This window comes from Tachyglossus aculeatus, chromosome 5 (assembly GCF_015852505.1).
Source record: "Tachyglossus aculeatus isolate mTacAcu1 chromosome 5, mTacAcu1.pri, whole genome shotgun sequence".
NCBI classification, from domain to species: Eukaryota; Metazoa; Chordata; class Mammalia; order Monotremata; family Tachyglossidae; genus Tachyglossus; species Tachyglossus aculeatus.
The window spans coordinates 87872886-87975994 of NC_052070.1; the positions used below are offsets into that span (position 1 = coordinate 87872886).

At 49.1% G+C, this 103109-nt stretch overlaps 5 protein-coding genes across 6 annotated transcripts in view; 4 read left to right on the forward strand and 1 right to left on the reverse strand.

Annotated features, from left to right (window-relative positions):
- The first annotated feature begins 824 nt into the window (after window positions 1-824).
- RHOBTB2 (Rho related BTB domain containing 2) lies at window positions 825-15294 on the forward strand. Its single transcript, XM_038746725.1, is given in 11 exon segments — window positions 825-1184; window positions 6178-6379; window positions 7111-7214; window positions 7686-7871; window positions 8308-9314; window positions 9990-10084; window positions 10086-10109; window positions 10800-10950; window positions 12496-12584; window positions 12954-13059; window positions 13841-15294. Coding segments are annotated over 10 exon segments (2172 nt in total). The 5' UTR covers window positions 825-1184; window positions 6178-6187; the 3' UTR covers window positions 14059-15294.
- A 2491-nt stretch (window positions 15295-17785) lies between these two features.
- Window positions 17786-32669, reverse strand: LOC119928556 (tumor necrosis factor receptor superfamily member 10A-like). The gene is given in 9 exon segments (XM_038746923.1): window positions 17786-19418; window positions 19764-19842; window positions 20661-20810; window positions 22063-22103; window positions 22478-22579; window positions 23604-23680; window positions 24167-24281; window positions 25552-25690; window positions 32566-32669. Coding segments are annotated over 7 exon segments (918 nt in total). The 5' UTR covers window positions 24271-24281; window positions 25552-25690; window positions 32566-32669; the 3' UTR covers window positions 17786-19053.
- A 19767-nt stretch (window positions 32670-52436) lies between these two features.
- Window positions 52437-67641, forward strand: CHMP7 (charged multivesicular body protein 7). Of its 2 annotated transcripts, XR_005451096.1 has the most exons (11): window positions 52437-52745; window positions 58418-58589; window positions 61083-61268; window positions 61355-61488; window positions 62345-62393; window positions 62859-62978; window positions 63942-64040; window positions 64199-64259; window positions 65762-65941; window positions 66261-66664; window positions 66877-67641. XR_005451096.1 is itself a non-coding variant. In XM_038747097.1 (10 exons), exons 1-10 carry the CDS (start codon window positions 52447-52449, stop codon window positions 66311-66313), a joined length of 1353 nt encoding a protein of 450 aa, XP_038603025.1. In that variant the 5' UTR covers window positions 52437-52446; the 3' UTR covers window positions 66314-66868. The 2 variants fall into 2 exon arrangements, 1 of the variants encoding a protein (XP_038603025.1); XM_038747097.1 differs by lacking the exon at window positions 66877-67641 and having other exon boundaries at window positions 66261-66868.
- A 10716-nt stretch (window positions 67642-78357) lies between these two features.
- On the forward strand, window positions 78358-79515 carry LOC119928828 (D(1) dopamine receptor-like). Its single transcript, XM_038747344.1, has one exon. It carries the CDS (start codon window positions 78358-78360, stop codon window positions 79513-79515), a length of 1158 nt encoding a protein of 385 aa, XP_038603272.1.
- Window positions 79516-90516: 11001 nt separating this feature from the next.
- Window positions 90517-103109, forward strand: part of R3HCC1 (R3H domain and coiled-coil containing 1) — a 23819-nt gene continuing 11226 nt past the window's right edge. Inside the window, exons 1-2 of the mRNA XM_038746945.1 lie at window positions 90517-90594; window positions 100560-100690. Coding sequence (XP_038602873.1) covers window positions 90583-90594; window positions 100560-100690 — 143 coding nt within the window. The 5' untranslated portion in view covers window positions 90517-90582. The remainder of the gene's footprint in view (window positions 90595-100559; window positions 100691-103109) is intronic.

A 103109-nucleotide genomic window follows, 5' to 3' on the forward strand; every position in this document is an offset into this window, starting at 1 on the left:
GTGAAGAGTGTGAGCCCACTGTTGGGTAGGGACTGTCTCTCTATGTTGCCAACTTGTACTTCCCAAGCACTTAGTACAGTGCTCTGCACACAGTAAGCCCTCAATAAATACGATTGATTGATTGATTGATTGATTGGAGAGAGAGGAAACCTGTTTAGCTGGGGTGCAGAAAGTAGGATGTTTGGGAAAGGGGAATAAACACGGATAGAGGGGGCGATTGTCTTGTATTATGCTTTCCAGTCGTCTCCGACCCAGGGGACACATCTCTCCCAGAACGCCCCACCTCCAACTGCAATCGTTCTGGTAATGTATCCCTAGAGTTTAGGGGGTGATTGCGGACAGCGAATTGAAGAGACCGGTCACACTGAGCGGGTAGAATAGGATTGGGGGCACAGAAACCATGGGAGCGAGTTCCTCGGATTCCAGAAAGCCCACCAAACCCTGAGATGTGGGCGAAATGTCCACGGTGAAGAAAAAGAAAAGGCCAGGGTAGGATGGGGCCTTTCTCGCCCATCATAAACATTTGGAAGAATGTTATAAAATCCCAGGGAGACTTTCCCAGGGAGAGAGGGAAGGTCGGGGCCGGGGTTGGGACTGTACCAGGAGACCCGGGGAGAGGAGGAGGGGGAGAAAGCTCCCTCCAGCCCCCCGCCTCTCGCTTTCTCTTTCCTCTCGGCCAATGGCAAGCCGGATGGGGGAGAAGGAGGAGTCTATCGCGGCCGTCCTTTTGGGTGTGATTTTTTCTTTTCCTTTTTTTTTTTTTTTGTGAATGAAAAAAGGAGGTCGCCAACCGTCCCCGAGACTGCAGCTTTAGGAGCTTCTTCTGCAGCGCAACTGCTCAGCAACCCTCCTCCTGCATCTCCGCCGGGAAGGGAAGCCAGGAGACCGGGCCCTCCGAGGGCCCCGCGCCGCCCATGACACTGCTCGCCCGGGACTCGGGGAGATGCTGAGACGGAAGGAGGCAATGGCCGCGGGGAAAAACTCCCTTCCACGTCCCGTCCACCGCACGGCCTGGGCTCCCGCTGCTCCTGCTGCCGACGCTGCTGCTGATCGGTCGGAGGATCTGATGATTTAACCCTGGGATCGCCTGCCCGGATTGATTCCGGCCACCCACTACAATGAACGTGCTCGGCGAGAAGCGATGCATTCCTTCCAGTAGAAATCACCCCGTCTCATGTAGTGGTGTGAGTAAATGTTGATTCTTTATCATCATCAATCGTATTCATCATCAATCATCATCAATCGTAAGAGTAAGCGCTCAATAACTACGATTGATGATGATGAGGATGATTTATTGAGCGCTTACTATGTGCAGAGCACTGTGCTAAGCGCTTGGGAAGTACAAATCGGCAACATATAGACCAACAGTGGGCTGTCATGCCGGCCTGGGGGAGATGCGACGCTCCACTCTCCCCTTCCTCCCCCCCTCGCCTTTTCTGTGCCCCCTTTCCTGCCCTCGGCACGTTGCTGTAGTGATGGTTGGGGTAAGGGAGCGTGGGAGAGGCGAAGATGGGATGCGGGGAGAGGAAAAGGGAAAAGCAACCTTTTCGGAATCTCGGAGGAGAAAAGGGACGCCTTTGTTTCTCGGACATGTTTCCCCTTTCCCTTTTTTTAAAAAAAAATTGGGAGTGGGGTGGGGGAGTGGGGTGGGGGGCGTTGGGAGTGGGTGTGCGCGCTTGCAAAGAAGAGTGAAGTCGCGGAAATATCCCGGATAGTAGCAATGGATTCCTTGAAATCTATTCGCTCCCGTTCCAGGGATGTTTCCATCAATCCTGGATCTATTACAGTCTCTGTTATTGGGGATTTGTGACAAAACAGAAGCACGACGGCCTTAAACATTTCCCCGTTCTTATATTGGCACTTGACTCTCTTGCAGATGTTTGGTTTTGCACTTTATTTCTGCATTTGGAAAAAAAAAATCTTTCCCAAGCAGCCCGTGGACCCCGCCTTACGCTGTATTCGGCTTCTAAATTGCATCTTGGCCGGCTCTAGATGAGTCTGGCAGGAGATGAAGTCTCCTTTAGGAAGACTGTACCTCTCCTCCTACCTTGTGTCTTTATTTTCGGGGCTTTCCACCTCCTTGTCGTTTGACAAGATGCAGGATGTGAGAGATTCGCCTATGAGTTGCTAGGAGACGCTGCCGTGCTCCCCGGGAGATTCTGTGGTTTCCTTGACAACCGGAGACTGGAGCAGCCTCAAACGAACAAACCTCCCTTCAATGTGGGAGGAAAAAGGGGGCTTTTTCTCTGCCTTGCTAACTAGGAGAGAATGAGAGCCGTGGGGTAAACAACGGGATGGGGCTAGGACTCTCTTTGGGAGTGAAAAGCATTGAGGGGCCCAGAGCTGTGCTTTGGAATCTGAGGGCCAAGGAGTGAGCATTGGATCTCTAAGGAAGAAGGACTGAACTGGAAAAGGCAGCATAGAAAGTGCAGGAACCGTACTGGCAAATCAAGGGGATGAGGAGGAGAAAACAAAGTGGGAACCTTCCTGGGGGAAGAAGTGTGGAGGAGAGGGCGGGAGGGAAGGTGGAAGTCTTCCAGAGTACGACTGGAAGGCCAGAAGCCAGGATAAATTCTAAACATACGGGAGGGGAATTTTCAAAAGCAGTAATACTGAAATAGTGATTTAAGTGAATAAGGCTGGTATCGCTACCACAGGGCCCCTGTTTAAAATTAGCCTGGTCACATTTCAGTGGGTCTGCTTTAAATGGGCTAATATATAGAATAGATACATAATCCAGCACAGCGTTATATAACAAGAGCGTTACATAATTAAAGTAGCTCCTTCCATCCCAGAATCTCAAAGCAATTACCAACGTGAATTAGCCACACCCCAGGAGACCTCCCTGAGTCACTATCCCCATTTCACAGAAGGGAAGAGGGAGGCCTTGGGAAATGAAGGGAAAAGTCCTGCCATTGCTAGGCCTCCTTCTCCAAGGTGGGAGGGGTGGACAAGATGTGGGAGCTAGAAGGAGCCCCCGGGGGAGCGGGCCATGAAGGGACATTTCAGGCTGAAGAGGATCCCACAGCTTCCCACTGTTGTTCTTAGATCCTGCTCGGCTTCCTCATCCCTCCCTCCCTCCCTTTCCTCCCCACCCATCTTGCTTGCTTCCCTTGATGGGTTTGTAGTGGCTGACGCAGACATTGGCTCCCATTGAGGTTTGGCTCTCCGGTTGCCATTTCATTGGTTAGCTGGCCCTGCTAAACAGGGGTGCTGCATAAATTGGTAAATAAATAAGCCAGAGAGCCGAACGGCCAGTTGCAGTTATACAGTCATCCCCAAGATCTCCCCAGCACCCCCAGGGAAAGGTGACTCTAGAGCCTTCTTATTTTAGCTGCCTAGTAAGGGCAGCCAGACTCTTCCTCCCCCTGCCCATCCCCATCCCACAAGCTCATTCCTTTGGAAGAGTTAACGTCTAATTTTTAAATGAGATTTGCGGCTACGGGCTGAGGAGATGGAAGTACAGTGGGAGTGGGTGTAGGGATGAGTTTATACAGCCGGAGGGGGCAGGTAAGCAGAATAAGGTCCAGAGCAGAGGGCCCCTGGGAGAACACCATCTGATTAACCTCCGTACGATGCAGAACCCAGAGAGGTGTGAAGAGGCCGTATCATTGAAAAGTCCTTGCAGCACTTTTCGCCTAGATGGCTGAGGTGCATCCTACTCACGCAAGTCTTGGTTGCCATCGTTACTTGGATATTTTGGTTCTGCATTCCTGCACGTTGCGTTGGCATATTGTTCTAGCATCCTGAGAGTCCCACAGGCCTACACGAGCCTCCGTTCTTTCAGCTTTGGTCGGCTGGATCTAAGGAAGAAAGGTTCCCACCGCATCCTCCCCAGGCCCGTTGAAATGCCCCCGGGAGAGCGTGGGGCAGCAAATGGCTGGTTTGCTCTGGTTTCCGACTTGCTTCAGCAACTCAGCGTGTCTGCTTTCCAGAAGGCATGGGCAGAGTGATGACAGTGTAGAAAGTCGCTCTCTAAGCAAGGCCCATTTGCCTTCCCCTCCCTCCCCATGGGTCTGGCTGCTGCCAGCCTGGAGCCTGGCAGCAGGAGCCCCGCCCTCTCCTCTGCCCTCCAGTCATTATGGGCAGGGAAAGTTCCTATTATATTGGACTCTCCCAAGTCCTTAGCACAATGCTCTGCCCATAGCAAGCGCTTAATAAATACGATTCATTGATTCATTGGTTGCCAGCATGTAGAACATCACCATCCACAGGGAAGCAGCTTGGCCCAGGGTAAAGATCCCGGGCTTGGGAGTCAGAGATCATGGGTTCTAATCCCGGCTCTGCCACTTGCCAGCTGTGTGACTTTGGGCAAGTCACTTGCCTTATCTGTGCCTCAGTGACCTCATCTGTAAAATGGGGATTAAGACTGTGAGCCCCACGTGGAACAACCTGATCACCTTGTATCCTTCCCAGTGCTTTGAGCAGTGCTTTACACATAGAAAGCGCTTAACAAATGCCATTATTATTATTATTTTTATTATCCACAAAGCATAGGTGTCTTATTTGCCTGAGGGCATCTTCCCAGCCCACTAGGCAGGTTGGGTGGGTTTTTTTTTTTCCTTCCAGGAGGAAAAACTGAGGCACGGAGTGTGAGGAGGGATTTGTGCCCTTCTCCTTAAGGGGCTGAGCTGGAAACTGAGACTCATTGCAGGTTAGAGAGGGAACTCCCCGGGTAAAGGGGGCCGGGTTGGGAAAGGAGGGGAGGCACGGGGTGGGAGCTGGTAAACACAAATCCCCGCTCCCTCTCCTGCCCAAGAAATTGGGGCTGAGTTCGAGGGAGCTGCTCTGGCAAGCGGGACAGCAGGCTGAGCTTCGGGACGTGGGTCTTGCAAGACAGCAATCAGTCAATGGTATTTATTGAGTCAGTGGTATTTATTGAGCACTTACTGTGTGCAGAGCACTGTACTAAACACTTACGAACAACTTGCTGAGCTCGTGGGAGCAAGGGGTAGGGGTGCTCGGAGGGAGCCAGAATAACGGTTAAGCTGGGAAATCAGGAGCTTGAGAAGCAACGTGGCCTAGTGGAAAGATCATGGGTTTGGGAGTCAGAGGACCTGGGTTCTAATCCCGACTTTGCCACTAGTCTACTGTGCAAACTTGGGCAAGTCACTTAACTTCTCTGTGCCTCAATTACCTCTTCTGTAAAATGGGGATTAAGACTGTGAGCCCCAGGTGGGACATGGGCTGTGTCTAACCTGATTAGCTTGTACTTACCCTAGCACATAGAAGAGTGCTTGGCACATAGTAAGCGCTCAACAGATGGCATAGTCATTATCATTATTATTATTACAGGCAGCCGGGACAGCGGACCGAGCTCTTGGGGGACTGGTTGGGCTGGGGGCGGTGGGAGGAGTTAAAAGGGATCTGGGACAGAGAGCAGAGCTCTTTGGAGGCACCCCGTTAGTGAAATCTGGAAGCCTTCCGAGAGGCAAGTCCCCGAAACGGCAGGGATAGTGTCCAGGTCAGTCCATGAAATTTTAAAACGGCCCTCCCCCCCCCCCCCCCCCACCGGGCATTCCGGGAAGGGGTGGAGACCTAGCCTGGTGCTCCTTTCCTCTGCTGCTTGTTATTCTCCTGCCCGGGGAGAAGAGGAAGAGAGTGAGTCTTTTTTCCTGGCAGACCGACCCCGGAATCGGTCCTTCTCTCGGGGACGGGAGGGCGACTGGGGTCCCAGGCCGCAGCCCGATGGTGGCAGCTTTGCCACCTGGCAGAGATGTTCGCCCAGAGGATGGAAGGTGCAAGAAGGGGCTAACAGGGTGACGGGCTTGTAGAGCCGGACTTCTGACTTGGAGGTCCCCTCTGCCCCTCCGCAACGAGATCACCACCGCATCCCTCTCCTGGCGTCTCAGACCCCCTTGACGGGGAGAGTCAGGGGTGCCCAGGTAGGGGGTTTGGGCATCCTCCCCTGCCCAACCTGGTTTGGCAGGATACGCGTGCTACAGTCAGGAGCTCCTCCTTGCCTTCCCTCCTCTTCGACTCGAGCCTGTCCCCACCCCTCCCTTCCTTCCCCGCAGCAACGCCGGGTATCTCAGTCCTGTTGGAGGGCAGTCCTGGGTTTTGGGAGAGGGTCTCACCCATCTCCGACTCCCCACCCAGGCTCAGTACCACTCCCCGAGGGCCTGGAAGACCAGGGAGAGGGACAAGAGTCCTAACTCCGCAGACTTTTCTTTCCAGGTCCCAATTAATGGATTCTGACATGGATTATGAAAGGCCAAACGTAGAGACTATCAAGTGTGTCGTGGTCGGGGACAACGCCGTTGGCAAGACCAGGCTCATCTGTGCCCGTGCCTGCAATGCCACTCTCACCCAGTACCAACTGCTCGCCACCCATGTGCCCACCGTCTGGGCCATCGACCAGTACCGGGTATGCCAGGAGGTAAGCTGGATCAGAGCGCTGTCCATATCTGCTGCTCTGGGCCATCACGCTGGGAGGGAGAGGCCTATGGGTAGAGCCATGGGGGAGCACTGAAATCCAGGACCAGAGAAGGGAGGGGGAATCTTATTCCTTGTAAATCTATCCTAGGCCTGAGGCATGGTGCTAAGTGCTGGGATAATAATAATAATGATAATAATAATGGCATTTATTAAGCGCTTACTATGTGCAAAACACTGTTCTAAGCACTGGGGAGGTTATAAGGTGATCAGGTTGTCCCACAGGGGGCTCAGTCTTAATCCCCATTTTACAGATGAGGTAACTGAGGCACAGAGAAGTTAAGTGACTTGCCCAAAGTCACACAGCTGACAATTGGCAGAGCTGGGATTCGAACCCACGACCTCTGACTCCAAAGCCCGTGCTCTTTTCACTGAGCCACGGTGCTTCTCGGCAGGATAAGAACAAGATGGTCTGTCTGGTCACAGTCCCCACTCATGGTCTAAGAGGGAGGGAGAAGGAGTATGTTGTCCCCATTTTACAGATGAGGAAACTGAGGCCTAGTGAAGTGACTGGCCCATGGGCACACAGCAGGGCAAGCGGCAGAGCAGGGACTGGAACCCGGATCGCCCGACTCCCAGTCCAGAGTTCCCGCCTGAGATTCTGAGAGAGGCAGCTTCGGCACTCCGCCAGGCTGGGCACTTGGCCTCTGCCTGACCCCGCTCGGCTTCCCTTAGGTGCTTGAGCGCTCCCGAGATGTAGTAGATGATGTCAGCGTGTCTCTGCGGCTCTGGGACACCTTTGGAGACCATCACAAAGACCGGCGCTTCGCCTATGGGAGGTAAGGTGGGGTCCTGGGTCCTTTCCACAGGGATGGGGCTGAGTGCCCCTTTGCTGGGTAACTTGGCACCCACCTGCCCCTGGGGGGGCGGGGGAGCCGGGGAGGGGAGGGAAAGGCTCCCGCCACCCCTGGGAAATGCATGGGGGGCACCCGCCCAAGAGGGTAGGTGAGTCTCAGAGGGCCGAACAGACCCAATCTATGCACACGGGCCAGGCCGTGTCAGGGCTGTTGGTACATGTGCGGGAGACTGTGAGCCCGTTGTTGGGTAGGGGCCGTCTCTTTATGTTGCCAACTTGTACTTCCCAAGAGCTTAGTACAGTGCTCTGCACACAGTAAGCACGCAATAAATACGATTGAATGAATGAATGAATGACGGGTATGAACGTGAGGGGCCGCGGGGCTGCTCTCTCAGCCAGGGGACCCTCTGACAAGCGCCTTCTGCTTCCTTCCTTGTCCATTCCACCCTCCCAGATCTGATGTGGTGGTTCTGTGCTTCTCCATCGCCAACCCCAACTCCCTGCACCATGTCAAGACTATGTGGTACCCCGAAATCAAACATTTCTGTCCCCGGGCCCCCGTTATCCTGGTAGGCTGCCAGCTGGACCTGCGCTATGCTGACCTGGAGGCTGTGAACAGGGCAAGGCGCCCCTTAGCCAGGTGGGTTCTTTATCTGGAGGAGGGCAGGAGAGGGATTTTACCTTTGAGTGGGGAGGAGCAGGCAGACGACCTCAGATGAGGAAGGGCAGCGGGAGAGGAGGAGATCTGGTGGGGCCGGGGTCAGGGCCAGGGAGCAGCAGAAAAGGCAAAAAGTGCCTTGGCACAAGCTCACGAGCTCCAGAACTTCTCCTGGGGTTATCCCATGTGGCTCCCGGCTCCAGGGGTGAAATGGGGAGGAGGGGAAGGATAGAGGAGGGCAGCAAAAGGCCCCTAGACACAGTGGTGGGTTCTGCATCCTTACCTCCTCTTCCAGGACAGGCTTCGATGATGGGAAACGGTGTCATCAAATGGGTTTTCGAGTGCCTGGGAGGACTGGGTGCCATCAGTTGCCCTCCAGCCTTCCCAAACCACATTTTGCTCTGCTCCCCGCCCTCAGGCCCATCAAGCCCAATGAAATCCTGCCACCAGAGAAAGGCCGGGAGGTGGCCAAGGAACTGGGCATCCCATACTACGAGACGAGTGTGGTGGCCCAGTTTGGCATCAAGGACGTGTTCGACAATGCCATCAGAGCCGCCCTCATCTCCCGCCGCCACCTACAGTTCTGGAAGTCCCACCTGCGCAATGTCCAGAGGCCCCTGCTTCAGGCCCCCTTCCTGCCCCCCAAGCCTCCGCCCCCCATCATCGTGGTGCCCGACCCCCCGTCCAGCAGTGAGGAGCGCCCTGCCCACCTGCTGGAGGACCCCCTCTGTGCGGATGTCATCTTGGTGCTGCAGGAGAGAGTGCGCATCTTTGCCCACAAGATCTACCTCTCCACCTCCTCCTCCAAGTTCTACGACCTGTTCCTCATGGACCTGAGTGAGGAAGAGTTGGGGGGCTCTGGAGCGGGAAGCTCCCTCCCAGGGGAGGAGCCTCGGGGCCACCATCACCACCACCACCACCACCACCACGGGAGGGACTTTTTGCTGCGGGCAGCCAGCTTCGACGTGTGCGAGAGTGTGGACGAGGGCGGGCCGGGCCCCGCGGCCCTCCGGGCCTCCACCAGCGACGGGATCCTGCGGGGGGACGGGGCGGGGTACCTCCCGGGCCGGGGACGGGTGCTGTCGTCCTGGAGCCGGGCCTTCGTGAGCATCCAGGAGGAGCTGGCCGACGACCCCCTGACCTACAAGTCTCGGCTGATGGTGGTGGTGAAGATGGACGGCTCCATCCAGCCGGGACCTTTCCGAGCTGTGCTCAAGTACTTGTACACCGGGGAGCTGGATGAGAACGAGAGGGACCTCATGCACATTGCTCACATCGCAGAGCTCCTGGAGGTCTTCGACCTGCGCATGATGGTCGCCAACATCCTCAACCATGAGGCCTTCATGAACCAGGAGATCACCAAGGCCTTCCACGTTCGCCGCACCAACCGGGTCAGAGAGTGTTTGGCCAAAGGCACTTTTTCGGGTACGCGGGAGCTGGCCGCTCCTCCTTGGGGGAACGGCGTTCCGGGTGGGCGGCCTCAGCCCAGGTTTCTGGGCTGGTGTACACCATGGTCATGCTCCTTTGCAAAGTCTCCAACCCAGGGCAGAGCCCCCTCCCTGCCCCCGCCAGACACCTAGCCATGAGCAACTGCCCAGCCTGACCCTTGCCTGGCAGCCTCTCCTGAGTGGTTCTGTTGGTGGAGATGGGACTGGTGGGTGAGTGGCACTGTCCTGCCCCAGGCATACCCCCCGCCGGGGCACTGAGAGAGCTTCCGTCCTCTTGTGGGGAACCTCAACAGCAGTGCCCAGTTGATCTCTCAGGAGCCCTGCCTGCCTGAGGACTCTGGCCTGGTGGTGAATACTTTCCCCACCTCTTCCTTACCTGCTGGGCCTGAACCTTCCCCTAGGAAGGAGAGAGAAACTGGCCTTAAGGGGCCCCAGGAAAAGTCACAGGCTGCCAGCAGCCCCTAGTTCCCTGGAGAATCGAGCTCAGACGGAGAAGGACTAGGTCAAGAACTAGGAGAATCCTGACGAGGGAATAGATTCTGCCTTTCCAGGGAAAGGCTAGGGCAGCGGTGCCAAGAGGCTGTCCTGGGTGGGGTGGTGGCTCCCCCCCCCAGCCCCTCCCTCCTTGATCCCTCCTCTAACCCCTGGATAGACGTGACCTTCATTCTGGATGACGGGACCATCAGCGCCCACAAGCCCCTGCTCATCTCCAGCTGCGACTGGATGGCTGCCATGTTTGGGGGGGCCGTTTGTGGAGAGCTCCACCAGAGAGGTGAGGAGGCCCGGGTGGGAGAGGCATGCTTCTGGGGCAGGCTGGAGGGAAACCTCCTGTTCTCTAGGCCCCCTCAGCCCCAAGTTCCCCAGGGCCCACGGAAACCCTCTCAGAAGCTCCAACAGGTTCCCCTTGCAAGCTGGAGAGAGCGGGTTTGATGAGACTGTCCTTTCACTCCCTATACTGTTCTAAAGGGAGGCCCAGGGGTTCAGCCTCAGGGAGTTTAAAAGGAAAAGCTGGCGGGCACGAGCTTTTCTCCTACTCCTTTCCCTCCGCTGCCTGCACCAGGCGGGGAGGGAGCAGGGTGGGTGGGAGAGAAGTGTGGGGACCCCACGCATCCCCAGAATTCAGGGGAGAGGAGCAGAGTGGGTGGGAGAGAAGTGTTGGGACCCCATGCGTCCCCAGAATTCAGGGGAGAGGAATTCAGAATTCAGGCCTCCAGTCCTCCCTCTGGCTTTCTGCCCTGAGCAGAGGTGAGAGATCGGAAGGGGAGATACTCCTCTGCAGCCGGGCCTGGGCCCAACCTGGGGCATGGGAACCGCTAAGCCCTTTGAGTCGCTTTAGGGGAGGAGAGGCGTGCGGCGCCAGCCGGGAGGGTGTGCGTGGGTTCCAGGTCCCCGAAACGATTGGAGCCGGGGCCCTCCTGGCCACATAACTCCGTTTCGGTGGGGTCTCCCCTCGCGGCCCCAGGTGGCGTTCCCCCACACTAGCAAGAGCTGCATGCGGGCCGTGCTGGAGTACCTCTACACGGGCATGTTCAGCTCCAGCCCGGACTTGGACGACATGAAGCTTATCATCCTCGCTAACCGACTCTGCTTACCCCACCTGGTCGCCCTCACAGGTAAAGCAGGAAGGAGGCCTCCTGGGCCCTGGATGGGGAGGGGAGGGACGGTGGATCCAGGGGAGCCTGTATGGGCCTGGTATGGGGGAAGAACACTGTCACCCCGATCATGAACAGCACATACGGAGCACTTCCTGTGGGTACAGCACTCTATCACACTCTGGACGAGTAAGACTGAAGGAGCGTGGCCTGGTGGAAAGAGCCCAGGCTTGGGAGTCAGAAGGACCTGGGTTCTAATCCTAGCTCTGCCAAGTGACCTTGGGCAATCACTTAACTTCTCTGGGCCTCGGTTTCCTCACCTCCAAAAAAAAATGGGGACACCTGTTCTCCTTCCCGCTTGGAATGGGAGCCCCAGGTGGGAAAAGGACTGTGTCTGAACTAATTAACTTGTACCTACCCCAGCGCTTAGAAAAGTTTTGACACTTAGTAAGTACTTAACAAATGCCATAAAAAAAATGGTTCTTATCCCCTTCCCTTGAGGATCTTCTAGTGGAATAAGTATAGGCCTAGTGGAAAGACTACATGCCTGGGAGTTAGGAGACCTAGGTTTGAAACCTGGCTCTGCTACTTACCTGCTGTGTGACTGGGGCCTCAGTTTCCTCACCTGTAAAATGGGAATTCAGAGAAGCAGCGTGGCTCAGTGGAAAGAGCACGGGCTTTGGAGTCACAGGTCATGGGTTCAAATCCTGCTTCTGCCACTTGTCGGCTGTGTGACTTTGGGCAAGTCATTTAACTTCTCTGTGCCTCGGTTCCCTCATCTGTAAAATGGGGATTAAGACTGAGAGCCCCACGTGGGACAACCTGATCACCTTGTATCCCTCCAGTGCTTAGAACAGTTCTTTGCACATAGTAAGCACTTAACAAATACCATCATCATTATTATTATTACCTGTTCTTTCTCCCCCTTAGACTGTGAACCCCATGTGGGACAGGAACTATGTCCAACCTGATTATCTTGTAACTACTCCAGCACTTAGTATAGTAGTGTTTGGCAAAGAGTAAGTGCTTAATACCACAAGCATTATTATTGTGGTGTGGGGGTGAAGAGAAATGGGCAGGCAGTGGGTTAGGTCTGCTCCCTATACCCGCTGAGCTCTCTGTGTCAGTTAACCCACCCTCTTTTCACCATTCCAAGGACAGGGGAGCACAAGAGTGGGTGGTGAGATGGAGGAAGGGATGGGGCAGGGCTGCTGGGCCAATTTGACCCAACTAAAATTTTCACCACTCTCCACCTGCTTCTCTGGCAGAGCTGGGCAGCTGGGCAGGCACAGTAACAGGCTAGGTGGGAGACAGCCGAGGCCCATCTTAGCTTTGTTGAAAAGTCACCATCGGGGATGGGGGAAATGCATGTCTCTGCACAGAGGTCCTGTCCCTTTAGACCGTAAACTGGTTGTGAGCAGAGAATGTGCCTACTAACTCTGTTGTATTGTCCTCTCCCAAGCACAGTTCTCTACACAGAGTGCTCAATAAATGTGATTGATTGATGGATTGATTGGCCCACCTGGCACCCTCCGACTCAATGTGCTGTGTTTGTGTGCTTCCTAGAGCAGTTCACAGTGACCGGACTAATGGAAGCCACACAGATGATGGTGGACATAGATGGTGACGTCCTTGTATTTCTGGAACTGGCTCAGGTAGGGTAGAGGGTACCAGGAACGTCCCCCCTCCATGCTGAGATGATGCTTCCTACAAAGGGAGAGGTTAAATGGGGTTGAGTGAAGCGGTCATAGTTCTCTGGAGCACCTTACCGTCCAGCCTGTCTCCTCTGCCAAAGTGGCCCACCTTTGATGGGAAGCTGGAGGTGGGGCATCCTGGTGAGTGGGGAGAGGGCTGGAGAGGTAGGGGCAATGTCTTGGTGAGGAGACTTTGACTTTGAATGAAAGTTGGGAAATGGCTGCGTTTTGGGGACAGGTTGAGGAGTCCTTCTCATGCCTAAGAACTTGGCTGTGAGAGGTGTGTGTGTGCGCACACAAGCATATGTGGATCTGTCTGTCTGTCTTCAGTTCCACTGCGCGTACCAGTTGGCTGACTGGTGCCTTCACCACATCTGCACCAACTACAATAACGTGTGTCGGAAGTTCCCCCGGGACATGAAGGCCATGTCTGCAGGTGAGTCCTAGAATGCCCCTGGCCCTGACCTGCCCCTGAGCAGGGCAAGAACTCAGGCCCAGAGGTGGCCTGTGGTATCTGCATCTCCGTCCTGAACTCGGAGGCTAAGGTGGCTGGTGTCCAGGAACAGTTAAAATGGGAGAACATGCCAGTATTGCGGTGGGAGGCCCAGGAGCTGGACTTGGGCCTTTCTGGTCACCCCATCCTCCCCCAAAGGTCCCACAGTTGTCCTGCCCCAAGCACTTTCAAGCCACGAAGTTGACTCCTCCCTACTAAGGAGGTTCATTCAATCGTATTTATTGAGCACTTCCTGTGTGCAAAGCACTGTACTACGGAGGTGGGGACGGTGAGGAAGGACAGGCAGTAACGGGGCTGGAAGTCAGGAGGCTCTCCTGTGGCAGATGACGGTGTCGGCTGATGGGAGGGATGCAGTGGAGAGGGGGCAAGGGGGGGGTGGGTCCTGGTGTTCTGGGTAGAACTGGAAGCTCTGGAGAGATCTTGTCCAGGGCTGAGGCCATTTTTCCTGCTCTTGCTGGCTTCCCACAGTGGAACAAGTGGCTATAAGGGCTCCCAATTTTTTGCTGGGAACCTCAAAAACATTCCCATTTACTGTCTCTCACACACACACACACAACCTCCTCCACCCACTCCCCATGAACAACCAGCCAAGTTGCTACCCTCTGGTCCTGAGAACCTTATCCTTAGGGCCCTGTGGCCCTGCCATCCCACACAGCCCTGTTGCCCCCCTTCCCTGAGCTGTCCCTTCCACTCTCCCCTCCAGAGAACCAGGAGTACTTTGAGAAGCACCGGTGGCCCCCAGTCTGGTACCTCAAGGAGGAAGACCACTACCAGCGGGCACGGAAGGAACGCGAGAAGGAGGATTACCTCCATCAGAAGCGACAGCCCAAGAGAAGGTGGCTGTTCTGGAACGGCCCCTCCTCTCCTTCCTCTTCTGCTGCCTCTTCGTCCTCACAGTCGTCCTCCTCAGCTGTGGTTTGAGCAATGCCTCCGCCCTCCCTACACCACCGCTGTCACCTCTCCTTCCCTACCCCCTCACCGCCCCCTGCCCCCGTTTCTGGCCTTCCCCCTGCCCGCCTGTCCAGGAACGGGGGCTACTGACTGGCTGGGGCTAGGCTCGGGCCCTGCGGGTATGGAGCAGAGAGCAGCGGCGAGGACCGGTCGAGGAGGGGAGACGGGGCATGGGGCCCCAGTTCAGAGTGGGTGATGGAGGCCGCTGCCAGGCAAAGGGAGCTAGTGGCCCCATTTGGCCCTCTCCTCTCTCCACCAAGTCCACATGAGGAGTCCCTTAGCCAAGGGGAAAGGCCTGGCCTGCCCAGCAGAAACCTCTCTTTACAGGAAAAAGATGGGCTTCTTGTGTGGGACCGTTGTTCCCCAACATTCTTGTTGGCTCCGATGTTTTTCTACCACAGAGGATCGGGGGTTCAAAAACGAATCAGGGTCATTTTACATGGGGCTTCTCCTCTCTGTCCCAGGCTCCATGAGGGTCCTCTTGGAGAGGGCAGATAGAATCTTCTCACCGTGGCACCAGCCTCACAATCTGCTTCCATGCAAGGAAACACAGGGACACTCATGCTAGACAAACTGAGCGAAGGGAAGGAGAGAGAGCCAGACACACCACCCTAGGAGAGGTGAACAGCCTGGGCTGCTTGGTAACCAAACCACTGGGCCCAGTGAGTCAAGACCGGCTGCGGTTGTCACTGGGCCCAGAGGGTCAAGAGCTGCTGGGGAGTTGATCCAAGCTCCTAGCTGAAGACAGGGCAGCTGTTTCTGCTGCTGCTCCTAAGGTAGAGGACTCCTCCCTCCCACCCCCCAACTACCCAGGCCCCCAATACTGCTTCGCCTTGAACTGCAGAGAGTTAAGGGCTTGGAGTACAGGAGCCAGTGGGAACTGGTGGGGGCCAGGAGAAAGTTGGGGAGGGGATTGCGGACCAGACTCCAAACCCCCTCCCCAGTCTTCTGCCTCCTCACTTACATCGTCCCTATCCCCACACCAGGTTAGCACAGCTTTGGGAAATAGCAAAAAAAAAAACCCTCCAAAACCCAGTCCCCTAACATTATAATAAAGCCAAACAAAAACTCTCCCCACCAAGGTTGGGTTGTCGAACAGCCCAGTTTTCCCTCCCCCAGGGGAAGAGATTTCTGCTGCCATCTACCCTGGCCCCTTTAGGTTGGTTTAGAATGATGGGGAGAAGGGCCCCACCTCCACCCCCAGCACCTCAGAGACTCACCCACCCTTCCTCCCCCTGCTGCCAGCCCTCACCCCCACCATCAGTACTGGGCTCTGAAGGCCTCTTCGGCCTTGGAATGCAGGCAGTCCCACTTTTCAAGGGTCACTGTCACCGGGTGCTGTGCTGTTAGAGGAATCCAGGAAGACCCCTCCTCTCCCAGTGCCCTGCCCCATGGAGAGAGGACCATCCTCCCACCCAGTCCTGAAATGTGGGTACAGGAGAGTCCAGACTTTTTCAAGACAAGGCCAGGGGAAAACGCTTCAGAAAATGGGGCTAACAGGGAGGGGTGAGGGACAGGGCAACTCCCTGAAACAACCTGGGAAAAGAGATACGATACCTGCTCCCTCTCCACACCGTTTTCGCTCCCTACCACCACCACCAGGATGAGGGAACAGTTAGTATGGAAGGCCAAATCCTCGATCCCTGGCAGCTGGGAGAGCTGGCTAAAGCCTGCCAGCCTGGGCTGTCATCAGGGGGTACCTAGGCAGAGTAGCAGCAGCTCATTTCTAGTCCTGGGAAGGCTCAGTTTGGGCTTTTCACTTCCCCAAGCCTCAGGCGGGGCTCAGCCTGTGAGAACGGAGGTGCCCAGAATCTGTCTGGTACCTGGGCTTTTGGATTCAGTCTGGGGTGAAATGGATGGGAAGAGAGCCAGCCCAACTTAGTTCAGCATAGCTCTGGCTCCCGCCCAGGCCCAGTCCAGGATTTATGGATCATCCTGGGGCCGACCTTCAGCTCTGGATGTGTTCTGAGTGGGTCTGCGGTGACCTTTAAAGGCCCAGTCCCCTGACCATCCCCAAACATTTCTAGCTGGGCCCACAGGCACTTGGCCCCAGCCCTGCAGGAGAAGAGCAATGGCTTCTTGGAGTGCTCTGCCTCCCTACAGGCCCAGGCTCCTGCCCACAGCCCACAAGGCAGCCTGAGCATTGGAAGCTGCTGCTTCTTTTCCAGGACCATGGAGGCTGGAGGATCGAGCTGGGTTGGGCCTCTTAAACCAAAGCGGTCAGCAAAGGCTAGAGCGGCTACCGATCCCACTCTGGCGCCCAATAGACTCTGCCTCGGGAGGGAATGTGTTACCCCAAAGATGGGGAAGCAGCGGGCAACGGCCAAGAGCCCAGTCACCGTCTTTGGCAAAGGACAGGAGCCGGGCTTTAAGCCTAGCGAGCGTGTGAAGCCAATAACCAAAGAAAGAATCTCGCTAGTCTGGCAGGGAGGGATATGGTTTTGAATCAGGTGACTGTGGAAGAAGCAAGTCAGAGGAGGGGGAGGGTTAAGTCCGGAGGCAGCAGTCAGGAAAGAGTGCCCCGGCCCAGAGAGGACATAGGCTCCTTCCTCTCTTGGGGGCCATTTTCTGTTCAGCTTCTGTTCTGTTCAGCTTAGGGAGAAGGAGGCAGTGGGGCTAGGGGGTGGGGGAAACAGAGAGCTGCATTAGGCGCAAAGGGGCAGCTACTCCCTCAGGGATCCACCTCTCCTTTCCCCCACACCTCTGTCAGCCACCTTCTGCCCCGCAGTGATCCAGGAGCCCACCTGATCGGGCCAGCCCCGCGTGGGCGACCGGACCCCGGACAGCAGAGCCGAGCCAGGAGTGGCAGTTCCCACTTCCGAGAGTGGACGAACACACGTCTTATCCTTTGTGGCTCTCTAACCCTCCTGTCCCCCGGAGGGTGGGGGTATGAAACTCACCCGCTGAGAGCGAAGGGTCAGGGAGCAGGCGGGCAAGGCTGTACTCTGGAGCCCCCCTGGAGGGTTGGTGCTGTTTGGGGCGAGGAGAAGAGAAAAACAACTTTTTATACAATTTCATAATTTAATTTGATCATTCATAAATACATATTTTCTACACAGTGGCTTCCTCTTCCTGGTTGTAGTTCATTTTGTACCTTCTAGGACAAGCTTGGTTGGGGGGCCAACTCCCACATTTGCTGAACCTCAGGATCACAGCTCATCCAGTGCTTATAACTGTGCTTTGAACATAGTAAGCGCTTAATAAATGCCATTATTAATATTATCAGGCGCACACGCGCACATGCACACACACACGTGTCCTGTAAAACCCAGACACCTCACCATCACCATCCTCAGTGGTATTTACTGATGGCTTACAACATAAAGACCACTGTACTAGAGTTCAATACTCTACCCTAATAATAATAATAGTGGCATTTGTTAAACGCTTACCATGTGCCAAGCACAGTACTAAGCCCCGGGGTAGATACAATAAAATCAGGTTGGACATAGTCCCTGGCTCACATAGGACTCACAGTCGTAATCTCCATTTTACAGACGAAGGAACTGAGGCACAGAGAAGTGAAGTGACTTACCCAAGGTTACGGGGCAGACAAGTTCCTGGCCGCAATTCAGTTCTCACATTTGGCAGTGATGGGTGAGGGAGAGGAAATGGAAGAGACAAGGTTAAATGAGGGTGAAATGGCCTGAAGCCTCCACAGTTCCTGGGATCCCAGGAAGGCAAATCTTGTAGGGCTGAGAAGAGCAAAGATGGGTGGGTGCGGGAAGGCCAACAAGAAGGGGCTGGAGGGTGGGAAAAGGGAAACTTTGAAGCATTGAAAAGGCCAAAATGTGGGTGGGGGAGAAGAGGCTGGAACAGAACCAGATTAACCAAGGCCCAGTAGCCACCAGGGCAGTCCCAGCAGCACAGCCACCCCCATGTAGAACTTCACAGCAGTCGTTCAATACATGGTATTTATTGAGTATTGACTGTATACAGTGTACTTCTGAACTCCCAAAACCCAGCCATTCCACTCTAGGGAGAATAGCAGCAGTGTGGGGTCTCCTTTGGCCTGAATCACTAGCTCCCGGCCCCCCATCTTGCTTTCAATAGGATCCTGAGCTGGAAGGCCAAGAAGGGGTTGGGGGGAGTGGGAAGGACGAAAAGGGAAGTTCCACGGGGACTGAGGAAAGGGCAGAGAGCCTGGCCAGGTCAGGAGAGCAAAGGTGAGCACAGACAGGTCGCTAGGTTCAGGAGGAGCAATGACCTGGAGTTCATTTCCCACAACTTCTTCATGGATTTCAAATAAAATACATAAATACTTAAAAAATATAAAATTTTTCTAAGAGGTCACTGACCTAAAGTTAAAAGACCTGAGCACATGGGCCTCACGTCCCTACCCCCTCGGCCCTAGAAAGGGGCTTGGGAGCCCCTCGGCCAAGAGCAACACTGGAAAGCTTGGCACACCCTGCCCCTGAGAGCGCAGATCTACTCGGGTGGCCGACAGTCCGGAAACAATGGACAGCTGGGCCCAAGAGAAAGCCGCTCCTAAAATCCCAGCCGTGAAGCTCTGAGGGCCCATGATGATTCTTCAGACCGCAACCCCACCGCCCCAGCAGCAGACATGCTGAACAATGGCCTCCGCGATGCTCATCTTCCCAGTGGAGACTGGGGCACCCGAGAACAAATAAGGGACCCTCCGATGCTCCTTGAGGTAGGTGATGTTATTATTTCCTAGGTGGGCTAAACACGTCCCCTATGGCAAATCGACTGAGGACTTGAGAGTCCAAGAGTCCTTGTGCTTTACCATACCTGCTCCTACATTCATACAGAGTTGTCCAGATTTGACGAAGAGATACCGCTCACAGTGAAACTCATGTTTGGGTGTGAAATATGAGCACCCAAAGCCTGCCAATATACTCCCCAGTGGGGAAGGCCCCTTGGGTATCTTGGTCAGGGGTACCATCTACTGCCCATCCCAGGCCCGGGCTCCTGGACAAACTAGCCAGGGAGCAAGGGGATCAATCACCCAGGCACCTTAATTGCCATAGAGGATTCTAGCACAGAGCCACTGTTCCCGGAGCCTGGCATCTCAGCTTCACAACTCGCAAAGACATATAACTTGGAGGTGATGAGCGAGTCCTGGATGGTCTCCCAGATCAGCTTCAGGTGCATCTCGTCCAGGGTCTCCAGCATGGTGTTGATGGAGGCGTCCATCCCCATCTTCATCTGCCAGGTTCTCAGCAGGCTATGGGGCTGGTCCTTGGGGTACTTCTCTCTGTCTCGGGCCAAGTCGATCTCATTCTGGCTCAGGCCAAGTCGGATCATATAGCCGTTCCAGGACTTCCAGGGTACCTTCTGTTCAAGGTGGGGCAAGGCCTTCTCCAGAGCTGGGAAGTAAAGCCAAAGAAGCACCCGCTGAGATGGGAGGGGCTGCTGGGGAGGGCTGACGTCAGGCCTCCCAGCTAGGACAGTGGACCACCATTTGGGGCAAGTGAGATGAGGCATTCAGGTGACACGCCTGTCCCTGCCATTTTCCCTGCTTCACGACATCCTTTGTGAAAAAAACTGGCAGGGAAATCCCGGGGCTGATAGCTGAAAGTCTCAAAGATCTAATCACAAGCAATACAGACCACACCCCCAGTCCCCACCCATTTTGGAAGCGGAGGTCTGGCGTTCTCTGGGCCCGTTAACAACGGACCAAGGCACTCTGCCATCTTGCCTCATACACTTACTCTCCATTTGGCTGACTCAAATGGCTGGAACCAGAATCCTTCTGCTTTTGGGCTGAGGGGCCACGGCTTCTTTCTGCTCCTGCGGAAGACACGCCACTGGGAAGTCAGGACGGGCCTCCCCACTCCTAGACCGGTCTCCCGACCCCGGCCCAACCCCTCCAAACCCCTCGGCCATTTCCCACCGCCTTCGCCTACCCTTCTGGCTGCGGTGACCCCACACAGACAGGAAAGCAGTGAGAAGCAGCGTGGCTTAGTGGAAAGAGCACAGGCTTGGGAGTCAGAGGTCATGGATTCTAATCCTGGTTCCGCCCCTTGTCTGCTGTGTGACCTTGGGCAAAGCATTTCACTTGCCTGTGCCTCAGTTCCCTTATCTGTAAAATGGGGATCAATCAATCAATCAATCAATCGTATTTATTGAGCGCTTACTGTGTGCAGAGCACTGTACTAAGCGCTTGGGAAGTACAAGTTGGCAACATATAAAGACCTTCAGGCCAATGTGGGATATGGACTGTGTCCCGCTTGATTAGCTGGTATCTCCCCCAGTGTTTAGTACAGTACAGTACACGGCACATAGTAAGCGCTTACGAAAAGCAGTATGGCTTACTGGATAGAGCATGGGCCTGCGAGTCATAAGGACCTGGGTTCTGATACCGGCTCTGCCACGTGTCTGCTGTGTGACCTTGGGCAAGTCACTTCACTGCTCTGGGCCTCAGTTACCTCATCTGTAAAATGGGGATTAAGACTGTGAGCCCCACGCGGGACAGGGACGGTGTCCAACCTGATTAACTTGTACCTACCCCAGCTTTTAGAACTGTGCTTAGCACACAGTTAGCACTTAACAAGTACCGTTAACAAATACCATAAGGGAAGAACAGAGCGGGAACTCCAGCCACTCACCATAAGAGACTCCTCTCTGTCTGAAGTTCTGGGCTGAGGCTGCAGCAGGGCCCTTTGGACTTCTCGACTGCTCAGAACCTCCTGGTTGTGCTCACTGTCCCTGTCCCCGGGCCTCTGGCCGCATGGAGCCACGAACAAGGGTAAACAGTCCTTGGAAGGGGAAGATAAAAGGGAAATGGTCAAGTCAATCAAAGAGCGGGATTTCTCAAGAGCCTGCTACGGGTTGGGCACTGCACTAAGGGCTTGAGATGCAGTGTGGCCTAATGGATAGAGCACAGGCCAGCGAAGCAGAAGGACCTGGGTTCTAATTCCAACTCCACCACTTGTCTGTTGTGTGACCTTGGGCAAGTCACTTCATTTCTCCGTGCCTCAGTTACTCACCTGCGAAATGGGGATTAAGACTGTAGGCCCCATATGGGACATGGACTGTGTCCAACCTGATTACTTTGTATCTACCCCAGGGCTTAGAACTGTGACTGGTACACATTAAGCACTTAACAAATACCATTTTTTTTAAAAAAAATGGTGGGGTGGCGGTACGTGGGAGAACACAAGGAAGTAAGATTCATGCTTCTTGTAGGGCAGGGCACCAGGTTTGCAGGACTCCTGGGTTCTTCAGTCTTTTTCTCTCTGCTTACTCTACTGGATGGGATTGTTTCTGCCCCCTGATGCTGGGGCTTAGTTGTTAATGGAAGCCTCCAGTTCACTTTAGCATTTGGGTACTAAATATTTCCCAAGAAATCCCACCACCTAGATGCTGCTGCACCATATTGGCGGGGGACACGGTTCCCCGCCAACATTGTCCAGCCCACTGCCACCCAGACTGGCAGTCAAACCAGCTGGGCTGGGTTCTGGGGAGATGCACATAGTCTGGGTGCCAAATGGGGAGACCACCTTTTTTTAAAAAAATGGTATTTTGTAAGTGCTTACTAAGTGCCAATCAATCACACCTATTTATTGAGTGCTTACTGTATGCAGCTCACTGTACTAACTGCTTGGGAGAGTACAACAGAATTCACAGACACATTCCCTGCCTAAAATGAGTTTACAGTCCAAGCACTGTACTAAGAGCCGGAGTACAGACAAGGTAATCAGTTTGGACACAGTCCATGTCCCACATGGGGCTCACAGTCTTCATCCCCATTTTACAGAAGAGGCGACAGAGGCAAAGAGAAGTTAAGTGTCTTGCCCAAGGTCACACAGCAGACAAGTGGTGGAATCAGGATTAGAATCCAGGTCCTTCTGACTCACAGGTTCGTGGTCTATCTGCTATGCCACACTGTTTCACTTGGAGTCAGAAAGCTAACACCTCAGAGAACTGGAACGTCAGATGCTTAGGGTCCCCCATCGCCGACCCCAACCCCCCAAACCGTCCCTCAGCAGAGCAAAGCCATCGTCTCACCCTGAGGTTGGAAAGAAGTTTCCTGGTGCCCAGGTGACTCACTGGAAGAGAAAAACGACTCCTTTCAACAAGGACTTATGGGAAAAGGAGATTTACTATTCCTTGTTTTCTCCCCCAACCCCCTCCCTTCCTCAGAGCTGCCCCGGGAGGCAAGAAGCAGAGGAGGAGCAGAGAGGGGGAGCTTTCCAGTCCTCTGCAGGAGGGATTGAGGGCACTTGCAAGGCAGTAAGAGTAGGAGCAGAATGCTTAGGGGGGAGTGGACCTCCAGGAAATGGTGGGGTGGCGATTCAGTTCTGCTGGGTTCTCCTCTTACCAATGCCCCAACTGTCCTCATCGAGGGCCAAAATGTTTGGTCCCAACCTAGTAGAGGTCTGCCTCAGCCCCTCTGCTCTGCTCCCATCCTAGGGCAGCTCACCTCCAGAGGGTGGATTATGCAGACAGAACTTCCAAAGGGCAATTCCAGAGGCCAACAGTAGAAACAACAAGAAGACACTTAAGATCCAGTGAAGTGTTGTGCCTGAGGAAGGAGAAAGAAGAGGGGGCGTGGATGGGGTGATCACCTCTTCCCCATCCACTCTGCCCCCAACAGCAGGGTGACTCCTCTAGCTGACTGGGAGGCTGACTTGTGGGGTGGGGAAGCCCCCTCTTCCTCTCCCCCTCCCCCCCATTCCCCCCACTTTACCTCCTTCCCCTCCCCACAGCACCTGTGCATATGTATATATGTTTGTACGTATTTATTACTCTATTTCACTTGTACATATTTATTCTATTTATTTTATTTTGTTAATATGTTTTGTTGTCTGTCTCCCCCTTCTAGACTGTGAGCCCGCTGCTGGGTAGGGACCATCTCTATATGTTGCCACCTTGTACTTCCCAAGCAGTTAGTACAGTGCTCTGCACACAGTAAGCGCTCATTAAATATGATTGAATGAATGAATGAATGAAGGGTGGTGATTGAACATATCAGAACACCTGGCTTCTAGCCCCAGCTCTGCCTGAAGGGACTATGCCACCAGTGGGGAAGGTTCCTGACCAAAGGTTTTTATCTGATGGCAGGTGGACCAGCTGTCCCGAGGTGAACCGGGGTACCCACCATCTCAAGGTCAAACTCTATCTTGTGACTACCTGAGCCAGCAAAGCGGAGCTCAGAAGTGTGGGCGGGACTCTACCCCCACAACCAAAACCACTAGATTCACATCCTAGGCCAGGAATACAGAAGGTGTCCCTTGCCCCCGTGCCAATCAAATAAGGTATGGAGGCTAGAGGCCAACACTGGTACCGAACAGCAGCCCCTTAGGTCGCCAAGGGGACCTGCTCGTAAAAATCCTTCGAGGTCACCCGGCAGCGGGCTGCACCTCTGCCTGCCTATTCACTCACTGGAACCCGTGCCCCGGAAAGGAACTAATCGGCAGAGAAAATAGTGTGAAAGGGCACAAGCCACTAGCACTATAGTAGATTCCTCTGTGCAGGTTTTTGGTCCTGAAATCTCAGGACTACCTCGTCGTCATCGAGCCCATCATCCCCACTCCTCAAGTACACACCTGTGCTTGTGGAAGCGGCACACTGCAGATCGCTCCAGGGCTGGCAGGAGCTGACCATCACCGTGCCTTCAGGGCACCTGGCACAAAAATGGGGAGATGGAGGCCCCTCTACATCAGACACAGCTGGTATTGGAAGGTGAGGCACGCCCAGGGGATGACCAGGAAAGGGCAGGAAGACCCACCAGGGACAAATGGCAGGGCCCAGGGGTGACACAAACCAGAGGATGCGGTCCCAGAGGCCAGTCAGAGGATGAAGAGCACTCAGTGTGTCCTGCTCTCAACAGAAAGCATTCAAGGAGGAGGAGAAGAAGCAAGAGGAAGAGGAGGAAAGGCTGAGAACCATCAGATGGATAGGGACGTCTGGCCTCAAAAAAGTCCTGAAGAAGATGGGAAGGAAAGGTGGAAGAGGGAGGGCAAAAAAAATGAGTATTCTAAGGACGCCAGAGGAAGAATGTGGGGGTCCCGTCAGGGGAGCAGGCATCACCTACTTTAGCTCTTGCCCTTCCCACAGCAGCAATCCCCCTGCCTGACACCATGCTGATTCGTTGTCCTGGAGACCTTACCTGGTTTTGCACTTCATGCACACCTCACGGGGATGGTCACGTGGGCAGAAAGTGCCAGCCTTGCAGTGACATTGGGTGTCTTTGGTGGGAGTACAGGGACTCATCTCTTCCTGATCTGGACACCAAGGGGAGAGAGAATTCAGAGACCTCCCGCTGACCCCCCAACCCTCCTCCCAATCCTGCCTCCTTTTGCAGATACCCTCCCCAGGAGAGTAGTGTGTTGCAGGCTAATTGCAATCCTTTCTAAAAGCTCCCCCAAACACAGAACCCATCCGAAGCCTGTTATCTCTGGCACCACCCCACACCCCGCACCCTCCGCTCCTCTGCCGCTAATCTCCTCACCGTACCTCGTTCTCGCCTGTCCCGCCATCGACCCCCGGCCCACGTCATCCCCCGGGCCTGGAATGCCCTCCCTCTGCCCATCCGCCAAGCTAGCTCTCTTCCTCCCTTCAAGGCCCTACTGAGAGCTCACCTACTCCAGGAGGCCTTCCCAGACTGAGTCCCTTCCTTCCTCTCCCCCTCGTCCCCCTCTCCATCCCCCCATCTTACCTCCTTCCCTTCCCCACTGTACCTGTATGTATGTATATATGTTTGTACATATTTGTTACTCTATTTATTTATTTATTTATTTTACTTGTACATATCTATTCTATTTATTTTATTTTGTTAGTATGTTTGGTTTTGTTCTCTGTCTCCCCCTTTTAGACTGTGAGCCCACTGTTGGGTAGGGACTGTCTCTATATGTTGCCAACTTGTACTTCCCAAGCGCTTAGTACAGTGCTCTGCACACAGTAAGCGCTCAATAAATACAATTGATGATGATGATGATGATGATGATGGCACCTGGTTTGCAGATTTGGCACTTGATGCAGTGGACGAGTCCATTGGGGAATGCAGTGAAATTGGTGCCGTTCTGGCAAGGAGCACAAATCCCATATTTCATCATCATCATCAATCATATTTATTGAGCACTTACTGTGTGCAGAGCACTGTACTAAGCGCTTGGGAAGTACAAACTGGCAACATATAGAGACAGTCCATATTTGTACGGAATGGTGCATCCCTCTTTGACATATTGTCCCGATGGAAAATGTAAGAGGGCAGGAGAGAGAGGGAGAGAAACGGAGGCAGATGAAGGCTACCACCTAAGTGAATCAACCAATGGTATTTATTGATCCCCAGTTATTGAGCACAGGAATCACCAGTTTTCCACCCACTCTGGGAAGTGATGCTTACCCATTGGGCTGGGGGCTCCTGGGAGTCCGGGAATCCATCCTGAAAAGGGATGTGGAGCCCAGGAGTCAGACTCAGCTAAAACCCAGAGCTCCATAGGAGGGAGGGGAGGGAGGATGGGGGGGACTGGAAGGAGGAGAAGAGGGCCATACCTGCCGGACACAGTAGACATTGCCGTCCTTGGTGTTTATAGAACTTCAGTTCCTCCTGGCTGCCCTTCCAGCCCTAGGGAGTAGTTCCTCGGGTGGAGAGTGAATTCCTCTTTGAGATACTGGCTGACTCCACCGGGTGCTGCGGACAAACAAAAATGAGGTCCCAAGTTAGAAGCTCTCCCATCTCCCACTGCTAACCATACCGTTAACTAAAACTGCACTTTTTTCCCTAAGGATTCCAAGTCTCACCTGCTAACCATACGTTTAGCTGCACTTTTTTTCCTAAGGATTCCAAGTGCCTGAGAAGCAGTGTGGCTCACATGGAAAGTGCACGGGCCCAGGAGTCAGAAAACCCCAATTGTAACCCTGGCTCTGCCACTTGTCTGCCGTGTGACCTTGGGCAAGTTATTTAGCAGTTCCGCCCCCCAGTTATCTCATCTGTAAAATGGGACTTCAAAAGCTGTTGTCCCTCCTCCTTGGACTGTGAACCCCATGTGGGACAGGGACTGTGTCTGACCCGATTATCTTGTATTTTCTCCAGCGCTTCGTGTAGTGCCTAACACATAGTAAGCACATAACAAATGCCACAATTATTAGGACTCTTCTGCCTAGGCGTGATCCTTGACAAGACTTCATCAGGCAGTTACCATGGATGAGGTTCTATAAGGTTCATTTGCTCTTGTAGGAACTTGTGTTTTATGGAACTGCTTCACCCAGTGATGCTCCCACATCACAACAATGCCCCCTCCCCATCACACACACACACACCCCTTGGAGAAGTAGCATGGCCTAGTGGATTGACGACAGGCCCTGGAGTTAGAAGGACCTGGGTTCTAATCCTGACCCCACCACTTTGCTGTGTAATCTTGGGCAAGTCACTTCATTTCTCTGTGCCTCAGGGTACCTTACTTGTGAAATGGAGGTTAATTGTGAGCCCCATGTGGTACATGGACTGTGCCCAACCTAATTAGCTTGAATCTACCCCAGCGCTTAATACAGTAACTGGTACAGAGTAGGCACTTAAACACCACTTTAAAAAAAAAAGACCTTATCTCCAGTCAGACCTTCACCGTTGTCAATGTCCCAGTCAGGGTCACTTTGATCCAGGGAGGCTTCTTGCCAGCTGAACAGCATCTGAACACCACCCCATCACACTGGGGACTCTGGGCAGAAATTCCCCTGCCACTCAGTTTCCTCAGGGGCTGGCTAGCATGACTAGATGGTCCTGTTTTAGCTGGTCTTTCTTTCCCCTGCCCAGACCTGACTTGGTCCCAGATGCCTTTATGTTGGCATTTTTTATTTTCACCTCCCAGCATCCCTGAGCCTCTGCTCCTGCGGCCAAGCCCCACGACTCAGGAGCGGGAGCTCCCCAAGCTCATGGGGATCCAAGAGGGAAAGGCCATGGCTCCGGAGCCAGGGAAAACCCTCTAGATTTGGTGGATTTCCACAAAAGTTTCCGCACGGCGCCACTGTGTTACGTTATGTATCCGGCCTAACATACAGAGCATAACCTACCTCTGCTACTTCCAGGCTGGCAGATTGCCCAGCCTCCTTGAATGCTGTCAACGGGACTGAGAGCTGAGGTTAGCAGTGGCGGCATGGGAAGTGCCGTGCTGAACTTCAGGACACCTTAGCTTGTTGATCTTCATATTTTTATTGTCTTTGAAAAGAAAAGGCAGTTGGCTTCACCCAAACACACTTACAAATACACTCCTTTCAATCTGATAAACCCACAGTGATCGCAATTTCTGGGAAGTGGCAGGAAGGTTTTCAGAGACATGAGGCCTGAAGGTGAGGGGGGGGGGGGTTGTTTATTCAGAAGACCACCTGCTGACGAGAGAAACATATCCCTCTGCTGTGCCCCTGTTTTGCAGTTCTGACCCTCAGTTATCTCATTTGTAAAATGGGACTTCAAAAGCGATTGTCCCTCCTCCTTGGACTGTGAACCCCATTTGGGACAGGGACTGTGTCTGACCCGATTATTCAGCCTCTATTTTACTATTCTAGCCCCATTCGCTGCTCCAAAGCCCAGAGGATTTTGGTATAAGAGGTAGGATTTGCCCTCTGTGATTGTTGAAACAGAAATCTCACCAGCCTGAACTTCCTTTTTTCCTTCAGTTGCCCAGGAGTGTGCGGTGTTTGTGCCTAACACATTCCATTGGCCTGACACCTCAGGAGATGACTCAGAGAGGGAGGCCCTCTCTCTCCTCTCTCCTTTCCCACCCTCCCCTTCCATCCTCTCCTTTCAGTCCAGGGGGTCTTTTTCAGTTCTTCTATGGGTGAGGGGGAAGGAAGGCTGAATCCTGGGGGTGGGGGAAAGGAGGAGAGATTGTGAGGAGATCTTGAGAAGGCAGCGTGGGTCCTGATTATCTTGTCTTTACCCAGCACTTAGCACAGTGCTTGGCACATAGTAAGCACTTAATAAATACAAAAATTATCATTATAAGAGGTCATAGGATGAAAATGTTTGAGAACCACTGCTTCAGACCTTAAATAGTTTTATTTTTTAAGTTGTCTTTCCATTTTTGTTCCTTCCCTAGTCCTTTCTCCTCCATTCTCTACTCTTGGCACTCTAACTAGAGAGTACTCTTTTTTTTTAATGGCATTTGTTATGGGCTTACCTTGTGCTAGGCACTGTACTAAGCACTGGGGTTGGGCACAGTCCATGTTCCCTCATGGGGTTCACAGCTTTAATCCCCATTTTACAGATGAAGTAACAGACACAGAGAAGATAAGTGACTTGCTCAAGGTCCAACAGCAAATTAGTGGCAGAGCTGCGATGAAAACAGAGGTCCTTTGACTCCCAAGCCTGTGCTTTTTCCACTAGGCTACACTGCTTCCTGTTTCTATATAACCACTGAACACCAGGTCAAAATTACCTGGTCTAGGCTCCCCAGTATATTTTATGAGTTGGGGATAGTCATTTGGGGCTGGAATGGCTAGATCATGATCCAGAATGAGGGTGAGAATAATAATTTATGGGATCAAACAGGTGGATACATGACAAAGCATATATACGGATTGGTCACAGTTGACCCACACTTCCTTCCTGTTTTTGCTCCTCTCCCCCCACGGAAATTTATCTCCCAAGGGCATCACTAAAGCTACCTGTTTCTAGTAGTAACAGTATTCATTAAGGATTCACTGTGGGTATGGGAGCGGACGCACAGATAGGAGACCTTCATGAGGCTCACAACAAGGTTGGGGAGGTCAGTAAAGAGCCCACTGGATTCCAGCAATCACATCATAACAGAAAGCAGTATGGCCTGGTGGAAAGAGCAAGGGCTTGGGAGTCAGGGGTCCTGGGTTCTAATTCTGCCTCTGCTCCTTGCCTGCTTTGTGACTTTGGAAAAGTCACTTACCTTTTCTGTGCCTCAGTTTCCTCATCTGTAAAATGGGGTTTAAATACCTGCTCTTCTTCCTCCTTGCATGTGAGTCCTGTGAGACAGAGGCTGTGACCCATTATCTACCCCGGGGTTAAGCACAGAGTAAGTGCTTAACAAATACCATCATTATTATTATTATTATTATTATCATTACAGAGGCCCAACACGCTCTTTCAGACCTCCTCTCCCACAGCTAAAGCCGTCACAATGCAGCAACCACAAACTCCTTAAGGGTGACTCACCCCTCCCGCCGCAAAAAACATGAAAAACAGCGTGGCTAGTAGCTACCGCACGGGCCTGGGATTCAGAAGGACCCTGATTCTAATCCCGACTCTGCCATCTGTCTGCTGTGTGACCTTGGGCGATTCATTTCACCAGTCTGTGCCTCAGTTCCCTCATCTGTAAAATAAAAATGGGGATTAAGATGGTGATCCCCATGTGGGAGATGAACTGTGTCCAACCTGATTATCTTATAATCTACCCCAGGGCTTAGAGCAGTGCCTGACACATAGTAAGCGCTTAATAAATACCATACCACACACGCATTGGGTGGCTCGCTCGGTGCCCAAGAGCGTAAAAACCTCCCACGAGGGGATCGTTCACAACAGAGAAGCCTGATCCTAAGAGGTCATCCAAAACTGTATCTCAAGACGGCATAGTGGAGAATTGGCAAAAGTTTTCAGCCTGCAATAATCATGCCATCGCAAACTACGACAGCATCCCTGCGCAAGGCTGTCTTCCCTGGTCTGAACATCCGAGGGCTTTGGAGCCTACAATTCCCACACGAGGGACTGAAAGTCACCTCTGAGCGGGGGTCTCCAGCGTCCTGGCCGGGCGGGAAGGGCAAGCAGCCCCCCTCCGGACCAGAGCCCGGCCCCTAGGGAAGCGTCCTGGAGGAGAAGGCAGGTGGGGAGGCCGGGAAGCCCTCCAAGGTCTCCCTCCAGACGGCAGCGTAGCTTTGGGAAAAGAGCCCAGGGTTGGGAGTCAGAGGACAAGGGTTCTAATTCCTCCTCCGCCACTTGTCTGCTGTGTGACCTCGGGCAAGTCGCATAACTTCTCTATGCCTGTTACCTCATCTGTAAAATGGGGATTAAAACTTTGAGCCCCCTCGTGGGACAACCTGATTACCCTGTATCCACCCCAGCGCTTAGAACAGTGCTCGGCACTTAGTAAGCGCTTAATAAATACCATTATCATTATTATCACAGCGTGGCTCAGGCCCTGTGTACAGCGCTGTTCAGTCCGGGGGCTTCTCCTAATAATAACAGTAATAATAATGCTAATGATGGTTTTTGTTAAGCACTTACTATGTGCCAGGCACCGTTCTAAGCACTGGGGTAGACACGTGGTAATCAGGTTGGACACAATCCCTCTCCCACATGGCGCTCACGGTCTTAATCCCCATTTTCCGGACAAGGCCCAGAGAAGTGAAGTGACTTGCCCAGGGTCACCCAGCATGCATTCATTCATTCAATCGTATTTATTGAGCGCTTACTGTGTGCAGAGCACTGTACTAAGCACTTGGGAAGTACAAGTCGGCAACATACAGAGATGGTCCCTACCCGGCTCAGAGTCTAGAAGGGGGAGACAGACAGCGTGGCTCAGTGGAAAGAGCCCGGGCTTTGGAGTCAGAGGTCATGGGTTCAAACCCCGGCTCTGCCAATTGTCAGCTGTGTGACTTTGGGCAAGTCACTTCACTTCTTAGAACAGTGCTTTGCACACAGTAAGCGCTTAATAAATGCCATTATTATTATTATTCTCTGTGCCTCAGTTACCTCATCTGTAAAATGGGGATTAAGACTGTGAGCCCCCTGTGGGACAACCTGATCACGTTGTAACCTCCCCAACGCTTGGAACAGTGCTTTGTACATAGTAAGCGCTTAATAAATGCCATCATTATTATTAACAAAACAAAACACGTGGACGGGTGTCAAGGTCGTCAGAACAAATAGAATTAAAGCTTTATGCACATCATTAACAAAATAAATAGAATAATAATAATGATGGCATTTATTAAGCGCTTACTATGTGCAAAGCACTGTTCTAAGTGCTGGGGAGGATACAAGGTGATCAGGTTGTCCCACAGGGGGCTTACAGTCTTAATCCTCATTTTACAGATGAGGTAACTGAGGCACAGAGAAGTTAAGTGACTTGCCCAAAGTCACACTGCTGACAACTGGCAGAGCTGGGATTTGAATCCATGACCTCTGACTCCAAAGCCCGGGCTCTTTCCACTGAGCCACACTGCTTAGCTTTTAGACTGTGAGCCCACTGTTGGGTAGGGACTGTCTCTATAAGTTGCCAACTTGTACTTCCCAAGCGCTTAGTACAGTGCTCTGCACACAGTAAGTGCTCAATAAATACGATTGATTGATTGATTGAAATAGAATAGTAAATATGTACAAGTAAAATAAATAGGGTAATAAATCTGTACAAATATATATACAAGTGCTGTGGGGAGGGGAAGAAGGTAGGGCGGGGGGGGGGGATTCATTCATTCATTCAAGGAGAAGCAGCCTGGCTCAGTGGAAAGAGCCCGGGCTTTGGAGTCAGAGGTCATGGGTTCGAATCCCGGCTCTGCCACATGTCTGCTGTGTGACCTTGGGCAAGTCACTTAACTTCTCGGAGCCTCAGTTTCCTCATCTGTAAAATGGGGGTGAAGACTGTGAGCCCCCCGTGGGACAACCTGATCACCTTGTATCCTCCCCAGCGCTTAGAACAGTGCTTTGCACATAGTAAGCGCTCAATAAATGCTATCATTATTATTATTATTCAATCGCATTTATTGAGCGCTTACTGTGTGCAGACCACTGTACTAAGCGCTTGGGAAGTACAAGTTGGCAACATATAGAGCCCAACAGCGGGCTCACAGTCGAGAAGGGGGAGACAGACAACAAAACTAAACATATTAACAAAATAAAATAGATGGAATAAATATGTGCCCCACCCATGATGCCACCCTGCTTCTCCTCGTCCTTGTCCTCCTCCTGGGCCGGCAGGTGGAGGGCCCCCCGAAGGATCATGCCAGGGCATGCCGTGAGAGGAAGGCGGATGCCCGGGGGCACGGTGCCCACCCGCTTAGGGCACGGATGGGGACTCACCCGGAGCAGGAGATGGCAACGGCGACCCTGAGCCTCGCACTCCAGGACCAAGTCATCTCATCATCATCATCATCATCAATCGTATTTATTGAGCGCTTACTGTGTGCAGAGCACTTTACTAAGCGCTTGGGAAGTACAAATTGGCAACATATAGAGACAGTCCCTACCCAACAGTGGGCTCACAGTCTCAAAGGGGGAGACAGAGAACAAAACCAAACATACTAACAAAATAAAATAAATAGAATGGCTATGTACAAGTAAAATAAATAGAGTAATAAATATGTACAAACATATATACATATATACAGGTGCTGTGGGGAAGGGAAGGAGGTAAGATGGGGGGATGGAGAGGGGGACGAGGGGGAGATAATAATGGCATTTGTTAAGCGCTTACTATGTGCAAAGCAGTGTTCTAAGCACTGGGGTGGGGGATACAAGGTGATCAGGCTGTCCCACGTGGGGCTCACAGTCACCATCCCCATTTTCCAGAGGAGGTAACTGAGGCTCCGAGAAGTTAAATGACTTACCCAAGGTCACACAGCAGACATGTGGCGGAGCCGAGACTCGAACGCTCCCCAAGGAGGCCCGGGCCAGGGCTATTCCTCCTCCTGGGCTTCGATGCCACGGCCTGGTCCAGGGGTCGTCTGGTCCTTTGGATGATGATGATAATAATAATAATAATAATAATAATAATAATAATAATGGCATTTGTTAAGCGCTCACTATGTGCAAAGCACTGTTCTAAGCGTTGGATCTGCAGCCCACTCCAGCTCCACTCCACTTCTCTTCCCGCGGCCGGGCACAGCGGGTTTAATACTGGGGGAGGGAGCGTTACATCAGAGGGCGGAGCCTGGGCGCAAAGTACAGACCGCCCGGTTGACGGGGAAAAATAATAACGATGGCATTTGCTGGGCCTTACTATGTGCCAAGCACTGTTCTAAGCGCTGGAGGTGGGGGGGGGGGTACAAGGTAGACAGGTTGTCCCACGTGGGGCTCGCACTTTTAATCCTCATTTTACAGATGAGGGATCTGAGGCCCAGAGAAGTGAAGTGACTTGCCCAAAGTCACACAGATGACAAGTGAAGGAGTCGGGATTAGAACCCATGACCTCTGAATCCCAAGCACGGGCTCGTCTCACTGAGCCGCGCTGCTTCTCTGGTGATGGCATTTGTTAAGCGCTTATTATGTGCCAAGCACTGTTCTAAGCACTGGAGGGGGGTACAAGGTAGACAGGTTGTCCCACATCGGGCTCGCATTTTTAATCCCCATTTTACAGATGAGGGAACTGAGGCACAGAGAAGTGAAGTGACTTGCCCAAAGTCACACAGTTGACAACTGGAGGAGCCGGGATTAGAACCCATGACCTCTGAATCCCAACCACGGGCTCGTCTCACTGAGCCACGCTGCTTCTCTGATGATGGCATTTGTTAAGCGCTTATTATGTGCCAAGCACTGTTCTAAGCGCTGGAGGGGGGTACAAGGTAGACAGGTTGCCCAATGTGGGGCTCACACTTTTAATCCCCATTTTACAGATGAGGGAACTGAGGCACAGAGAAATGAAGTGACTTGCCCAAAGTCACACAGATGACAAGTGAAGGAGTCGGGATTAGAACCCATGACCTCTGAATCCCAAGCACGGGCTCGTCTCACTGAGCCACGCTGCTTCTCTGATGATGGCGTTTGTTAAGCGCTTACTATGTGCCAAGCACTGTTCTAAGTGCTGGAGGGGGGTACAAGGTAGACAGGTTGTCCCACGTGGGGCTCGCACTTTTAATCCCCATTTTACAGATGAGGGATCTGAGGCCCAGAGAAGTGAAGTGACTTGCCCAAAGTCACACAGATGACAAGTGAAGGAGTCGGGATTAGAACCCATGACCTCTGAATCCCAAGCCCGGGCTCGTCTCACTGAGCCACGCTGCTTCTCTGATGATGGCATTTGTTAAGCGCTTACTATGTGCCAAGCACTGTTCTAAGCACTGGAGGGGGGTACAAGGTAGACAGGTTGTCCCACGTCGGGCTCGCACTTTTAATCCCCATTTTACAGATGAGGGAACTGAGGCACAGAGAAGTGAAGTGACTTGCCCGAAGTCACACAGTTGACAACTGGAGGAGCCGGGATTAGAACCCATGACCTCTGAATCCCAACCACGGGCTCTTCTCACTGAGCCACGCTGCTTCTCTGATGACGGCATTTGTTAAGCGCTTACTATGTGCCAAGCACTGTTCTAAGCGCTGGGGGTACAAGGTACACAGGTTGTCCCATGTGGGGCTCGCACTTTTAATCCCCATTTTACAGATCAGGGAACTGAGGCACAGAGAAGTGAAGTGACTTGCTCAAAGTCACACAGATGACAAGTGACGGAGTCGGGATTAAAACCCATGACCTCTGACTCCCAAGGCCGGGCTCTTCTCACTGAGCCACGCTGCTTCTCTGATGATGGCGTTTGTTAAGCGCTTACTATGTGCCAAGCACTGTTCTAAGCGCTGGGGGGTGGGTACACGGTGCCAGGCATTATACTAAGCTTTGGGTTGATACAAGCTAATCAGATTGGACACAGCCCATGTCATTCATTCATTATTTCGATCATATTTACTGAGCGCTTACTGTGTGCAGAGCACTGTACTAAGCACTTGGGAAGTACAAGTTGGTAGCATATAGAGACAGTCCCTACCCAACAGCAGGCTCACAGTCTAGAAGGGGGAGACAGACAACAAAACAAAACATATTAACAAAATAAAATAAATAGAATAGTAAATATGTACAAGTAAAATAGAGTAATAAATCTGTACAAACATATATACAGGGGCTGTGGGGAGGGGAAGGAGGTAGGGCCGGGGGGATGGGGAGGGGGAGAGGAAGGAGGGGGCTCAGTCTGGGAAGGCCTCCTGGAGGAGGTGAGCTCTCAGTAGGGCCTTGAAGGGAGGAAGAGAGCTAGCTTGGCGGATGAGCAGAGGGAGGGCATTCCAGGCCAGGGGGAGGACGTGGGCCGGGGGTCGACGGCGGACAGGCGAGAACGAGGCACATTGAGGAGGTCGACATGGGGCCCACAGTCTTAATCCCCATTTTACAGGTGAGGTAACTAAGGCACAGAGAAGTTAACTTGCCCAAGGTCACACAGCAGACAAGTGGTGGAGCTGGGATTAGTATAGTTCTTTCCAACTCCCAGGCCTATGCTCTATCCACTAGGCCCTGCTGCTTCACTATCCAGACGGATTATTCCCCCTCTAGGCTGTAAACTTGTAATTCTGTTGTATTGTACTCTCCCAAGCACTTAGTACAGTTCTACGCTTAGAACAGTGCTTTGCACATAGTAAGCGCTTAATAAATGCCATCATTATTACTCTGCACATAGTAAGCGCTCAATAAATACCACTGATTGAGTGATTGATAGGCCGGATAATACAAAGACTTGGGGCCAGGCCGAGCTGGGATCATGGATTCCCCATGATCCCATTTGGCCTAGTGGATAGGCCTTGGAGTCAGGAGGTCATGGGTTCTAATCCTGCCTCTGCCACTTGTCTGCCGGGTACTCTTGGGCAAGTCACTTAATTTTTCTGTGCCTCAGTTACCTCATCTGTAAAATGGGGGTTGAGCCCCACAAGGGGCAGAGACTGTGTCCAGCTCTGTTTTCTTGTATCCACCCCAGCGCTTGGTAAAGTGCCTGGCACATTGTAAGTCATCAATCGTATTTATTGAGCGCTTACTATGTGCAGAGCACTGTACTAAGCGCTTGAGCACTGTACTAAGTCCTTAATAAATACCACAGTTATCATTGTTATTATCTCCTACTTCTCTTTCCTTCTCCTAGCCTCGGTTACTACTGCTGAAACTGCCAATTGCCAGCTAATGGTCCCCACCCAGCCTTTCCGGGACTAGTGGTTTGGGAATTTCTGAACCAGAAAGATGAAAACCGGAGACCGTCTTGTGCGGGGCAAGGACAACGTATTGGAGATAACTGTCAGGCTGTGGCTGGGCTCAGTCCCTGTACTCCAGTCGAGCATTGGGACTGGATGGAGTGAGAGAAGAACAATACCTATAATGCCCAGTGAAATATGGCTGGAGGCCACACACAAAAACCTCACACTTCACACCAACAAGTTCAGCTGTGTAGTTTGGCGGTGCAGTTCAACAGCCGTACCTCGGGCCAGAAATCCTGCTTTTGGATTACTCCTGAAGGTTGCACCGCTGCCTTGTTATTGTGCGGTTGATCGTGCCTTCTGGACGCATACACCGATTTGTTAGCGTACGGTTGTTCGAAGACAGACAGTAGCCGGGTTTGTGCTGGCAGGTGTGGGTAAATAGGGTGACCACAAACAACTGTGGCATTTGTAAAGTCCCACAATAATAACGATAATTATTATGGTATTTGTTCAGCGCTTACTATGTGCCAGGCACTGTATTAGGTGCTGGGGTGGATACAAGCAACTTGGGTTGGACACAATCCCTGTGCCGCATGGAGCTCACAGCCTAAGAGGGAAGGAGAATGGGTATTGAATCTCCATTTTACAGATGGCAGAACTGAGGCCCAGAGAAGTTAAGTGACTTGCCCACGGTCACATGCCGGAATCATAACAAAGATCCTCTGACTCTCAAATCCGGGTTCTTTCCACTTTTGCTCCGCTGCCTGGTATTCTATTGCAGTAAGCACTCAATAAATACGATTGATGATGATTAGTTGCTTTTGCAAGTTCGCAGGCTGTTCTAGACTTTTGGCAATAAATGAAAGTGTAAAAATATTCTGGCTTCTACCTCATCCTCCTCCATTGTTAGTGGCTAATGTTCAATAAACAAAGTGGGGGTGGGGAGAGGCTGCTTTCCTACAATATATAGAATAAAGGCAAGTCCGCCAGAAATGACACAGAGCTGAGTCAGTTTATCTCAGCTCTCAATTCTTTCTGAGGCTACATAGCTAAGGAGGGTGGGGACTTTAACCTCCTCATATTTGACGTTCTTGTTCAACCAGGTGTCAAATGTTTCGGAAAAAGCAAAAACCTCCATAAAAAAAAACCAACAACCAACTTTCTTTTCCACCATTAAGAGGAGGTCCTCTGAACAGTATTGGGCATGTAATACTACTAATTCTGTTGGTTCTTCTACAACACGTGTTTTCCCTCTGCTTGGCTAGATTGTGGTTTAGAGAAATAGGGAAGGTTCTTGCAACAGCACGCTCCTGTTTGGGTGGAACACAACGCAGCGTCGGAAGAAATGGTTATGCATATGGGGACGAGGCCAGCACCTAAGGTTCTGCAAAAATGTAAACTCCGTTCCCAAGCGCTTAGTACAGTGCTCTGCACACAGTAAGCGCTCAATAAATACAATTGAATGAATGAATGAAGCAGGGTTGCCTAATCGTGATAGAGCACGGGCTTGGCGGTCACAGGGACCTGGCTTCTAATCCCAGTTCCACCAATTGTTTGCTTCACTGGGCACGTCCCATCATCAATCGTATTTGATGATCATGATCAATCGTCCCATCATCAATCGTCCCATCACTTCTCTGACCCTCAATTACCTCAACTGTAAAATGGGGATTAAGCCTGTTAACCCCTTGAGAGACATGGACTGTGTCCAACCTGATTAGCTTGGATCTAAGAGGCCTTCCATGACTAGATCCTTATTTCCTCTTCTCCCACTCCCTTCTGCATCACCTTCATACTTGGATTTGCACCCTTTATAATAATAATGGTATTTGTTAAGCGCTTACTATATGCAAAGCACTGTTGTAAGCGCTGGGGGGATACAAGGTGATCAGGTTGTCCCACGCGGGGCTCACAGTCTTAATCCCCATTTTACAGATGAGGGAACTGAGGCCCAGAGAAGTGAAGTGACTTGCCCAAAGTCACACAGCTGGGATTTGAACCCATGACCTCTGATTCCAAAGCCCGTGCTCTTTCCACCGAGCCACGCTGCTTCTCTATTCAACTCTCCCCCAGTTCCATAGCACTTAATGTACATATCCATAATTTATTTATTCATATTACTGTCTGTCTCCCCCTCTAGACCGTAACCTCTTTGTGGGCAGGGAATGTGCCTACCTACTCTGTTACACTGTACTCTCCTGAGTGCTTTGTGCAGTATTCAGTGGTGCAGTAACTTAGTGGACGATGGATGGATTGATCGATTGATTGTATCCATCCCGGCTCTTCCAAGCACTTAGTACAGTGTTTGGCACATATCTTCCAAAGGGGATCTTGGTAGTGATTCTGGCTTGTGACCAATGGCAAATCACTTAATTTCTCTTAATTTTGTCATCTGTAAAATGGGGATTTGATACAAATGGGGATTTGATACCCATTCTCCTTCCCTCTTAGGCTGTGAGCCCTATGCGGCGTAGGGACTGTACATAACTGAATTGTCTCGTGTGTATTCCAGAGCTTAGTGCAGTGTTTAGCACATAGTAAGTGCTTAATGAATTCCACTGTTTTTAAAAAAGGGAATTTATAAAGAGGCCGTTTTTTTCTAAAGTGCTTTCACATCAGTGATCTTATTTTATCCTTCCTTGAGGGAAAGGTGGCTATTATTATCCCCATTTTACAGATGAGGAAACTGAGGCAGAGAGCATTTAAAAGACTTGCCCGAGGACCCAGTACAGACCCGAGGCAGAGCTGGGATAGTGTAGTAGATAGAGCACTGGTCTGGGAATCATTAGGTTGTGGGTTCTAATCCTGACCCTGCCACTTGTCTGCTGTGTGACCTTGGATGAGTCACTTTACACTTCTGGCCCTGTTACCTTATCTATAAAATGGGGATTGAGACTGTGAGCCTCATGTGGAACAGGGACTGTATCCAACCCAATTTGCTTGTATCCACCCAGGCGCTTAGTACATTGCCTGGCATATAGTAAGCGCTTAACAAATACCCCAAAAATAATAATTATTATTAGAATCCAGGGTTCTTGGCTTCCAGACTCATGGTCTTTCCCCAAGACTCTGCTTCCTTTCTGGAGGCAGAGGATAAAGTTTATATTTAGGTTCATGTTTTATAAATCAATCAATCAATCAATCAATTGTATTTATTGAGCGCTTACTGTGTGCAGAGCACTGTACTAAGTGCTTAGGAAGTACAAGTTGGAAACATATAGAGACAGTCCCTACCCAACAGTGGGCTCACAGTCTAGAAGGGGGAGACAGAGAACAAAACCAAACATATTAACAAAATAAAATAAATAGAATAGATATGTACAAGTAAAATAAATAGAGTAATAAATATGTACAAACATATATACATATATACAGGTGCTCTGGGGAAGGGAAGGAGGTAAGATGGGGGGGATGGAGAGGGGGGCAAGGGGGAGAGGAAGGAGGGGGCTCAGTCTGGGAAGGCCTCCTGGACCTCTGGACCTCAGTTTCCTCAGCTGCAAAATGGGGATATTAATAATACCTGTCTTTCTAACTTCACAGGATTGTCGTGAGGGCTAAAATGAACTAATCAATGTGACAGTGCTTTGGGAATAAAAAGCACCATAGAAAACTAATCAAGTCATTTAACTTCTCTATGCCTCAGTTCCCTCACCTGCAAAATGGGGATTCAATACCCATTCTCCCTCCTACTTAGTCCATGATCCCCACGTGGGACCTGATGATTTTGTATCTACCCCAGAGTTTAGTACAGTGCTCGGCATACTGTAAGTGCTTATCACACCACGACGAGTATTATAAAAACTCTGGTATTTGTTAAGTGCTTACTATGAGCCAAGCACTGAACTAAACACTGGAGTAGATATGAGATCGTCAGGGCACGATCCCGTTCCCCACGGGGGTCACAGGTCTAAAATGGAGGGAGAACAGATATTTATTCCCTATTTTACAGATCAGGAAACTGAGGCCCAGAGAAGTTAAGTGACTTACCCAAGGTCACACAGCTGGCAAATGGCAGAACCAGAGCTCGAGCCCAGGTTTCATCTCCTAGGCCTGTGCTTTTTCCACCAGTTCTCACTACTTCTTTGTATGACCAAATCCCCCCTGATTTCAAGTCCTTGTATCCACACAGTATCTATTCTGTCTACTGGGCTCAATTACCTGTCTCTCTCTCTCTCTCTCTACCCTGGAACTTGCCAGTTCTTTAACTATATCCTGACTTAATGCCAAGCCTTGCGCTAAGTAGTGATGATGCCTCACAATAGTTGTATCCAGGATTTCAACAAGAGATTAGGCTGAGCCTTTGAAGACGCTCTTGCTGACTGATTGTTTACTAGGCTGTCAAGGAGCTACCCAATTGTTGAGATTTCTGGAGAGCCATTCCTTGGTGCTAGACTTTCTTCCACTGTTTCCCATCCTACTCTTAGTCTGGCCTGGAGTCCAGCCAACAAAGGTGTGGAAAAAGAGCAGCCATCAAATATTTACAATCAATTGTATTTACTGAATGCTTACTGTGTGCAGAGCACCGTATTAAGTGCTTGGGAGAGTACAATATAATAGAGTGTGTGGACACATTCCCTGCTTGCAATGAGTTTATAAGCATATTAATTTATAATAATAACTATTATTATTACTATTATGCTATTTTTTAAGCACTTACTATGAGCCATGCACTGTTCTAAGCACTGGAGTAGATACAAGGTAATAATAATAATAATGATGGTATTTGTTAAGCGCTTACTATGTGCCAAGCACTGTTCTTAGTGCTGGGGGAGCTACAAGGTAATTAGGTGTCCCACATAGGGCTCACAATCTTAATCCCCATTTTACAGATGAGGTAACGGAGACACAGAGAAGTTAAGTGGCTGGTGCAATTACCACGTGGAATGCTAGCTGCCCACACTGGCTTTCCATGCGGCTCCAGGGCCACAGATGCCCTGCTGTATTCAGCAATAAGAAGTGCAAAGCCAATGTTGTGAAATTGAAATACAATGTCTAACAAACAAAAGCTAGAGACTGAAGGCCCAGGCATCTCAATCAATCAATTCATCAATAGTAATGATAGTAATAATAATAATAATAATAGTTAATGTTTTCTGTGTGTCTAGCACTGTTCTAAGTTCTGGGGAAGGCACAAGTTAATCAGGTCGGACACAATCCCTGTCCCAACATGAGGCTCACGGTCTAAGCCGGAGGGAGGAAGGGTTTTGAATCCCCATTTTACAGATGAGGAAACTGAGGCACTGAGAAGTTGAGTGACTTACCCAAGGCAGGTGGTAGAGCTAGGATTAGAACCCTGATCCTCTGACTCCCAAGCCTGTGCTCTTTCCACTAGGCCATGGTGCATCACTGGTATTTATGGAGCACAGAGCACTGAACTAAGCACTTGGGTGAGTACAATATAGTAGAGTTGGCAGACACAATCCCTGCCCCCCAGGAGTCTGCGTCTGACCATGATAGTTTTGTTTGGTGAATAAGGTGGACAGCGGTGAGCTCTGAGCAGTTAATCATCATTCATTCAATCATATTTATTGAGCGCTTACTGTGTACAGAGTACTGAACTAAGCATGAGCTTGAAAAGAATTTCAAGAGCCTCCTGCTTTGTATAGAGCACTGTCCTAGTCTCTGAGAATTACCCAATGTGACTGTGATAACACACTGCTTACCTTTCAGGGGTTTAAGATCTAATACAGGGAAGCAGAGTAAAATGGAAAAAAATGTGTTATGCCTTTTCTTATTTTTAGATGCTGTAGAATCATTTCCAATTCATAGCAACTTTATGGCTCTTTTTCCATAGAGCTTTCTTGGTAAAAAAAATACAGAAGTGGTTTACCATTGCCTTCTTCTGAGCAGTAAAAACTTAAAATCTCTGCCGTTGTCTTTGATCAATATTTCGATCCGCCACTGACACTTTCTCATGCCGCTGCTGCCCAGCACAGGTGATTCAACTTTGTCCGATGCTTCGGCTTCGACCTCTCTATTATGGGTAACCCTGACGAGAGAATATCTCTCAATGGCATAGCTCTAAGCTTCATCACTGTACGCAAACTCTCCTGCCACGGTAAGGTCTTGATTTATAGGATCAAGATGATGATGAGGAGGAGGAAAGGCTATGTCAGCAATGACAGAAATATACAAGAGATTTACAGAGCTAAAATTTGTCACAGCAACTGGAGTTGAAGTACCTGGCGAGGTTGGGAAAGGAGAACAACTCACAAGGAATGTGGCTCGGGGAATGGTTGTAGGGAGGGTGTTCCAGGAAAGGAAAAAAGTTATCCTCATTGTTTAGGAGGCGAGAGATTTTTGTGGCAGAACAGAGAGCATGAGCTTGGGTGCAACAGGACCAGAGAGCAGTTAGAGATAGAGGAGCAGTCGTTGGAAGGCTTGGAAACTTCTGGCCAAGATCGTTAATTTGATACAATTTATATTCCAAAGTCCATTCATTCATTCATTTACTCAATCATACTTATTGAGCGCTTACTGTGTGCAGAGCCCTGTAAAAATAATATAACGATGATGGTATTTGTTAAACGTTATGTGCCAAGTACTGTTCTAAGCACTGGTGTGGTTACAAGGTAATTGGGTTATGATCAATCAATCAGTCAATCGTATTTATTGAGCGCTTACTGTGTGCAGAGCACTGTACTAAGCACTTGGGAAGTACAAGTTGGCAACATACAGAAACAGTCCCTACCCAACAGTGGGCTCACAGTCTAGAAGATGATGATGATGATGGCATTTGTTAAGCACTTACTATACGCCAACCACTGTTCTAAGCGCTGGGGTAGATACAAGGCAATCAGGTTAACCCACGTGGGGCTCACAGTCTTAATCCCCATTTTACAGATGAGGTAATAGGCACAGAGAAGTTAAGTGACTTGCCCAAAGTCACACAGTTGACAAGTGGCAGAGCCAGGATTAGAACCCACGACTTCTGACTCCAAAGCCCGTGCTCTGTTCGCCACCGGGACCCGTCTCGGCACCTCAAGGGCAGACTGAGTAGGGCTCCACCCAACAGGCACTTAGAGGGAAACAGTCTGCCCTAGCTCCCTCAGGCACTCATTGGAACCATAGCTTTCAGGTGATTGATCCTTTCATTCATATTTATTAAGAGTTTACTGTGTGCAAAGCACTATACTAAGGGCTTGGGGGAGTCCAGTATAACAATAAACAGACACATTCCCTGCCCACAGCGAGCCAACAGTTTAGAGATGAGCTTGCCACATTCCCTGTCCAAAACGAGCGTACAGTCCTAGAGTGGGGGAGACAGATACCGATACAAATAACTAAATTACAGATCTGTACCTGAGTGCTGTGGGGCTGGGAGGGGAAAGAGCCAAGGGAGCACGTCAGCGTGATGCAGAAGGGAGTGGGAGATGAGGAAAGTGGGGGCTTAGTCTGGGAAGGCCTCTTGGAGGAGATGTGCCTTCAGTAAGGCTTTGAACCAGGGTGGGGTGGGGGTGTGGGGGGGTAATTGTCTGTCAGATTTGACTGTGTGGCTGACATAATAAGAGAAGTGGGGTCTAAGGGTCATTTCCTAGCTCGGTAGCCGTGGAGCCAGTAAGAACGGTCAACCCTGCAGGAAGGCAGAACTGAGCAGGAGCCCTTTAACTAGCTTGTTGGAATGAGGCCCAGAACTTTAAAGGCCCCGTGGGGCCACCGCTGCTCAGTTGTCTTGCTCAGGGCCCAGCTGCTGGGAGGAAATGCGTGGTGGGGAGGAGATACCACCGGGTCTAGCTTTGCTGGCTTCCGGCTCCCATCTCGCGTATTTCGGAAATAAGGACCTAGAAGAGGCTGGAAGAGTGACAGAGTAGTCATTTGGTAATGCGGTGAAATAAGGGAGGCCTAAAAATGTTCAAGAGAATGTGAAACTGTAATTAAATACCAAAGGGGTTTCCCAGTCTAGTCAATTGGCCAAAAAAAAAAAAAATAAAAGGAAAAGGAAAAGGCCCTGCTACAGAGCCAGCAGCAGTCACTTGATCTGCAGCAGGGAAAGCTTTCTGTCACTGCTCTGATCTTGACAAGTAGTGTGACTTAGTGGAAAGAGCCTGGGCCTAGGAGTTAGAGGCCCTGGGTTCTAATCCTGGCTCTGCCAACTGTCCACTGTGTGATCTTGGGCAAGTCTGCATCTGTAAAATGGGGATTAAATTCTATCTGATCAGTCAATGTTATTTATTAAGCACTTACTATGTGCGGCGCACTGTTCTAAGCACTTGGGAGAGTACAATACAAGATAAATTAGCAGTCATGCTCCCTGCCCTTAATGAGCTTACAGTCCTTCCTACTTAGATGGTGAGACCGGGACTGTGTCCAACCTGATTATCCCTTTTCTTCCTCGGTACATAGATCAGTGCGCTGCACATAGTAAGCGATTGACAAGTACCACAATTCATTAATCAAATCAATTCCTTAATCATTGATCTAAGGTGTATCCAGGGAAGTGAATGGAATCAGGGCCAAGCTACTCACCCCATTTGGGGGTTTCCCTCAGAGTCTGCCATTGCTAACCGCCCTGCCTTCTGAGAAGAACTGAGAGTGCACAGAAGAGAGTCATGGAGGATGGTTTGGCTCTAAAGCACTTAATCACCTTGCCCCCTGCTTTGACTCACTGTACTCGATCTCATCTATCTTGCCAGAGACCTCTTGCCCACATCCTACTTCTGGCCTGGAATGCCCTCCTTCCTCATATCAGACAGATAATTGCTCTAACCCACTTCAAAGCCTTATTGAAGGCCCCTCTCCTCCAGGAAGCCTTCCCTGACTGAGCCCTCCTCTCCTCTTCTCCCACTCCCTTCTGCGCCACTCATACTTGCTCCTTCATTCATCCTCCCTCCCTTCCTCAAAACACATATGTATATATCTGCATATATCTGCAGTTTATTTATCTATTTATTTATATTAATGTCCTTCTCCCCCTCTAGACTGTGAGCTCGTTGTGGGCAAGGAATGTGATGTTATATTGTATTTTCCCAAGTGCTTAGTACAGTGCTTTGCACACAGTAAGCACTCAATAAATACAATTGAATGAATGAATGAGCACTCTGGCATTTCCCATTATCTGCACAAATAAGGGGTCCAAGCACTGACTAGGTTAAAGATTGACGCTATGGTAATGCAAAGACTGAACATGTGGTATAGGATGCTTAATAGATACCATTACTACCACTACTACTAATAGTAATTATAGTGGTATTTGTTAAGCACTTATTATGTAGTCAAGCACTGTTCTAACCGCTGGGGAAGATACAAGATACTCAGGTCAGACACAGTCCCTGTCCCACACAGGATGCACAGTCTAAGTAGGAAGGAGAACATGTATTGGACCCCCATCTTATTAATAAAAATAATAGTATTTGTTAGGCACTTACTATGTGCCAGGCACTATACTAAGCACTGCAGTCTATACAAGTAAATTGGGTTGGGCACAGTCCCTGTCCCACATGGAGCTCACAATTTCAATCCCCATTTTCCAGATGAGGTAACGGAGGCACCGAGAAGTGAAGTGACTTGCCCAAGGTCACACAGCAGACAAGTGGCAGGCCTGGGATTAGAACCCATGACTTCCAGGCACGAGCTCTATCCACTATGCTATACTGCTTCTCATGTTACAGACGAAGTATCTGAGGCCTGAAGAATCCGTGACTTTCCCCAGGTCACACAACAGGCAACGTGGCAGAGCCGGGATTAGAATCCAGGTCCTCTGACTTTTGGGCCCACACCCTTTCCACTAGGCCAGGAATAAATCTATTAATCAGTGGTTATTACCAAGTGCTTACTTTGCACTGCTCTAAGCACTTGAAAGAATACAGTATAATAGGGATGATGGACGCACTCTCAGCCTACAAGGAACATACAGTATAGAAAGGGAGACAGACATTAAAATAAATTACAGATAGGGGAAATGGCAGAGCGTGAGGATATACACAAGTGTAGGGGGGCTGGGGTGAGAATCAAAGTGCTTAAAGAGTATAGATCTGAGTGTATAGGCATTGCAAAAGCCTGTAGTCAAGAGCTGGGCCTACATTTCCCCATGTCTGCTCTAGAATGGGGGGCCCAAGCACGGACATTCATTCACTCCTTCATTCAATTGTATTTATTGAGCACTTACTATGTGCAGAGCACTGTACGAAGTGCTTGGAAGAGTACAATACACCAATGAACAGACACATTCCCTGTCCACAACGAGCTTACAGTCTAGAGGGCGGGAGACAGACATTAATATAAATAAAGAAATTACAGATGTGTACATAAGTACCGTGGGGCTGGGAGGGGGGAATGAACAAAGGGAGAAAGTCAGGGTGACACGGATGGGAGTGGGAGAAGAGGAAAGGAGAGCTTAGTCAGGGAAGGCCTCTTGGAGGAGATGTGCCTTCAATACGGCTTTGAAGGGGAGGAGCGTAATAATTGTTGGATTTGAGGAAGTATCTGGTAAAGGACTGAAGCTGTGCTAACACAAAGACTGAACATGCGGTAGGGAATCATTGAGGTGCTTAATAAATCTCAATCCTATTTCTTGCATGTTTACTGCATGCAGAGCACCGTACTAAGCGCTTGGGAGAACACAATGTAACAAAATTAGTAAACACGTTCCCCGCCCACAACCAGCTTACATACCACAATTTACTAACTACCTAGGAGCTTCTGGGAACTCTAGTAATAATAATAATAATAACTGGTATTTGTTATGTGCTTACCATGTGCCGGGCACTGTACTAAATGCTGGGGGAGATACAAGCAAATCAGTCCCCGTCCCACATGGGGCTCCCATTCTTAATCCCCATTTTTCAGATGAGGTAACTGAGGCATAGAGAAGTGAAGTGACTTAATTAATTAGTGATGGCATTTGTTAAGCACTTACTATGTGCAAAGCACTGTTCTAAGCATTGGACTTACCCACAGTCACACAGCAGACAGGTGGTAGAGCGGGAATTAGAACCCAGGTTCTTCCGACTTCCAGGCTTGTGCTCTATCCACTAAGCCACACTGCTTCTCCTGAATCAGGGGGTTTACCTGCAGAAACGAGAATTACATTGAAAAGAATGCCACAAGCAGTCCCTGAAATACAGTTATCCTTAAAATGAGTTCAGATAGCTTCTACTAGAGTACACCAACCCTGTCAGTGAGAGGAAACCGCTGTAGGCAGGTGGTTTCAACTTCAACGATTGTGTTTTCTAAATCAGACGACGATTCTCATTAGCCCTTACTGGCCCTGTCACCCTACCTCCATCTGTACTAGAACGGACGGTTTTATCAAGGGCTCTGAATGACAAAACTGAGCCTTCATACTCTGTGGAATGGGTATGCGCGGGAACATGCTCTGATGATTTTCTGGACACTTTATTCTTGCAAAGTACTTTGCAAGCTTCTTCATTCTCATTCTTTCAATACCCCTGAACAAGGGGGAAGGGAGTTAGACCTAGCTACATTAATGTCCCCATCTGAAAGATGGGAACCTGGGGTCTCAGAGAAGAATAAATGACTTGCTTGGAGACCCCCACAAAGTCAGTGCTTGAGCTGGGACTGGATAATGTGCCCTTCACATTTCCTTTTCAACAACTCTAGCCAGAGCACAGGCCTGGGGAGTCAGAGGACTTGAGTTCTAATCGTATCTCTGCCTACTTGTCTGCTGAGTGACCTTGAAGTCACTTTACTTCTTCATGCCTCAGTTACCTCATCTGTAAAATGGGGATAAAGACTACGAGCCCAGTACGGGACATAATTCAGTTTCCTACCTGATTGCCTTGTATCTACCCTAGAACTTAGTACAGTGCCTGGCACATAGTAAGCACATAACCAATATCATTTTTTTAAAGAAAGGAGAAATAGCCCTTCAGAGCAACAGTTCTGCTTCCTTGGACTATTTCCTCAAGCAGTTCGAGGTTGGGATGTTTAGAAATTCCAATCACTTGTCTCGGGATGCCAGTCACAAAAGCCCCCTGAGGGCAAGAGAACTAGAAAGTCCGTGTCAATCATTCCACCTCAACTAAAGGTCACCTGAGAGTTCCTGTCACTTAAGCATTCCAGCAAAGCACAATCAGGTGGAGAAAACACAAAGGCAAGAGGAAGCAGGGGAAATTCCTGTATTTTGTGGTAGCTCTGACATCACTGTCTGAGCGCTCAGGCAGCTAGTTAAAAGTGTCTTTGAAAGTGCTTGGAGACAAATGAACAGATGCCTCGAAAACAGACGCAGAGATAATAAAGTGACCTATTTTAATGCTGAGATACAGCATTACAGATAATAATAATAATAATAATGGCATTTGTTAAGTGCTTACTGTGTGCAGAGCACTGTTCTAAGCGCTGGGGGGGATACAAGGTGATTAAGTTGTCCCACGTGGGGCTCACAGTCTTAATCCCCATTTTACAGATGAGGTAACTGAGGCTCAGAGAAGTTAAGTGACTTGCCCAAGGTCACACAGCAGACATGTGGTGGAATCGGGATTCGAACCCATGACCTCTGACTCCAAAGCCCGTGCTCTTTCCATTGAGCCACGCTGCTTCTCATAGATGGATAGATGGTAAGTAGGTGGACAGATAGGAAGTGAGGCAGATTGATATAGCCTGAAGTTGGAGAGCTCGACTGTTTCAACTTTAGATCCCAGGTCCACTACTTGTTGGCTATGTGACCTTGGGAAAGTCACTTCACTTCTCTGTACCTCAGTTAACTCATCTGTAAAATGGGAATTAAGATCGTGAGCCCTATATGGGACATGGACTGTGTCCAACCTGATTAGCTTGTATCTACCACAAGAGAAGCAGCATGGCTCAGTGGAAAGAGCCCGGGCTTTGGAGTCAGAGGGCATGGGTTCGAATCCCGGCTCCGCCACATGTCTGCTGTGTGACCTTGGGCAAGTCACTTAACTTCTCGGATCCTCAGTTACCTCATCTGTAAAATGGGGAGGATGACTGTGAGCCCCACGCGGGACAACCTGATCACCTTGTATCCCCCCCAGTGCTTAGAACAGTGCTTTGCACATAGTAAGCACTTAACAAATGCTGTTATTATTATTATTATTATTATCACAGCAAAGCGCTTAACAAATGCCACTATTATTATTATTATTATCACAGCACCACAGAGTACATAGTAAGTGCTTAACAAATATCATTTTTAAAAAATGGCTCAGGAAGAAATTCTGTACTGGATTCAGAAGAAAAGTTTTAGATTATACAGCATATTTTTAAAAAGCAGATCGGGGTTTGAAATTCAGCAGCAAGACAGGATGATATGCTGAGCTAGCTGCATTACCCAGGAGTACAATGGAGCCTTGATTCCAGATGAGGAAGATAATAATAATAAAAATAATAATTGCCGTATTTGTTGAGCGCTTACTATGTGCCAGACACTGTACTAAGCGCTGGGATAGATGCAAGCAAATCAGGTTGGAGAGTCCCTGTCCGCACTGAGCTCGGAGTCTTAATCCCCATTTTATAGAGGAAGTAACTGAGGCCCAGAGAAGTGAAGTGACTTCCCCAAGGTCACACAGCAGACACCTGGCGGAGCTGGTCCTTCTAACGCCCAGGCTCATGCTCTATCCACTAGGCCATGCTGGAGTTGAGGAACAGTACCATTTGGTAGCCTTACATTACCTACCGTCAACTGGTAATAATATCACAATACGATGTTGTTGGTCATAATATATGTTGCCAATTTGTACTTCCCAAGCGCTTAGTACAGTGCTCTGCACATAGTAAGCGCTCAATAAATACGATTGATGATGATGATGATGATAATGACCCCAAAGCGAGAAAGGAAGGAAACAGAGAAAGGGGCAGAAAAAGAATACGGGGATAAGGAAGGGGAATAAGAAGGGGGCAAAAGAGGCTGGAATATAAATTCCTTCAAGGCAGGGATCATGCCTCCTAGCTCTACTGTACTCTCCCAAGCACTGAGTACAGCGTTCTTCACAAAGTAGACACTTAATAAAGACCGTTGCTTGACTCTCATAATGGTGTAGCCAAAGCCATGCAAGCAAAAGAGTTCCCTGAGAGACTGAGTAAAAAAGAGAGGGAGAAGAGTAAGGGACTCATAGGACAACCTTGGTTGGGATGAAGAAGAGAAGCCAGCAAAAGGATCAGAGGGAGAACAGTTGGAGAAGTAGGAGGAGAATCTTCAAAACCAGGCCTGCTACTATTTTAACGAGGTGGGGGTGGTGTCACAGTGTCAAAGTTGGCAGAAAAGTGGAGGCCAGAATAGAATCCAATAGCTCTAAGGTCACTGGAGCCTTTGAAGAGTCACCACTGGCTCTTAGGTCGTTGGTGACTTTGGAGACTCACCACTGGCAGGAAGTTGTTGGTGACTTTGTGGATTCCAGTGGATTGAAGCAGATGAAAACCTGACAGCTGGGTCAAGAAGAAAGTTGGAGAAGTGAAGGCAGCAGATGGATACCCACCCTTTTAAGGATTTTGGCCAGGAAAATCCTTCCTTCCTCTCCCCCTCTCCATCCCCCCATCTTACCTCCTTCCCTTCCCCGTAGCACCTGCATATATGTATATATGTTTCTATATATTTATTACTCTAAATTATTATATTCTAGACTGTGAGCCCACTTTTGGTAGGTACCCATCTCTATATGTTGCCACCTTGTACTTCCCAAGTGCTTAGTCCAGTGCTCTGCACCCTGTGAGCGCTCAATAAATACGATTGAATGAATGAATGACTAGCCCCTTCCTTCCTCTCCCCCTCTCCATCCCCCCATCTTACCTCCTTCCCTTCCCCGCAGCACCTGCATATATGTTTCTATATATTTATTACTCTAAACTATTATATTCTAGACTGTGAGCCCACTTTTGGTAGGTACCCATCTCTATATGTTGCCACCTTGTACTTCCCAAGTGCTTAGTCCAGTGCTCCGCACACTGTGAGCGCTCAATAAGTACGATTGAATGAATGAATACTCTATTTAGTTATTTATTTTACTTGTACCTATCTACTCTATTCATTTCATTTTGTTAGTACGTTTGGTTTTGTTCTCTGCCTCCCCCTTCTAGACTGTGAGCCCGCTGTTGGGTAGGGACCGTCTCTATATGTTGCCAACTTGGACTTCCCAAGCGCTTAGTCCAGCGCTCTGCACACAGTGAGCGCTCAATAAATACGATTGAATGCATGAGTACTCTATTTATTTATTTTACTTGTACCTATCTATTCTATTCATTTTATTTTGTTAGTACGTTTGGTTTTGTTCTCTGCCTCCCCCTTCTAGACTGTGAGCCCGCAGTTGGGTAGGGACTGTCTCTCTATGTTGCCAACTTGTACTTCCCAAGCGCTTAGTCCAGTGTTCCGCACACAGTGAGCGCTCAATAAATACGATTGAATGAATGAATACTCTATTTATTTATTTTACTTGTACCTATCTATTCTATTAATTTTATTTTGTTAGTACGTTTGGTTTTGTTCTCTGTCTCCCCCTTCTAGACTGTGAGCCCACTGTTGGGTAGGGACCATCTCTATATGTTGCCACCTTGTACTTCCCCAGTGCTTAGTCCAGTGCTCTGCACACAGTGAGCGCTCAATAAATACGATTGAATGAATGAATACTCTATTTATTTTACTTGTACCTATCTATTCTATTCATTTTATTTTGTTAGTACGTTTGGTTTTGTTCTCTGCCTCCCCCTTCTAGACTGTGAGCTCGCTGCTGGGTAGGGACCATCTCTATAAATAATAATAAATAATCAATAAATACGATTGATTGAATGAATACTCTATTCATTTATTTATTTTACTTGTACCTATCTATTCTATTCATTTTATTTTGTTAGTACGTTTGGTTTTGTTCTCTGCCTCCCCCTTCTAGACTGTGAGCCCGCAGTTGGGTAGGGACTGTCTCTCTATGTTGCCAACTTGTACTTCCCAAGCGCTTAGTCCAGTGTTCCGCACACAGTGAGCGCTCAATAAATACGATTGAATGAATGAATACTCTATTTATTTTACTTGTACCTCTCTATTCTATTCATTTTATTTTATTAGTATGTTTGGTTTTGTTCTCTGTCTCCCCCTTCTAGACTGTGAGCCCGCTGTTGGGTAGGGCCTGTCTCTATATGTTGCCAACTTGGACTCCCCAAGCGCTTAGCACAGTGCTCCGCACACAGTAAGCGCTCAATAAATACGATTGAGTGATTGATTAGTCCAGTGCTCTGCACACAATAAGCGCTCAATAAATACGATTAATGAATGAATGACTAGGACGGCCGGCGTCACCGTGGGCCCTCCATCCCGCCCCGTTTCCTAGCAACAGCGCCGCAAGGGGGCCCCTCTATCTCCCTCGGCGAGACTCTATGGTCGCCACGCTTTTTCCGGGCAATCCGCCGCGCCCCGCCCCTTCTGCGCACGCGCGGGACGGCACCCTCCTCACAAAGGCGGGGGGGGCGGCCCGCGCAGGCGCCGTGGGGCGACTCTCCCGCGCGAGCCCCGCCGGGCGGCCGGCGCCTGCGCAGTCGGGGCGGCCGAGACTAATTTCGCCCGGGGGCGGGGGAGGAGGAACGGAAGCCGGGAGGGGATCGGGGCGGAAGGGGAGGCAGGGTGGGAGCGGAGCGGGGCTGGGGCGCCGATGTGGTCCCCGGGACAGGAGGCCGAAGTCCCGGCCGCGGGGGAGCCGGCGGGGCTGCTGCCCCCGGAATGGGAGGAGGACGAGGAGCGCATGTCCTTCCTCTTCTCCGCCTTCAAGAGGAGCCGCGAAGTCAACAGCACCGACTGGGACAGCAAGATGGGCTTCTGGGCGCCGCTGGTGCTGAGCCGCAGCCGCCGCCAGGGGGCGGTGCGCCTGCGCCTGCGCGACCTGCAGGAAGCCTTCCAGCGCAAGGGCAGCGTCCCCTTGGGCTTGGCCACGGTACTGCAGGACCTGCTGCGGTGAGGGCCCGGGGTCACCGGGGGGTCACCGGGGGCGCGTCACGTGACCGTGGGCCGCGCGCACGCGCGCGCTGCGCCTCAGCCCGTCCTATGTACTGAGCGCCTACTGTGTGCGCGGGGCACTGTACTGAGCGCCTGGGAAGGCCAACTTGGCAGCTTTAGCTTTGTTATTCATTCCGTCGTATTTATTGAGCTCCTATTGTGTGCGGAGCACTGGACTGAGCGCTTGGGAAGGCCAACTTGGCGTGTTTAGCTTTGTTATTCATTCCGTCCTATGTACTGAGCGCCTACTGTGTGCACAGCACTGGACTGAGCGCCTGGGAAGTCCAAGTTGGCAGGTTTAGTGTTGTTATTCATTCCGTCCTATGTACTGAGCGCCTACTGTGCGCGGAGCACTGGACTGAGCGCTTGGGAAGGCCAAGGTGGCGTGTTTAGCTTTGTTATTCATTCCGTCGTATTTATTGAGCTCCTATTGTGCGCGGAGCACTGTACTGAGCGCTTGGGAAGGCCAACTTGGCATGTTTAGTTTTGTTATTCGTTCCGTCCTATGTACTGAGCGCCTACTGTGTGCGGAGCACTGGACTGAGCACTTGGGAAGGCCAAGTTGGCAGGTTTAGTTTGGTTATTCATTCCGTCGTATTTATTGAGCGCCTACTGTGCGCGGAGCACTGGGCTAAGCGCCTGGGAAGGCCAAGTTGGCAGGTTTAGTTTGGTTATTCATTCCGTCCTATGTACTGAGCGCCTACTGTGTGCGCAGCACTGTACTGAGCGCTTGGGAAGGCCAAGTTGGCAGGTTTAGTTTTGTTATTCATTCCGTCCTATGTACTGAGCGCCTACTGTGCGCGGAGCACTGGACTGAGCGCTTGGGAAGGCCAAGGTGGCAGGTTTAGTTTTGTTATTCACTCCATCGTATTTATTGAGCGCCTACTGTGCACGGAGCACTGGACTGAGCGCCTGGGAAGTCCAACTTGGCGTGTTTAGTTTTGTTATTTATTCCGTCCTATGTACTGAGCGCCTACTGTGTGCGGAGCAGTGGACTAAGGGCTTGGGAAGGCCAAGGTGGCAGGTTTAGTTTTGTTATTCACTCCATCGTATTTATTGAGCGCCTACTGTGCGCGGAGCACTGGACTGAGCGCCTGGGAAGTCCAACTTGGCGTGTTTAGTTTTGTTATTTATTCCGTCCTATGTACTGAGCGCCTGCTGTGCGCGGAGCACTGGACTAAGCGCCTGGGAAGTCCAAGTTGGCAGGTTTAGTTTTGTTATTCATTCTGTCCTATGTACTGAGCGCGTACTGTGCGCAGAGCACTGGGCTGAGCGCTTGGGATGGCCAAGTTGGCAGGTTTAGTTTTGTTATTTATTCTGTCCTATGTACTGAGCGCCTGCTGTGCGCGGAGCACTGGGCTAAGCGCTTGGGATGGCCAAGTTGGCAGGTTTAGTTTTGTTATTCATTCCGTCGTATTTATTGAGCGCCTACTGTGCGTGGAGCACTGGACTGAGCGCTTGGGAAAGCCAAGTTGGCGGGTTTAGTTTTGTTATTCATTCCGTCGTATTTATTGAGCGCTTACTGTGCGCGGAGCACTGGACTGAGCGCTTGGGATGGCCAAGTTGGCAGGTTTAGTTTGGTTATTCATTCCATCGTATTTATTGAGCACTTACTGTGCGCGGAGCACTGGACTGAGCACTTGGGAAGGCCAAGTTGGCAGGTTTAGTTTTGTTATTCATTCCGTCCTATGTACTGAGCGCCTACTGTGTGCGCAGCACTGGACTGAGCGCTTGGGAAGGCCAAGTTGGCATCTTTAGTTTGGTTATTCATTCCATCGTATTTATTGAGCGCCTACTGTGTGCGGAGCACTGGGCTGAGAGCTTGGGAAGGCCAAGTTGGCAGGTTTAGTTTTGTTATTCATTCTGTCGTATTTATTGAGCGCCTACTGTGTGCGGAGCACTGGGCTAAGCGCTTGGGAAGTCCAACTTGGCAGGTTTAGTTTTGTTATTCATTCCGTCCTATGTACTGAGCGCCTACTGTGCGCGGAGCACTGGACTGAGCGCTTGGGAAGGCCAAGGTGGCGTGTTTAGCTTTGTTACTCATTCCGTCCTATGTACTGAGCGCCTACTGTGTGCAGAGCAGTGGACTAAGCGCTTGGGAAGGCCAAGTTGGCAGGTTTAGTTTTGTTATTCATTCCATCCTAGGTACTGAGCGCCTACTGTGTGCGGAGCACTGGACTGAGCGCTTGGGAAGGCCAAGTTGGCAGGTTTAGTTTTGTTATTCATTCCGTCCTATGTACTGAGCGCCTACTGTGCGCGGAGCACTGGACTGAGCGCCTGGGAAGGCCAAGTTGGCAGGTTTAGTTTTGTTATTCATTCCGTCCTATGTACTGAGCGCCTACTGTGTGCGGAGCACTGGACTGAGCGCCTGGGAAGTCCAAGTTGGTGTGTTTAGTTTTGTTATTTATTCGGTCGTATTTATTGAGCGCCTACTGTGCGCGGAGCACTGGACTGAGCGCCTGGGAAGGCCAAGTTGGCAGGTTTAGTTTTGTTATTCATTCCGTCCTATGTACTGAGCGCCTACTGTGTGCGGAGCACTGGACTAAGCGCTTGGGAAGTCCAAGTTGGCAGGTTTAGTTTTGTTATTCATTCCGTCGTATTGAGCGCTTACTGTGTACTGAGCGCTTGGGAAGTCCAAGTCGGCAACATAGAGAGACGGTCCCTCCCCAACAGCGGGCTCGCAGTCTAGAAGGGGGAGACAGACAACAAAACAAAACATAGTAACAACATAAAATCAATAGAATCAATATGTACAAATAACTAAATCAATCAATCGTATTTATTGAGCGCCTACTGTGTGCGGAGCGCTGGACTGAGCGCTTGGGAAGTCCAAGTCGGCAACATCTAGAGATGGTCCCTACCTAGCAGCGGGCCCACAGTCTAGAAGGGGGAGACAGACAACAAAACCAAACATATTAACAACATAAAATAAATAGAATAAATATGTACAAATAACTAAATCAGTCAATCGTATTTATTGAGCGCTTACTGTGTGCGGAGCGCTGGACTGAGCGCTTGGAAAGTCCACGTCGGCAACATCTGGAGACGGTCCCTACCCAGCAGCGGGCTCACAGTCTAGAAGGGGGAGACAGACAACAGAACAAAACATAGTAACGAAATAAAATAAATAGAATCAATATGTACAAATAACTAAATCAATCAATCGTATTTATTGAGCGCCTACTGTGTGCGGAGCGCTGGACTGAGCGTTTGGGAAGTCCAAGTCGGCAACATCTAGAGACGGTCCCTGCCCAGCAGCGGGCTCACAGTCTAGAAGGGGGAGACAGACGACAAAACCAAACCCCGGGGGACGGAAGGCAGCCTGGAGGAGGGGTTTTGTGGGCGCTTACTACGCGCCTCTAGACTATAAGCCCGTTGTGAGCAGGGATAATGTCTACCAACTGTGTTACAGTGTATTCTCCCAGGCACTTGGTACAGGGCACAGGAAGCGCCCCTTCCTCTCCCCCTCATCCCCCTCTCCATCCCCCCATCTTACCTCCTTCCCTTCCCCACGGCACCTGTATATATGTTTGTACATATTTATTACTCTATTTATTTATTTTACTTGTCCATATCCATCCTATTTATCTTATTTTGTTAGCGTGTTTGGTTTTGTTCTCTGTCTCCCCCTTTTAGACTGTGAGCCCGCTGTTGGGTAGGGACCGTCTCTGTGTGTTGCCGACTTGGACTTCCCAAGCGCTTAGTACAGTGCTCTGCGCACAGTGAGCGCTCAATAAATACGATTGATGATGATAAACGCGAGTGATCGATGTGCGGGGCTCTGTGCTAAGGGCCGGCGTAGATGGAAGATGATCAGGCCGGACACATTCCCCGTCCCCCGCGGGACTCAGAGTCTGACGACTTCGACTTTCCCACAGCACCTGTATGTATGTATATATGGTTGTACATATTTATTACTCTTTATTTATTTATTTTACTTGTACATTTCTATCCTATTTATTTTATTTTGTTGGTATGTTTGGTTCTGTTCTCTGTCTCCCCCTTTTAGACTGTGAGCCCACTGTTGGGTAGGGACCGTCTCTGTGTGTTGCCAATTTGTACTTCCCAAGCGCTTAGTCCAGTGCTCTGCACACAGTAAGCGCTCAATAAATACGATTGATTGATTGATTGATTGACTTCCCGGAGTTAGGTGGATCCCAACCATGGATCCCAGCCGGACTTGCCCTCTGGGATGGGATTGTGGAGCAGAGGGTGGGAGCATTGAGAGGGGAGTGAGTTGCCCGCTTATCATGGAAGGCTGGTGGATAATCGGTTTTCCTGTGCCTATTGACAGAGAAATGGGCCCACTTTAGGCCTTCAAGCTACAAGGGACTTTCCAGGTCTCCGCTGAGTGGACTAAAGGAAAGAGCAGGGACTTGGGAATTGAGGGACGTGAGTTCTAATTCTACCTCTTCCACTTTCTTGCTATGTGACCTGGCGCAAATCACTTCTTCGAGCCCTCCGTTTCTCATCTCTACAATGGGGAATAAATACTTGTTCTCCCTCCCCCGTGAGACTGAGAGCCAGATGTGGGCAGGGAGTGACCGATCGGATTCTCACCCCAGCGCTTAACATAATCAATCAATCGTATTTATAGACTGTGAGCCCGCTGTTGGGTAGGGACTGTCTCTCTTTGTTGCCAAGTTGTACTTCCCAAGCGCTTCGTACAGTGCTCTGCACACAGTAAGCGCTCAATAAATATGATTGAGTGTTTGCTATCTGCGGATTACCGTACTAAGCACTTGGGAGAGTACGGTATAACAGAGTCGATGCCAAGCACCTAGTAAGTGCTTCATAAATGCCACTGTTATTAATATTTTTATTATCATTAGTGCCGAACTACTGGGAAAACTTATAAGGAGATTATCTTGGGGAAGGAAAACTCACAGGCGTCACAGTCCACCTGTCTCCCCCAAGCCGTCCCCCGGAGTTGATGCTGATATGTCACCCTGACTTTATAAAAATCTCTTTCCTGCCCTGCCGGGCGGGGGATTGCAGCAAGAAAGTGTTTTTGTTCCTTTCTGAAAAGCGGAATGACGGGGGCCAGAGCTGGAGAAGTAAACGCTGACTTCATCACCTCATTAATCTTGCTGGATTAATTCACCAGGAGCTTTCCATCTGCCCTCTCCGTGCTCAGAAGCAGTGTTGCCCAGTGGAAAGAGCATGAGCCCAGGAGGCAGAGGACCTCTAATGCTGTTTCTGTTAGGGCCAGAGGCTTTGCCCGATCCAATGTTTGGCACATAGTAAGCACTTTCAAAATTCAGCAGTTTTTAACCTTTCCTGTTATCACGAGGTGGTATTCACTGGTATCTGTTGAGCGCTTACTGTGTGCAGAGGATTGGAGTAAGAGCTTAGAAATACATGTCCCCTCCCCGTAAGGACGGTAATCCTTGCTGTTTGGCTGAACGTGGGAAGCTCCCAGAACTGTAACAGCATGAATTTTTACCAGACATTTCCTTAGAACATCTGGGAGGTCCTTTTCGGTATTTAAGGGGCTATTTATGTCTTCAGTAAGCAAGATCCTTCTCAGCACTTAACGATATTCAGGGCGCGATTTCGTGGGGAGCTAAAGGGAAGCGACCCCTCTGCGCCTTGATTTCTGACTTGCCTACTTCCTTCTTTTTCCTCAGCCGGGGAGAGTTGCAGCGGGAGTCCGACTTCATGGCGAGCGTGGACAGCAGCTGGATCTCCTGGGGGGTGGGTGTCTTCCTGCTGAAGCCCCTCAAGTGGACTCTGTCCAACGTACTGGGGGACAACAAGGTCCCTGCAGAGGAAGTCCTGGTGGCCGTGGAGCTGCTTAAGGTGGGTGTGAGGAGGGGGCAAAGTGACGGGGGCTGGGACGGCTACAGATGGTAGGTATTATTGGGGTATTTTTACGTGGCATAAGAGTTGTTGACTGCACGTGTGTGCGCGCATGGGGGTCTGGGGGAGCACGTCAGTATCAGGGGAGGGTCTCTTATGTTGCCTCGGAGTGTTGGTTCCTTTGTGACCTGAACTTCCTCTTATTCCTTAAAATACCCTTGTTGGAGGATGAGGGTTGATTGGATTAAAGATGTATCAGAGGAGCTTGTCTCAGGACAGGATGGTCCTGTGGGGTTCCTTGGGTTGGCTTCTCTCAGAAGCCATCAATCAATCAATCAATCAATCGTATTCACTGAGCGCTTACTGTGTGCAGAGCACTGTACTAAGCGCTTGGGAAGTACAAGTCGGCAACAGGTAGAGACAGTCCCTACCCAACAGCGGGCTCACAGTCTAGAAGGGGGAGACAGAGAACAAAACCAAACATACTAACAAAATAAAATAAATAGAATAGATATGTACAAGTAAGATAAATGAATAAATAGAGTAATAAATATGTACAAACATATATACATACATACAGGTGATGTGGGGAAGGGAAGGAGGTAAGACGGTCCTGTGGGGTTCCTTGGGTTGGCTTCTCTCAGAAGCCTACAGCCTAAACCCATTTATTTCACGCTTTCAGAAGACTTTGAAAGTCTTTACAAACACAGTATTGGATTCTTCTCTTCAAGCTTATTGAAGGCTTTCCCTGACTCAGTCCTCATTTCCTGTTCTCCCACTCCCTTCTGCGCCTCTCTTGCACTTGGATTTGTACCTTTTATTCACCATCCCCCCCCAGCCCCACAGCACTCTCATTCATTCATTCAATCGTATTCATTGAGCGCTTACCGTGTGCAGAGCACTGTACTAAGTGCTTCTATCCATAATTTATTTACATTAACGTCTGTCTCCCCGTCTAGACTGTAAGCTTGTTTTGGGCAGGGCATCTGTCTACCGACAATATTGTATTGTACTTTCCCAAGTGCTCTGCACACAGTAAGCGCTCAATAAGTACAATTGGTTGATGAACCTCTGTGGTAGGAAAGCAGGCATTGCAACTCCCATTTCCTAGGTAGGAAAAGTCATACCCGGAGAAGAGAAGAGGCTTGGTTGTCAGTGTGGAGCGGCTCAGGGCCAAAATGAAACAGGAGCCCAATTCCTCGCACTTTATTGTAACCACAGGTGTAGGCTTCCTCAGGCTGACCTCTTCTTATAGTTTTCTCCTGAGTTCATTCATTCATTCAATCGTATTTATTGAGCGCTTACTGTGTGCAGAGCACTGTACTAAAGGCTTGGGAAGTACAAGTTGGCAACATATAGAGACGGTCCCTACCCAACAGCAGGCTCACAGTCTAGAAGGGGGAGACAGACAACAAAGCAAAACATATTAACAAAATAAAATAAATATGTACAAGTAAACTAAATGAATAAATAGAGTAATAGTATCCTGGGTGGGGAGTGAGGGGGAGGGGTGGGGGGGAAAGGGAGGGAAAGAGCTGGGTGGTAGAGGGAAAGGTGAAGGTGAGGAATGGGAATGGCATTTGGGAGCAGGGGACTTGATAGTTCATGGCGAGGGCAGCACAGCGGGAGGTTAACAATTGAAATGCAGAAGCAATACCAAAGTAGCAATGATATAAGTGGGTGATGGCATCACTGAGGGTAGTTAACAATTAACATGCTATGGCAATAATAAAATAGGCAGGTAATGATATCACGGAGAGCACATAACAACTACTATGTAATGGCAAAAAAGAAGAAGATCAATCAATCATATTTATTGAGCGTTTACTATGTGCAGAGCACTGTACTAAGCGCTTGGGAAGTACAAATTGGCAACATATAGGGACAGTCCCTACCCAACATTGGGCTCACGGTCTAAAAGTTCCCTAAACCGTGTTAAAACGCTCACCTAGAGCCAAGTAGTAGCAGTCAATCAATCAATCAATCAATCAATCGTATTTATTGAGCGCTTACTATGTGCAGAGCACTGTACTAAGCGCTTGGGAAGTACAAATTGGCATCACATAGAGACAGTCCCTACCCAACAGTGGGCTCACAGTCTAAAAGGGGGAGACAGAGAACAGAACCAAACATACCAACAAAATAAAATAAGTAGGATAGAAATGTACAAGTAAAATAAATAAATAAATAAATAGAGTAATAAATATGTACAACCATATATACATATATACAGGTGCTGTGGGGAAGGGAAGGAGGTAAGACGGGGGGATGGAGAGGGGGACGAGGGGGAGAGGAAAGAAAGGGCTCAGTCTGGGAAGGCCTCCTGGAGGAGGTGAGCTCTCAGCAGGGCCTTGAAGGCCCTGAAGTCATCATCCACAGCCGATCTTTATCGGGCCCGTTCTCCTGACTGTTACATCCCGAGGCCCGCGTCTTTCAGCCTGGGTGGCTCTCCGGTTTCCAAGACTGTAAGCGAGCCCCCTTGTCTTCTGGCAGGAGAAGGCAGAGGAGGCGTATCGCCTGTATCTGAACTCCCCGCTCTCCTCCCACCCCGTGGTGGCCCTGTCCGAGCTGAGCACCCTCTGTGCGAGTTCCTGCCCGGACGAGAGAACTTTCTACCTGCTGCTGCTCCAGCTGCAGAAGGAGAAGAGGGTCACGGTCCTGGAACAGAACGGCGAGAAGGTACGGAAGGGAGCCGCGGGACGGCGGGGGGGCCGGCCTGGATTTGGGGAGGGGGCAGCGATTACACCCTCTCTCATCGCCCGCAGATCGTGAAGTTTGCCCGAGGTCTGCATGCCAAGGTCTCCCCGGTAAACGATGTAGACGTGGGGGTGTATCAGCTGATGCAGAGCGAGCGGCTGCTGTCACGCAAGGTGGAGTCCTTATCCCAGGAAGCTGAGAGGTAACTCTTTGCCCCGTTGCTGGGTGACTCCTTACACTCCCAGCACTGTGGCCTAGTAGGAAGAGCTTGGGCCTGGGTTCTAATCCTGGCTCCACCAGCCGTCTGCTGTGTGACCTGGGGCAAGTTGCTTCAGTTCTCTGGGCCTCCATTACCTCAACTGTCAAGTGGGGATTAATCAGTCGATCATATTGAGCGCTTACTGTGTGCAGAGCACTGCACTAAGCGCTTGGGAAGTACAAGTTGGCAACATGTAGAGGCAGTCCCTACCCAACAGTGGGCTCACAGTCGAAAAGACTGTCTGAAAGACAGTCTAAGGCTGTGAGCCCCTTATGGAACGGGATCCATCTGTCCAACCTGATTAGCTTGTATCTACCCCAACACTTAGAACAGTGCTAGGCACATAGTAAGTACCGTCATCATCATTAGTATTATTATTATCAGGAGCAGTCGGCGCTCCTGCCCTGGGTCTGCCATTGGGAAGGTACCTGAGCCACCCTGGCCTTAGTGGGGCCTCCTGAGCCCAGCTCCTCCCAGAAGAAACATCGTGGTGTAATGGACAGACCATGGGCCTGGATATCAGAAGGTCATGGGTTCTAATCCCGGCTCCTCCACTTGTCTGCTCCGTGACCTTAGGCAAGTCACTGGACCTCTCTGGACCTCAGTTACCTCCGCTGTACAGTGAGGATTGAGACTGTGAGCCCCACATGGGGCAGGGACTTTGCTTGTATCCGCCCTAGTGCCTGGCATGTAGTAAGCGCTTAACAAGTACCATTAGCATTATTATGACTATCTAGCACACTCCCACATTCTCCTACCAATCGGTCGTTCCCCCTCACCCTGGCCATCTGTCTCCCAGGTGTAAGGAAGATGCCCGGAGGGCCTGCCGAGCCGGGAAGAAGCAGTTGGTGAGTTCTCAGTCCCTGAATCGGATGTGCTGGCTTGGAAATGGGAGATGTTTCGTCTCCTCGCAAGGAACGAGCTTAGTCAGGCCCCTCTGGCATCTGAGGACTGAGACTTAGTTCTCGGTTTTCCCTTCTGCCCCTGCTATTTGTAAAATAAGTTGGGTTTGCCCAGCACCCCCTACCCCCATTATATTGTAGACTGAGGGCAGGGTCGTTACTACCAACTTCTTGTACTCTTCCAAGTGGTTAGTACCGTTCCCTGCACACAGTAACAGCTTCGTAAATGCCATTGATTGTAAGCCCCTTGAATGCCAGGAACTTTGTTGTATGCTTCCAAATCCTTAGCACAGAGCCGCGCACCCGGTAGGCGCTCAGTAAATACCATGGATTTATTGTAGGGACTCTCTTCTCTGGTCCTTTTGCCCCATCACGAGCATCAGGCTGCCAATCTGGTTCTCTGTTGCTCAGGCGCTGAGGTGTCTAAAGTCCAAGCAGCGGACAGAGAAGCGCATCGAGGCATTGCATGCCAAGCTGGACACAGTTCAAGGAATCCTGGATCGGATCTACGCATCCCAGACAGATCAGATGGTGATGTATTCCTCCGTGGCCCGCTTCGGCTCTGCTCCTCCCCTCACCCCTCTCTTCTCCCTACCACCACCACCAGCTCCTCCTTTACCGCTATCCAAACAGCATTCTGTTCTCTATTCTTTTCCAATTATTTTTCTCTCTCTATGCCCGGTTAGGATGTGGGGCTTGGGGTAAGAGGGTAGTCGGGTTCGGTGGGAAAGGCAGAAACCAGAAAAATCTAGTGTCCTGATCTCGCCACCAACCCCTTTCCCAGGTCCTCCCCTTAGCCTGGAACCCCTTCCCCCTCCGTCGATGGACATTTGATATTTGCCCCAACCACAGCACTTATGTACAGATCTTTAAATTAAATATTATAAATTATTTATTCGTAAGACTGTGAGCCCACTGTTGGGTAGGGACTGTATCTGTTGCCAACTTGTACTTCCCAAGCGCTTAGTCCGGTGCTCTGCACACAGTAAGCACTCAATAAATACGATTGATTGATTGATTGATTAATGTCTGCCGCCTCCTCTAGACTGTAAGCTCGTTATAGGCGGGGAATGTATCTGCTACTTGTGTTGTACTCTCTCAAGCGCTTAGTACAGTGCTCTGCACACAATAAGCACTCAGTAATTAGAGAAGCAGCATGGCTCAGTGGAAAGAGCCCGGGCTTGGGAGTCAGAGGTCATGGGTTCACATCCCAGCTCTGCTACATGTCTGCTGTGTGGCCTTGGGCAAGTCACTTAACTTCTCTGAGCCTGTTACCTCATCTGTAAAATGGAGATTAAGACTGTGAGCCCCACGTGGGACAACCTGATCACCTTGTACCCCCCCTCAGTGCTTAGAACAGTGCTTTGCACATAGCGCTTAACAAATGCCATCTTTATTATTATTACTATTATTGCATACCATTGATTGATTGGATGGATTGTTCCCTGGGTACCGGTCAGGGGCACTGAAACGTCTCTGTTTTATCATGGTCAGGTTTTCAATGCCTATCAGGCTGGCGTGGGAGCGCTGAAACTGTCTATGAAAGATGTCACAGTGGAGAAGGCCGAAAGCCTGGTGGATCAGATTCAAGAGGTACATGGAGGGGTTGGAACAGTACAATAAAAAAAGCTGTCCAAGGGCCTGACGTCCATGTTCCTGGAGATCAGTGTTGAGCCGGAGCTGCCGTGATCACCTTTATGGAACTTGGGGTTCCCTGCATGTGCATGGGCCTTGTCTTATTCTCTTAACAGCTGTGCGACACCCAGGACGAAGTGGTGCAAACCCTGGCAGGAGTGGGAATCAATGGCTTGGGTGAGTGCTCGGAGACACACTTCCTCACTTGGCCCTCCTCGCTTCAATCAGTCAATCAGTCGGTCGGATTTATTGAGCACCTACTCTCTTCCCTCACCCCTTTCCCTGGCAGACAGCAGCAGCAGAGGTGGTCCTTGGAATAAGAATGATAATAATAATGATGGTATTTGTTCAGCTCTTACCGTATGTCAGGCACTGTTCTAAGCGCTGGGGTAGATATGAGGTAATCAGGTAGGGACACAAACCCTGTCCCACTTGGGGCTCACAGTCCCTGTTTGTCAGATGAGATAACTGAGGCACAGTTACCTTAAGTGACTCGCCCATGGTCATACAACAAATGGCAGAGCCGGGATTACAACCTAGGTCCTCTGACTCCTTTGCCCATGCTTTTTCCACTAGGCCACCCTGTTTCCCTTCAAAATCTCTACAGTGCAGGAGTTACTGCTGGAGATTTCAGCCACAGAAGCAAAAAAGTGTTCATTTCAAGGAGCTTTCTCTGTCTCTGCTGGGTCCTTCGTCATCATTTATCCCCAGATTCACTTCAGAGGGAGAGCAGAGCCAGGTCTATGGAGCTGTGCCACTCTGCCGGGCTGAGAAAGCCCCGGGATTCAGAGAGCAGGAATTCCCCTCCAAACCCTGGGGGTCCGACGTCCTGGGAAAAATTGCAGGGGTGCCGGAGGTTTCAGCTGGGGAACCCTCCCGGGGCTCAAGGCACCATGGGGGAAGCGTGTTCTGCGGCGTGCCAGAGCTTCTTCCCTCCTTTACTGAAAGGGGAAGCAGCGTGGCCTAATGGAAAGAGCCCGGGCCTGGGGGTCAGAGGACCTGGGTTCTAATCATGGCTCTGCCACTTACCTGCTGTGGGACCCTAGGCAAGTCACTTCCCTTCTGTGCCTCAGTTCCCTCATCTGCAAAATGGGGATTCAGTCCCTGTGCTCACTTCTACTTAGAATGTGAGCCCCATGTGGGACCTGATTATCTTGTATCTACAGTGCTTGACACATATTAAGCACTTAACAAATACCACAACTATTGCTACCGCTGTTATTCCCGTCATCGTTATTGGGGCTTGGGAAGCGGCATCCTGGGGTCTCAACTTTCTTAGAGATTCATTCATTCATTCAATCATATTTATTGAGCGTTTATTGTGTGCAGAGCACTGTACTAAGCGCTTGGGAAGTACAAGTTGGCAGCATATAGAGACGGTCCCTACCCAACAGCGGGCTCACAGTCTAGAAGGGGGAGACAGACAACAAAACAGAACATGTGGGCAGGTGTCAAGTCGTCAGAACAAATAGAAATAAAGCTAGATGCACATCATTAACAAAGTAAATAGAATGGTAGATATGTACAACTAAAATAAATAGAGAAATACATCTGTACAAACATATATACAGATGCTGTGGGGAGGGGAAGGAGGTAGGGTGGGGGGGTAGGGAGGAGGAGAGGAAAAAGGGGGCTCAGTCTGGGATATGTTGGTACTTCCACCCTCTTACCCCATCTAGATATTGACAATGAAGAATTGGAGAAGGAACTGGACATCCTCCTCCAGGACACCACCAAAGAACCCCTGGACCTGCCCGACGTCCCCCACAAGCCAGTTCCCCCTGCCGCCCTGCCTCTCCCCAACATCTCCGATGCCGAGCTGGAAGCCGAGCTGGAGAAGCTGTCCCTGCAGGGGGAAGGTATGGAGCCGCGACTGCGGGGGGGCAGCTTGGCTCCTCGCTATGGGAATTCTGTTAGGGGGCTTCCATCCAAGACTTGGGGGAGCCCCAAATGGGAGGGTGGGGGGAAAGGGGGACGGTTCAGAGGCATTCAGAGTAGTGGCTGGGGGAAAAGAGGGGGCAGAGCTAGCTGGATGTACCCCACCATTGCTTCAGGGGCGGGAGATGGGGACGAACTCCCTCTTCCCACCGGTCTCTTATCTCTCTCTGTCTCTCTCCCCCGTCTCTCTCTCTCTGTCCCCATCCCGTCTCTGTCTCTCCTGTTTCCTTTCCTCTGCAGATTTGGTGCCAAGCAGCCCATCACCCAAGAGGTTCCTGGAACCGACTCTCTAATGCCCTCCCAGGACCCTCAGTGAATGAGAGGCCGTGCGTGCGTGTCCGTGTACATATTTATTTAAAAAAGAAACTCTCCAAAATTTCGGAGGGAAAGGACTGCTCGGTCGCAGCAGACACAGCTACCACTTGCTCCAGGACGATGGTCATTTCAGGAAGCGACGCTCCGAAAGGCTTGCTCCTAGCCGGTGTCAACGGACCTCTCTGTCTGCTCATCTTTATAGTGCCACAATCTATACTGTCTGTGTTTTGACTTATTGTCCCATATAGCCTTGCAGGCCTTGCCACTGGCCACTTAGGTTTGTCTTCACCCACCGACTCCCGTGAGGAGCTGGTTCCCAGCCAACCAAGGTAAGAGACTTGCAGCCTTCCCAGATGGAGATCAGTTTTCATCTTGGAGGCTCGAGGCCTTCATCTCGCCGATGCCTGGGGCTCTGGGTCTTATTGCCGCCACGCCTGGGTTTCAGCTGAGGGGGAGAGGCGGGCCTTTGCCAAATGGTACTCCTGGGATGTCGCTGCACTATCTTCGGGGTGGAAAGCAGTTGCCAACGTTTCCTCTGTAGTGTCATTGCACCGAGTGGAGTGGCTCTCCCGGGCCCGGCTCACTCAGCAGACGAGACCGCTGCTGTTTCATCTCTTCCCCCCTCCCCGTGGGGAGAGGACTTCTTGGCCTTTGAGACGGAGAGGTTTTGGTCCTAGGAAAGACAGTGTGAGCCTCACACGTTTCCCTCTTTACTGTGAAGTGCTTTCCTTCCTCCTCCTCCTCTAAGGTTAAACCAGCCAGCTGACACTCAGCGAGGGAGAGTTCATTGCTTAGATTTCGAAAGCATCTCCCCTTGGAGGTCACTGCTCCAGCCGGGGAGCTGGGCCAGCCAGTGCAATAGAAGCAGAGGGCTGGGGCCAGCTGAAATGTTGGCGTCGGCCTCCGCTTCCCCCCATTAATCACCACATCCACTACCTGCTGGAGCCCCGCCTGGCCCCCGCGTTCCTGCTGCCGCCTCCGCCCCTCGGTAAATCCGTCAGGCAGGAGCCGGGGACGGGTTAGGGTCCGAATGAGTGAGTCCCGAGAAGATGACTGCCACGTTGCCACTTTTGCTGACAAAGCACAAGGATCCTTACCTGAAGGTGTTCACCTTTATCCCACCCGCCACGGGGCCTCAGGATGCGAGAGGAAGGGGAAGGGGGCAGAGTTCGCTCTGGGGCAGGAGGGGAAATCCATTAGACTTCTCTCCTACACTACCTTATCAACAGAAGGGTTGGGGTGAAGAGAAACAATCACTGATTTTTTTCTTTTCTATCCGGTGTATAATTAAAATAATAAAACTGAAGATCCTAGTTTACGCCTCATCATTTTTGGTTTGACTTGGCTTTCCAGTGTCCTCTTCCCCTACCTTCCCCCAGCCCGGGTTGTTTAGTTTGAGGCGTGTATCATGCCTCCTGCATGGTGTAGGGGAATGTGAATGTGGACATAAACTTTAATCCATTCATCTCACCACACCCTAAAGGGCCCTTGGGATGGCGAAGCTGTTTTCACTGATCCTATTCTGGAAGGCTGGAGTCCTTTGCAATGCACTCAGCAAAGGCCCAAAATCCAGGGAGCTGGTGGCAGGAGCTAGTTTGTGGGTCATCTCCTGTGGCTGTTCTGCTTTTTGCTGGGTTCCCTGCAATCCTCGTTGCCTCAGGGAGAAACAGCCCTTGCCGCCATGATGTTTGTGTTTGCTAATGGGGCTCTGTCCTGTATCCCTAGGCTAAGCAGCAGTAGTTTTTATTGCTGTCGTTTATTACATTATAATTGCTGTCGTTTACCTCAAAGACCCCACCATGATCCTTCAATCCCGCACCCCGGCTCCTGTCAGCCCATCCCAGTTCTCTACTCCCTCCTCACCACCCAACTCATCCCTTCCTCTTGCACCACTCCCACCTTTCCTCCCCGCCCTATTCCTGTAATCCCTCTGTCCCAGCGCGGCTCAGTGGAAGGAGCCCGGGCTTTGGAGTCAGCGGTCATGGGTTCAAATTCCGCTCCGCCACATGTCAGCTGTGTGACTTCGGGCAAGTCACTTCTGTGGGCCTCGGTTACCTCATCTGGAAAGTGGCGATTAAGGCTGTGAGCCCCACGTGGGACAACTTGATCACCTTGTAACCTCCCCAGCGCTTAGAACAGTGCTTTGCACATAGCGCTTAATAAATGCCATCATTATTATTATTTTTCTCCCCCCACATAAGCCCCCACCCTTCATCCCTCTCCCCCTGCCCCGATCTCACCCCTCCCCACCCTTTGCATTGTCCCCTCCCTCATTACCCCCTCCACAGCTACTGCCAAGCGGGCCTGTGAAACCCCCGCTCCATGATGGGGAAATTCTCCTTCATCCTTGACCTGTTCCTGTCTGTCACTCCTCCTCACCATTCCTGAAACCTGGCTCTCCCTAGATGACATGGTCTCCCCTGCGTTCGCTCCAGAGGTGGCCTCATCTCCCATTTCTTCTCTTTTCACCCTGGGGTTTCTGGCCTCTAATGGGGATATGCGGATTGTAAAAGTTAAGATGCATCTGCTTTTGTCAAGGTGAAGTGTCTTGTAATTTTGCTCGGTTGAATAGCTCAGGAGAGAGGTCGTTGCGCTTCTGTGCCCAAGTGGAAATGCAATCAAAGCAAGCAAAGGAGAAAATTATTGTCAGAGAAATTAACAATGAGAAATAAAAAAAAGGAAGCTGGCAATCAAAGCAATCAAGAGGAAGCTAGGAATCTGCCTTAAGACATTCATACAAACACAAGCACACACACATACACGCGCAATCTTCCTTTTTTAGAGATCCCCACACATTTTCCCGCTGTCACAGTGGAGTCTTAGGAGAACTCTGACTCCCTGCTGTAGCTCTACAGAAACACTACCCAAGGGTGGGTGATGATTACTGTTTTCATGTCATTTTTATCCTATGAAGGTCTCATAAGTTTTCATCAATTTCTGAAGTATAATCACGTCAGGTAGAACTAGAATAGACGATCTCGTTTACCAGCTGAAGGGGATTCAAAAATTCAGAACATCACAACAGACTCTTCAGTTCCTACCAGTTACTGAAAAGTTGCTTGGAGTATAGTGATTTTTGGTACAATAGACCAGCCAAGTCATGGAGATTCTGTAACATTAGTCCAGGAGAAAAGATAATAACTGTGGTATTTGTTAAGCACTTACTATGTGCCAGCACTGGGGTGGATGCAAGCAAATCGGATTAGACCCAATCTCTGTCCCACTTGGAGATCACCGTGTCAATCCTCATTTTACATGTGAGGTAACTGAGGCCCAGAGAAGTGAAGCTACTTGCCCAAGGTCACACAGCAGACAAGTGGCAGAGTCGGGATTAAAACCCATGACCTTTCAACTCCCAGGCCAGTGCTCTACTGAGGCAGGTGCCTGCTAATTTTATTAAAATGCAGTTTGTTTCACCTCCAAGTCATCTCTCCATGTACCCAAATTGTAGCCCAGACAGCATTAATGTAGCCTGGGTGTCTCCATGCTAAATATCAGACCAGGCCTTTTCTATCTGACTGCTCGAGTCCTCACTGTCCCTTAGCCTTGCATCCCAGCCCTTAGAACAATGCTTGGCACATAGTAAGCACTTAACAAATATCATTATTATTATTATTGTCCCAAAGTGGTTAAACCCCAAACCGCAATGCCCTAGTGGATAAAGCACAGGCTTGGGAGTCAGAAGGACCTGGGTTCTAATGCCAGTTCTGCCACTTATCTGCTCTGTAACCTTAGGCAAGTCACTTAACTTCTCAGTGCCTCAGTTATCCCATCTGTGAACTGGGGATTAAGACTGAGTCCCATATAATAATAATTATGGTATTTGTTCATCATCATCAATCGTATTTATTGAGCACTTACTGTGTGCAGAGCACTGTACTAAGCGCTTGGGAAGTACAAGTTGGCAACATATAGAGACAGTCCCTACCCAACAGTGGGCTCACAGTCTAAAAGACTATTTGTTAAGCGCTTACTAATAGTGATGGCATTTATTAAGCACTTACTATGTGCAAAGCACTGTTCTAAGCGCTGGGGAGGTTACAAGGAGATCCGGTTGTCCCACGGGGGGCTCACAGTCTTAATCCCCATTTTACAGATGAGGGAACTGAGGCACAGAGAAGTGAAGTGACTTGCCCAAAGTCACACAGCTGACAATTGGCAGAGCCGGGATTCGAACCCATGACCTCTGACTCCAAAGCCCGGGCTCTTTCCACTGAGCCACGCTGCTTCTCTAGGTAAGTGCCAAGCACTACTAAGCGCTGGGGTGGATACAAGCAACTTGGGTTGGACGCATCCCTGTCCCACGTGGAGCTCACTGTCTCAAACCTCGCTTTACAAATGAGGTAACTGGGACTGTCTCTATATGTTGCCAACTTGTACTTCCCAAGCGCTTAGGACAGTGCTCTGCACACAGTAAGCGCTCAATAAATACAATTGATGATGTTGATGATAGAGCAGTGAAGTGATTTGCCCAAGGTCACACAACCGACAAGTGGCAGAACTGGGATTAGAACCCATGACCGTCCAACTCCCAGATATGGAACATGGACTGTGGTCAACCTGATTAGCTTGTGTGTACCCCAGCACTTAGTACAGTGTCTGGCACATAGTAGGCACCTAACAAATATGAGGAAAAAAAAAAGATGAGTCCCCAGATTTCTATAATTACTATAGCACCATGCATCCGCAAAGCACTTTCTTAGAATTTCTTCTGTTACTTTTCCAAGTTACTTTCTTCCTCAAGTCTTTCCTGGAATATGGAGAGAAATGGCATAAAGGAAAAGGGCAGAGATGCTGTGGTGATGAAAGGGACGCTTAAACCATTCAAGCTAGGGAAAATTGTGCCGGTGTTAATCCGTGCCAATCAATCAATCAATCAATCAATCGTATTTATTGAGCGCTTACTATGTGCAGAGCACTGTACTAAGCGCTTGGGAAGTACAAATTGGCATCACATAGAGACAGTCCCTACCCGATAGTGGGCTCACAGTCTAAAAGGGGGAGACAGAGAACAGAACCAAACATACCAACAAAATAAAATAAGTAGGATAGAAATGTACAAGTAAAATAAATAAATAAATAAACAGAGTAATAAATATGTACAACCATATATACATATATACAGGTGCTGTGGGGAAGGGAAGGAGGTAAGACGGGGGGATGGAGAGGGGGACGAGGGGGAGAGGAAAGAAGGGGCTCAGTCTGGGAAGGCCTCCTGGAGGAGGTGAGCTCTCAGCAGGGCCTTGAAGGGAGGAAGAGAGCTAGCTTGGCGGATGGGCAGAGGGAGGGCATTCCAGGCCCGGGGGATGACGTGGGCCGGGGGTCGATGGCGGGACAGGCGAGAGCGAGGTATGGTGAGGAGATCAGTGGTGGAGGAGCGGAGGGGGCGGGCTGGGCAGTAGAAGGAGAGAAGGGAGGTGAGGTAGGAGGGGGCGAGGTGATGGAGAGCCTTGAAGCCCAGGGTGAGGAGTTTCTGCCTGATGCGCAGATTGATCGGTAGCCATTGGAGGTTTTTGAGGAGGGGAGTGATATGTCCAGAGCGTTTCTGGACAAAGATAATCCGGGCAGCAGCATGAAGTATGGATTGAAGTGGAGAGAGACACGAGGATGGGAGATCAGAGAGAAGGCTAGTGCAGTAGTCCAGACGGGATAGGATGAGAGCTTGAATTAGCAGGGTAGCGGTTTGGATGGAGAGGAAAGGGCGGATCTTGGCAATGTTGCGGAGCTGAGACCGGCAGGTTTTGGTGACGGCTTGGATGTGAGGGGTGAATGAGAGAGCGGAGTCGAGGATGACACCAAGGTTGCGGGCTTGTGAGACGGGAAGGATGGTAGTGCCGTCAACAGAGATGGGAAAGTCAGGGAGAGGACAAGGTTTGGGAGGGAAGACAAGGAGCTCAGTCTTTGACATGTTGAGCTTTAGGTGGCGGGCGGACATCCAGATGGAGATGTCCTGAAGGCAGGAGGAGATGCGAGCCTGGAGGGAGGGGGAGAGAGCAGGGGCAGAGATGTAGATCTGGGTGTCATCAGCGTAGAGGTGATAGTTGAAGCCGTGGGAGCGAATGTGCCACAAAGCACATCGTTCTTGGTGAAGCTGGTTTGGCCCTGCCACTGAAATGAGTTACACATCCATGCCACAAAGCACATCGTTCTTGGTGAAGCTGGTTTGGCCCTGCCACTGAAATGAGTTACACATCCATATCATCATCATCATCAATCGTATTTATTGAGCGCTTACTATGTGCAGAGCACTGTACTAAGCGCTTGGGAAGTACAAATTGGCAACATATAGAGACAGTCCCTACCCAACAGTGGGCTCACAGTCTAAAAGGTCCATATGTGTACCTGAAAGACACCACTAAAATATATGAAGTCCAATCGGATTGTTGGTTGGACTTTATCTTACCAATCAATCAATAGTATTTATTGAAAACTGGCAGATCCTCACTTTCAAACAGGGCAATGAGGAATAAATTGAACCTGACCAGCTTCTCACATCCGTATAGGAAGGACATTCATTCTATTTTGATTGATTGATTGACAGTCTGATTTTCAGCTTCCCCATCCCACTGCCCTGTGGCATCAGACACCTATAACCTTAATCATCATCATCATCATCATCATCATCATCAATCGTATTTATTGAGTGCTTACTATGTGCAGAGCACTGTACTAAGCACTTGGGAAGTACAAATTGGCAACAAATAGGGACAGTCCCTACCCGACAGTGGGCTCACAGTCTAAAAGGGGGATCCTTTAATGATCCTTTTAGATCCTTTTAGATCCTTTAATGGCCAGTAGCTTCATCTTTAACCAGTCCATAAGTTGACATCACAAATACTGTATCTTCCAGCATAAAGTAGGGGAGTGACACATAAAATGAACACAGTTTTTTTGAAGAGAATTGGTCCCTTATTCAAAGTCTTATTTTAAATATGTATAGAAGCAATGTGGCCTGGGAATCAGAGGACGTGGGGTCTAAACCGGGATCTTCCATTGTCTGCTATGTGACCTTAAGCAAGTCACTTCACTTCTCTCGTCCTTAGTTAACATCCATAAAATGGGAATTAAATCCTACTCCCTCCAATTTAGTGTCCAATCTGATTAACTTGTATCGACCCCAGCACTTAGAACAATTATATGTTGCCAACTTGTACTTCCCAAGTGCTTAGTATAGTGCTCTGCACACAGTAAGCACTCAATAAATACGATGGATGATGATGATGAATAAATACGATTGATTGAATGAATGAATGAATGAATGAATGAACACCTTTTGTGGGCATAGGGCTGTACCAACTGCTTGGGAAAGTACAGTAAAATTAGTGGACATGATCCCTGCACTCAAGAATTTTACAGTCTAGCAGGGGAGACAGACACTGTCTCTCTGCCGACCGTCGTCCACGTCCTGCCTCTGTCCTGGAAGCCCTCCCTCCTCTAATCCGACAGACAACCACTTTTCCCCCGGCTTCAAAGCCTTAATGAAGACATTTTTCCTCCAAGGGACCTTCCCAGACTAAGCCCCACTTTTCCTCATCTCCCACTCTCTTCTACATCACCCTGACTTGCTCCCTTTACTCTTCCCCGCTCCCAGCTCCAAACCACTTATGTACATACCGGTAATTTTATTTATTTTTATAGTCCGCCTCCCCCACTTTAGACTGTGAGCTCATTGCGGCAGGGAATGTCGCTGTTTATCGCTGTATTGCACTTTCCCAAGCGCTTAGTACGGTGCTCAATAAATACGATTAAATGAATGACTGAATAAAGATGCGGATGTAAGTGCTACGGGGGGGAAGTGAGTTCCCAAGTGCTTTGCGTGATGCAGAAGCCACCGATGGGAAGGTGTGATCTCAGAAGGGTTTTGAAAATGGGGAGAGCGGTGGTCTATCAGATGTGAAGGGGAGGCAGTTCTAGACAGAAAAGAAAATGTGAGTAGAAGGTTGAGGGGTGGGAGAGGCCTGTGCTCTATCCTCTCCACCACGCTGCTTCCCTGATGGGATCAGATAGCTTTCACATCTTTGAAATTCATGAAAGAAGCTCTCACTTGCATCCAAGTCCTATTGCTCTTGGGAAACCCGCCCTTTCTCTCTCTAAGGGTGCCACGCACATCTTCTCTCACCACGGGCCAAGTTAAAGTCATTTTCTCCCTGCTTTCCCTGCCGCTTTCCCAGAGGAGGCCGCTGTGAAGTTTCCTTCCCACTTTCTTCCCAGGATCAGGGTGTGGGGTAGGGAAGCGGGGTTCTTGCTCTCTAAGGAGACGGAGGTGGGGCAGCCTTTAAAAATAATCATTATAGTATTTGTTAAGCGCTTACTATGTGCCAAGCACTGTTCTAAGCACTGGGGTAATAATAATAATAATAATAATAATAATAATAATAGCATCTGTTAAGCGCTTACTATTTGCAAAGCACTGTTCTAAGTGATCAGGTTGTCCCACGTGGGGCTCACAGTCTTAATCCCCATTTTACAGATGAGGTAACTGAGGCTCGGAGAAGTTAATCAATCAATCAATCGTATTTATTGAGCGCTTACTGTGTGCAGAGCACTGTACTAAGCGCTTGGGAAGTACAAGTTTTCAATATATAGAGACAGTCCTTACCCAACAGTGGGCTCACAGTCTAAAAGGGCTACAGTCTAAAAAGTTGTGGCAGTCTAGAAGTTAAGTGACTTATCCAAGGTCACACGGCAGACAAGTGGCAGAGCCGGGATTAGAACCCACGACCTCTGGCTCCCAAGCCCGTGTTCTCGTCCCGAGGCCACGCTGCTTGCGGCGCAGGAGGAGCTCGGAGAAAGCGGAGGGTGGGACGGAGGGAGGAAAAGAGGATAGGGATGGAGGGAAGGAGAAAGAACCGGGAGACGCTGGGGAAGCCGAGCCGAGGACGAGGGAAGGGGCCAGGCAAAGGTGAACCCATGGGAGGAGGCACCTCTCCGAGGAGGATATAATAATAATAATAATAATAACAATAATAATAATAATAGTATTTGTTAAGCGCTTACTATGTGCCAATTACTGTTCTAAGCGCTGGGGGGATGCAAGGTAATCTAGGTTGTCCCACGTGGGGCTCACAATCTTAATCCCCATTTTACAGGTGAGGGAACGGAGGCCCAGAGAAGTGAAGTGACTTGCCCAAAGTCACACAGCTGACAAGTGGCAGAGCCGGGATTAGAACCCTTGACCGCTGACTCCCAAGCCCGGGCTCTTTCCACTGAGCCACGCTGCTTCCCCACTGCAGAAATCAGTGCTCATCAGGGATCAGTGCTCCGCAGGGATCAATGCCCCGCGGGTGCCTCAGTGACCTCATCTGTAAAATGGGGATTAAGACTGTGAGCCCCACATGGGACAACCTCATTGCAGAGAAGCAGCTTGGCATAGTGGAAAGAGCCTGGGCTTGGGAGTCAGAGGTCGTGGGTTCTAATCCCGACTGTGCCACTGATCAGCCGTGTGACTTTGGGCAAGTCATTTGACTTCTCTGTGCCTCAGTTCCCTCATCTGGAAAATGGGGATGAAGACTGTGAGCCTCACGTGGGACAACCTGATGACGTTGTATCTTCCCTAGCGCTTAGAACAGTGCCCGACACGTGGTAAGCGCTTAACAAATGCCATTATTATTATTTACCCCAGCGCTCAGAAAAGTGCTTGGCACACTGTAAGCGCTTAACAAATACCATTACGGTGATGATGATGATGATGATGATGATGATGATAAGCAGCGTACCACAGTGGCAGGAGCCCAGACTTGGGAGTCAGAGGTCATGGGTTCTAATCCCTTCTCTGCCATTTGTCTATTGTCTAACCTTGGGCAAGTCACTTAACTTTTCTGTGCCTCATTTACCTCATCTGCAAAATGGGGATGAAGACTGTGAGCCCCGTGTGGGACAACCTGATTACCTTGTATCTACCCCAGTGCTTAGAACAGTGCTTGGCACATAGCAAGTGCTTAACAAATACCAACATTATTATTATTATTGTTATGCCCCGCAAGGACTGGTGACCTTCAGGGATCGGTGAGGGACAGGCCTCGGGGTGGATTTGAAGAGGTGACCCCAGTGTTCGCTCCTTCCCCTGCCCTGGGCCTCCTCGCCCCCCATCCCGGCTCCCCCTGAGCCGGCCTACCTCCCTCTCGCCCCACACCTCGCCCCCCCCCGCCCCAACTCCTCACCCATTTTAGGCCCCAAAACCTGAATCCTCTCCTGCCCCAGTGCCCCCTGACCTCCGCCCGGCCAGCAGCAGCAGCAGGGAGTGGGGTGAGGAGGAGCAGGAGAAGGAGGAGGAGGGGGAGGAGGAGGAGGGGAAGAGGGGAAGAAGGAGTGGAAGGAGAAAAGGAGGAGGAGGAGGAGGAGAAAGAGGAGAAGGAGGAGGGGGAAGGGGGAAGAAGGAGTGGAAGGAGAAGAGGGGAGAAGAAGGAAGAGGAGGAGGGGGTAGGGGGAAAGAAGGAGTGGAAGGAGAAGGAATGGGAAGGGGGAAGAAGGAGTGGAAGGAGAAGGAGGGGAAAGGGGGGAAGAAGGAGTAGAAGGAGAAAAGGAGGAGAAGGAGGAGGAGGAGGGGGAAGAAGGAGTGGAAGGAGAAAAGGAGGAGGGGGGAAGAAGGAGTGGAAGGAGAACAGGAGGAGCAGAAGGAGGAGGAGAGGGAAGGGGGAAGAAGGAGTGGAAGGAGAAAAGGAGAAGGAAGAGGAGAAGGAGGAGGAGAGGGAAGGGGGAAAAAGGAGTGGAAGGAGAAAAGGAGGAAAAGGAGGAGGAGGGGGAACGGGGAGAAAAGGAGTGGAAGGAGAAGGAGGGGAAGGGGGGAAGAAGGAGTAGAAGGAGAAAAGGAGGAGAAGGAGGAGGAGGGGGGAAGAAGGAGTGGAAGGAGAAAAGGAGGGGGGAAGAAGGAGTGGAAGGAGAAAAGGAGGAGGAGAAGAAGGAGGAGAGGGAGGGGGGAAGAAGGAGTGGAAGGAGAAAAGGAGAAGGAAGAGGAGAAGGAGGAGGAGAGGGAAGGGGGAAGAAGGAGTGGAAGGAGAAAAGGAGGAGAAGGAGGAGGAGGGGGAACGGGGAGAAAAGGAGTGGAAGGAGAAGGAGGGGAAAGGGGGGAAGAAGGAGTAGAAGGAGAAAAGGAGGAGAAGGAGGAGGAGGGGGAACGGGGAGAAAAGGAGTGGAAGGAGAAGGAGGGGAAAGGGGGGAAGAAGGAGTAGAAGGAGAAAAGGAGGAGAAGGAGGAGGAGGGGGAACGGGGGGAAAAGGAGTGGAAGGAGAAGAGGAGGAGGAGAAGAGGAGGAGGAGGAGGAGGAGGAGGAGGCAGCAGCGCTCCGGGACGGCTGCTGCTCCAAGCCTCGGAGGAAAGAGCGGCGAGTTCTGACCAGGAGCGGCATCGGGATCGGGATCGGGATTGGGATCGGGACGATCCCGAACGGGGGGTTGGGAGCGGGGCGCCCCCCGGCGGCTGCCACTGGGAGCAGCGGGCTGCCCGCGGGAACGTGCGGGGACAACTCGGCGGGGCGGGGGGGGGGGGGGGGGGGAGGAAGGACCGAGGACCCCTCGAGCCGCCCCCAGTCGCTCGGGGCATCCTCCTCCTCCTTCTTCTCTTCCTCTCCTCCTTCTCTTCTTCTTCCTCTTTCTCCTTCTCTTCCTTCTCCTCCTTTTCCTCCCCCTCCTCATTCTCTTTTTCTTCTTCCTCCCCCTTCTCCTCCTCCTCATTTTCTTCCTCCTCTTCTTCCTCCTCCTCCTCCTCCTCCTCATTTTCTTCCTCCTTTTCTTCCTTCTCTTCCTCCTCCTCCTCATTTTCTTCCTCCTCTTCTTCCTCCTCTTCTTCCTCCTCATCCTCCTCTTTCTCTTCTCTTCCTCTTCTTCCCCCTCATCCTCCTCTTTATCTTCTCCTTCTCTTCTTCCTCCTCTTTCTCCTCCTCCTCCTTCCCCTCCTCTTTCTGCTCCTCTTCGTCCTCCTCCTCCGCCACCTCTCCTCGGCCACCCAGTCTCGGCCCTCAGCCTCCCGCTTCGGGGGCGCCAGGGACGGGGGTGTGGGTGGGGAGAAGGAGGTGGGGGAGGGCAGGATGGGTCCCCTGAGAGGACTGACCGCCGCTTTCCTCTCCCTCCTCATCCTCTCCACCCTGCTGGGCAACGCCCTGGTGTGCACCGCCGTGCTGCGCTTCCGCCACCTGCGCTCTAAGGTGACCAACGTCTTCGTCTTCTCGCTGGCCGTCTCGGACCTCCTGGTGGCCCTGCTGGTGATGCCTTGGAGGGCGGCAGCCCAGGCTGTGGGCTACTGGCCGTTCGGGGCCTTCTGCGACGTCTGGGTGGCCTTCGACATCACGTGCTCCACGGCCTCCATCTTGCACCTCTGCCTAATCAGCCTGGATCGTTACTGGGCCATCTCCAGCCCCTTTCAGTACGAGCGGCGGATGACCCGGGCCGTGGCACTGGTGACCATTGGGGTGGCCTGGCTGCTGTCCCTCCTGATCTCTTTTATCCCTGTCCAGCTCCGCTGGCACCGGGCAGGCGATCGGCTCCTACCCGCGGGAGGCGACGGTGCCAACGGGACCGTCCAGGCCGAGAACTGCGACTCCAGCCTGAACCGGACCTACGCTGTGTCCTCCTCGCTGATCAGCTTCTACATCCCCGTGGTGGTCATGGTGGTGACCTACGGCCGGATCTACCGGATCGCCCAGTACCAGCTGCGCAGGATCTCGGCCCTGGAGCGGGCCGGCGGGCTGGGGAGGGGTGGTGGGTTGGGGGCACCCCATCCCAGGACCCTCGCCTCCCCTCAGAGCTCCTTTCGCAAGGAGACCAAGGTGCTCAAGACCCTGTCGGTCATCGTGGGGGTCTTCGTGGGCTGCTGGCTCCCTTTCTTCATCCTCAACTGCCTGGTACCCTTCTGCCCGCTGGGCCCGGCGGGGCAACCCCCCTGCGTCAGCGAGACCACCTTCAGCATCTTCGTGTGGTGCGGCTGGGCCAACTCGGCCCTCAACCCCGTCATCTACGCTTTCAACGGGGAGTTTCGACGGGCCTTCGCCTCCGTCCTGGGCTGCGGCCCATGCACCGGTCCTTCGCGGGCCGCGGTGGAGACAGTCAACTTAAGCAACCAGCTCGTGTCCTACCGCCAAGACACCGGGACCTGTCCGAAGGAGCCGGTGGCGGCGGCGGCGGCCCAAGACCATCCAGCCTTGTCTCTGGACAAGATCACCCCCTTCACCCCCATTGGGCCTGAGTGAATGGGGGGGGGGTGAACTGGAAGAGAGACAGAGACTCAGCTTAGAGCAGAAGGGAAGGCTCCCTCTGCGTTGTAGGAAGTGGTGGTGGTGGTTGGCGGGTGGGGGGTCCTTATTGCCTCTACCTGTTGGGGATCCATGGGGAAATTCCAGGGGCCTCCTGAAATTGTGCTCTGCAGTGCTCTGCACATAGTAAGCGCTCAATAAATACGATTGATTGATTGATTGTATGTCTGAGCCCCTTGGAAATGACCAATTTGACTCGTCTGGCTCGTCTTCCTTCTCCCAGCGGGCCGTTTGTGTGGTGGAACAGCAGTACTTTTTTCCATCCTCTGGACTGGTTAGCAACCCTGCTGATGCTCCTGGGGTGAAGAAGAGAGGGCAGAGAAAGCTGACCATGTCGGGGCAGAGCAGAGGGACGGGGGAGAGGGGCAAAGAACATCCCTGGACATTAAACCTCCTAAGTGTCGACACGATGGGTGTGTGGAACCTCTAGAGTTCCAATACCTTCCCTATCGATCAGTGGTATTTATTGAACCTGTACTGTGTGCTTAGCACTGTACTAAGTGATTAGGAGAGTACAATAGAGTGGTAGACACCACCGCTGTCCTTTAAAATCTTACAGTCTAGTGGAGGGACTTTCTCTTTAGTGTGTAGCTCACTCCCTTGTCAGTGCATGTGTGTATGTGTGTGAGCGTATTTTGTATAAATGTCTAAATTTTGGATTTTCTTAGCTAGGATCAAAATACAGTTCTTTTCAGTCAACTTGCTTCACGTCTCCTCTTCCTGGGAGGTCCGGGGGTGGTGGGGGAAAGGGGAAGGAGTTGTTCAGATGTGCTCTTCTTTATTCTGTTGTCCCAACTGAGGTAACTTTTTTTTATGGTATTTGTTAAGCACTTACTATGTGCCGGGCACTAGGCACTGTACTAAGTGCTGGGGTAAATACAAGATAGGTTGGACACAATTCTTGTCCCACATAGGGCTCACTGTCTTAACTCCCATTTTACAGATAAGGTAACAGAGGCCCAGAGAAGTAAAGTGGCTTGACCAGGGTCACACAGCAGACAAGTGGCGAAGCTGGGATTAGAACCCAGGTCCTTCTGACTCCCGGTGCTCTACCCACTAGACCGTGCTGCTTATCCCTGGGCTTGGTATGGGAAGCCAGGGCCCCTTCCTCCCCTCTCTCGGAGAATAGGTGGACAGGACTCCTCTTTCAGACTTCCCATCTGGGCACTCAATCTTTTAGCCCAGGTACAGGACCCGATGGGAAGTGGCCCTCATGATTCATTCAAACAATCCATTGATGGAATTTGAGTGCTTACTGTTTGCAGAAAGCACCGTCTCTTGGGAGAGTACAATAGAATAGAATTTGCAGATATGATCCCTGGCATATTTATGAGCTTGCAATCTAGTGGGGTAAGTCGGGCATTAAAATAAATTACAGATAGGGTAAGTGGCAGAGTATAAGGAAAGGCACATAAGTGCTGTAGGGGCAGGGGGAGTAAAAAATGCTTAAGGTGTACAGACCTGAGAGCATAAGTGAGACAGAGGGGAGGATTAGTAGAGTGGGGAAATGAGGGCTTATTCGGGGAATAAGGCTTTGAAGGTGGGTTTTATATTTGTTGGATTTAAAGTGGGGCAGAGTTCCAGGACAGAGAAGAGATGTGGGTAAGGGGTGTCCAGTGGGGAGGGCAGCCTGACGGAGGCCAGGGAAAAGCCAAAACCTGCTTCGGCAGGCAGGGGCATGGGCCCCGAGATGGAAGAGAATCCATAGGACTATGGATAGGAAGACAGGATCAATTGATGGGGTTGAGCACTTGGGAGAGTACAATATAACGGAGTTGGTAGTTATGTTCTCTGCCCGCAATGAGCTTATAGTCTACAGGATCAAGCCCCAGACTCATCCACCTTCATTCCCTCAAAAAACAACCCCTTTTTGGGAGGATGAGATTCAGAACTCCTCTTTCCCTTTCACACTGGACTGTTTTTTCTCACTTGTTGCTGCATCCTGGTCTTCGCTGGAGCCTAGACCACTTGAAAGCTGGTGGGAGGTGATCGGTTATATTGTAGTCTCCCAAACACTTAGTACAGTGCTCGGCACATGGAAAACGCAATAAATACCATTCATTGATTGATCGATTGATTAATTGATCCATCTGCAGTCGTGCGTGTGTGTGTGTGTGTAAGAGATATAATTTATGAATGGGCTTTATCCCAAGAATGGGCCCCTTCAGACCTCAGGGTAGCTCCATGGATAAGGAAGCAGAGGAAGAAGAGGAGGAAAAGGAAAATGTGGAGGAGGAGGAGGATAAGGAAGCAGTCTGATGGAATAATAGGTCCCATCACTACAAAACTTTGTTGGAAAGGAAGTTAGGGAGAAACTGCAAGGGGATGGTGGGTTGGTAGAAAAATGTGACAAGATAAATGTTCAGGGGTCGGAGTCTTGGGTGGGAATGGCTGGCTATATTAACTTTCCTCTACTGCCTTCCTCTCTCTGAACTTCCTTTAATGGGTTATAGATAAAGCTTGGCCTAGTGAAAAGACCATGGGCCTGGAACCCAGAAGACCTGGGTTCTCTTCTTGGCTCTGCTCCTGGCCTGCTGTGCTTCTCTCCAAAGCTGCAATAAAAATCTCAGATCTGCAGACCATCTTCATCTCCAGGTTAGTCCTTCGGGTGGACAAACCAGTGCTCCAAGAGGCTTCGATAGGCCAGGGAGGTAGGGAGGTAGGAGCCGGGGGCTGGAATAGGCAGCTGGGGGGAAAAGTGGAGGCCTGGCTTTCCTACTGGCTTTCCTCAGCGCTTAGAACAGTGCTTTGCACATAGTAAGCGATTAGTAAATGTCATTATTATTATTATTATTATTATTACTGGGCCTGTGCTTTGGGTGGAGAGCTGCAGGAAGGGGTACTGAGGGTTCGTGTGCCTTTGCCAAAGCAGAGTCATCAGCAAAGGGATTCAGGTGCTGAAGGACATGAGACTCTCATATCCGGGGAGATGAATCCAGGGGGTTTAAGAGTCACTTGAAGGGACTGGAAGCCTCTTGTGAAATCAGGGACTGCAGCGCTTTCAATTTGTATGATAATGCAGAATAATCAGAGCTAGTAGGGGGGTAGGGGAGGGCTTGAAGGGTGGGAACTGAGGGGAAGACTAATGAGCATGTCAGGCTATGAAGGGGTGCTGGATGGGTGGAATAGAGGAGCAAACTCCTTTAATAGGGTTGGACGACTCATCAAGCCTCTCCCCCTTTCAGTCCATCCTATACAGCTGCGTACGACATACATCCGAAAGGCAGTTCAGAACACAATCAGCCCTTCCTCAAAAGTCTCCAATGGTTCCCATTTCTTGTCTCATAAAACAAAAGCTCTTAACTAATGACTCCTAACCAGCTGCCTTCCCTCTTATCTCTCCACTCTCTTCTCTCCGTGTTGAGGTCTTGGTAGCAGCAGCAAAAGAGGGGATCGGGGAAATTTGTGGGGGTAGAGTGGAGAGGGGAAGATACTTGCCTCTCCTTTCCACCCCATGCCCCTCAGAGTCACACCCTCTGAGGCCCCACTCTCAATCAATCTTATTTATTGAGCGCTTACTATGTGCAGAGCACTGTACTCTCCCTTGGCCCCAACGTTTGCTTGACCTGCTCTGATGGGATAATCGCTCCCTTGTCTTTTTTACAGTCCCAGGTCCCGGGGGAATTTGGAAGACAGTGATAATTTATCAAGGCTTGCTGCCATAGGCAGACAAACCAAAAAATAAAACCTAAAGTTCTGCACCTTGACAATTTAGCACAAACATCCTCAGCTTGTTCATACTTGCCAACGTGTGTCACGGAGCGCTCTGACCCCTTGTGCGGGTTTGGCAGACAAAAGCTGTGACCGAGAAACTCCAGCTGTGCCTGCATGGGCAGGGAATACAGCTTTAACTGTATTTGTTTACACCTTCAGGTTGGGCGGTTAATTCCTGCATTGGTGCCTCTCAAAACATGTTTTCACTGTTCAAAAAATAGGTAGGGTGGGCGGGGCTGGAGTGAGGCGGGGTCTTCAGGTTGATGGCTCCTGCTCTGTTGTTGTGGACTGGAGGTTTGGCTCCTAATTAACCATCAGTCGAAGGTATTTATTGAGTGCTTCCTGTGTGCAGAGCACCGTATTAAGCACTTGGAAGAATACAATATAACAGAGTATTTTTTTTAATGGTATTTCCTAAGCGCTTACTATGTTCTGTACAAAGACGCAGTACTAAGCACGAGGTAGAGACAAGTTAATCAGGTTGGACAGAGTCCCTGTCCCACATGGGGCTCACAGTCTTAGTCCCCATTTTACAGATGAGGTAACTGAGGCATAGAGAAGTAAAATTACTTGCCCAGATCACACAAGCAGATAAGTGGTGGAGCAGGGATTGGAACCCAGGTCCTTTTTTTTTATGGCATTTGTTAAGCACTTACTATGTGCAAAGCACTGTTCTAAGCGCTGGGGGATACAAGGTGATCAGTTTGTCCCACGTGGGGCTCACAGTCTTAATCCCCATTATATAAATGAGGAAACTGAGGCTCAGAGAAGTTAAGTGACTTGCCCAAGGTCACACAGCGATGTGTGGTGGAGCCGGGATTCGAACCCATGACCTCTGACTCCAAAGCCCAGGCTCTTTCCACTGAGCCACGCTGCTTCTCCTTAAAGCAGGTCTCCTCCTGACCCCCCAGGCCTGTGCTGTATATATTAGGCCACGCTGCTTCAGAGTTGGTAGACATGTTTCCTGCCCACAGTGAGTTTACTCCTAGAAGAGGGACCTTTCCTGCCGAAGCTTCCACAGGTTGGGGAAAGCGCTTAGTACAGTGCTCTGCACACAGTAAGCACTCAATAAATACGATTGATTGATTCCTCTCCCCCTCGTCCCCCTCTCCATCCCCCCATCTTACCTCCTTCCCTTCCCCACAGCACCTGTATATATGTTTGTACATATTTATTACTCTATTTATTTATTTATTTTACTTGTACATATCTATTCTATTGATTTTATTTTGTTAGTATGTTTGGTTTTGTTCTCTGTCTCCCCCTTTTAGACTGTGAGCCCACTGTTGAGTAGGGACTGTCTCTATATGTTGCCAACCTGGACTTCCCAAGTGCTTAGTACAGTGCTCTGCACACAGTAAGCGTTCAATAAATACGATTGATGATGATGATGATGATGATGATTGACTGGGAGGTGATCTGCACGGTAGGAAGGGTGGTCACACACGTGGTCGCATTTTTTGGAACATGGATTCACCACTGTTGGGAAAAAGCAGCAGAGCAGGAGCAGGTCTGAGGTCTCGCTGGTTCAAGTCTGGCACCCGTGAAGAGGATGTGGAGTCCTCGGTTTCTGGAAGCCGCGGAGAAGCTCAATGCTAAAGGACCAAATGCTTGAAAGCGTCATTGGTATTACTGAGAGAAAGAAAACTTCACGACCCACTGTGAGACCAAAAGGATCGCTCCAAATACTCAGCCCAGGGACGAGGGCTCAAGTCGCTTCCAGGAGAACAGCGTGAGATAACCACAGATCAATCAGTCAAGCAACCACAAGTATTTATTGTGTGCTTGCTCTGTGCAGAGCACTGCACTAAGCACTTGGGATCCCTGCCCTCAAGGGTCTTACAGTCTGGCAGATGAATGCTTGAACATAGAAAGCCCAGCAGGTCCGAGGTCACCAGACAGAGGTCCAGTAAGGTCCTGATTGCTTAGGGCCATAGCCTGTAGACCAGTAGGGTCATCAAGGTAAGGGGGGTCAGCTTCTTAGGGAGGTAAATTGTCAGGAGGTCAGCCAGTGTGTCCACGAAGATCATTTTCTGGGTCCTGATTGCTGTGTGCACCAAACGCCTTAATGGTACGGAAGATTAACAGAGTATGGAAAGAGTCTGAGGCTAGGATCAAGATCCTTCTATCTCCAGACTGAGAAGGGACCCAGGGAACTTAATGCAGCCCATATCTAGAGCTCACGGCCCAGGAGAAAAGGCTATCAAATTGGCAACCATGCTCCGGTCCAGCATAAAAGACGATCCCACGGCCAAGAACCCGAATTTGGAGGCAGCACTAGCGCAGCCCGGGGCCGCAGGGGAGAGAAAGGAGAAGTAGTCATTTCGTGGTCATGATCCCGGAACCAACGGCTTCCCACCATCAGCGTTCAGTGAAAAGAAAGCTTTCGTCTCAAGTTCTGGGCATTCAAGAACTATTAGAAAATTAAACACCTACTCATCTGTTAGGCTTGCTTTCCGCAGCTGTCTTCTTTCCTGTCTTGCTCCTCTGTCACTGGCTAGTGTTTTCCTCATACCGGCCACCCTAGGGCTTGGGAAGGGCAATCTTGAAGGTCTGCTAAATCTCCCCCGTTTCCCTTTCCCTCTTCACTCTTCCCTATTTTGTATAATATCGATACACGCGGGTGATACACGAATCGCTAAATAAATCTGCCCTGATCGCAGCGTGGCCTAGTGGAAAGTTAGGAGACCTGGGTTCTAGTTCTGGTTCTACCGCTTTCCGACTGTCTGAACTTGGGCAAGTCACTCCACTTCTTTGGGCCTCAGTTTCCTCATCTGTAAAATAGGGACCTGCTCTCCCGTCTCCTTAGATGTGAGCCCCGTGTGGAACAGGGATGGTACCTCAAAATGCTAATAATAATAATTGTAGTATTTGTTAAGCACTTACTATGTGCCAGGCACTATATTAAGCGATTAAGCACTTTGGTGGATACAAGCAAATCAGGTTGGACAACAGTCCCTGTCCCAAGTGGAGCTCACAGTCTCAATCCTTAATTTACAGACGAGGTAACTGAGGAACAGAGAAGTGAAGTGATTTGCCCAAGGACACACAGCAGACAAGTGGTGGAACAGGGATTAGAACCCATGACCTTCTAACTCCCAGCCCCGTTCTCTATCCACTATGCTGATTTGAATGTATTGTATCTATCCCAGCACTTTAGGACAATGTGTGGTACATAGTAAGTGTCAAATAACAAAATTATTATTAATATTATTATAAATTAGCCAGTTACTGGGGAACAGTAACTCTTTAGTTTTGGAATTGTATATATCCTGAATAACACATTGAAAGCATATAAAGTACATAATATTTTGTAAATATTATTGTGCAGTATGAATTTGTTATAATATTATACGTATGTGTCAATTTGCATCTGGTGATTGAATGTACCATTGGAATAATACATATTATGTATCATAATAAAGTGTTTTTATGTGCTGATTATTTGCTGGGATAGTTATTGGGAGTATGCATTAAGTATACGTGCTGTGAGTATATATACCTGATTTTTCTTATGTATAATTTATATGAAATGTTCAAATATATTGATTGTGTCTATTAATTCATTATGGATTTATTACTTGTATTATATGCTGAAATATAATCCCGGCTCCTCCACTTGTCTGCTGGTTGACCTTGGGCAAGTTACTTTACTTCTCTGGGTCTCAGTTACCTCATCTGTAAAATGGGGATTGAGACTGCGAGCCCCATTTGGGGCAGGGACTGAGTCCAATCCGATTACCTTATATCTATCCCCGGGCTTAGTACAGTGCCTGGCGCACAGTAAGCGCTTAACAAATACCACAATTATTATTATTATTACTACAACAACTACTATTACTAATCCCAGCTCCGCCACTTGTCAGCTGTGTGACTTCGGGCAAGTCACTTAACCTCTCTGTGCCTCAGTTCCCTCATCTGTAAAACGGGGACTAAGACTGTGAGCCCCACGTGGGACAACCTGATAACCTTGTATCTACCCCAGTGTTTAGAACAGTGCTTGGCACATAGTAAGCGCTTAACAAATGCCATCATTATTATTATTATTGTATCCCCCCAGCGCTTAGAACAGTGCTGGCACATAGTAAGCACTTAACAAATGCCATTATTATTGTTCTTATTAATACCCTACCCCCTTCCCCTCCCCACAGCACTTGTATGTATTTGTACATATTTATTACCCTATTTATTTTATTTGTACATATTTACTCTATTTTATTAATGATGTGTATACCTCCTTCCCTTCCTCATAGAACCTGTATATATGTATATATGTTTGTACATATTTATTACTCTATTTATTTATTTTACCTGTACATATCTATTCTATTTATTTTATTTTGTTAATATGTTTGGTTTTGTTCTCTGTCTCCCCCTTCTAGACTGTGAGCCCACTGTTGGGTAGGGACTGTCTCTATGTGTTGCCAACTTGTACTTCCCAAGCGCTTAGTACAGTGCTCTGCACACAGTAAGCGCTCAATAAATACGATTGTTGATGATGATGATGGTATTGACACCTGTCTACTTGTTTTGTTTTGTTGTCTGTCTCCCCCTTCTAGACTGTGAGCCCGTTGTGGGTAGGGACCGTCTCTATCTGGTGCCGACTTGGACTTTCCAAGCGCTTAGTCCAGTGCTCTGCACACAATAAGTGCTAAATGAAGACGATTAAAAGCATGAATGAAAGAATAATCAGAAACCGTCTCTATCTGTCGCCGATTTGTACTTTCCAAGCGCTTAGTCCAGCGCTCTGCACACAGTGCTCAATAAAGACGACTGACTGCATGAATGAATGAATAATAAGGGACCGTCTCTATCTGTTGCCGGTTTCTAATAATAATAATGGCATTTATTAAGCGCTTACTATGTGCAAAACACTGTTCTGAGCGCTGGGAAGCGCTTAGTCCAGCGCTCTGCACACAGTCAGCGCTCGATAAAGACGATGGAATGAGTGAATGAATGAATTATTGAATGCATCATCATCATCAATCGTATTTATTGAGCGCTTACTGTGTGAATGCATGCATGAATGAATAATAAAGGATCATCTCTGTTGCCAACTTGTAATAATAATAATAATGGCATTTATTAAGCGATTACTATGTGCAAAGCGTTGTTCTAAGTGCTGGGAAGCGCTTAGCCCAGCACTCTGCACACAGTCAGTGCTCAATAAAGACGATGGAATGAACTATTGAATGCATGCATGAATGAATAATAAAGTACCGTCCTGTTGCCGACTTGTAATAATAATAATAATGGCATTTATTACACGCTTACTATGTGCAAAGCACTGTTCTAAGCACTGGGGAGGTTACAAGGTGATCAGGTTGTCCCACGGGGGGCTCACAGTCTTAATCCCCATTTTACAGATGAGGGAACTGAGGCCCAGAGAAGTTAAGTGATTTGCCCAAAGTCACACAGCTGATAATTGGCGGAGCCAGGATTTGAACCCATAACCTTTGACTCCAAAACCCAGGCTCTTTTCCACTGAGCCACGCTGCTTCTCAAGCAGGCCTTGTACTTTCCAAGCGTTTAGTCCAGCGTTCTGCACACAGTCAGCGCTCAATAAAGACGATTGACTGCATGAATGAATGATAATAAGGGACCGTCCCTATCTGTTGCCAATCTGTATGTCCTAAGCGCTTAGTCCAGCGCTCTGCACACAGTCAGCGCTCAATAAAGATGATGGAATGAATGAATGAATGATAATAAGGGACTGTCCCTATCTGTTGCCAATCTGTATGTCCCAAGCGCTTAGTCCAGCGCTCTGCACACAGTCAGCGCTCAATAGATGATGGAATGAATGAATGAATGATTGAATGCATGAATGAATGAATAATCAGGGACAGTCTCTCTTTGCCGATTTGTACGTCCCAAGCGCTTAGTCCAGCACTCTCCCCATCACCCCCCTGCCTTACCTCCTTCCCCTCCCCACAGCACCTTATATATGTATATATGTTTGTACGCATTTATAACTCTATTTATTTTATTTGTACATATTTATTCTATTAATTTTATTTCGTTAATATGTTTTGTTTTGTTGTCTGTCTCCCCCTTCTAGACTGTGAGCCCGCTGTTGGGTAGGGACTGTCCCTGTATGTTGCCAACTTGTATATATGTATATATGTTTGTACATATTTATTACTCTATTTATTTATTTATTTTACTTGTACATATCGATTCTATTTATTTTATTTTGTTAGCATGTTTGGTTTTGTCCTCTGTCTCCCCCTTTTAGACTGTGAGCCCTACTGTTGGGTAGGGACCGTCTCTATTATGTTGCCGCCTTGTACTTCCCAAGCGCTTGGTCCAGTGCTCTGCACACAGTAAGCGCTCAATAAATACGATTGATTGATATTGTACTCTCCCAAGCGCTTAGTACAGTGTAGGCGCTCAATAAATACGACTGAATTCGTTCATTCATTCATTCATTCAATCGTATTTATTGAGCGCTTACTGTGTGCAGAGCACTGTACCAAGCGCTTGGGAAGTCCAAGTTGGCAACACATAGGGACGGTCCCTACCCAACAGCGGGCTCACAGTCTAGAAGGGGGAAACAGACGACGAAACATACTGACAAAATAAAATAGAGAAGTTTCCATATACTATATAGAGAAGTTTCCATATCCAGCGCTTAGGACAGTGCCTTGCACATAGTAAGCGCTTCATAAATGCCATTATTATTATTATTATATACAGCATGTCATATAAAAAGGCTCAGAATTCACTCACAATTGAATGAATGAATATTTATTGAGCGCTCACTGTGTGCAGAGCACCGTACTAAGCACTTGGGAACAGAGTATGACTCTAGTTTGTATAGAGCTGAGGAGATAGTATGAGGAAACTGGTTGGATTTTCAGTTCATTGAGGCAGCAATAAAAACACTTTATGTTTAAGCTCATTCAAACTGGGCCTCTGTCAACTTTGGAGGCATCTCTCCCAGTAAAAAATAATATAAAACACTGAATGAATGAAGGCCCACAGTCAGCGCTCCATACAGACGATGGACTGAATGACTAATAAGGGGACCGTGTCTATCTGTCGCCGGTTTGGACTTTCCAAGCGCTCAGTACACAGTCAGGGCTCCATAAAGGCGGCTGAATGAATGAGTGGAGGGGTGAGTGAATGAATGAATGAGTAACGGGGGGGATGACGGCGGCAGGGGCGCGCGGCCGCCGTGCGTCCTCCGGGCCTGGTGGGGGCGCTGTGGGGCCGCCCGGCGCCGGGCCTCGGCGGCATCGGGGGCAGCGCTCCGCACGCAGTAAGCGCTCGATAAAGGCGATTGAATGAATGAGCGAAGAGGTGAGTGGAGGAACTTGGACTTCCCAAGCGCTTAGTACAGTGCTCTGCACACAGTAAGCGCTCAATAAATAGGATTGAATGAATGAATGAATGAATGAATGAATGAATGAATGAATGAGTAACGATGGTGATGACGGCGGGCCGGGGCGTGCGGCTGCCGTGCCTCCCCCGGCCTGGTGGGGGCGCTGCGGCTCGCGGGGATATTGATCGATCGGGGGATATTGATCGGGGGATATCTATCGGGGTAACGATCTGCACACAGTAAGCGCTCAATAAAGACGATTGAATGAATGAGCGAAGAGGTGAGTGGAGGAACTTGGACTTCCCAAGCGCTTAGTACAGTGCTCTGCACACAGTAAGCGCTCAATAAATAGGATTGAATGAATGAATGAATGAATGAATGAATGAATGAGTAACGATGGTGATGACGGCGGGCCGGGGCGTGCGGCTGCCGTGCCTCCCCCGGCCTGGTGGGGGCGCTGCGGCTCGCGGGGATATGGATCGATCGGGGGATTTCGATCGGGGTAACGATCTGCACACAGTAAGCGCTCAATAAAGACGATTGAATGAATGAGCGAAGAGGTGAGTGGATGAACTTGGACTTCCCGAGCGCTTAGTACAGTGCTCTGCACACGGTAAGCGCTCAATAAATAGGATTGAATGAATGAATGAATGAATGAATGAATGAGTAACGATGGTGATGACGGCGGGCCGGGGCGTGCGGCTGCCGTGCCTCCCCCGGCCTGGTGGGGGCGCTGCGGTGCCGCGGGGATATTGATCGATCGGGGGATATCGATCGGGGTAACGATCTGCACACAGTAAGCGCTCAATAAAGACGATTGAATGCATGCACGCATGAATGAATGACTAATCAGGGACCGTCTCTATCTGGAGCCGATTGGTACTTTCCAAGCGCACTGCACACAGTTCAGCGCTCAATAAGGACGATTGAATGAATGAGCGAAGAGGTGAGTGGATGAACGTGGACTTCCCAAGCGCTTAGTACAGTGCTCTGCACATAGTAAGCGCTCAATAAATAGGATTGAATGAATGAATGAATGAATGAGTAACGATGGTGATGACGGCGGGCCGGGGCGTGCGGCTGCCGTGCCTCCCCCGGCCTGGTGGGGGCGCTGCGGCTCGCGGGGATATGGATCGATCGGGGGATATCGATCGGGGTAGCGATCTGCACACAGTAAGCGCTCAATAAAGACGATTGAATGCATGCACGCATGAATGAATGACTAATCAGGGACCGTCTCTATCTGGAGCCGGTTTGCACTTTCCAAGCGCTCAGCCCAGCGCTGTGCACACAGTTCAGCGCTCCATAAAGACGATGGAATGAATGAATGAATAATAAGGGACCGTTTCTATCTGTTGCCGGTTTGCACTTTCCAAGCGCTCAGCCCAGCGCTCTGCACACAGTCCAGCGCTCAATAAGGACGATTGAATGAATGAGCGAAGAGGTGGGTGGATGAATGAATGAGTAACGGTGGTGATGACGGCGGGCGGCTGCCGTGCCTCCCCCGGCCTGGTGGGGGCGCTGCAGGGCCGCGGGGATGATAATAATAATAATAATAATAATAATAATAACAATAATAATGTTGGCATTTGTTAAGTGCTTACTATGTGCGAAGCACTGTTCTAAGCGCTGGGGGGGATACAAAGTGATCAGGTTGTCCCATGTGGGGTTCACAGTCTTACCACCCATTTTACAGATGAGATAACTGAGGCTCAGAGCAGTGAAGTGACTCGCCCAAGGTCGCACAGCAGACATGCGGCGGAGCCGGGATTCGAACCCGTGACCTCTGACTCCAAAGCCCGGGCTCTTTCCATTGAGCCGCGCTGCTTCTCTCAATCGTATTTATTGAGCGCTTACTCAATCAATCGTATTTATCGAGCGCTTACTGTGTGCAGAGCACTGTGCTAAGCGCTTGGGAAGGACAAATTGGCAACATATAGAGACGGTCCGCTCTGCACGCAGTAAGCGCTCAATAAAGACGGTTGAATGCATGCATGAATGAATGACTAATCAGGGACCGTCTCTATCTGGAGCCGATTGGTACTTTCCAAGCGCTTAGTCCAGTGCTCTGCACACAGTCAGTGATCAATAAAGACGATTGACTGCATGAATGAATGGTAATAAGGGACCGTCTCTATCCGTTGTCGATTTGTACTTTCCAAGCGCTTAGCCCAGCGCTCTGCACACAGTCAGCGCTCCATAAAGACGATGGACGGCATGAATGCGTATATATGTTCGTACGTATTTTTTACTCTACTTATTTATTTATTTTATTTGTACATACCTGTTCTATTTATTTTATTTTGTTAGTATGTTTGGTTTTGTTCTCTGTCTCCCCCTTCTAGACTGTGAGCCCGCTGTTGGGTAGGGACTGTCTCTATATGTTGCCAATTTGTACTTCCCAAGCACTTATTACAGTGCTCTGCACACAGTAAGCGCTCAATAAATACGATTGATGATGATGATGATGAATACATGAATAATAAGGGACCTTCTCATTCTTACTTGTACTTCCCAAGCGCTTAGTACAGCGCTCTGCACACAGTCAGCGCTCCATAAAGACGATGGACTGCGTGAATGCATGAATAATAAGGGACCGTCTCATTCCGACTTGTACTTCCCAAGCGCTTAGTCCAGTGCTCTGCACACAGTAAGCGCTCCGTAAATACGACTGAATGAATGAATGAGTGAGTATGTTGCCGACTTGTACTTCCCAAGCGTTTAGTCTAGTGCTCTGCACCCAGTAAGCGCTCCATAAATCAATCAATCAATCGTATTTATTGAGCGCTTACTGTGTGCAGAGCACTGTACTCATTCATAAATACGATTGAGTGAATGAGTGAATATGTTGCCGACTTGTACTTCCCAAATACGATTGAACGAATGAATGAGTGAATATGTTGCCGACTTGTACTTCCCAAGCGTTTAGTACAGCGCTCTGCACACAGTAAGCGCTCCATAAATACGATTGAATGAATGAATGAGTGAATATGTTGCCGACTTGTACTTCCCAAGCGTTTAGTACAGCGCTCTGCACACAGTAAGCGCTCCATAAATACGATTGAATGAATCAGTGAGTGAATATGTTGCCGACTTGTACTTCCCAAGCGTTTAGTCTAGTGCTCTGCACACAGTAAGCGCTCTATAAATACCACTGACTGAATGAATGAGTGAATATGTTGCCGACTTGTACTTCCCAAGCGTTTAGTACAGCGCTCTGCACACAGTAAGCGCTCCATAAATACGATTGAATGAATGAGTGAGTGAATATGTTGCCGACTTGTACTTCCCAAGCGTTTAGTACAGCGCTCTGCACACAGTAAGCGCTCCATAAATACGATTGAATGAATCAGTGAGTGAATATGTTGCCGACTTGTACTTCCCAAGCGTTTAGTTCAGCGCTCTGCACACAGTAAGCGCTCTATAAATACCACTGACTGAATGAATGAGTGAATATGTTGCCGACTTGTACTTCCCAAATACGATTGAACGAATGAATGAGTGAATATGTTGCCGACTTGTACTTCCCAAGCGTTTAGTACAGCGCTCTGCACACAGTAAGCGCTCCATAAATACGACTGAATGAATGAGTGAATCTGTTGCCGACTTGTACTTCCCAAGCGTTTAGTACAGCACTCTGCACACAGTCAGCGCTCCATAAATACGATTGAATGAATGAGTGAATACGTTGCCGACTTGTACTTCCCAAGCGCTTAGTCCAGTGCTCTGCACACAGTAAGCGCTCCATAAATATGAATGAAAGAGTCAATATGTTGCCAACTTGTACTTCCCAAGCACTTAGTCCAGTGCTCTGCACATAGTAGGCGCTCCATAAATAGGATTGAATGAATGAATGGAGTGAATATGTTGCCGACTTGTACTTCCCAAGCGTTTAGTACAGCGCTCTGCACACAGTAAGTGCTCCATAAATACGACAATGAATGAATGAGTGAATATGTTGCCAACTTGTACTTCCCAAGCACTTAGTCCAGTGCTCTGCACACAGTAGGCGCTCCATAAATACGATTGAATGAATGAATGAAGGAGTGACTATGTTGCCGACTTGTACTTCCCAGGCGTTTAGTACAGCGCTCTGCATACAGTAAGCGCTCCGTAAATACGACTGAATGAATGAGTGAATATGTCGCCAATTTGTACTTCCCAAGCGTTTAGTCTAGTACTCTGCACACAGTAAGCGCTCCGTAAATACGACTGACTGAATGAATGAGTGAATATGTTGCCAACTTGTACTTCCCAAGCGTTTAGTCCAGTGCTCTGCACAGTAAGCGCTCCATAAATACGATGGGATGAATGACTGTGTCGCCGACTTGTACTTCCCAAGCGCTTAGTCCAGCGCTCTGCACACAGTTCATCGCTCCATCAAGACGATAGAATGAATGAATAATAAATACGGCTGAATGAATGAGCGAAGACAGAGCGGTTAGTACAGTGCTCTGCACACTGTGAGTGCTCTATAAATATGACTGAATGAATCATCATCATCGTCAGCATCATCAATTGTATTTATTGAGCGCTTACTATGTGCAGAGCACTGTACTAAGCGCTTGGGAAGTACAAATTGGCAACACCTAGAGACAGTCCCTACCCAACAGTGGGCTCACAGTCTAAAAGGGGGAGACAGAGAACAAAGCCAAACATACTAACAAAATAAAATAAATAGGATAGATATGTACAAGTAAAATAAATAAATAAATAGAGTAATAAATGTGTACAAGCATATATACATATATACAGTTGCTGTGGGGAAGGGAAGGAGGTTAGATGGGGTGGGTGGAGAGGGGGATGAGGGGGAGAGGAAGGAAGGGGCTCAGTCTGGGAAGGCCTCCTGGAGGAGGTCCTTATCTATTTATTCTCTTATTTGTTTAACTTGTTATTTATTTATTATCATTTACTTATTCTCTTTGTTGATCTTGTTATTTATTTATTATTATTTATTCTCTTCTCTTATTTGTGAATGAGTGAAGGGGTGAGTGAAGGATTTGTTTTGATGTCTGTCTCCCCATTAATGACTGTGAGCCCGCTGTTGGGTAGGGCCCGTCTCTCTATGTTGCCGACTTGGACTTCCCAAGCGCTTAGTGCAGTGCCCTGCACACTGTGAGCGCTCAATAAATACGACTGAATGAATGACTGAAGGGGTGTGAGTGATTTGTTTTGTTGTCTGTCTCCCCCTTCTTGACCATGAGCCTGCTGTTGGGTAGGGACCGTCTATCCACGTTGCCGACTTGGACTGCCCAAGCGTTTAGTCATCATCAATCGTATTTATTGAGCGCTTACTGTGTGCAGAGCACTGGACTAAGCGCTTGGGAAGTCCAAGTTGGCAACATCTAGAGATGGTCCCTTCCCAACAGTGGGCTCACAGACTAGAAGACTCCCCCTCCCCATCTCCCCCACCTTATATAGGAAACAAACTCCTATATACTTACAAGTGGCTCCCTGCACTGTTCACCCCACACCATCCTGCTGCCGGCCCAATCTGCGACCCGGTATCCTAGCAGCCAGGTCCAGTATATCAATCAATCAATCAATCAATCGTATTTATTGAGCACTTACTGTGTGCAGAGCACTGGACTAAGCGCTTGGGAAGTCCAAGTTGGCAACATCTAGAGACGGTCCCTACTCACCAGTGGGCTCCCAGTCTAAAAGGGGGAGACGGAGAACCAAACCAAACATACTAACAAAATAAAATAAATAGAGTAGATAGGTACAAGTAAATAAATAGAGTAATAAATATGTACAAACACAGTGCTCTGCACACTGTGAGCGCTCAATCAATACGACTGAGTGAAGGGGTGAATGATTTGTTTTACTGCCTGCCTCCCCCTTCTAGACTGTGAGCCCGCTGTTGGGGAGGGGCCGTCGCTCCACGTGTCCCCAGCGCCTAGCACAGTGCCGTGCACACTAGTGGTGAGCGCTCAGTCAGTACGCCGGAATGAGTGCCTGTATATATGTATATATGCTTGTACATATTTATTACTCTATTTATTTATTTATTTTACTTGTACCTATCTATTCTATTTATTTTATTTTGTTAGTATGTTTGGTTTTTGTTTTTTTTTTCCTCTGTCTCCCCCTTTTAGACTGTGAGCCCACTGTTGGGTAGGGACCGTCTCTAGATGTTGCCAGTTTGTACTTCCCAAGCGCTTAGTGCAGTGCTCTGCATATAGTAAGCGCTCAATAAATATGATTGATTGATTGATTGCTTGATTGAGTGATTGAGTGAATGAATGAGTGAATGAATGAGTGAATGAGTGAATGAATGAATGAGTGAGTGAATGAATGAATGAATGAATGAATGAATGAATGAATGAGTAACGGCGGCGATGCCGGCGGCCGGGGGTCGCGCGGCTGCCGTGCCTCCCGCGGGCCTGGCGGGGGCGCTGCGGGGCCGCCCGGGATTGGGGGGTGAGCGGGGGGTTATCGATCCGGGAGGGGGTTATCGATCGGGGAGGGGGCGATCGATCAGCTCCCCTGAACGGCTGCCACTGCCCCTCTCCCCGGGCCCCCGATGGCTTTCTCCGCAGCAGCCGGGGGGCGGGGGGGGGGGAGCGAGGCCTCGGATTATTATCATTATTATCATTTATTTATTCATTTAGTCTCTTCTCTTATTTATCTTGTTATTTATTTCTTATTATTCATTTATTCTCTTCTCTTATTTGTTTATCTTGCTGTTTATTTCTTATTCGTTTATTCTCTTACTTGTTTATCTTGTTATTTATTTATTATTATTTCTTTATTCTCTTATTTGTTTGTCTTGTTATTTATTTATTATTATCTATTTATTCTCTTATTTGTTTAGCTTGTTATTTATTTATTATTATTTATTTATTCTCTTTGTTGATCTTGTTGTTTATTTATTATTATTTATTCTCTTCTCTTATTTGTTTATCTTGTTATGTATTTATTTATTATTATTTATTCTCTTCTCTTATTTGTTTATCTTGTTATTTATTATTATTTCTTTATTCTCTTATTTGTTCATCTTGTTATTTATTTATTATTATCTATTTATTCTCTAATTTGTTTAACTTGTTATTTATTTATTATTATTTACTTATTCTCTGTTGATCTTGTTATTTATTTATTATTATTTATTCTCTTCTCTTATTTGTTTATCTTGTTATTTATTTATTTATTATTATTTATTCTCTTCTCTTGTTTATCTTGTTATTTATTTATTATTATTCATTTATTCTCTTATTTGTTTATCTTGTTATTTATTTATTTATTATTATTTATTCTCTTCTCTTATTTGTTTATCTTGTTATTTATTTATTATTATTCATTTATTCTCTTCTCTTATTTGTTTCTCTTATTATCTATTTATGATTATCCGTTTATTCTCTTCTCTTATTTGTTTCTCTTATTATCTATTTATTATTATTCATTTATTCTCTTCTCTTGTTTATCTTGTTATTTATTTATTATTATTCATTTATTCTCTTCTCTTATTCTTTTATCTTGTTTTTCATTTATTATTATCCGTTTATTCTCTTCTCTTATTTGTCTAGCTTGTTATTTATTTATTCTTATTCATTTATCCTCTTCTCTTATTTGTTTATCTTGTTATTTATTTATTATTATTTATGTATTCTCTTATTTGTTTATCTTGTGATTTATTTATTATTATTGATATTATTCATTTCTTCTCTTCTCTTATTTGTTTATCTTATTTATTTATTTATTCTCTTATTTGTTTATCTTGTTATTTATTTATTATTTATATTATTCATTTATTCTCTTCTCTTATTTGTTTATCTTGTTATTTATTTATTATTATTTATTTATTCTCTTCTCTTGTTTACCTTGTTATTTATTTAATATTATTTGTTCTCTTCTCTGATTTGTTTATCTTGTTATTTGTTTATTATTATTCATTTATTCTATTCTCTTATTTGTTTATCTTGTTATTCATTTATTATTACTTATCTATTCTCTTCTCTTGTTTACCTTGTTATTTATTTATTATTATTTGTTCTCTTCTCTGATTTGTTTATCTTGTTATTTATTATTATTATTATTTATTTATTCTCTTCTCTTATTCGTTTAATCTTACTTGTACATATCTCTTCTATTTATTTTATTTTGTTAGTGTGTTTGGTTTTGTTCTCTGCCTCCCCCTTCTAGACTGTGAGCCCACTGTTGGGTAGGGACCGTCTCCATATGTTGCCAACTTGTACTTCCCAAGCGCTTAGTCCAGTGCTCTGCACACAGTAAGCGCTCAATGAATACGATTGATTGATTGATTCTCTTATTTGTTTATTATTTATTCTCTTATTTATTATTATTATTATTATTTCTCTTATTATTTATTTATCTTACTTGTACATATCTATTCTATTTATTTTATTTTGTTAGTACGTTTGGTTTTGTTCTCTGCCTCCCCCTTCTAGACTGTGAGCCCGCTGTTGGGTAGGGACCGTCTCCATATGTTGCCAACTTGTACTTCCCAAGCGCTTAGTACAGTGCTCTGCACACAGTAAGCGCTCAATAAATACGATTGATTGATTCTTATTTGTTTATTATTTATTCTCTTATTTATTATTATTATTATTATTTCTTATTATTTATTTATCTTACTTGTACATATCTATTCTATTTATTTTATTTTGTTAGTATGTTTGGTTTTGTTCTCTGCCTCCCCCTTCTAGACTGGGAGCCCACTGGTGGGTAGGGACCGTCTCCATATGTTGCCAACTTGTACTTCCCAAGCGCTTAGTCCAGTGCTCTGCACACAGTAAGCGCTCAATAAATACGATTGAATGAATACTGAGAACTCACCTCTTCCAGGAGGCCTTCCCAGACTTCCTCTCCTCCTCCCCATTTCATTCATTCAGTCGTCTTTATTGAGCGCTTACTGTGTGCAGAGCACTGTACTAAGCGCTTGGGACGTACAAGTCGGCAACATATAGAGACGGTCCCCACCCAACAATGGGCTCCCCATCCCCCCTGCCCTACCTCTTTCCTCTCCCCACAGCACTTGTATATATATATTTGTACAGATTTATTACTCTATTCTACTTGTACATATTTACTATTCTATTTATTTTGTTAACGATGCGCATAGAGCTTTAATTCTGTTTGTTCTGACGATTTTGACATCCGTCTAAATGTTTTGTTTTATTGTCTGTCTCCCCCTTCTAGACTGTGAGCCCGCTGTTGGGTAGGGACCATCTCTATATGTTGCCGACTTGGACTTCCCAAGTGCTTAGCACAGTGCTCTGCACACAGTAATCCCTCAATAGGTATGATTAAATGAATGAATGAGAGAATATAGCTTTAATTCTATTTGTTCTGACGATTTTGACATCCGTCTAAATGTTTTGTTTTGGTGTCTGTCTCCCCCTTCTAGGCTGTGAACCCGTTGTTGGGTAGGGATCATCTCTATATGTTGCCAACTTGGACTTCCCAAGTGCTTAGTACAGGGCTCTGCACACAGTAAGTGCTCAATAAGTGTGATTAAATGCATGAATGAATATAGCTTTAATTCTATTTATTCTAACGATTTTGACATCCGTCTAAATGTTTTTTTTTGTCGTCTGTCTCACCCTTCTAGACTGTGAGCCCGGTGTTGGGTAGGGACCGTCTCTATATGTTGCCGACTTGGACTTCCCAAGCGCTTAGTACAGTGCTCTGCACACAGTAAGCGCTCAATAAATACAATTGAATGAATGAACAAATGCCATCATTATTATTTGTTCTGATTTATTTATTTATAGTGATGCTATTGATGCCTGTCTACTTGTTCTGTTTTATTGTCTGTCTCCCCCTTCTAAGCTGTGATCCCGTTGTTGGGTAGGAACTGTCTATATCTTGCCAAATTGTACTTTCCAAGCACCTAGTCCAGCATTCTGCATACGGTAAATGCTCAATAAGTACGATTGAACGAATGAATGATCTCTCCATCTCTCTTTTTTTTTCCTAGGTTTCCCTTCCCGCCGTCACCCTGGCTCAATCCTGTCTGGATGGTGTCTTCCTCTCCTCCTCCGAGAATGAATTTGTCCACTGTATCACCGAGGAGCTGGATCGCTTCATGCTACAGAAGCAGCTGGGAAAGTAAGCCAGTCCTTGCCACCTGAAGTGGCTTTACTTAAAGAAAAAAATCAGGCCTCACCACCTGTAGTGGCTTTACTTAAAAAAAAAAATCAGGCCTCACCACCTGTAGTGGCTTTACTTAAAAAAAAAAAATCAGGCCTCACCACCTGTAGTGGCTTTACTTAAAAAAAAAAAAAACAGGCCTCACCACCTGTAGTTGCTTTACTTAAAAAAAAATCAGGCCTCACCACCTGTAGTGGCTTTACTTAGAAAAAAAAATCAGGCCTCACCACCTGTAGTGGCTTTACTTAAAAAAAAAAAATCAGGTCTCATCACCTGTAGTAGCTTTACTGAGGTCCCCAGAAAGCTCCTAGAGTGGGGTGGGAGTGAGCATTTTTTTCCCCATGGGTGTTCTTACCATGAAGCAGGGGGGGGGATTTCAACAATATCTACCAAAAAGTAGAGTCCAGCCGTAATCCGGCCCAGTGATGGTATCCTGAGCCTTTGGGGTCAGACCGGGTTGGATTTGCATAGCACTTAGCCCTGCCAGAGCCCCTTCTTTAGAGAAGTTTTGAATTGGGGCTGGGCAAAGGGCTCAGCCGGGGTGTCACCGTATGTGTGGGATTTTTCAGACACGCCTGGCTTTTCCAGGAAGCTCCTGGACCCACAAGTTGTGTGCAGAAGCGCTGTGCATCAGTGATACCGTGGGATAGTGAAGCCGGGGCCTACTCCTGCTTTGTCCTAGTTACAGTTATGTTATGTTAGTTATGTTATGTCCTAGTTACGTCCTCAAAAATCTCCAGTGGCTACCAATCAACATACGCATCAGGCAGAAACTCCTCACCCTCGGCTTCAAGGCTGTCCATCGCCTCGCCCCCTCCTACCTCACCTCCCTTCTCTCCTTCTCCAGCCCAGCCCGCACCCTCCGCTCCTCTGCCGCTAATCTCCTCACCGTGCCTCGTTCTCGCCTGTTCCGCCATCGACCCCCGGCCCACGTCATCCCCCGGGCCTGGAATGCCCTCCCTCTGCCCATCCGCCAAGCTAGCTCTCTTCCTCCCTTCAAAGCCCTACTGAGAGCTCACCTCCTCCAGGAGGCCTTCCCAGACTGAGCCCCCTCCTTCCTCTCCCCCTCGTCTCCCTCTCCATCCCCCCCATTTTATCTCCTTCCCTTCCCCACAGAACCTGTATATATGTGTATATGTTTGTACATATTAATTACTCTATTTATTTTACTTGTACATATCTATTCTATTTATTTTATTTTGTTAATATGTTTGGTTTTGTTCTTTGTCTCCCCCTTCTAGACTGTGAGCCCACTGTTGGGTAGGGACTGTCTCTATATGTTGCCAACTTGTACTTCCCAAGCACTTAGTACAGTGCTCTGCACACAGTAAGCGCTCAATAAATATGATTGATTGATTGATTGATGTATATATGTTTGTACGTATTTATTACTATGTTATTTATTTTACTTGTACATATCTATTCTATTTATTTTATTTTGTTAATATGTTTGGTTTTGTTCTCTGTCTCCCCCTTCTAGACTGTGAGCCCGTTGTTGGGTAGGGACCGCCTCCATATGTTGCCAACTTGTGCTTCCCAAGTGCTTAGTACAGTGCTCTGCACACAGTAAGCGCTCAATAAATACAATTGATTGATTGATTGATATACTGGACCTGGCTGCTAGTATACCGGGTCTCAGACTGGGCCGGCAGCAGGATGGTGTGGGGTGAACAGTGCAGGGAGCCACTTATCATCATCATCATCATCAGTCATATTTATTGAGCGCTTACTGTGTGCAGAGCACTGTACTAAGCGCTTGGGAAGTACAACTTGGCAACATATAGAGACAGTCCCTATTTGTTTCTTGTCAGTGGAAACTGAAGGAGTTGGGGCAGGGGATGAGGAGGAGACCTGTCTTCTCCCTTATTCTGGCCATCTTATCTCTCAAACCCTTCTTCGATTTGGGCTAGAGAGGAAGCAGGGCTTAGTGGAAAGGCCTGGGAGTAAGGAGACCTGGGTTCTGAGTCTGGATCCTCCATTTGCTTGCTTTGGGACCTTGGACAAGTCACTTAAACTTCTCTTTGCCTCAGTTTCTTCATCTGTAAAATCAATCTATTGTATTTACTGAGTACTTACTAAGTGCAGAACACTGTACTATGCACTTGGGAGAGTATAACAGAATTAGCAGACAAGTTCCCTGCCCGTAACTATCTTGCAGTAAAATGACGATTAAGTACCCGTTCTCCCTCCAGCTTAGTCTACGAGCCCCATGTAATAATCATCATAATTATAATTATGTTATTTGTTAAGCACTTACAATGTGCCAAGCACTGTTTTCAGCACCAGGGTAGGTACAAGGTAATCAGGTTGTCCCACGTGGGGCTCACAGTCTTAATCCCCATTTCACAGATGAGGTAAACGAGGCACAGAGAAGTTA

Bases quoted from the DNA above. Each gene is read 5' to 3' on its own strand.
- CHMP7 (XM_038747097.1), top strand. From the start codon at position 52,447: ATGTGGTCCCCGGGACAGGAGGCCGAAGTCCCGGCCGCGGGGGAGCCG. The intron at 58,590-61,082 runs GTGGGTGTGAGG...GTCTTCTGGCAG, and splicing joins TGGCCGTGGAGCTGCTTAAG to GAGAAGGCAGAGGAGGCGTA. The intron at 65,942-66,260 runs GTATGGAGCCGC...TTTCCTCTGCAG, and splicing joins GCTGTCCCTGCAGGGGGAAG to ATTTGGTGCCAAGCAGCCCA.
- LOC119928828 (XM_038747344.1), top strand. From the start codon at position 78,358: ATGGGTCCCCTGAGAGGACTGACCGCCGCTTTCCTCTCCCTCCTCATC.